The sequence below is a fragment of the Mesoplodon densirostris genome, chromosome 1, assembly GCF_025265405.1.
Source record: "Mesoplodon densirostris isolate mMesDen1 chromosome 1, mMesDen1 primary haplotype, whole genome shotgun sequence".
Taxonomy (NCBI): domain Eukaryota; kingdom Metazoa; phylum Chordata; class Mammalia; order Artiodactyla; family Ziphiidae; genus Mesoplodon; species Mesoplodon densirostris.
This window is the reverse complement of record NC_082661.1, coordinates 601,821-723,716: the sequence shown is the minus strand read 5'-3', so window position 1 is coordinate 723,716 and position 121,896 is coordinate 601,821. Positions and strand designations below refer to the sequence as shown.

The following is a 121,896-nucleotide window of genomic DNA, read 5'->3' as shown; positions in this document are numbered from 1 at the left end:
ATGCAGCATCAGGTAAAAACTGTGAAGCTGCACAGATGAAATATTTCCAGAAGCTTTTATTCTTGCTGTTTGGGTGGGTGCCAACATCTTTCTAGAAGAAAGCTCATATTTCCAACGCTGCTTGATTTGAATTTATTCCCTCGTCATTAGTTAGTGCTTTAAAAAAAAAAACTGGAACAAGTATGTGTATATATTTGAAAAAAGGAAAAAAATCAAACACAAAAGAGGGGAATCACCACCTCTCAATCTAATCAAAGATGAGCTTTTAGAAAAATGTTTATGGTGAATTAATTATAGATTCACAGGAAGTTGCAGAAATAGCAAAGGCAGCGCAGTGCATCCTACACAGCACACACTCCCCCAGGGGGTTGCCCCAGATAGTGGCAAACCAGGAGCCCAGTTTGGTGCTGCAATCCGGGCTGTGGACCCGGTTCTGTTTCCACCACTTCAACAGGAATTCGTGTGTGTGTGTGTCTGTGTGTGTGTGTTGTGTGTGTCTGTCTCTGTGTGTCTGTGTGTGGGAGGGGCACTGCGGATGGTGGGGACGGGCTGTGGGGAGGCGCGGCCCCATCACACGATGGCCTGGTGCGGCAGCCCGTAGAGGACCAGGTTGAGGGTGACGGGGAGCCGCTCCGAGCCCTGTGGCTGCGGCCGGAAGAGCACCAGCCTGTCCTTCCAGGTCTGCGGGGCCTCATCTGTGGGGAGAGCAGACGGGGCTTGTGAAACACGGGGCTCACGGGGACAGGATGCCTGGGGCCCAACCAAGGCTCACGGCGCGTGCGGGGAGCACAGCAGAGATGAGGGTGCTGCTGGCCCCGCCTCTGGTCGCAGCCCGGACGGGGACGCCGCCACTCGTCCCTACGGACGGGGACGCCAGGCGCGGAGGCAGCAACCACAGCCCTCGCCCACTCGCTCCACAGGCTTTTGTTGTTTGGCAACGGCCTCCCGGGCACCGCGGACCATGTGAGTTTTGAATGTGAAGCCCCCTTCGCCTTGTATATTTGAAAATTTCATCATTTAAATCACCCTGGAATAAACCTTTCTTAGTTACGGTAGATTCTCCCATCAACGTATTGCTAAAGCTTAGACTACCTCGCACTGCATTTAAGGTTTTTACACCAGAATCCATGTGTAAGGCGGCTGCTACGTGTGGACTTCAGGGTTCCATTTGCCTTGAAGGAGTGGGTGGGCTCCCCGCCTCCCAGAGAACACATCAGGGCTTTTGGAGTTTGTGGGACTCGAGCTGTTTTGAAGATGAAGATGTTCCAATGACCCATGTGTGTTTCCGTAAAGACATTCGATGCCAGATCTCACTGTAGGCAGCGGTCTGTAGGAGGCTGAAGGTCTTTGTCAGCGCAGGCTGACCCTCGGAGGCTGTGCAGACATGGGAGAAGTGGGGGCCCCTGACCCTGTAGCCTGAGGGATGGACAAGGAGGTAGGGCCGTTCCTAGTTACCGTGGTTGACAGTTTCACCGGTTCCCCTCTTCTGAAGGAGGCGGGTCGTTCTCCCGATCGGCTTGCCAGCTGTCAACAGATCTAGAGAAGAAACACCCCTTCAGAGGGGCCGTTAACATCCCACAGGCTTCCGGGAGCCCCGCGGGGCTGCAGGAGGCACGACTCACTTTCCCACAGGATGCTGGCCCGCATCGCGTTGTCCCGCAGGACCGTCGGCCACTGGTTCGCCACGATGCTCCCGACCCCCACCAGGCTCAGGAGGACGGCCGTCTCGATGGGCCCCTCCAAGGACAGTTGGGGTGCACTGTGGGGGACCGAGCTCCTGTGGGCCGGCACCAAAGGGCCCGGTCCGAGCCCTCCTCCACCCACAGCCCGAAGAGCACCAAGTGTTGGACCGTGTATTTGGACTGACAGCTCCTAGGGTTCTCGAAAGAACCAAGAATTCCTCCCCCGCCCCCGCCCCCGCCCCACACACAATTAAATACCATTTAACAAGAAAAGTCATTTCAGAGTCCTGCCAAATCCCTCTGGACGCTCCCAGCCATGGGGTGTGGAGCCAGGAGGGGAACCCCCACCGGAGGGTGGGCCTCTGCTCTGCCTGCCTGCAGCCCAGAGGCCCTGGGGTGTGTGTGACAGGTGATGCGGGGAGCCCTGGAGCCAAGGTGTCCTCCCGGTTGCCAGCTGTCTGTTTCTTGGCCCAAGCCCAGCTGCCTTAAGTTCCAGCCAGGCCTGTGGTCTGTGCTGGCACTGTCCATCCCCCAACCCCAGGACTTTGCCAGGCAGGGTCTGGGGGCCGGATCACGGCATCCCAGCTGCCCAGGGGGTGCAAGGACAATGCCCCAGGCGGACAGCCGTGGCTCATACGCGCCCCCCCAGGTTCCTCGTCAGCTGCCGGTGGCCAGGCTGCAGGCTTGAGCCCGAGCGCAGGGGACCCCGGGCACCTCTTGTTCTCCGAGGACTCCACGCGGCGCTGCATGCTCTCGTAGGACCGCGCCAGGTCCAGCAGGACCACCATCTGGCACTCTGTGGTCACAGGAGGGGTGGCTCAGAGGCGCGGCACCCAGGGTGAGGGCGCCGTGCAGGCAGGGGTGTCGCCCAGGGCGCGGAGGGTAGTGGGAACTCGGCAAAACCTGACCGAGGCTCCGACTCCTCTCGTCCCCTTCCTGGGTCGCGTGGGCTGCACGGGCAAGCGGGCCGTCATCTGCCTCGGCCGACCCACCCCCTTCACGCCCTCCTTGGGTGACTGGGCCGGGCGAGGGAGGGAAGCCCACCCCGGGGCCTGCCACAGCTCCCCCTGCCTCGCAGAGGGGTCTTGGCTCCCAGAGGCCACCCGTGAGGCACTCCGGCTTGCCAGGGGCTGGGCGTCGGTGGCCCTGGCCCCGTGTGCCCACTGAAACGGGGTCAGTGTCCAAAATGCAGCTCTTGGATGTGGGTGTGCGGAAAGCCCCACAGATGCAGAGGCCAAGTGTCAGGGGCCGTCCCCAGAGCGGGCAGAGCCTCCAGCTGTGTGAGGACAGGCCTGGCTGGGAACGGCGGGGGCACCCAGCAATGCTCTCACCCCTACAGGCGCCTGCGAGCCTATGATTTCTTCAGTGTCCCTCACCGCTCGTCTGAGAAGGTCTGGATTTCAAGTTTCAGAGAAGCCTGTTTCTACCTTCTCCTGGGGTAAGAACGTGCGGACCCCACCCATATCGGCGGGGCCTGGGCAGGAGATGGGGTGACGGGCTGGGTTCAGGTATTCCGACCACGGACAGTGTCCACCTGTGCCACACAGCCCAAGGGTAGGGGCTTCTCTGAGGGGTCCCTGAAAAGGCCCCCACTCAACCGTGCACAGTGACCAGCTACCCAGCAATCCCCTCAGGAGAAGGTCACCTGAGGGCAGGCCAGACGACACTCACGGGCACCCTGGGGGTGGGCTGGGTGACGTAGGGGCCAGTGGACAGTGGGAGGGAAAACGGGGCCAGAGTGCTTGCATCTCAAGTAGAAGAACTGGTGGGAAGGGGATGTGACCAGCACTTTCCAGAAACACCCGCCCAGCCTTCCTGCACTCTGCAGGCCCAGCCCTAGAGGGGTGACCCCTCCAATGCCTGACCCTGGACAGGCCTCTCAGAGAAATGGAGGAGGGGGACTGAGGGCAGGAGGGGCCCTCAGTCCACACCGGCCCCCCACCCCAGGCCCTGCTGTGCCTTCCTAAAGCGCCCCACCAGTCCTCCATCAGAGGACAGGGGAGACACCTGATAAGACACAGGGGCGCCCTGCTCTGTCCCCGTGCGGATTCAACTTGTGCCGGTGGGTCTGGCGGAGCGGCGGGCTTTTGGGGGGGGGCGGTCTCACCTTCCAAGTTCATGGCGGCCAACCTTTCTACCAATATGTGGGACAGGAAGCTCTCCATCCCGTAGAAGAAAAAGCCTCCGCATCTGCCCAGGAGCTGCTCCCACTCGGCCTGGCTGCCAAGGGAAGGAGAGAGACCCGGGGTGGGGAGACGGCGGGGACAGCCCCGCGTCTGCTGGAGCCGCGGGCTAAGGACGCGATCCTGAGCAGACTGTCCCCGCTTCCGCTCCACACCCTCCCCACAGGGCGGACTCTGAAAAGCCGCAGAGGGTCTTCCACCGGGCCAAGGAGCCCAGGTCCCAGCCCCAGATGGCCCCGCCCCGACAAAGCCCCTCCCCTCCATCGCGCCCCGCCCTCCTGGGGGCCCCGCCCCCTCCGCGAGGCCCCGCCTGGAGGTTGGCCCCGCACACCCGCGACGGACGGGCCCGGCCCTTGTGCTGGGGTGCACACACCGCGGGGGCCCAGGTCCGCATCCAGGATCTGGGGATCTAGGCGCCTCCGTGCACCAGAAGGAAGGGTGTGACAGGACAGAGGTGGGGGTCAGGGCAGGAGGGAGCCTCGGCGGGACGGGGCGGGGGGAAGGGGCCGCATGCGGAGCGCCCCTCGGGCTGGTGCACCGCAGCCACCGCAGGACGGCGTTCCGGGAACCCAGATGCCAACCTGGGAAACTGCTTCTTCCCCAGATGCCCCGCCCATCTCGCAGTGAACGTGTCTCGGAATCTTTCCAAAATTTCCCGGGTCACGGAGACAGGAGTCAGCATTTCTGCAGCCAGAATCGGATGGTGACAAAACTTAGGAGCACTGCGTGTGTGGGCACGGGTGGTCCCTGTGCCCTTGGTGGCCCTTGGCGTGGCAGGGAGGCCTGGGCTTTGGGCCCTCACAGACGGGGGCCCCGGGGGAGTGGAAATCTTAGCGCTCCTTCCCTCCTTTGTGGAGAGATGAAAACACCAGCTCGGCAAAAGAGGAGCTGAGGAACCCGTCCCGGAGCCGCAGAGGCAGCCCTCAGCCACACCCGCAGGCCCGGAGCGGGGCACCGGGGCCGCCTCGGGTCCATGTCACAAAGCTGTCGCCCTGACTGGCTGCAGACGGTGAGGGCGGGGTCTCGGGGCACACCAGTGTCCCCCTCCCGCCCACCGTCAGTGTGGCAGGAGGTGACGGAGGGCCGGGTGGACGATGCCCCGAGCGCTGTGGGCGGTGTATGGCTTGTGCGCGGGCGGGAGGGCTCACCTGGGCCTCGGGCCTCCTCGTAGGGGTCCACAACGACTGGGCCTTGGTTAAGGAGAAACAGGACCACACGCTCGCTGTCTGGGGCAGAAGCAGCAGCAAAGGATACACCTGAAGTTGTCCGCGTCGACCGCGATGCAGTGCGGGGGGATGATCCGGGACACGATGCCCTGCAAAGACAGGCAGGGGTCCTTGGGGATGCGTCCCGGGGGCAGGGCCGGACCGCGGGCCCCCTCCGGCTCTCCGCCTCAGCGGGGCCTCGACCACCTACCTTTGCTCCCTTCTTTGCTGTGCTTCTCTGTCTGCGACCTTTACCTCTGCTCTCCTTTTTCACGTTCCCTTCTGCTGAGACAATAACAAGAAGTGGTGACGGCCTGGAACTGGACAGAGGCCGTGGTACACGATGTTCGAATGCATTAAATGCCGCCGAATTGTTCACTTGAAAATGGTTAATTTTATATTACGTGAATCTCACCTCAATGAAAAAAACAAGAAGTGGTGTGAACAGTTGATTTTCATTTTTGTAAAGTTGAAATGGCAGTAATCTCTCAAAGGTAAAGGCTCACAGGGTTGGGAAAGGCCCGGGCCAGGAGACCTCAAGAACGGAACGGCTGCCAGAGGTTCCCGGGCCCATGCGGCTGCCCAATCACACACCACGCTGGGCACCTACCGGTGCCCCTGCTGAGCTGGCCCAGTCGCAGAGGGCTGGGCCCTGCTGGCCCCTCTCCCTCTTGCAGGAGGACTTACACCCTGCCCCCGCTGCACTCCCGTGCTGGTGAAGGTAACCAAAAATAATGCCAGTTTCCTTCATTCCCATCCGGCCTCCTCGGAGATGTAAGTGCTGATGTGGGCCTCTCTGCCATGTCCCAGCTTTACGGGGGCACCACTGGGAAGCAGCTTGCCCTAGATTTGGATGGCTTTCTCCACCAGGATGAGGAGAACTCCTGGTTTGCTAAGAATTTCTATTACGGATGCATGCATTTTATCAAATGCTTTTCTTCCTGCATCATCTTGGATGCTTATAAGTTCATTTTCCCTTTAATCTGTTCCTCTGTGATATCTGTAAGTTTTTAAGGTCAAACTGGGTGATGAAATGTCACACGTTTCTTTCTTTCTTTGCTACTCTTGAGTAGTTTGGGTGTCAGGGTCCGGACTGGCCAGCAGAAGGATGGCTTTTTTCCTTTCTACCTGGGGAGACGTGTATAGACTGACATGAACGGTTTCTTGAAATTTTGGTAGAATTCAACAGAAAAATGGTAAAACCGATATTTTTTGTGGGGAAATGTAAATCTATTGACCTTCCTTTCTTCGCTATGAGGCCGTTGGGTTTTCTTTCCTTCTTGAGTCTCCGAGTTTCCTAGGACTTTGTCCACTTTGCTTAAATTTTTGAATATATTGTCAGAAAGTTGTTTGTAACATTCTCTTATCCTCTTAAATCTCTGATGCTCTTTAGAGTTGGTGTCTCTTTTATTTCTCATATTATTTGTGCCTTGTCTATTTTTTTCTGGATCATTCTCACCCAAATGTGTCTATTTTATGAGGTTATTTTTTCCCAAATAACTAATTTTTGTCTTTGCTTCCTATTTTGTTGGGGTCTGTTCATGATCCGTTAAGCATTTAAAGCTAAAGGATCCTTCTAGATTCTGCTGTAGTAACATCCAGCCAGTCTTTGACATTTCTATGATCGCTTCTTCTGAGTCCCATGAGTTTTTAGAAGTCAGTGTTTTAAAATTTCCAAATGTACGGGAATTTTAAAAATCCGTCTTTTGGGAATTGGTTTCTAACCTAATCACACGTGGCCTCAGCCAGTTTCTGTGATTGTTTCACGTGTACCTGAAAAGAACGTGAGTCTCTAATTTTTAGACACAGGGCCCGTGTGTCCATTAAGCCAAGTCTGTTCAGCGCGTGGCCCCAGTTCTCTCTGTTTGTGCTCTATCTGCTTGTCTGAGCTTTCAGTCGTGGAGACGTGCTGGAACCTCCCATCGCGGGGGTGTGCCCACCAGCCTCGCCCCAAGTGCTTGTTACTTGCTGCTTCCGTATTTGAGGCTCTTTGATCCTCCTGACGAACTTCACCGTTATCACTGTGTGATGACCCTGCCCTACTGATGCCCATGGCTGTAAAGTCGGCTCCGGCGGACAGTGATGGAGGCCCTTTTGGTGGCTCGCCCGCATGGCACCTCCCTTTCCATTCTTTTGCTTTCTGGCTTTTGTGCCTCCTTTCTGTTCAGGAGTCTCACGTGGCCGGCATCCTATTGACATGCTCTTGTTTACTGTGTCTTTAGTGGGCAGGTGTGGTGCACTCACTTGTTCGGTTCCTGATCTAATGGATGGGCCACAGCACCTTGCCTGTGGGTTCTCCTTCCTCCCTGCTCCATGTGTGCGTCTCCATCACTGGCTCTTTGTAACCCGACTGAGGGGTTGGTTCACTTGTTTTTCTTATTCATTTTCCCTCTTTACTGGTTTGGAATTTATACACCAGTTATGCTCTTTCATGATTATCCTTAAAGGTTTGCCGTGAATATTTAACACTCGAAGGGCATTCATTCCTCCAGCCTGAAGGGTTCAAGGCTCTGAGAACACTTCACTCTGGGACCTGCAGAATCCTCCTTTTTATCCTCACTCCGTAATGCATTGAAAAGACTTCACTCACATTTATGCAGTATTTTTGTTACTTTATGGTGAGAGTTTGTATTAGGGTCTAGTTGCTGCTGTAACAAATTACCACAAATGTTGGGGCTTAAAACAACACCAATTTATTACCTTACAGTTCTGGAGGCAGGAGTCGAAAGGGGTCCCACTGGATTAAAATCCAGGTGTGAGCGAGGCTGTTTCCTTTGGGAGGCTCCAGAGGAGAATCGGCTCCCTTGCCTTTTCCAGCCTCCAGAGGCACCACGAGCTCCTTCCAGTACCTCCGCACCCTCCTGCCTCCCTCTTTTCAGGACCCTGGCGATGACACTGGGCCACCCAGACAATCAGGACAGTCTCCCCATCTCAGGACCCTTCACTGAATCACATCTGCAAAGGCCCTTTTGTCACATCAGGGCACCTCCTCTTGGGCCTAGGGTCAGGGCTTGGGCGCCTTTGGGGCCGCTATTCTGCTAACCCCACCAGGCGGTGGTCTGCTTTTCCAGACCACGCTGGCAGCGCAGAGCAGTGGGGACAGGAAGGCCCTTTCAGTAAATGGGGCGCGCACAGCAGGGGACTCATGGGAAATAGAGACCTGCCCCTTATCTTACACTGTGCACAAAACCGATTTCGGATGAAAGGTACGTAAAGACATGAAGGACAAAAAAAGAGAGACATATTTAGAAGACATCACAGAATATCTTCATGATCTTCAGGTAAGAAAATATTCTTTTTAAAAAGACCCCAAAAGCACCAGCTCTTAAGAGAAGATGGGTACATTGGACTATGTTCAAATATTTTGTTCACCAAGAGGTACCACGTAAAGGGGTGAAAAGACCAGCTGCAGACTGGGAGGAGATCTGTAGTTCATGAAATGATCAGAAAAGTTATACACACCTAAAGAACAAAAGCCAGATAACCCAAGAGAAAAACTGGCCAAAGACTAGAATGGATTTTCACAAGTGAGGATATCAAATGGCCCATAAAATGTGGAAGGGGCTGGGCTGCCCAGCAGCAGAGGGGGTAGATGGGTGGGGCCTGAGCCCGAGGCCCCGCCGGCAGCTCCCGGCGAGCCCAGCACCGTGGCCTCTTGGGGGCGCAAGGCCTGTTCTCTCTCCCGTCCTTTATATCTGGCCCATTAGCGTCCTTTTATTTAAGCTGACTTCCTTAAAGAAGCATGTTTAGGACCTTGCGTTTCCACCCCCAAAGGTGATCTTTACCTTTCAACTGGGGTGTTCTGACCTTGTACGGAGACTGTGATTACTGACGTAGTTCGGTGGAAACACACCATCTTGCTGCTTGTTTTCTATTTGTCCTGTCTGTTCTTTGTTCCACGTCCCTTCTTTTTCCTGCCTTTTTCTGATTAATCGTATTTTTTTTTTATGATTCCGTTTCGACTTCCTCATTGAGTACTAGCTGTACCTCTTTGTTTCTGTTTTCAGTGGCTGTGCTGGTCCAGTACCCCAAGCCTCCATTCTCCAACCCCCACCAGCCTTTGCTGCCCCACAAGTTACATTTATATAATGCCGTAGAACCCCACGACACGTTGCTATTACTTTTCACTCCAAGCTGTCAAAATCTTTTATTTTTTATTTCTTTTTTTTGCGGTACGCGGGCCTCTCACTGTTGCGGCCTCTCCCGTTGCGGAGCACAGGCTCCGGACGCGCAGGCTCAGCGGCCATGGCTCAAGGGCCCAGCCGCTCCGCGGCATGTGGGATCTTCCTGGACCGGGGCATGAACCCGTGTCCCCTGTATCGGCAGGCAGACTCTCAACCACTGTGCCACCAGGGAAGCCCCCATTTTTTAAAAATTTATTTATTTATTTTGGCTGTGCTGGGTCTTCGTTTCTGTGCGAGGGCTTTCTCCAGTTGCAGCGAGCGGGGGCCACTCTTCATCGCGGTGCGCGGGCCTCTCACTGTCGTGGCCTCTCGTTGCGGAGCACAGGCTCCAGACGCACAGGCTCAGTCGTTGTGGCTCACGGGCCCAGTTGCTCTGCGGCATGTGGGATCCTCCCAGACCAGGGCTCGAACCCGTGTCCCCTGATCGGCAGGCAGACTCTCAACCACTGTGCCACCAGGGAAGCCCCTGTCAAAATCTTTTAAAGAGATTTTAAATTAAGAAAAAAGCTTTAAATATTGACCCACCTAATTCCAGTTTCTGGTGTTTATTCCTTTGTGCAGCTGCAGGTTCCCATCCTTTTCTTTCCTTCCTGGAGAACACTCTGCAGCATTGCTTGTGGGGTAAGCAGGCCTGCTGGGGGAGAATCCTTTCAGCTCACCTATTTCTGAAAAAGTATTTCACCATTGTTTTTGAGAGTTATTTTCAAAAATATCTGCCTTGATAGATATTTTCTTTAATAATTTAAAGACGTTCTTCACTGCTTGCATTGTTTCAGCCGAGAAGCATGCTAACCCTCTTGTATTTGTTTCTGGATACATAATGTGTCCTTTTTCTTTGGCTGCTTGTAAAATACTCTGTCACTGGTTTTAATCACCCTGACTACAGTGGTCCCTGGTATGGTTTTAGTTCTTGTTTGGGATTCACTGAACTTCTTGGGTCTGAAGGATTACCGTTTTCATCAAAATTGGGAAACATTGGCCATTATTAACTCAAATGTTCCCCCTGCAAAGACTCCAGTTACAGGCAGGTTCGGCCGCTTCACTTTGCCCAACAGCTCACTGGTGCTCTTTTTGTTGTTTTTGTCTTTTTTTCAGTTTTTTCCTGCTGTTACTTCTTCAAGCTCACTAGTTTCTTCTCCTGTCATGTCGAGTTGCATTAATGCTGCCCAGGGCATGTCCCTCCTCAGCAGAAGTTCAGTTCTGGTCCGTTTTACATCTTCCGTGTCTTGGCTTTTACCCCTCCTGGAACACGTGGGTTTGAGGTACAGGAACTATCACCTGTGTTACCTCTGGGTCTGCTTTTCATTGGCTTTTCTCTTAACCACGGGTCTTTGCATGCCAGGTGATTTTTTTTTTTTTTTTTTTTTTTTTTTTTGCGGTACGCGGGCCTCTCACTGTCGTGGCCTCTCCCGTTGCGGAGCACAGGCTCCGGACGCGCAGGCTCAGTGGCCATGGCTCACGGGCCCAGCCGCTCCGCGGCATATGGGATCCTCCCGGATCGGGGCACGAACCCGTGTCCCCTGCATCGGCAGGCGGACTCTCAACCACTGCACCACCAGGGAGGCCCATGCCAGGTGATTTTTGACTGAACGTCAGACATTTTGAATTTTTCCTTGTTGGGTCCTGGATTTTTAAAAAAACTCTATACATCTTGAGCTTTATTTTGAGATGCAGTTAAGTTACCTGGAAGTAGTTTGATCCCTTGAGGCCTATTTTTAAGTTCTGTTGGTGGGACTAAAGCCAGTCTCCCTAGTGCAGACAGGCAATGCCCTCTGGTCCTATACCTGATACCTGTGAATGATAAGATGTTCCATTCTGGCTGTAGTCTCCACACACACCTGCACTGACCGGCTCTCAGCAGAAGACTGAGGGGGACTCTCTGCAGGTCTCTCCTCCCAGGACCTCCTTGGGTCCCCAGTCCCTCATCTCCTCACCTCAGGGAGACCGCCAGGCTCTGCCTGGTCCCCCCACCCCCGCCACCCACCATGTGCTACAGCCTGTAGACTCTCTCCAGGCAGAAAGCTGGGGCTCACCTGCTTATTTCTCTCTCTTGGGGATTGCTGTCCCCCACTGCCTGTTCTCCAATATCTGAAAACCGCTGTTTCATATATATTTCAAATTATTTATTTATTTTTTTGATGTGGACCATTTTTAAAGTCTTTATTGAATTTGTTACAATTCAATATTAGCTCCCTGACCAGGGATCAAACCCGTACTCCCTGCATTGGAAGGTGAAGCCTTAACCATTAGACCGCCAAGGAAGTCCCTGTTTCATGTATCTTTGTCTGAGTTTTTGTTGTTCCAGCTGGAAGGGCAAATTTGGTCCCTGTCATCTCATCTTGGATGAAAACAAAAGTCCAATCTATCTACTTTTAATGTAATTTGATATTTATCGTAGTGCAACATACATGCAGAAAACTGTACACAGCACCAGTGTACATCCTGGAGAATTTTCACACCCCAGGCACATCCATGTCACAGAACATGATAATGCCTGAGTCCCCAGCCACCCCCAGGCCAAGCCAGGTCCCCCTTGTCCTCACCCTCATTGTCTCTCACCATCTGATTGATGATTAACTGTGTAGTTGGTTGGTTACCACCAGTCCCCTCCTTTGAAACAGAAGTATGTGAGGCCAAGAACAAAGTTAAATTTCCTGTTCAGGGAACGTCTGGCACCTAACAGAGCACCGGCACATAGTAGGTGTTCTCTGAATGAACCAGGGCCTCAAAAAGTATGGCAACATCTGATAACTATTTTTTGACAAGAGTTACATTCTTTTATCGTGAAAGTCACTTAAATATTTGCATTTTAAAGTCAACTATCAGTGTAGCTCTTACCTGTCTCCTTTCTCTGCAGGCGGTTCCACAGCATCTGGAGAGAAAACTCTCGTGACACGGAGGAGATCATCCCTTCATCGAACACAGAGAGACCTTCTAATGGCAGCTCCAGAAGGGGCCTGTCAGCGATCAGGATGATGTTGTCTGCGACCTCGGGCTGCACTGTGGGCGGGAACGCCAGCGGCTACCAAGGCAGCGGCAGACACCTGAGTGCCAAGCTCTGCCCTTCACCACTGAGGCCATCTGGCTGCTGTGCAGCCCCCGCCCGGCGGCAGATGCAGAAAGGAGTCTGAACTGGGCACAGCTCACAGACGTGCCAGTGCCATCTTGGGGGTACATGCTGGTTTTGATGGTGGGCCGGGTCACAGCCAGGACCCGGACAGAGCCCAGGCCATGGGGACGTCGGGTCCTCTGTGGTTCTGAGGGCCGCCCAGGCTCCGCGGCCACTCCAGAAGCGGGTGCTGGAGCCACAGCTCCTCCTCAGCAGGGAGCCCCTTCAAGGGACGAACATCTGCACTAACCCCCCTCCCCAAGGACTGTCCGGACAGGGGCCATGGCCTCTGGGGACAGTTCCGTTAGAGGAAGGGGGTGGTGCTCCCGCGACACCATGGCTTCTCCAGCCGTCGGGAAACCGGTGCAAAGGCTGAGGCCACCAGACATGTCAGTGGAATTGATGTGTTTGCAAAGTCAAGTCAAGTTACTTAAAATCCAGCAGGTTTTCATCTGGGAGCTTTTAGGGCAGAAGCTCAGGTCACACAAGTGGTCACTGGGATCCTGACAGCTGCATACACTCAGCGCGGCGCTGAGACCTCGGGCACTGGGGTGACTCAGCCACGGGGCGGGTGGCGGGGAGCAAAACAAGAGCATTTCATCTCCCACGTAGGAAATCAGCAGACTGCTGACCCGGGAAGCCCATCTGCCCTCCTGCCGTCTGACGTGCTCAGGAGGGTGACGGCGACGTCACCATGGTTTTTGCCCGGGCATCTGGCAGGGCAGGGGCATCTGCGGTCGCGTGGGCAGCGGCAGGGTGGTGCGAACCTTCCGGGAAGGCTGCCCCTGCTGGCCCCGCTGCAGCCACAGAAAGCGCAGCTCTGCTGGCCTCCATCCCACAGACGCGGACCTGGGGCCCCACTCACCCTGAGGCGGGGACGCTTTCCTCTCCTTGTCTTTGCCCTTGTATTTTCCCAAATCCGAAACAACTGTGGGAATTGGTGCTCTGAAAGGCAAAGGCACATTCAGGTTTTAAAAACTCCATGAAAATCACTGAGAACAGGGACAGCATCTCCTCAGGCTGTTCCCACAAGGGCAGTGAGGGCCACAAGACTCTCCAGCCCGCTGTTGGGGACTGGTCTCCTGAGATGGGGGCAGGGACAACACGCAGGATGTGAACACACAGGATTCAGGATGCTCTGACCTGCTGGCCAATCAGGGAAGGTCACGTGCCCGAGCCTGCTACCTTCTCTCCCACCAAACGCAGACCCGAGGGGCCAGGCACTTCGCCGGGCTCTCCCCTCCCTCTCACACCCAGGCCAGCGGCTCAGAGGGCGGCAGGGGCCTGCACGGCGGGGACGCCCCCAGAAAAGGTTTCAAGCAGGGCCAGACTTCCTCCCGATGGCAGGCGGGCAGAGCCCGGGCTTCTCTTCTCAAGGAGCCTGTGCACGTCTCCCATTTAATCGAATGGTCCGATTCAGCGCAGAGAGAGGACCACTAAGCCCATGGCGCTGTGGCCTCAGAGGTGCGAGTTTCCACAGAGGAAACAGCTCTGACTTTCACACGCCCACAGCCAGTCGCTCAGCTGGCGCTGGGACTCAGGGAGTGCTTGCAGGCCGCGCCCCCCAGCCTGCCCACCCCAGCCCTGGGTGTCACAATGCCCCTGGCTCCCCGTACCTGTGCACACCTGTGGGGACAGAGAGACAACACGACCCTGCACCCCGAGGGCTCGGGCAATCCAGACGGCGCCCACTCTCCACGCCCTCAGTCCCTGAGCTCCTCAGGAATCAGCCCTCGATGGGTACCTGGCTTCCGGGGGGCAGCTGAGCAGCGGGAACAGCGGCCTCAGATACTCCTCCATGGGCTTCACGACCTCCGCGAGCCTCTGCAGAGAGTGTTCTTCCCTGCTCAGGGGCACGCCTTCTGACTCCTTCTCAAGCCAAAAGACAGCCACAGTCAGAGGTGTCAAAGGGGAAGAGGGGCGAGACCCTGCAGGCGACCCCCCAGGACAGGCCCAGCTCAGCAGCCAGGGCGCCCCCCACCCCCGACTCCTCTGCCAGCATCATGGAGGCGTCTGCAACAGACTTGGCCCAAGGATTGGCCCCGTGCCTGGTCGGGGAGCCTGACCCGGGGTCCAGCAGCACCTGGGGGTGGTCCTCGCCCAGGCCTCCCCACCCTGCCCTGCGGGGTGGGAGCAGCCCTGGCACCGGGCTCGGGGCCTCACCAAGCCTGGGCTCAGGGCCGTGTCCTCACTGTGCGCCTCGGCCTGGGCGTGCTCCCGGAACTGCTGGGCACTGGCCAACAGGGAGGAGAAGGCGGCCGGGCTCACGGCCACCCGAGCCACCTTGCAGGAGCCTGCAGAGACAGACGCTGCCGCTGTCCCCACACGCGGCTTCGCAGAACGCCCCCCAGGGCTGAGGGGACCGCGGGTGGGAACGCATGCGCACGCTCGGCCCTGGTGCCCGGTGGGCGCACCCCTGCATGCACCCCGAGGGTGGTGCTCTGGCAGGACTCACCCCCGACCTGGAGCACTTTGCCTTTGGCTGCAGGGATGCACTTGGGTTTCTCGTAGGCAGCGCCGTACAGATGGGTCCTGTTGGCAGGACGTAGGGTGGGGTCAAAGCCCAGCTCCGGGGGTTCCAGAAGAGCCCCGACGAGGCCGACTCTGTGCCACATACCCACACTGCTGGGAACAGGAGCCTCCTCCCTGCAGTGCCCCAGCCAAGTCAGACACAGGGTTAAAACAGGCCCCTGGGGGGATCTGTGTGCGGTGCTGCCAGAGGCTGGGACACCAGCTTCTCCCCAGACCAGTGGGTTCGGCGCCACTCGAGCAGTGAACTTCAGACCAGGGCCACGTGCTGGCGGGAGGTGGCACCGTGCCCTCTCCCCTCCCCGGGTCGTACGGACCAGCCTGGCCATCGTGGCAGAGGGACGGTCGCCCCCCACCGCCCCCCTCAGTGGGCAGCCCCCCCCCCCGGCCTGTCTGTCCCTCGGCTTCGCAGCCCCCACGCTGGGTCCACAGGGTCTTTAGCGGGCAGAAGCCTGGGTAGCAAGCCCGAGAACAGGAGCGAGAAGGCCTCACCTGTCCCGTGAGTGGTGCAGAAAGAGGATCCGAAAAGTAGGAGGGATTTCACTCAAGAAGTTAAAGTGCTGTTCGGTGACCCAGAGATTCTGCCAAGCCTGCGGGCGGCAGTCAGGAGTCAGCGCCGGGCGGCGGCTGCGGGGCCGGGCGCCGCCACAAGGAGGCAGCAGACGCACGCGGACTTCACCGCTGCCCTGGACACTGGCTCCGCTGGTACCGCCAGAGCCAGACCCGCCGCCGCACCCCGGCAAAGGCACTGAGCCCAAAGGCGCACGGAGAAGCCCCGGCACGTCCTGCAGCACAGCTGCCGCCCTCTCCCCTCCCCGCGGTCCCGGCGCCCCCCGCGCAGACACGGGCAGGGCACGCGCAGGACCCGCGCTTCCCGGCCCGCAGGCCGCGGGGGGCGGGGGTGGCCGGCGGTTCAGCCTGCCGTGACCCGGGTCCCCCTTCTCTGCGGGGAGGGGTCCGCAGCGCGGGCCACACAGCACCCCGCGGGCCGCCTCCCCAAAGAGGAACGGTTGCTCAGAAGCCCATTCCCCACTTTCGGATGAAATGAGCTTCAGCTTTGCCAAAGCCGACCAGCGTCCGCACTCAAGCCCACGGCGGTGCGGTTCTGGGACACTTGCCCCGGCGGCGAGCAGACACAGGGAAGCCGTGGGAACCGCGCTCGGGAGGCTGTGGGCTGCTCACAGGGGCCACGGCCTCGCTCCAGGGGAGGAGCCGGCAGGCTTCCGCAGCTCGGGCGGCCCGCTGTGTGAGGCCCGGGGCCCCTCCGGGTTGGCGCACGTGGCGGCTGACCCTGCTGCCCTTTGCTGCCTGCAGAGTGCCCCATCGGTGAGGGCACCACTTCTCATCCCTTCTGTGGCCACTGGGCACCTGAGTGGGCTCCCTTTTGGGACCGCAAATGCTGCTGTGACGTCTGTTCTTTGGGGACCACTGGCCGCAGGGGAGTTGCTGGGGGACGTCGCTTCCACCCCCGCCAGGGCCCCGCCTCCTCGCCCGCCCTTGGGGCTTTGCACCTGTTGCCTTTCAGCCCTTCTGGTGGATGTCTAGCAGTACCTGAATGGGGGTTTAATTTTTCCATCTTCCTGATGACCAGTGAACTTGCACGTCATTTAAAAAGTTTACTGGCCACTTGGGTATCTTTTGTGAAATTCCAGTCTTGTGATTGTTTTCTGTGGGACAGTCAGTCTTTCTCCGGCCGAGAGGGGACACCTCCTGTCTACACACAGGACACCTGCCCCTGGCCCCTCGCGTGTATCTCCTCTGCGGCTTTGCCTTTTGACTCCTGGGCTATGGTTTCGATGAGCACAAGTTCTCACTGTCAGTGCAGTACAACTGATCACTCCCCCTTTGATGGTTGGCACCTCTGTCTCCTGCGTGGTAAGTCTTCCCTACTCCGAAGGCATGCAGAGGTCCGTCCCCTTAAAGCTGCTGAAAGCTCTGCTGTGTTACCTTCGCAGGCAGAGCTGCCCTCCGTGCAGGGCTGCACCATCCGCTCTTCTGCCCGAAGTATCGCGCTTGACATCTGTCAGGTGTGGGTGGTGGGTCTGTTTCTGGGCGTTTTCTTGTCCCATCGGTCATTTTCTCCATTTGTGTGCCAATGCCACGCTGTCTTACCTTCTGTCGTTTTAAATAGATCTTGGTATCTTCTATAGTAAGCTGGCATTTCCTTACAAACATCTTACTATGGAGCCTTCCCCCACAAATACAGCTGCCTCTGTGCTTACTTAGTTCTTCTTGAATTTTCCTTTGGAAGGTTTGCAGTTTTCAGGGTAGAAGTCATGTGTATCTTTTGTTAGATTTTCCTTAGGTATTTGATTGTTTTTGATGTTACTGAAAACGGTATTATTCAGACATTGTCATTGCTTGTTTGTAGCTGGCATGTAGAGATACAACTCATGTTTACAGCCTTCAGCAGTGACCTGCCAAATCTGCGTGTAAAATCTGTTATCGAGAGACTATGGTTTTCAAGGCCCACAATCATGCTGATTGGGAATAATCAGGTTTACTTCTTCCTTTTCAGTGCTTCTGCCCTTTAGTCATTTTTTGAGTCTAATTGTTCCATTGAATAGAAGCAGTGATAGCTTTCTTGTGTCATTTTGACTCAAGGAGAAAATTTTAGTATATAGTATGATTTTTTTTTTTTTTTTTTTTTTTTTTTTTTTTTTGTGGTACGCGGGCCTCTCACTGCTGTGGCCTCTCCCGTTGCGAAGCACAGGCTCCGGACGCACAGGATCAGCGGCCATGGCTCACGGGCCCAGCCGCTCCGCGGCATGTGGGATCCTCCCAGACCGGGGCACGAACCCGTGTCCCCTGCATCGGCAGGCGGACTCTCAACCACTGCGCCACCAGGGAAGCCTTATAGTATGATGTTTGATATGGAGTTTTAAAGACATTCTTTATCAAATTAAGAAAATTATCTTCTATCTTGATTTTTTGAAATCACAGACTGGTGCTGAATTTTGACAAATTTTTTTTGCATCTATCAAGATGATCTTACGATTTTCTCCTTTTCCTCCTGTTAATACGGTGAATTATATTGAATGATTTAAAAGTATTAAACCACATGGAACACAGCCATTTGATCCTCATGTATTATCCCTTTTATAATCGCTGGATTTTACTTGCTAATACTTTGTGTCCACGTTGATGAGAGAGATTTTCCTTCCATGTAACGTCCTTGCTAGGTTTCTAGTATCGAGGCTCACTGGGCCTCTTTAAAGACAGTTAGGAAGTATTCCTTTTATTCCTATCCTCTGGAAGTGTTTTGAAGGATTATTTCTTCCTTCGATGTCTGGAAGAATTTATTGGCGAAGCCAGTTGGGTCTGGGATTTCCTTTGTGGGAATGTTTTTAATAAAAGCTTCCATTTCTTGAAGCGATATTATTCAGATTTTCCATTCTGTCCGCTTTGGTAGGTAATATATTTGGAGGAATTTGTCCATTTCATTGAAACTGTCAAATTTATTAGAGTAAGTTTATAAAAAAATAGTCCCTTATTAGCTTCTTGATGTCTGAAGGATCTCATGATGTCTTTTTATTACCGATACTGAAATTTTTGTTTTCTTTTTCTTTTTTCTTTATCGGGCCTTTCTAAGTGTTTATCAATTTTATTGGTCTTCTCTTTGGAACCAGCACTTGTCATGACTGATTTCCTCTGCCGTAAGTGTGTTTTAATTTCATGGCTTCTGCTGTTCTCGTTCTTATTTGTTTTCCATTTTTCTTAGGTGTTTTTACTCTAGCTTCTTGAAATCACAGCTTAAATCACTGTTTTTAAGACTCTCTTTTGTATTCAAGGCTGTATTTTTCCTCCACGCCCTGTTTTAGACAAGTCTCCTAGGTTTTGATATACAGTATTTTTATTCTCTAAGTCAATTTAAAATATTTTCTAAATTCCATCGTGATTTCCTCTTTGACAAACGGATGATGATAGACATACTGGTTAATTTCAAGGCAGTTGTGTGTTTTACAGGTATCTCTTAGTTACTGATTTCTGTTTTAATTTCCTTGTGGTTAGAAAACAAACTGAATGACTTCAGTGCTTTGGAACTTGTTGAGGCCTCTTGTGGCCCAGGGCTGGTCATGCTGGTGCAGTATTCCAGGCCGGGTCTGTCCAGACCTCCTGCACTCACAGACGCCCCGCACGCTTCTGCAGGCCACTGCCTCTTCATCTGCTCATCGTGCCAGCAGCCAAGAGGGCGGCTGCAGCCTCCCCGCAGAGCCGGGGTCTGTCTGCGGCTGCTCTGTCTCTGGCAGTTCTCTTTTGGGCCTTTGAAGCTGCATCACTTGTGCTCACGGATTCAGGACGGTGGTCCGCGCTGACTGGCTCCTGGGCCATTTCCCTCCAGTAAGGCATCTTAGCAGAACGCTCACTGGTTCTCACCTGTTAGTGTTTTCACGGTTCACGTACTGCTTCTCACCTCCTCCAGGCTGGCCTAGCCCAGAGCAGCCTGCACCCCGTCTTGCCTCCACCCCACAGGAGGGAAGATTCCCGTCCCTGGGTCACAGCACTGGCTCTCGGCCTGGTGACTTTTTTGGTTGTCACACCTGGGGAGGTGCTGGAGGCCAGGCCGCCACTAAACACCCATGGTGCACAGGACGGCCCCACCACAGAGAGTCATCCCGTCCTCAGAGGTCAAAAGGAGGAAAGCAGCCTAGATCAAGGGATATGAGGTCGGCCCATGCAAGTAACCATGGAAGCCCCACGAAGGAGGAGGGTGGGCTTGACCAGAGCATCCGGGCCTGTTTTCTCTGTTGAGTTTCATCAAGTTTAATTTCTTTAAATCTCCAATTCATATTTGCTAGTCCAAATAAAAGCAGAGGTGCTATTAGCTACCATGCTCTGCAAATTTCTTTCAAAATTAAACTCTAAGACTTGACTGAGTATAAAACTTTTCTTCAAACACAGCGAGGGCTGAAAGCAGAGCCCGGGGGTACCGTCCCCTCTGCGGCCTGCTGCAGCCGCCGGGCATTTATACTCGTGAGCTCGCTGACTCTTGCTGTCACCGAGGAGGTGGGCTGCTGTCCCCCCACCGGGCCCATGAGGAAGCTGCAGCTGAGAGAGGTTGAGTGACCCTCCCAGAACCACACAGCAAGCCAGGATTTGGACTCGGTCCGAGTGTGTCTGCAGAGCTGCGGGGCCAGGGGCAGGGTCAAGGGCGTCCCTAGCTTGGTCACCTTGGATATGGCGGCCAGTCTCTGCTCCACGCTGGCAAACAGGTTGGTGGACGTCCTCTCCTGGCACCTCAGCCTGTGCTGGAGCTGCAGCAGCGCGGCCAGCTGTGAGCTGCTGGTGTTGGCTGTGGCCGTGAGCAGGACATCTCGCATCTCCTCCGAGGCCGAGCAGCTCTGAAACAGACCACGGAGGCTGCCGAGGGGCCCGGGCGCCGTCCAGGGCGGGTGGGCCCCCAGGTGCTCCTCCTGGCGGCCGGCACAACCGCGGGGCAAGGCCAGGCCGGACCTTCACCACTGTGCCTGCAGGCCTGCAGCTCAGGATGCAGGGAGGAGGGCTCGGCGCTCTTGCCCTACGTCTCAGGAACACGAGCTTGGAGGGCTTCTGCTGCTCGTGCATCCATGAGCCTCCGGGCGACCTCGGGGGGCCGGACCCCTTCTTCTGGTGCCCACGGTGCTTCCTCCAATGAGCGGCATGCTTAAGGCAGAGCCCAACTGCAGCCTGGCTGGCAGGGCCACCAACGGAGGGAGCACCGGGGTCTCGGGGACCCTCCTTCTCCCCAGTGGCTAAGAGGGACCTTGCGGAAGGCGCCCAAAGCAGAGCGCACCTGAGACAGCGCCAGGAACTGGCAGGTGGCCGTGGGGTCCAGGGTGCCGACGCACTCCACCATCTCCAGGCTGGCGGCTGCGGCGATGTCCAGGAGGTTGCTGCCCAGGGCTACCTGCAGGCACTGCAGCAGCACCTCGGACGCCTGGGCCAGGTACCGCTGGGCTAGTGCCATCCTCCTCTGCGGGGCGAGGCTCAGGCTCAGGCCAGCTCCGCAGGCAGGGCGCGCCCAGGCCGGGGCTGGGGGCTGGGGGCTGGGTCAGGGGTACCTTCAGATCCCAGCCTTTCCTGCTGTGCCCCTCGGGGGTGGCCCTGAAGGCCAGCAGGCCGCCGTAGGGCCCCTTGCGGTCCTCGTCCTCCTGGATGATCTCCAGACACTTGAGGCTGCTCAGCTCAGCACCCCCCTATGGAATACACACCTCCAGTCGGCCCGCACGTCAGCATGGACGGCAGTGCCTGCCACGGCCAGGCGTCTCTGTAGGATCCCTGGATGAGGGCGCTGTGGGCGCTGGGCCGGCATCTCGCTGATTTAGGTGACCAGCAGGACCCTGGCCCAAGAGCCTGGCGTTTGGCAGGTGCAGCCAGGGTGGGGCCTCGGCATGCTCAGGTCAATGGCCTGTGCTCACTCCCCTTCAGTCCTTCAAAATCACCTCCCCGGCATCAGGCCGGCCAGGACCCGGGGAGCCAGCTGCCAGTCCGCCCCAGGGGCCCGGGGGACAAAGGCACAAACAAGGCCCTCCTGTCTGCAAGACAAGCCACCCTGACGGGGTCCTCAGGATGCCAAGGGACCCTGCCTGGGGGCAGCAGGCCTGGGAGGACCCGGGTTGACGGGGGGCCCTGGGTCTGAGGGGACATGGCACGACGCGAGGACGGGGGGCACGTTTCCCCAGCAGCCCCTCCAAGTTGGGGTGTGGTGAGGGCCGCTTCATAGACGGGACGCCCACTCAGGAAGGAGCTGTGTATCTGGTCCACGTCTGCCTGACTCAGAGCCACCTGCTCTGGTGCTCAGTAAATACTGGTTGGACAAGGGGCCAAACGCCATCAATTCACTCAAATGTGAGTCACGTCTTGCGGCCTGGAGACCCAGGACAGACAGTCACGGGCTGACCCCAGGGCCTGCGCACCCAGCTGGGTCAGGGAAGTGGAGGCACCAGCCCCAAATCACACAGGGGTGCGGCACCTGGCTGCTCGGGGCTGGGGGGTCTCCTAAAAGAGCAGGGTCTACAGGGGTAAGCCTGGCTGCACTGCCAAGCAGGTGCCTTCCAATTGGAGGAGGTGGCATCTGCAGAGGTGGTTAGGACGGTGACCTGGAGCTTCCACGGCCAGTGGCGGCAGTGGCTGTCACCAGAGCTCCTTCCGAGGGGCTCCAGGCCTTCTGAGCAGCCTTGTGGGGGGTGGGGAGTGCTGGAGAGAAGGGTGTGGGCTTCCGTGCACTGATGCAGCTGCTGGGGTCAGGGCTTCACCACACCGTATGGGTGGGGGAGGGGAGTGAGGGGGCAGGGGAGGGAGCGAAGTGGGTGGGGGCCCCCCCACTGTGCTATAGGATGCAGGCCCAGTGCTCAGGTGCAGGCCAGACGCCCAGGTGCAGAGCTGCCAGGGTGAGGGAGACACCAGGGACACCCACATTTGGGGTGGGGTGGGATGCCCCCCATAGGATGGGTCCGTCCTGCCCTCGGACCAGGGCCAGCCGTGTGCCTGCCCTTCCTCTCCCACCCGTTCTGTGCAAAGGGCGGCCGCCCCTCCCCGGGCCCGTCCCCAGAGTCCCTGTCTCTGTCCCTCCCTGTGGGCCCCGGGCAGGGCTGCTTCCGTAGCCCACATCGCCCTTCTTGACCAGGATCATTCGAGACCTGTTTGCTACCTCAGTTCTTACTGAGGTCAGGTGAGCTCTAAATACCTTGTTTCTGTTTTTTAAGCACAGGTGGTAGGTTTGTGAATCACCCAGAAGCAGCAGCACGTACCAAGAGGCCCTCCTCCCAGTAGAAGGCGGGGCGCAGGGGGTCTGCGTGCACGGCCAACAGGTGCAGGGCCTTCCCGGCCAGGCCCAGGAGCTGGGCGCGGAGCTCCACGCAGCCGGCGCACAGTGGCTGCAGGCTCCCCAGCTGGGCCAGCACGGTGTGCGCCAGGGTCCGCTTCAGGGTGAACCACCTCTTCAGGGACACAGAGCGCCTCAGTTACCCCGCCCCCGCCCCGGAAACGCAACAGGCCCCCCGCTGCAGCCCCTCCCCACCGGGACCCACCCTCTAACACCCCATGCATTGTGGCGAGTGTCTCCAAGGCTCAGGTGTTGGGAGGGTCTGCAGTCTGCTGATGGAACCTTAATTTGGGGCTGACTGACAAGGACGTGAGTTGGTATGCAGTTCCATTTCAGGACTAATTTGATCCATTTTAGGACTAATTTGATCCATTTAGAGTTACATCAAATTAATTTGATTCATACTTCATGAAGTCTAAGACAACGTCTAAAATGCCAGGACATGTTTCCCTAAAACAAATATTTTGCAAATGTAACTTATTTTCTTAACAGACTGCAGTTGACCTTTATGGACTCCTTACTGTGACGACATAACCGTCAGAGCAAACTCGCGCCTTGGGAAGGGAAGCCGTCTGTGCACAGGGGGCCTCCCCCCAAGTACGACCCCGCTTTCATTAGCCAGTTAGACGGGGCCTTTCTGAGGCCCACCGAGCTGCTGGGGGCTGCTGGGACCTGCCGGGAGCTGCCGGGGCAGGGAACCCACCCTGGTCAGAGACCTCAGGTGGGGAGGCCTGTGAAACCTGGCCTCCTGGACTCCCGCTGGCTGGTCTGCACTTCAGGCACATGGAGGTGGAGGCCCCACCGCAGCCTGACAGCCCCCGTGGGTGGGGGCCCCGGGGGACTGGTGAGTGTCCATGGATGGTTACCAGGCCGACACAAGTGTAGTCACTGGGGCTCTGCAGGTAGTCGGCCAGCAGCTTGTCCACGGAGCCCTGCTCCAGCTGCCGCTCCAGGGTCTCCTCCCACATGAGCTGGAGCGTGTCCAGACACACCTCCACGAGGCTGAGCTTGAGGTGCGCCAGCCTCCTCATCAGAGGGGTGCTGACGTTCTGTAACTGAGACGTGCGCGCAGGCAGTCACGGCACGGGCACTCCCGCCAAGGCTCAGCCTCCACCCAGTCAGCCCCGACAGTGTGCGCGTCCTGACGTGTGGATACCCACGAAGATGAGGCTGTACCCTCGCCCCCAAACACCCCTGCGCCCTCCTCCTCAACCTCCTCCTTCTTAGGCAAACATGTGGCTACTTTCTGGGTCTACAAGTTAGCTTGCACTTTCTCGAATTTTACATAAATGGAATCCTATAGCATGTACTGTCTGCCTGGCATGCTTCACTCAGTGTGGTTACGTCAGGGTCCATCCACGTTGTTGCTTGTATGTTAATCCCTTCGTACAGCTGAGCAGTGTTCTGTCGTGTCGATGCGCCAGTGTGTTTACCCACTCACAGTCTGGTGCTGTTACAAATACCACTGCTGTGAGCATTCATGCACATGTGTGTGTGTGAACACGTGCTTTCACGTCTCGTGGGTAAACAGCTAGGAGCGGATGGCTGGGGCGTACGGCGGGCCTGTGCTTAACTCTTCAGGAAATGGCCAAACCATTTTCCAAGGTGGCTGCACACATTGTGTCCCCACAGGCAGCGCAGGAGAGTTCCAGTTCCTCAGGTTGTTGCTAATATTCAGTGTGGTTGGTCCTTCAGGTTGTAACCATGTTAACAGGCGTGTGGTGCTTTTTCACTGTGGTTATGATCGGCGCTTCCCTGACTAATAACGTTGGCCATCTTTTCACCTGATTATCTACCATCCACATATTTTCTTTGGAGAAATGTCTGTCCAAATGTTTGGTCTGTTTTTATTGGGTTGTTTATGTCTTACTAAGTTTTGAAAGTTCTTTCTGTACTCTGGAGACAAGCCCTTTGTTAGATAAATGACTTGCAAACATTTTCTCCCAGTCATCGACTTGTCTTTTCATTCTCTTAATAGTGTCTTTTGAAGAGCAGAGTCCAATTTATAAATTTATTGTTTGATGGATCATGCTTTTGGTGTCATACATAAGAAATCTTTGCTAAACCTAAGGCCGCAAAGGTGTTTTCCTGTTTTCTTCTAGAAGTTTGATAGTTTTAGCTCTTACATTTAGGCCTATGATCCATTTTGAGTAAATTTTTACATATGGTGTGAGGTAAGAATTGAAGTTTATTTTTTGGATGCGGACGTCCAGTTGCTCCAGCACCACTGTTCTAACGATGGGACTTTGTTCACTGAACTCTCTGCACCTTTGCTGAAAGCCAGTTTTCTGTCTATGTGCATGTATCTATTTCTGGATTCTCTATTACGTTCCACTGATGTTTGTGTATTTTTAACACTAAAACCACACTGTCTCAATTCCTGTAGCTTTATAATAAGTCTTAAAATCAGGTAGTGTTAGTCCTCCGACTTTGTTCTTCATTTTCAAAGTTGTGTTGGCTATGTTAGGTCTTTTGAAATTCCATATAAATTTAAAAATCACTTTGTCAATTTCTAAAAAAAAACAAAACAAAACAAACCCTGCAGTATCCTGATCAGGACTGCAGATAATTTAGGGGGGAACTGACATCTTAATAACGTCAAGTTTTCTAAGCCATGCACTTGATATATCTTTCCATTTATCTAGGTATTATTTAATTTTTCTCAGCAATGTTTTGTAGTTCTCGGGGTAAGAGTTTTCACTTTTTTGTCAAATTTCATATTTATGCTGTCATAAATGGTGTTGTTTAAAAAATTTTAATATCCAATTGATCATTCCTAGTATATGGAAATATACAATTAATATTTGTATATTGTTCTTGTATCCTGCAACCTTACTAAGCTCATTCCTTAGCACTAATAGCTTTATTCTTTTGTAGATTACACATTTCTATACAGATGACCATGTTAGCTGTGAACAAAGACAGTTTTACTTCTTCCTTTCCACTCTGGATACGTTTAATTTCTTTTTCTTGCTTTGTTGAATTGGCTACAACTCTAATAAAATTCTGCATCAAAGTGGTGGAGGACTCACTGCTGTCTTATTTCTCACCTAAGGGGAAAGCATTCAATCCTTCAACATGTGAGCTCTAGTTCTTTTCATAGATGCCCTTTGTCAGATTGAGGAAGGTCCCTTCTATTGGATCTTGGATGTTGGATCTTGCTAAATGCTTTTCCTGCATCTATTAAGATGATAATTTATTTTTAATTTTTAAAAATATATGGTGAGGGCTTCCCTGGTGGCGCAGTGGTTGACAGTCTGCCTGCCAATGCAGGGGACACGGGTTCGGGCCCTGGTCTGGGAAGATCCCACATGCCGCTGAGCAACTAGGCCCGTGAGCCACAATTACTGAGCCTGCGCATCTGGAGCCTGTGCTCCGCAACAAGAGAGGCCGCAACAGTGAGAGGCCCGTGCACTGCGATGAAGAGTGGCCCCCACTCGCTGCAACTAGAGAAAGCCCTCGCACAGAAACGAAGACCCAACACAGCAAAAATAAATAAATTAATTTTTAAAAAAGAAAATTCTAAAAAAAATATATGGTGAACCAAATTGATTGATTTTGAATGTTAAACAAGTCCTGGGATAACCTCAACTTGGTATATAATCCTTTTTATACATTGTTGGACTTAATTTTCTAAATTCTGTTTAAAATTTTTCCATCTATATTCATGAAGAATAATGGCCTGTACGTTTTTGGGTTTTTTTAAAATATCTTTACCTTGTTTTGGTATCAGGCTCATAGAAGAGTTGGGATGTATTCCCTCCTTTTCAATTTTCTCAAAGAGCTTGTGCAGAATTGGTATTAATTTTCCTTAAATGTTTGGTGGGATTCACCAGTACAGCCATATGAGTCTGACATTTTCTTGGTGGAAAATCTTTTAACTACAAATTCAATTTATTTAATAGATAGAGGGCTATTCAGTTATCTGTTTCTTTTTGAGTGAGCTTTGGTAGTTTGTGTCTTCCAAGAAATTTTTCCATCCATTTCATCTAAGTTGTCAAATATATTGGCATACAGCTGTTCATGATATTCCCTTATTATCTTTTTAATATGTGTAGAGTCTATGGTGATGTCACAGCTCTTATTTCTGATATTGTTTATTTATGTCCTCTCTCTCTCTCTCTCTTTTTTGATCAGTCTGGCTACAGGTTTATCACTTTACAGATCTTCTTAAAGAAACAGCTTTTGGCTTTATTGATTTTCTTTTTAATTTTTGTGTTTTCTATTTCATTGATTTGTACTCTGATCTTCAATTTCCTTTCTTCTACTTGTTTTGAGTTTGATTTGCTCCTTTTCTCCTTTCACATTGCAGAGGGTGGTGAGATCATTGATTTGGGATCTTTTTCTCTTCTCATACAGGTGTGTAGTGCCACAAAATTTCCCCTAAGTATTGCATTAGAGATATCTTAAACATTTTGATATGCGCCCCCTGCAGCACTACAGTTGAAAATAATTTCCCTTTTGATTTCTTCTCTGGCCCATAGTTATTCTGATGTATGCTACTTACTTTCCAAACATTTGGGCATTTCCTCCATAGCTCTCTAGGTTTTTTTTAAATTGAGGTAAAAATCACAGAACACACTTACACCCTGAAGGGACAGTGAGCCCTGAATACGGTGGAACAGCTCTTCCTCTTCCGCAGCAGCTCTCTGGACCAGGTCATATGCTTCCAAGTAACATGCAGTTTTCCGTTCTTCATCTTTCTCATTTTGGGCAGATAACCTTTATTGGACAGAAGAGTGGAATTTAGAACAAAAATGTCAAAGCATTACATCATCAGTACTAATAAAATGTGTAGCATGTAATTTTCTTGTAATTATGCTGTATATTTTATTAGTACTTTAAATTTTATAATTAGATGTTTTACCTGGAAAGATATTCTCAATATATCTCAGAAAAAAAAAAAAAAAGGAGATCTGGAGTAATGCAGTAAGCACAGTATGACACTATGTTTATAAATAATTAAACTGGTGCTTGATACATCAGGTGTATACCTAATACTAATACCACAATATTAGTTGTGCTGCTTTAAACACCTAATTTTCCTGTCTGTGTTTTTTTGCATTTTTTAAAGTTCCACATATACTGCTTCTATGATAATACTGTGTTAGGTTAGGTTTCACAGGTGTCAGTTTGCTTTTCCCGCATAAAGGCTGTTTGTAATACCCTGCCCTTGGTTTGCTTGCTGTGTCTTGGACGCTTGCGTGGCCCCGACCGCAGGGGGGCCCTGGGCGGGGTACGGGGACAGGGGAGGGTCACGTGAGAGGGTTGTCGGCCCGCTGGGGCGGGGGCAGCCCGGGCCTCCCGAGGTGACGGGCGTGTGGCCGCGTGTGCACACGCGTGTCTGTGCCCGTATGGGACGTGGGAAGATGCGTGCGCCCGGGGCCAGGGCTGGGCCGGGACGACGTGGGCGGACGCCCCCCAGAGGCTGCGGACCCCAGTACGTGTCTCTGGGGGAGGATCGTGGAACCCCGCGGCCAAGCCAAGCCGTGGGGAGGCCCTGCTGGCGGCCGGGCGGGGGCTGGCCCGGGAGGAAAGCTGGGTGCGTGGGGGAAGCAGGGGAGCGCAGCGGAAGGCCGGGATGGGGGCGTGGGCCCACCCACCTCTTCATTTTGGCGCGCTCCAGCTTGATGTCCACACACTTCTCCTTGTGGCCAATGTTGGTAAACTTTTCCTCAATCTCCAACAAGCGATCATCCATTTCCATCGGCAGAAACGAGTTCTGGAGGGGCTCACAGTCCACCGGCTCCTGGACGGCTTTGATCTGGAGGCTCACACACCTGCAGGGGTTGGGGGCGGGGCAGGGAGGCGCTTCCCTGAGACTCGTGGTCAAGGCCACCGCCCACCTCTAGCTTCCATCTGGGCGCAGGGAGAAACACCTTCCCCAGCGTTTCTTGACACCAGAAATCCTACAAGCCACGTTCTTTGGTCACAATGCCATAAAATTAGAAATCACAACTCCCCACCCCACCCCTCTCTTAAAACACTCAGGGGCAGAAAAGAAAACCCACTGGAAATGGAATCCGTTCACAGGTCACACCTGCAGGCTGCTGCAGGGGGCGTCAGAGGTGCCTCTGCTAGGGGGAGAGACAGCACGGGGGCCAAGGAACCCATCCCACAGGGGTGGACAGAGCAGCCATGACAGAACAAGCCTCTCCCAGCACAGGAAGAACTCCGCAAAGACCAAGAGAGAATACAGAAAACCAGAATCAGGCAAAATCCACAATGCTTTGGTCAGTAAAGCAGAAGCTGCTCTGAGAAGGCGGATTCAGTTGGAATCTGCAAATCCAACTCAGGAGACAGACCTCGAGACTTTGCACAGTTACGAGAAAGGCACCCATGAACGTCTGTGCTGAAACCACGAGGAAACCACTTTCTAGGAGAAGATAAACGACCAGGAGGATGGCTCGAAGATAAGCTGCCGATCTGAAAGCTAACGATCTTACCTGGGGTCTCTCTCCCGTGGCCTCCCGCCTCCCAGGCAGCTGCAGAGACCCTGGTGCTGTCTCTGTGGACCTGACACGCGGCCCGGAAAACTGGCGAGCAGAGGAGGAGACAGACCAACAGACCCAGGAGGACGTCTGACCACCTGGCAACGTGGGGAGAGGAGAGGCCCGGCCTGCCCCAGCCTTATAGGCTTCCTGGAGATGGAGCCACTTCCGGGGGAGCTAAGAATCCACGGGACAAACAAGGCCACCCACCCCATCCCGAGAGAAATGCTTGCTGCCAGGAAGGGATGCGGGCGGAGGCTGTGGGCACAGGGCCCTGTCCTGTGAGTCTCTGAACTTCGTAGGCTTGAAATTTGGCTTAAAAATCAATAGATTGCACAAAGTAAACCACTATTTTCATGTTAACGTTTTTTCTTACAAAACATTACCTGGCTTCTAGGTCTGTGGTCATGAATTCCAATACGGGCATTCGGTTCGGTCTCTCCTTCTTAAGAACGTTGAAGGTATCCATGAGCTTCTCGAACAGCTGGCAGACCTGAGGCAGGCCCTGCAGGGTCACGGGGGCCCCCGCTGCCCCGCCCCTCCCCCCACCCCCCGCAGGCTGCACCGCCGGGCGGGCACGCGGCCGGCCCCTCACCACTGCCTCTCTCCTCTCCTTCTCGGTGGACAGGAGCGTGTCCGCCAGGGTCAGGGTGGAATCGTACCAGAACTGCTCACCGCCCCCCAGGTGCTGGGCCTTCTCGATCATCTTCCTGGCTTGCCCATACTTCTTTTCCTTGTTTGCCAACCGTGCCAACAGGTGCAGGCATTTCGATTCTGCACAAGGATCGTCGAGCTCCTAAAAATGAGGTGCGTGTTGAGACAGGACGGGGAGTGGCGGGGGAGAGTGAGCGAGACAGAGACAGAGACAAAGAGACAGAGAGACAGAGAAACTGAGACAGAGAGAGACGGCAGCCGTGGCACCAGGCCTCTGCACACACTGTCGGAGCTCTTGTCTGGCGACATGGCTGCAGTGTGAGGGCACAGGGGCTGGGCTTGATGCCTGTGTACGTGTTAAAACCTACTCCCCTGACTCTGGAAAGCACTGACAGCCCTGGAAAGCCTGCCCCTGGCAGCAGGAGGGTTGGGTGGCGGCCAGGTGGAGGTGAGGGCAGCATGTGGATGACTCTTTCGTGGGTCTGGGGGAGGCTGACAGGGAGGGTCACGGATGCACGGCCACAGGACACGGGACTGCGGCGTCTGTGGCATGTGGGTGTCGGCTCACAGCCCGCCACCTCCTTCGGCCACGTGTCCACCCTCAGGTCCCCAGTCCTGGCCCCGGGAGCCCCTCCATGCCTGTGCTCCTCTGCATCCCCCCAGGGCCCACCCTGGCCGCTTCCCTTCAGCAGCCGCACGGCCTTCTTGGTCCCTTCCCAGGCCACGCTCCCTCCTGAGTCTGGTCTGCACACACCTGTCCCCCTGCCTAAGACATAGAGCTGAACCTCCCAAGGCTGTGAATCTTTTGTACCTTTATTAGGGATGCTTCTCTCTCTGGAGTTCTTCTACAAAGAAAGTGCCAGCCTGTCTGGTTCTGTAGCTTTGCCCCACCCTCCCAGGGAACAATTCTGAACCTGCACCATCTATCTGCCTCTTAGAACAAAACCGAAGCCCTAGGCCTCTCCAGGGGCACCCGTCCACATGCACATCGAGAGGCCGGCTCAGAAACAGAAGGGGCCCCGCAGCCCAGGAGGAAAAAGAGGCTCTAACACACTCTGTTGAAGGAGCTCGAGAAACCAGAGGAGCAGACAGACTAAGGACGTGAAGGACAGACCTCCGGCAGAGCTGGATCTGCACATGGGAGTTGGACGGGTGCTCTAGAACAGGCTTCAACACAGACAGGTCCCTGCCTCCCAGAGAGAAGTGTCTCAGCGGGGGCGCGGAGCTGGGGGGCTGCTTCTCGGGGGAAGAGGCCCCACAGGTGCAGTGGGCCGGGCAGGTGTGGCCTCACCTGGAAGGCCAGGTACGCCTCTGACAGGAGCAGCCGCGCAGGCTGGTACAGGTCCAGCTCCAGCAGGACTTCAGCCTTGAGGGTCCACAACTGCGGGAAGGACATTCCATCCAGGCCCCTGCCGGTCTCTCCGTTTATCTTCAAAGTCTGTGAGACATGCAGGCCCGCGGGTGCTGCGTGGGTGCAGGGCCCGCACTGTCGAGCGAGGCTCCCCACCGGCCCCGCACTCGCAGAGCCCAGCCCCCACTCTGGCGCCCGAGGCCGGGCTGTCCCCCGGGACGTGTGTCTCTCCTCACCCACCAAGCAGCCCCGGGTGCAGGTGGCTCGCCTGGCCCGGCTCGCAGGAGGGGTCTCTGCACTCTGGGTCCCGGCCATCCCCCACCACGAAGGGAGTCCCAGGTGTGGCACTCCCATGGTACCAAATGCTTATGACCTCGGAGCATGGCGGTGGGGATGGTTATTTCCTTTACGGGCGAGCCCACCACCGGACGGGGTCGGGGGCAGGCCGGTGGGTGCTCAGACCTCCTGGCCACTCTGGCTGCGAGGGCCTCGCCCTTTCCCCCTTCCGGTTGGCGCGGTAGCTCTCCCCGGGGGGGCACCCGCTGCTCCCAGCCCGTCCTATCTGAACTGCAGCTCAGGCCCTGCAGTCCCATCTTCCACGGGAACTTCCAGGGCCCGCAGGGAGGGGACACATCCCATCAGTCCCTGGATTTCCCAGGAAACCCGGCACCAGGATTTGGAGGCAGCAGGCAGTTCAGACAAGTCTGAGCTTTACTGGCTGGAGCGGGGCCTGTCACTGCCCCCGCTGGGCTAGGAACCAAGGTGCTTCTGCAGAGCGAGGCTACCTTATCCTTTGCTACGAGGGGCTTCATCTCTGCTCGCTGGGCTGGAGTGGGGGGCTCGCTCAGTGCTGGCAGACTTTCTTCTAATAGAGGTTCCTTATTTTTCTCCTTTTTCAAGGCAATTTCTTTTCTGCAGCTGATATAAGTAAAACAGGCATTATGCCAAAGAAGAAATACAATGGCCAGAGACACCTGAAAATGTTTGATTTCAGTAGTAATCAAAGAAATACAAATGAAAATAGCTACAAGAAGCTGCTATCCACTCACGTGTTTACAAAGATTTTTTTTTAATTCCCATATGGTTTAGCAGCATATATGACTCCCAAATTTCCACCCCTAGCCCATTCTCGCTTCCAGACTCCAGGCTCATGCATCCAGCTACTCATCTGACATCCCGACCTGGATGTTTAACACGAATCTCAAACTTACGTCCAGGCCAGAACTCCACCCCCTCTGGAAAGGCAGCCCACAGAGGCCCCCGCCCAGCTCCTGATTCTTGTGGGACCCTCCTTCCCCATGTGCCCTCAGGATGCCGCCTCCTTCACCCATCCCGCTCCACCTGGCCCCCTGCACATGCCTGGTGCTCTGTGTCCCTCCCTCATGCGGCCCCAGCCTGGGAGACGCCCACACACGGGAGGGCAAGTGGGGAATGAACTGCTCCTGCTGCCCAGCCGTGGTGGGAGACGGGGCCTGGGGCCCGAGGACACGCGGCCGAGAGCAGGGCCGGTGCCTGAGCAGCACCACGGCAGGGGGAGCTCCGCGGCCTCAGCTGACTTACCTCGCCTGCTCCACCTCGCAGATGTAGGCGTGCCCGACCACCTCCTCGTGGAAAGTGGCTGCTTCCCTCAACTTCAAGTCAGAACAAACCAGGGCAAGTCTACGGGGGTGGCGAGAGGAGCATCAGCCCTGAGTCGGGCCGCCCTGGGCTCAGCCAACTGGATACAAGTTGGTAAACGGGAAAAGGAATGGATAATCTGAAGATATTTTCTATAATTTGTAAAGCTAAGCCAGATTACTAGGGAAAAATAACAGATGGCTCCATCAAATTTCAGGTAGAGCACATTTTTACACTCATTCATATATTTTACTCCATACACATTTATAGTCTCAGGGTCATCTTTCGAGGTCAAGACGAGGCGCAGTGGGTGGGGCTCCGACCCGTTACAACTTGAAGCAAACAAGCTCTGCTTTGATTCTTGTGTAAAACAGTTGTATTGTGAAATGATTTCAAGTTTCCAGAAAAGTTACACAAACACTACAAAGAATTACTACATCCTTCACCACCCAGGTTCTCTCTCTCCTTCTCTCTCAATTTTATATATGTAAAAATCTATTAACATTTTATATAAAAATATAAAAATAGTATATAGAAAAATTATTTCCTGAATAATAATATAAACTTTCATATATAGTTCAGGAAATAATTAAAAATTATTTACACATAAATTTTATTTAAAATTTATATATCTAAAAGGTTTTCCTGAACTATTTGAGAGTAAGTTGAAGACACAATGCTCCTTTTTTCTACTTATTCTACTTCAGTGTGTATTTCCTTGGAATAATCATATTCTCTTAAGAACCAGGTACAAATTTTAAAACTAAAAATACTACTTTTATGTTTAGGTATTCTGATTTATTTGGCTTTACAAATCTTAGGGACTTTATTATTTATATAAATAGTCAACTACAGAATTAATATTTTAAAATCTTATTTCGTTTTATATTGCTTTGGGAAATATTCACTTTAGCCACTTAAATGTCTCCCAGCTCCCCTGAAAATAAAGCAGGTGTACCAACCGGAGGTGGTAGAGGTCCTTGAGGCTCTTGCTGTCGACCACGGAGGCTGCAATGAGTACCCCCAACTGCAGGACCGGGATGGTGAGCTCGTGAAGGAACACCTTCTGCAGGGCCTCGACCAAGTGGTCCAGATAGTATAAACTGTACGTCTACATCAATACACAGCAAACATGTAAGGTCAAAGACGGGGGAAGGGTAGGCCCCCAGCTCACAGGGTCTTCCCTCCAGGAACTCTGTCCCCGCAGTGCCACGTGCACAGGGGTGCTGAACTAGTGTCTGTTGAGGGAAGGAATGACGTGCTCTCTGCCTCCTTTCCTTCAGTTAATGGCTTTCAGCTTGTCGTGTGCAATTTCCTGGAATCTTCACCCAAGTATAAAGATGCTCACAAGAAACATCCATCTGCTTTCATTCAAATTAATGTCTTTGTTTCATTTCTTTATATACACATACAACTGCTTTCAAATTTAATATAGACAGAGACGAACTAATACTTCTTATAATGTCACACTAGGTTTGATAAAACAATTATTCTTCAGTAGAAAATTAGAGAAGTTGGATGAGCTATTTTAAAAATCTGCTTAAAAGCACTGAAGAGTGAACAATGCAGGCAAAAATGACTGGGCCGAGACATGGAAGAAGATGTGAATTGAGAGATGTGAAGCTGGCATATTGGGATACACGTGTCCTGGGATGTCTGCTGACAGAAGAGGCAGCTGAGAGCCTGAACAGCACCTGTGACTTTTCCTTTGCAGGTGGAGTTGAGGGCCCACTGAAGGCTAATGTCCTGACTGGGTCCCCAAAGCCCGCACCTGAGGCTTAAGGGCAATGAAGTAAAACAGCCCTGTCAGGGGTTACACCCCAGCCCAGTGGTATTCGGGTGGCCTGGAAAGCGTGTGGTTTTTTTGAGAGACTAATAATTGATCATTCCTGGTGAGGCCGCTCAAGAAAGAGAGTGGGGGGAGACACAGAAATCTTTATAGATTCTACAGACACTATAAGATGAAACTAGGACATTAAGAACCACATTATGCCAATAAATTTAAAATTTTATATTAACTGGAAACATCCTAGAAAAACACAACCCACCATTACAAAAGAAATATAAAATCTGAAGCGTTCTGTAACTGTTAAGTAAATTGGATCCATATTTTTAAATCTTCTCAAATGGATCTAGGCCCAGAAGTCTTCACCAGGGAATTCTTCCAAACATTTAAGGAAGAAATAACAGCTAATCTTACACAAATTCTTCCCAAGAAGAGTTAAAAAAGGGAACACTTTCTAATTGACTAAAAGGTCAGTGTGATGTTGTGATACAACAAGACACACCTCTGGTCTTTGTTCTTGGGTCCTGGCACTGAGCTCCTACAACCCTCGGGATTTTGTGGTTCACAAGCCGCTTTTAACCACACCTGAGTTTACACTCGCAAGGTGACTCCTGGCCATCCCTACAGAGCTTCAGGATGGGGGCTGGCGGCCAGAGGAACCAACCACGGGACGGGAGAGTGAAACCCTCAGCCCCGTCCCGATATCTGGGGAGGGGAGGGGCTGGAGGCTGAGTTAATTCCCAACGGCCTGCGAGCCCATCAGCCGTGCCCTGTCCCGGAACCTGCATGGAAACCCTGCGGGAAGGGGTCTGGAGAGCTTCTGGGCTGGTGAACGTGTCCACCTGCCAGGAGGGTGGCGCCCGGCACACCCCAGCTCCACGGGGACAGGCTCTCCTGTGCTCGGGACCCTGCCACACCTGCCCCACGGACCTCCTCATCGGGCTGTTCATCTGCATCCTTTACAACATCCTCTGTAACAGACCAGCGATCTAGTTAAGTCAAGCGTTTTCCTGAGTCTGGGAGCTGTCGTGGCAAACATCGAACCTGAGGAGGGGGTCGTGGGAACCCGATTCATGGCCACACTGCACGGAGGGCAGTGGCCGGGGGACCCGACACTTGTGACTGGCGCCTGGTGGGGGCGGCCTCGAGGGACGGAGCCCTGACCCTGTGGGGCCTGCACTGACCCTGGCACGTAGTGCCAGAACTGAGTTAAATGGGGGGGGGGTCACCCAGCTGGTGTGCACGGGGAGCTGATTGTTGTGTGGTTGTTGTGTGGAAACCCACACACCTGCGGTCAGAAGCGCTGGGAGAGAAAACAGTTCCGAGCCAGGGCAGGTTTTTACCACTTCCTGACAGGCGTGCAGTATGAAAGGAAAATTAAACACCAATTTCCTCATGAACATAGAGGCAAACACCCCAAACAAAATACTAGCCAGCTGAATCTGATGATAAATGAAATGAATAATACATCTCAACCAAGGTGACATGATTCTGATAACCATTAGGGAAAAAAATCAACATAATTAAAATAAGGAAAGAGAAAACCATTATTTGATAGATGGAGAAAAATATTTGATAAAAATCTATAGCCATTTGTGATTAAAACTCTTAGCAAATAGAAACAAAGGAACTTCCTTAATCAATAAAGAATACCTATAAGCACCTACAGCAAACATCGATGACACTGAGTGAAATGCTGAACCCCCCTTGCTAAGACAGGGAGCAAGCTAAGAAGGTATCACCATCTCTGCTCAGCGCTGTGTTGGTGGCAGCCAGTGGAATAAGGAGATAAAAAGTGTAATGATCGGAAATGAGGAAAAACGTTTGCGGACGAAAAGCAGACTCTGTGTATACACATAGAATCAAAAGAATCTACAGATTGATTACCAAACTTATCTAGAAGTGAGCTAAACCGATGGCTGCAAGGTCAAGATGAAAACAATTATATTTCTAGATTTCGTCTGGAGTTTTAAAAAATGAAACAAAAGAGGTATATTTATAACAGCAGCACAAACATCAAATACATAGAAATAAATCTAATGTGTGTAACCTCCACGCATAAAACTCAAATCCACTATCAAGAGAAGTTACAGAAGGACCTGCGTCAACAGAGAGCTAGAACACGCTCATCGACTGGAATGTTCAATGTGGCAAAGACGTCAGTTCTCCCCCGAACCTAAAACTGATCTCGAGATTCAATGCAATCACAGCCAAAACTCCACCAGGGTTTCCAATGGAAGCCAACAAGCTGACTCTAAAAGACACACGGAAACACATGGACGACGGAAAGGACATCCAAGACCTTACTGAATAACAAGGTCAGGAAATGTTCTCTCCCAAGCAGTCCAGGTGACGAACCTCAGTAGCTCAGCCAGTGAGGTGTCAGTGCGGGTGTGGACGCCTGATTCATGACAAGCGTGGCAAAGAAGCCAGGCAAGCAATTTTTCAACACGTGGTGTTAGAACATTCAGCTCTCCAGATCGGAGAGCTCAAAACCGGATCCTTCACCTCACAGCACACACAGGAACCAATTTCAAGTGGATCTAAATCTGACACGTAGAAGTAGAAGTTCCCTGAGCAGAGCCCTGTTTCTGTGCATCCCTCTCTGGTCTCACTTCACATCGGAAAGCGTCATCTGTGACAACAAGCCAGGAGGCAGGACACGGACACAGGCCTGGGACGGCATCTTCAGGTCCACTCACCGGCTTCTGGAGAGTTGATGGGTTGACGGCAAAGTTGCTCTGATCCTGTTTAAATACTGATATGGCTTCTTCGGGGCAAGCGTAGGAAGCCCACTCTTCTATGCTTGCTGGTACGTCTTCAAGGCGTTTGCCAGGAGTGGGGCTTTGAAGCTGCAAAGCAGGAAGCCAAGCTCTGTTTTAGGAGGCGGAGCTCGAAGCAGACACCCAGGTGGCCCCGCGGGAAAGGACGGGTCGGCAGCGCTTCTGGGGACGTGCGTGGCGCCCTCCCTGGGCTGCCAGCCCGACGGTGAGCCACGCTGGACCCACACGTGTCTCCACTTCCTGGAGAGCACGGTGATGGGGGAGGGAGGCGGGGGCGTCCCCAGTGGGGACAGTGAGGCGGGACAGCCGGGAGGGGCGCTGCCGTGAGCACAGCCCCAGACACAGGCAATTCCTCCGGTGACAAGGTGACGTGCAGCACAGGCCCCCAGTGGATGGAGAGAAGGTGCTGTCCCGCCCCGCGTGGCCAGGGCCCAGATGCACCTGGGCAGAGGGAGGGACCCGCTCTGGGAACGCAGATGACAGACCACAAGGGAGAAGCCAGACCCTCCCCGTGTCACCGCCTAACACCTGGGGCAGGGGGACCAGAACCACTGGCTCCACTTCCCAGGGCGGGAAACCGGACAGAGCAGCCAGGACGGCCCTGCCCTCTGCTGCCCAGCATCTGGGATGAGGAGCCTTGAGGGCGGTTGGGGCAGAGCCTGGCCACCCGGGAGGGCACGGTCACCTGCTTCGAGTCCCTGTCCTTGTCTTTCTCTCTGCCCTTGTCCTTGTCCTTGTCCTTGTCTTTTTCTCTGTCTTTGCTTTTCTCCTTCTCCTTTTGAAGCAACAACGAATGTGAACTCACTGCTGCTGGAATTCTACTTTCTGAAATTGATTTTCCTGCTGTTAATAAAGAAACCTGGGAAAAGAAAACCCGAATTTGCATCACTGATAACAGAAGCAGGTCCCCCTCCTCCCACGCACTCATGGGAGGCAGTGGCCCAGCCATGAGCCGCCCGGCGCAGAGGTGGCGGCAGTGCCCCTTGGTGGGTGGACACGCGGCCGCCCTCCTCTGCCCTCGGGGGGCTTCCTCCAGGACTCTGGGCCTGCGGGGACGCACAGCTGACCCTTAAGAAGAGCTTGTCAGCCCCACAAAATGAATTAACGTCTCTAATGAAGAACACACTCAAGTGACTTTTAGCGGTTCTCAAAGAATTGCCGAGTCGCCGCGTGGTGGGTGGTGGGTGGTGGGTGGTGGGTGGTAGTGGCCTGGGGCACCTTTAAGACCCAGGATGGCCTTCCCAGTCCTTCCTGCTGCCAATGGGCAATGGCCCTGTTGTCCCCAGCATATGGCCGGGGTCAGGGTGCAAACCTGCGCCCAGAAGAAAGGCCTGTCCTGCCGACACTGTCCCACTGGGCGGGCACCGACGGCGGGAGGTCCTTGAGAGCAAGAGTCGACCAGGAGCTGCCCCGGGGGCCCCGTAAGGAGGTGGTGGGAAGGAGGGCAGCTCGGAGGCCGTGCGGAGGGGGCACAGAGAAGGTTCTGGAAGCCCAGTGGCAGCGCGGTGGAAAGACAGGGTTCTGCGGGTGGTTGGGCAAAGGCGCTGGGGTGAGTCTTGGAGAGGAGGGGCCCCTTCGTAGGGAGCAGAGAGGCCCTCCCTCCTCCCCTGAGTCCCCAAAGCAGGGAGGGTGCTGCTGGGAAGGAGGGGAGGGGGACGCTGTCCCGGGAGAGACACAGGACCTGTGTAAGTGCAGGTTCCCGGGGCCTCACCTGCCAGATGCGGCGGAGACAGGTGTAGGCCATGAGGCAGTGGTCCCGGTGGCTGGCGGCGCTCGGGGTCACCACCAGGGCCAGCAGTGTGTAGGCGCGGGCCAGCGTCTCCAGCTGCCGTACATTCCGAAGCTTCTCCAGGGAGGGGGGCCCCGAGCCCTCTGGGGCCGCCGGAGTGGACACCTGCTCTTCTGGAAGACAGGGTGCCGCTGGGTGTCCTCCCTGCCCGCCCCCTGCGCCCGCCTGGTCCCCAGGGGCCCCTGTCACCCGGCCTGGGGTTGAGACTCTTCCAGAGGGGGGCGCTGCCCTCACAGGGGCCAAGGCCATCCTCAGGGACGGACCTCCCAGGGCTCCCCCAGCGGAGACAACAGGCCCACCTGCAGGGACTCTGCGGCCACCGTTGGGGCTGTGAGGGGACACTGCCCCAGGGCGGGCTGGCGGCCTGGGCTCTGGGGTCTACTTGGAGCCTCCTCCCCACCGTGGTCCACCCTAGCTGCTCTGAGCTGGGCGTCTGGCGGCACCCAGACACGGCTGGACGTCGTGTGGACGTGTCCTCGAGCCTTCAGCACGTGCAGACAGGAGGCGGCCCCTCTCCTGGGCCCCTGAATTCTGCAGGCCCGGGAGGAGGCTGCCTCGGTGCCGGGCAAGTCGGCCCGCTGTTCTGAGGCTCCTCTGCTGCCCGGGGCACCCATCCTACTGGAGCTTTGTCCCGCCTTTCGGTGACAGCTCTCAGGCCAGACCCAGAGAAGGACCAGAGGGGCTGCCGGGAGGCTGCCACCCCTCCCTCCGTCCATCCGGCAGGGCTCCCACCACCTCCCTATCACGCCTGGGCTGGGCCTTCTTGGTGGATGTGCTCTGCTGGAGGGGGAGGACCAGCACCCAGGGAGGCGGGGCCCTGACCTCGCCAAGTCCACAGGGCACTGGCCTGGGGGCGGCGTCGCAGGGACGGTGGAGCCCAGGAGCCCCTCGCGGTGGGCGGCCCCTCCCCCAGCCATTGTGCCGCTCACCTGTGGCCCCCGCACCTGCCGGCTCCGGGGAGCCCCTGTCGGGCTGCATCCTCAGCAGGATGTCAATCGCCCACTCCAGGTGGAAGATGACGTCTTCGAGAGGAAACTGTTTGTGGTACAGCCACTCGCTGAATTCCATGATGCAGTCAACCTTCTGCCACTCACTCTCCGGCTTCTTTGGGATTAAACGGAAAAGGATGGTGAAGACACACACCTGCCACTCAGCAGCCCGAGAACCACACTGCAGGTGTTGTGTTTCTCCACCTCCTAGAAACAGAGGGGCTCCTTCTCACCCGTCTCTACCGTCACGAGGCCACCAGGCTCAGCAAGACCTCCCACGTGCAGTGGGCAGCAAGACCAGAGCCAGGCGAGTGTCCCCGGCCTCTGCTGCCTGCGGACGCCCCGCCGCCTGCCCGCCGGACCCCTCGCAGTTCCCACGTGTCCCTCCCGCCTCTGGGGCAACGCCGGCCTGAGGGGCTCTCTGCCAGCGCCCCACCATCTGCCCTGGGTCTCCTCCGGCACTTGGAGGTATGGACTGTTCTGTGGCTCACAGGGCTCGGAGGGCAGGGAAGATGCTGCACCGTGCAGTGTGCAGCCCGAGTCAGACCCAGTATCGCGCATCAATCATCACTGCACCAAGGGAGGAAGCTGCCACCCCCCCGCCCCCCCGAGAGCGGAGCCAGCCTGCCTTCCACTTGCCGGGCCCCAGGCCCCACACCCCACACCTCACGCCTCACACGCCAGGAGGAGGAGGATGCGCGGCCGGAGGTGAGGGAAGGGGCAGGTGGCGGTGGGACACGCAAGGTCAGGGCGGACTCTCCCCAGGACACTGCTCGACGTCACCAGGGAGGGAGGGGCGTTGACGGGGCCTCCCAGCCCTGAGTGGGGTCCTCCCCCCTCACTAGCAGGTGGGCAGAAGGGAAGGAGGAGTGGCCCTGAGCGCTGGGGGCCTGGAAGCCAGGTGACAGACGACCATGAGTGCCGAGGAGGGGTCAGACGGGGCCTCAGAGTGACTGTGACCATGTGGTCACGGGTGGCTTTGACAGGAGCTGTGCAAGAGAGACGACGGGGACGAGGGCGGTGGAAGAGAGAATGGTCATCGTTTCAACAACGGTGCTGGGAAAAGCAGGCAGCCACACGCTGAGGAAAGGAGCAGGACCCCTACCTCGCACCAAACACGAGGCTGAACTCAAGAGGGATCAAAGACTTAAATGTAAGAGCTGAAACTATGAAACTCTTGGAAGAAAACGTAGAAATCTTCATGACCTTGGATTACACTTTGGTTTCTCAGCTACGTTGCCATAAGCATAAGCAGAAGAAATAGATAAGTTGGACTTCATCAAGATTATAAACTTTTGTGCTACAAATGACATCATCAAGAATACGAGAAAGTAGTTGAAAAGACAACCCACAGAATGAGAGAAAATATGTACAAATCATATATCTGATAAGGGACTTGTATCCAAAATACATGAAGAATTCCTACAACTCAGCAATAAACAGACAAGAAACCAATTTTTTTTAAAAAAGGGCAAAGGATTTGAATAGACATTTCTCCAAAGAAGATGTACAAATGGCCAATTAGCACATGAAAAACATGCTACTAGTTACTACATTAGTTACTAGGGAAATGCAAGTCAAACCACGATTCAAATAGTTAAAGAGAGCCATCACATGACCTGGTAGTTCATTCCCAGGTATGTGCCCAAGAGAACAGCTGTAACGTGTCCGTGCAAACACTTGCACACAGATGTCCACAGCAGCCCAGTCACAAGAGCTCATAAGTGGAAGCAACACCGAGGCCCATCGGCACAACATCCATCCACACGATGGAAGATCATTCAACCACCAGCAGTGAAGCCCTGACATGCGCTTCAACAGATGGAGCTTGGACGTGACGTCCAGGGAGGGCAGCCGGACACAGAAGACCCACCTCGTCTGGTTCCATCCGTGTAACGCTGGCTCACTGGGGCTGGCGGGGGTCGGGGGAGGGACATCGTGCCCACGGACCTGGGTTTTGGGGGGCTGGTGAAGTGTTCTAAAATTGATTGTGATGATGGCTGCATAGCCCTGTGAATTTACCATAAAGCACCTTGTACCCCTAAGAAGAAAGAAACGAAGGAAGGAAGGGGTGGAGAGCCTTTCCAAGGAGTCTGTGCAGAGCGTTCCGGCAGCTCGGCTCGGCCAGCAGCCGCCCCGTCCGTGGCACCACCTGCTCCCCCGGCACAGCTGCCTGGCCCCAGGAACCCTGGCCTGGGCTCCAGGCACAAGATGCAGGGGCACCCACGGCCACTTGTAGTGGACCCAGGCCTCTGCTTGACCGCTGGGTGATGACCACACGGCCAACGATGGAGCCTGTGTTTGGACCCCTTCCCGGGAGACACCCCGACCCTGGAGCGCTCTGAAAACCTCGGTAGGATCCGCTCCATGAAGGGGAAACATTCTGCTCAACAGAAAAGCCTGTCAGGTGCCTGCCGCAGGGCACATCTTTGGGGAGGCTTCAGTCCCACCATCAAGGGGACTTCTTTGCCCCGAGGCAAGTCCCACAAGCTCTGCATCAGATCAAGGTGCCCGCCCTCCCCCAAATCTCCAAGCGCGTCGAGAGGAACATGTGTCTTGGCTTCTCGGGGGCGGGGGCTGTCCCCAAGACCCCGAAACCCCAGAGGCTGCAGAGCCCCGCGGCCTAACCCCTGCCCTCCCCACACAGCCTCACAAGGACTGCGTCCCTCACGTGGGAGGACAGGATCTGTCTGCCGCCCCGGCTTGTGTCCCGCTGCCCACCTCTTCCTTCCGGGCCTCCCGAGGGGCTGGGCTTCGCTCCGCACCGCCCCCCGCCTTCCCGCCCCCGGGGACTTCAGCCGCAGACACACGGTCAGTCAGAGCCAGACCTGCAGGGCCTGGATGGCATGGTGGTAGCACATCAGCTCCCCGGAGACACTCTTGGAGTTGAGGGCCAGGCGCTGCCACATGTGTGCCAGATACTCCTCACTCTGGTCTTTGAATTTCTGAATTTCCATCATGAAGTTCTGGCCGAGTCTAGCCTTCACAATGACCATATGTTTGAAAATCAAGCTGAAGAAAAGTAAAAGAGAAAAATTAATGCTTGAATGGTAAAAATCGTAACTATATGGAATGCACACAAACTGAAGTATTTGTGCATGTTCCTACTTACAAAGAGAAAACAAAATGAAACCTGAGTATCTTGGGGGTCTTGTGTTGTGCTGTGTTTTGTTTTTTCATTTATCATTTGTGTGTGTTGGGCTTAAATCCCCTCCCTTCTTGTGTTGACTTCTTGGTAGGGAAATAAAGTCCCCAGGGGAAAGGGGAGAGTGGGGGGCTGAGGAGGGAGCCACCTTGCTGGGGGACTGCAGGGGGAGGCAGCCCGGGGGGGGAGGTGTGGGGAGGGGGGCGCCCTGGGGGGTCTCAGGCACTCACAGGCGGTGTGCCGTCCGCGGCAGCACCCGCAGGGCCTCCTCCAGCACCTTGAGGCAGCCCTCCCAGTCATGCTGGTCAGCGTGGCTGTGGAACAGCAGGCCGTAGAGCGCGGCCCTAAGCGTCAGGTCATCCTCGGCCCCTGCAGTGGGAGAGGGGGCTCAGGAGGGGCACCGGTCGGGGGGTCTGGGAATGGGGGTGCTAGCAGCTGGGGGTCCACAGGACCGGGAGGCCCCCAGGGAGCACTCGGGACACGGCCGCCTGTCTGGGACACCCCGGGCCTCCTGCCGCAGAGCCAGACAGCAGGTGGGACCGCGTGGAGATCCAGCCACAGGACCTCATCATCTGCGTCCGTTAGACACACGCAGAGCTGCCCTTCCAGGGCCGGGCCTCAAGCAGCGGGAGTGACCCCTGATCGTGGGAAACACATCAGTCCTTTTGGGACTGAAGGCTCAGGGGCTCCTCCTGGGTGACACCTGCGCCGCTGTCCTCCCTCCCCCACCTGCCTCACCTGCACCAGGTGCCCCCCGCTGCCCATCACCTCCACCCCACCAGGCTTTCTCAGGCCCCGCAGTCCTCAAAGCCCTTTCTCTTTTGGAAACTCCCATTACTCTTCCGTAATTTTAAAAATAAAAAATGGGAGCGTCAGGAAAGAAGCAGCCTCTCTCCACCACCCTCGCCCAGGCCACTCGAGGGGCCACCTCAGCCCCACCGTCCACCAAAGCAGAGCCCCTGCCCCTGGTACCAGATACTCAGGTTGCCCTGTTTTACCTCATTGACCGTGTAGCTCTCTTTCCCGTTTTTGAATCGTTATAGCAAAGGGGTGAACACTCCCATGGATCCTGCCGGCAGGTTGTCCGGCTGCTGGCTAGGAGGACAGCGCCAACTCACACCCCTCGGGGCCTGAGGGCTCACCGTGGCCCCCCACTGCCAGCGATAGGACGGAATACAGTTGCCCAGGAGCAGGTGGATTTAGGCACGTGAGCAGATAAACTGGTCAACGTCTGACACTTGGGAACCATGTGGGTTCCGTAGCGTGCTTTCCTCCTCTCATCTCAGCCGGGCCAACTCGGAACCACACGCCGTGGTGGTGAGGGCTCTTACAGTCAGGGCTCTGCACCCCCTGGTTGGCAGCAGGGGCACATGCCCCTGGACGTGGCAACCCCGCTTGCCAGAAATTCCAGACAGTGCCTCAGACGAGGAGGGAGAGACTGCCCGTGCGAGTTCAGCTGCTGAGCCGTCGGGGTCATTTGTTACTGCAGTGCGGCATCTTGTAACCTGACTAATGCGACTGCTCATGCATTATAGAAATGGATCGTTTAGCTGCTGAATTTGATGCCAGTACTTTTCCAGTGTTTACTTTTTAATTTTCTGCATTTCTCATTATTTAAATTTTCATGTATTTTGAAAGTGTGCCTCTTTGATCACTCTAAACTTTAGGCAGTAATCTTTCCTCAAAACATTGCTTTGCTCAATTCTACTTTCTCATTTCTCCCTGATTTGAATTGTTAAAGCTGCTAACCCATTTAGCTATCTGAGTATGTTTCAGCATGTGGAGTAAAGCGTACACGGGCTCCACGCGCTCCGGGTGGTGCCGGGACCCCGAGCAGCCGGCTCCTCACCGGGCCTCGCAGTCTTGCGGGTCTGGGCTGCTGTCTGCACCTCCCTCTGCGGCTCCAGCAAACAATCTTACCTGCGGGGGTCTAGAGGTCAACTCAGTATTTAATTACACATGGTCACATCTGTGTTCACTATTTTAAATCGAGTTACTCTCTCTCGTAGACCCTGAGGCACCTGAGGGAGGGGCCACGGCTCTAATCCACACACTCACGCTGTGCAGTATACACCGTGGCCCTTACACTAACAGGGGTGATTCTTTTTTAGCAAATAATCTTTTTTTTTTTTTTTTTTTTGCAGTACACAGGCCTCTCACTGTTGTGGCCTCTCCCGTTGCGGAGCACAGGCTCCGGACGCGCAGGCTCAGCGGCCATGGCTCACAGGCCCAGCCACTCCTCCCAGACTGGGGCACGAACCCGCGTCCTCTGAATCGGCAGGCAGACTCTCAACCACTGCGCCACCAGGGAAGCCCCATTTTTTATTTTAGAAATAAATTATACAATATGTTTTATTTTATTAAGGTCACTACTTTTTTTCACAGAAGTATATCTCCACATTTTTATGGAAATGGAAAAGTGTGATTTACCTGTCAGAAAAACCCAGAGGCTAGATTTCAAGGCTGCCTGGGAGGGCGCAGGGTGGCCCTGAACTGGGGGGCCATCTAGGCTTGGGGGGTTTCCTCGTGCTTACAGTGGGGGTCCCTGATTGCTCACGAGGAGCCCTCACCCTCACCTTGCCTGCCTGAGTTCAGTGCTGAGCAGGCATTTCCCGTGGTCACTGCCACGACTTCACCTGTTCTACACAAGGCTCGGGATCTAACAACACCAGGCCCTGCCCCGGCCTCATGTCTGTGGCTCCGTCTGTCCTGCATCTACAAACCTGAGAGGAAACACCCTTCCGTCGTCCCTCCACTTTGGAAGTCGGCTGTGGGCCACTGGTGCAGAAGCAGCGTCTTCCCTTTTTCCTAAAGCAAAAACAAATCAACAATACAGACGTTTGAAAGTTGCAGTTTCTTCTTTCACCAGTTTGTTTTTCATTTGGTTCAGCATTGAATTACGGAAACTGCAGCTAAATTTCTGAAATACTAAGTCACAAAAAGTGGAATCACATTTCCCCTGTAAGAGAAGGCACTCCAGTTCAAGGTTTACTACCTTAAAACACATACACACATGCACAGACTAGCCCTGCAACACAGTCTACGGCTTTTAATGACACGAAGCAGACAAGTCAGTTTTATAGCTTTGAGTCAATAGGATCAAAAGCACATGAGGAGAACTTATGGGACGTGGCAAAAGCAGGGTTCAGAGGGAAGTTTATAGCTGCAAATGCTGACACTGAAAAAGAAGAAAGATCTCAAACCAACAACCTAAGTTTACACCTTAAGGAACTTGAAAAAGAACAAATTAAATCCAAGGTCAGCAGAAGGAAGGGAATGTTAAGGATTAGAGAATAGAAAAATAATAGGAAAAAAAATCAGTGAAACCAAAAATCGATTCTTTGCAAAGATCAACAAAATAGACAAAACTTTAGCTGGACTGGCAAAGAAAAGATGAGAGAAGACCAAATAACTAAAATCAGAAATGAAAGTGGAAACAATGATAAAAAGAACTATAATAGAATACTATTAGCAATTGTCTTCCAACAAATTAGATAACCTACAAGAAATGGAAAAACCTCTTGAAACACTCAAATTGCCTAAGCTGACTCAAGAAGAAATAAAAAATGTCAACAAACTTCTAACAGTAAAGACTGAATCAGCAATCAGAAACCTTCCAGTTAAGAAAATTCCTGGACCAGATGGCTTCCCAGGTGAATTCTACCAAACATTAAAAAAAAGAATAACACTTATCCTTCTCAACTCTTCAAAAAATTGAAGAGGAAGGAACATTTCCTAACTCATTCTATGAGGCTAGCATTACTTTGATAGGGGGTCCAGATAAAGACATCACAAGAAAAGAAAATTATAGATGAATACCCTTTATGACTATAGATGCAAAAATTCTCAACAAAGTAAGTTGCTGAATTGCAAATCAAATCCAACAACACAGTAAAAATATTATTCACCGTGACCAAGGGAGATTTATCCCAGGGACACAAGGGTGGTCCAACAGAAGGAGGCCAATCAGTGTAACCCATCACCTTAATAGGATAAAGGAGAAAACCACACGATCAGCTCAACTGATGGAGAAAAGGCATTTGACAGAATCCAGAAACGTTTCATCACAAAATCTCTCAGAAAACTAGGAGTGGTGGGAAAATTCCTCAACACAATAAAGTTATGAAAAACTCACAGCTAGCGTGATACTCAGAGGTGACAGACTGCCGCTTTCTCTCTCAGATCAAGAGAGGTCCCCGGGCCACGACCTATCGCACTCCTGGGCGACGGCGGAGGGGGAGGGGGCCTCACTCCCTGAGGCCCACCAGATGCCTGTCCACTGTCAGGCGAAACCTCCCTGGGCCCTGCGTGGGTCTGTGCCCCCACCCTCCCTCCTCTCCCCTTTCCTACTGGAGCTTTCTGGGTCTGAGTTAGGGTTCCCTCGGGGATGGGGGAGGGCAGAGCTGAGCCCTGAGTGCAGCCAGGAGCCTCCCGCCTGCCCCGCTGGGATCTCACGGTGTCACCGTCCCCTGCCCCCCATGCCGCCGTCGTGTTCATTGCTTGAGTGGTCCCATGGGGCCCGTCTTTCCTCGGGAACCTTGCCCACCTTTCTGGAGGAAGGACGCGAGGGGCGGCCCAGAGCGCACCTGCTTTCTGGCCTCCGTCTCGTTGATGATGCTGATGATCCTCTGAGTGGCACTCTTGCACTTCTTCCTGTTGACCGCAGAGGACAGCAGTGGGAGCCAGGTGTTCCAGAAGTGTCGGGCGGCCTGCATCACCAGGGCGCTGCTCCCCGCGATGCCCCCAAACCTGGAAGGGAAGGTCTGGCCTGGACTGGTGTAGGTGCCGAGGGGAGGGGTGGGGCCCCAAGACGGCTCTGCGGGACCAGGACGGGCTCTGCTCAGGGCAGCCCTGCTGTGACCCGCTCACGAGCCTCGGCTCCCCGTTCCTCGGGCCCGTCCTGGCTCAGACACTCAGGGCTGCCGGGAACCCCCGGGGGTGAGGTGGGTGTCACCGCACGGGGCAGGCGATGACCCTGGTCACAGGGCCACTGGGGGAGGGGCCGGCCTCGGGGACAGTCCCCAGCGAGCACCATGCGCCACAGTCGCCTTCATCCCCACCGAAAACACGCACCCCAGACGCGCCACGCGCACAATGACTCTGGCCACCGGGGGCCGCAGCCCACCTCGCACTCTCTATGAAGGCCTTGGCGGCCGTCAGGCGCAGCTGCTTCCGGCCCTTGAGGTTATCCATGATGCTCCTGCCCTGGATGCAGGCTGCGGTGCTCAGCATCTCCGCCACCAACTCAGCATCCACCCTGGAGACAGACAAGCGCCACGGCTACCAGGAGGCTCCTGGGGGGGGAGGTGCTGCCAAGAGGGGAGAGCCCTGGGGACACCCCACCCCGCCCCCTGGAGACACCCCACCCCGCCCCCTGGAGAGAGCCCTGAGGAGTCCAGAGTAACGTCATGAAGGTCCCCAAACCAGAGCTAACTGGCTGAGTCCAGTCAACCCGCAGAACCATGAGACAGAATCATAAGCTGATGTTTGAATGACTAATACGTCGGGTGTCTTGTACGGCAGCAGCAGCAACAGAACAAGGCGCCCAAGCGAGGCCGGGCCCTGCCGGAGCAATGGCCCCGCTCCCCGTGCCCCAGAGCACGTCTTGTTCAGGGGGCCTAGGCTCTGCGCTGAGAGCTCAGAACGTACAGTGTAGACTCAGCAACCTCAAGGGTGCCATAAGCTCTCTTCTCTCAGCCAAGCCGTGGCTTGTGCACATAACAACCGCACGCATGTCCCTGCAAATCGGCTCGGGGGCACCAGGCTTACTCAGGAGAAAAGCACTGGTTTCTGGGTAGACCCCCCACCATGGCCTGGGAGGCCCCAAAGCCAGGTACCTGCCTGCAGGAGCCAGCTGCTCCGCCACCCTGCCCGTCAGGAGTCTAGGGGAGAAAGAGGCTGTCCCTCAGCCTGCAAGGATCTGCAGGGCACGGTCAAGCTCATGCTCTGGGGGTGAATTGGAGGCTGGCCCCGTCCCCCAGGATGGGCATGCCAACCCAGCGGGAGGTGGAGGAGAGCCTGGCCCCGCCTGGGCCCTGGCGTTGCTGTCCTGGAGACCTGGATCTTTAGGACGTAGTCCTGGGGGAGAGTCTGTCAATGACAACTGGGTGACCTGCTGACGGTGACCATCTATATGCTTACGGCTTACTTTGTTCTATCAGCCACTGAGAGAGGAATGTCGAAATCTACAGCTATAATTGTGGCTGTATAACTTTTTGCTTCTTGAATTTTGAAGTTCTGCTGCTCAGTGTAGACACATTTAAAATTTTTATGAGTTCTTGCTGACTGAACCCTTTTATCATTGTGAAATGTCTCTCGATCTCTGATCCCACATCCTGGGAGCTTTACTACAGCCCCACAGCGTTCTTGCAGCTGGTGCTGCAGAGGCCATCTTTCCCCCTCCTTTTACTCTTCACCTGTGTCTTTGTATTTGAAGAGTGTCTCTTGAAAATGGCTCCGAGTCGGGTCTTGCTTTTGGGGCCCAGTGGGATAAACTCTGCACTTTAAGTGGAGGGTTGGTCCATTTACATTTAGTAGATCTGTTGCTGTGGTTGGGTGAAATCTTCTATCTTGCTCGTCGCTTTCCTTCTGTCCTATATGTTCGTTCTTTCTTCCCTCCCTCTTTTGGCTTAACTGAATATTTTTAGTATTCAGTTTTATCTTCTCCATTGGATGTCTAGGTATAATTCTTTTATTGTTTCTGTAGTACTTGCTCTAGAGACTGCAACATACATTCCTAACTAATCACAGTCTACGGTGAATTAATATTATATCACTTCACAGGTGGTGTAAGAACTCTCGATATACCCGTCTCTCCCATTCCCATCCTTGGTGTTACCACTGTCATACATTTTACTTCCACATTTGTTAATAATCCCACAATACAATGTATTTTTGTTTGAAACGGGTGTGTGTCTTTTAAAGAATTTAAGAACCGAAGGGGGAAAAACCTTTTATGTTCAGCCACACAGTCACCACTTGGGGCGTTCTTCTCTACTTCCTGAACTGAGTTTCCATCTGGTACCATCTTCCTTCAGGCTGAAGAACTTCCTTTAGCATTTCTTGTTTTGTGGGTCTTCTGGGAATGGCTTCTCTTAGTTTTAATTAATCTAAAATGGCTTGATTTTGCCTTCATGTTTCAAAGGCAATTGTTGGTGTATATAGAATTCTAGATCAACAGGGTTTTTTCTTTTTTACCACTTAAGATGGTTTACATTGTTCCTGTTGAGAACTCACCTCTCATCCCTCTTTCCCTGTGTGCAATGCATCCTTTTCCCCTTCCACCTTCCTTCCAGGGTTTTCTTGTCACCTTGGTCTCCAGCGATTTGACTACAATAAAAATAGGTGTGGTTTCCCTCGTGTATATCCTGCTTGGAGTTCATTGAAAATCTTGGATCTCTGGGTTGATATTTTTAATTCAATTGGAAACAATTGCAGCTATTACATTTTGGAATATATGTATTCCCACCTCGCCCTCTGGCCTCAGTCCTTCTGAGACCACACCTGCATTTGTGCTGGCCCATGGGCATTAGCCCACTGGCCCCCGGCCCACTGGCCCCCAAGGCACTGCTCCTGTTTTTCAGGCCTTTCTCCCCGTGCTTCAGTTTCCACAGTGTGCTGACCTGCGCTCAGGGTTACTGATCACTTCCCCAGTGTTCAAATTCAAGCTCTCCCAGTGATATTTCCATGTCAGAGATCGTACTTGTCATTTCTAGAATTTCTACTTAGTTCTTTAATTAGAGTTTCCATTTCTTTGTTGAAATACACCACCTGCAATTTGCCCATTAAAATCCTTTCTTTCCTTTCTTGTATTTACAATAACTGTTTTAAATCCATCGTCTGCTAATTCCAACATCTGTGTCATGTCTGAGTCGGCTGACGGCTTTTTCTCCTGGTATGGGCCACAGTTTCTTGTTTTTCCACATGCCTGGTGACGTTTGCTGTTATGCTGGGCCCTGGGCGGGGGGCAGGGGTGGAGGGCTGTCTTGCTGAGAGTGTGGATTATGTTGCCTTGCTTTAAAGGAAGGTGGGGTTTCATTCTGGCAGGCAGTGAATTCACCTGTGGCTCACCCTTAGCCTACTGAGATCTGGACTAGGAGTCTTAGGGCAAGTCTCGCGTGGCCCTTAGAGCCCAGCCCCTAAGGCGTGGTCTTCCCGAATGCCCGGCGGTTCAGAGAGGGCTCCCTGACTCTCCTGGGTCAGCACAGGGCCTCTGGCCTCTCTGTCGCCTGATTCCTGCCAGGCCTGCGGGATCTGGCCTTCTCTGTCCGGGAACCTCCTCGCTCGTCTTGCATCCTGTGGAGTCAGAGGCCCCGGCAGCCCCAGGGTTTGGTCTCTGTCTCCCGCGAGCATTTCTTCTGTCTGGGCTCCAGCTCCTAGAGCTGCAGTTTGGGCAGTGCCCTGCGCCCCCAGGCAGAGCGCGAGGGGGCATGTGGGGCTCACTTCTGATGGCCTCTTCTTGCAAGAACAGTGGCCTTGGGCCATCTGTTGGCCAATGTCTGGAAGCAGTTGTTTCATGTATTTTGTCAAGTTTTACAGTTTTTAAAATAGCACAAGAGTATGAGATCCATTGTGTGTCATGGCCAGAACTGGTAGAAAAAGTGACTTTTAAGTTCACATAAAAACCCAACAGTGTTGGTGATTATGTTAAATGAAAGTGCTAAACAAAGTAGGAAGGTAACCTCTGTTGGTCTGTTTCAGGGATCTACGTGAAATTCCTTATTAATATATATTCCTTTACATTAATAGTATAAATGTGAAACTGATTCTCGTAATTACACACTCAGAGGTGAGAATACTAATTGATTAGTAACTGCACTATTTTTCACCAAGATCTGAAAACTATTTTCACTATTACTGTGAAATGCTATCATAAAAATTACTGTGACCAACCCCACCCTGAGTTTCTTTACATAACTTGCAAAATAGAAAAAATAGCATAAAAATTTGAAATACGTATAATTTTTTTGAAAAAAGGTGAATCATCTGCAGTACACACCACGTGCTGAAGTTGACCATGGATTCTGCTGACTGGAGACAGGGTCCAAGGCTCTGAGGGGCCAGCAAGACCACTGTGCAGTCGGCATCCCCTAAAGAACCAAGGGCCGCTCACCTCTGCCTGTCCAGCCTCCTGGCGCCCAGCTCCAGGCCTAGACACAGCTGGCCCTCAGTGTGGTGAGAAACGGGTCAGGTCCACAGTCGAACCCGGGTAGGGGGTGACCCCACTGAGAGCAGTGACACCAATTACCACTAGAGGACAGCAACAGTCTGCAAATGAGTTCTCAAAGGTCTTAAGGCGAAAACCAAACTTTTACATAGTCTTGTATGACCTCCCCTTTCCCTATTACCATATGTAAACATTTATGTTTTTAGCCTATTTTATTATAAGAATTGCTGTTTTAAAATAAAAGATAATTTAAGAATCACTGAGGAAAGAACGGCGAAGCTGGGGCACACACCCGTCACTGCAGCAGGCACTCTGCCACCCCGTCCCCTGACGAGCTCTGCTGTGCCCGCAACTAGTGAAATCAGCCTTAACTCCGTTATAGGAAGACGATGCAGCAGCCCTCACACACCGACTCTTTCTTTATGAATGTAGTCTTTTTCTTTCTTTTAAAATTAACCTTTTAATTTTTATCAAAGTGGTACCTACCACATGGTTAAGAACTACTCCCCAACCCAGCTCCCAGTCCTATTCCCAAGAGGGAATGACTCCTAGGTCTTCAGCTCTGTCTTCTAGCAGGTATATGCTTTCCTCCAAAAAACTGGCTTCTATCTTGATTTCCCAACTTATGAATATAGCTGGTCCCAGCATTACTTTTAATTCCCTTATTTATTATCTTTGTACCTCAGAATATCTTGTGGTCCCACAAAGTGACACCCGACTATTCAGCTTCTCAGATGAGGGTCTCACGCCACCTGTCCTCTTCCCCCCTCCCGCTGCTAAAATATGTTATCTGTGCTTTTACTTTACTTTTGTACTGTCAAAATTGGTAACACTGATATTTTACTAGGTAACCACAAGTAAGTCTTCTTTGTCAAAATGCTAATCCTAACACTGGAATTCAATAAACACCATGATAATGTCTGTGTTTTTCACTGAAGAGGCAAGCTATTACCTTTGTTATCTCCTGGCATTTCCAACTGGCCTTTCTCCCTCCCTCCTTTACCACAATACCTGTAAACTCTCCACAACACCGGGTCCTCCTTTGGCCCTGCCTGCACCCCCAGGGCCCTCCTCTACATCCTTGCCGAGAAGGCTCTCTCAGCAAGCAGCGCAGCTCAGCACCTTTTCTGGATTGCATCTCCATTTCCAGCATCCAATATCTTTCTCTTTTCTGGGTTACTCCCTTGTTTTTCTGGAGTGTATCCTCAATTAACTTTCTAAAAACAGGTGTGTGACAAATACATTTTCTAGGTCCTCATCTGTTTAAAAGTAGCTTTCTTCACTGGGATACTTGAAAGTTTGGGTGAGTTAGAATTACATGTTGAAAACTACTTACACTTAGAACGTTCCACTTTCTTTTAGCTTCTAGTGATGGTTTCTGAGAAGACTGTTGCGTTTCTATTTCCTTCTTTTTCTTTTCTTCTAAATGCTATAGGATAGTCTCCGTATCTACTGTGACCTGATGATCCCTTGACATACCTGGATGTATCTCTTCATTCTTCTCGCCAGTCATTTAGTGGGAGGGTCAATCATGAGATGGTGTCCTCTACTCAGGGAAGCTCCTGCGTTTCACTCCTTTCTCTTTTTTTGTTTTTTGTTTGTTTGTTTTTGTTCAGTTTTTTTGGTTTTTTTTTTTTTGTTTTTTTTTTGCGGTACGCGGGCCTCTCACTGTTGTGGCCTCTGCCGTTGCGGAGCACAGGCTCCGGATGCGCAGTCTCAGCGGCCACGGCTCACGGGCACAGCCGCTCCGCGACATGTGGGATCTTCCTGGACCGGGGCACGAACCCGTGTCCCCTACATCGGCAGGTGGACTCTCAACCACTGCGCCACCAGGGAAGCCCCACTCCTTTCTTAAGAACGCATTCTTCCCTCTTTCTGGAATTCCGATAGTTGGGTTTAGGACCTCCTGTTGTTTCTTCTGACTTTTCTGTCACATTTCCTGTCTTTCTTCATATATTTTCTGCACCATTTCCTCACACTTTAGCTTCTAGCCCTTCACTGACTTTATTTTCAACTTCAGAAATTACCTTTTTAATTTTGAAGAGATCTTTAGTCCTTTTCCTTTTGATCCTCAATCCTTTTCCACAATACTACATTTTAACTTTTAAATGCTGCATCTTCTCAAATACCTTGGAGGTTATTATTATTTTTTTTTTTTAATATTTCTTCTGATCATCATGTAATCTGTTCTGTGGAATGAATTACAGAAACCTCAGCTACAGCTAGAGTCAGGCCAGGCCTGTCAGGAAGGTCCCACGTCCGCCACGCACCGCAATTACCCCAAACAGCAAGGGGCCTCGCCTACATCTCAGACAGGAAGGGGCCTCTACTCACTGTCCAGCAGGAGGAAGGAACCTTCCCTCCACCCCCGAAAGCCCAGCCGATCAGAGACCGGCACAGACAGCCAACAGGAAGCCTCGGTACTTTGGACCCCCAACTGCCCCAGTGGACTCTGGCTATCACAGTCCCTCCTGACTCCCCCTTTTTCCTAGAAAAGCAAGATCCCCCTCCTTGTTTTCCAGATTTCCTGTGGTCCACCAAAGTTTGCATTTCCCTAATTGCAATTCCTCTGCTATTCCTGAATGAACCTGCCTTCCCTGGTGAGATAACTGGACATTATATTATAAAAGCTGACAGTTTCATCCAGAGTAATTTTCCCTATTTCTTCTCGTTGGTCTTCTCTTCAGAGCTGAGGGCCTTCTCAAAAGTCTGAGGGCCCTCGGTTCACACTGGAGAGTGTGTATGAGATGCTGGGGGAGCTCGGAATGGCTTGTCTGCTGACGGGCTCAGCTTTACAGTTGGTGGTGGAGACCAGTGTCTGGTGGGGACCTCTGTGTTAAGGACCAGAGGCTTCCAGGAGGAACCCCGAGTCCCTGCCTAGTATCAGATGTCCTGCCGGGGGGCCGGGTGTTCCGTGCGCCACCACTGCACCTTCTCTGTCTCCATAGGCTGGGCACCTGAGCCGGCAGCCCCCTGGCCGTCACGGAGCCCTCGGCCCCCACCTGCTGCACAGTGAGGCCAGGGCAGGACGTTCGAAAGCCTTTCAGAAGCAAAGTCCTTCTCAGGATGGATTGTTGAGCAAAAGCCACCTCTGTTTTGGAGAAAGGCAGTCACGAGGGAAAGCCCCTTGGGGGGATGGGCACAGTGAGACATGCTGGGCTGGCCTGGGGGCTCCATCCAGCCTCTGCTTCAGCTGCCTTGGTTTTCACAGGGAAACTTCCAGACATGCAACCAGCTGCCTGGGCTCCAGTCCCAGCTCCGCCTCCACCTGCTGGGTGGCCTCGGCGAGGGCCTCAGCCTCTGCCTGCCTTGGTTTCCTTGCTCCCAGTGCGGGCACCGCAGCCCCTGCCCAGGAGCTGCTGCAGGGACAGAAGAGGTGCGGGTGGGGCCTCCATGGGAGCTCTGAGCAGCCTGTGGCCTTGGCTGCGTGCGAGGCGGGTGACCACAGCTCGGGTCGTGGTCACTTGTCAGCCCCCAAACACCCATGGGGGTGTCCCACGCAGGCCCCAGAGCGGCCGCTGGGATGTGGAGGCCGTGCTCCCGCACCTGGCCCCGGGATCCTGACCGAGAGACTCAGGCCTCCACTCTCATCACCCATAGGCAGGAGGCCAGGCCTCCTTGGATCTGGCCTCGAGCGGTCAGCTTGGCTGTGTGGCCATGATGGGTGTCTTCCTGGCCTGGAGGCCGGGATCCCGTCTTTCAGGAAATAAACTCAGAAGTAAGGCAAAGAGAAGAGCCTCAAGGGAAACAGTCTTTCCAGCAGAAATACTCACAACAGAAACAACTTTAAAACAGCCTCCTGTTCAGGAAAAGGGAAGGATCAGGAGCCCTGATTACTGACGAGCTGAATGGGGCCCGGGGCACAGGAGCAAGCGGCCTGGAGCGCCTGTGGCCGTCCCGGGGGCCCTGGAGAGCCCGCGCCAGCAGCGCTCGGGCGGAGAGGAGCCAGTGGCAGGGGGGTATTTTCCTTTCACTGAAATCACCCTTCAGTTACTTCCGAATTTACGTGGCCTCCTAAGTCGCCTGCTCAAAACTACTCTCAACAAAGCTGCCTGCCCGTGGGAGCGGCCGCCAGTCGAGCCTTGCAGCCCTTTCAGCCTCTGAGCCCCAGTCACGCCCGCAGCTGGCGGGGCTTGTGGGGCCTTGGGATCCTGCTGAACACGGCTCTCCGGGGGCCGCAGCTGAGGTGTCGCCCCGGCCGATGCGGGGCTGGCGGGGCAGCTCCAGGGCCGAGCAGGTGAGGCTGTGGGCCCCGCCTGGTGGGCTCGGAGGAGGCACCGCGCCCCAGGGACACGGGTCAGGCGCTGGGGTGACTCACGGACTGAAGGCCTGCAGGTGCTTGATGCCTGTCTGGATGGCCTTCTGTGAGCAGGTCACGGTGGCCTCGTGGTCCCGGGCCACGTAGGTGAAGTGGGTCAGCCGCGTCAGGGTCTGCAGCTCCACAAGGGGGTCCGACCAGCTGCACTCCAAGGCCATCTTCACCAGCTGCCAGGGGCAGGGGAGGGGGACGTCTGTGAGTGGGGGGGGTCTCTGCTGCCAGCTCACGGCTGACATCACATGGACGGGTCCAGTGGTCACCCGGCCTAGGCTGAGTCACCTGCGAGGTTGAGGCTGCAGCTGCCGACTGCGGCCAAGCCTGGGTGGGGCTGGCGGGTTGGGGACAAATGTCCCAGTGTCCACACTGCGTTCCTGCCACACGGGCAGCCCTGCCCCTTGACGAGCCAGGAGACCAGGCTCAGGGGCCCTGAGGGGACCGCTCGGCTCTGCTGGGAGCGCTGTGCTGAGAACGTGGCAGGGCCGCTGGCCACCTGGGGCTCCTTGTCTCAACAGCGGGATTCGAATAAGCACCTCAAGGTGGGGAGCCTTGTTGGGGCACAGCCCCTGGAGTGCCTACCAGGCGCCTAGTGACACCTACGTGGGCCAAGGGGCAGGAAGGTGACTTCTGGGGGGAGGCGACACCTGTGGGGTGAGGGAGCGACCGCTACCTGAGCCAAGGGGGGCACAGTGAAGTCCACGAGGCCCAGCCCGTTGCAGGAGTACATCTCCAGAGCCACGAGGACTCTGGTCACCGAGGTGATGTCCTCGTTGGTGCCCTGGTGGGAAGGAAGTGCCGAGGGGGCCCGTCAGCCCCGGGGCTGGAGGATCTGGACGACTCGGGAAGTGACCCTGAGAAACAGCAGCTCTGCGGCAACGATCGGAGCTGTTTGTGTAAACGTTTGTCTCCGAGCTACCTCTTTGTGTAATAGAGGAGCAGGCGCTGCAGCCCCTACGGTGGCCCGGCGGCTGGCTGACCCGGCCAGTGGTGGAGGGCAGGTGGCCAGGCACAGCGGGTGGCCCTCTGCCTGGAGGCCCGTCCCTTGGTCCTGCTCCAACCCGGTGCTCACTCCTGGCAGGCTCAGATGCCCCTCTCTGAGGGTCCCCCCCTTCCAGCCTCACTTCCCACCTGAGCCACGTGTCCTGGGCTCCAGCTGGGCTCAGGGAACCTCCCACTGGTGTCCATCCACGGCCCACGTCTGCAGGAGCAGAAGCCGTGGGGCTGGCCCTGCCCCCTCCCCTCTGGGTCCCTGGCTGCTCCCCTGGCCCCTCACCGCGACGGCCTTGCACTCACAGCTCAGGTGGCCCGTGGAGCCCTGCCAGGGAGGTGCCCCCCTCTGGCCTAGACACACCTCCAGACAGAGCCACGGCGAGGGGTCACCGAGGGTGGACAGCAGCCCAGAGGCCCAGCGGCTCTTGGCAGACAGTTAGAACCGTGGCCAGTCGGCTGGAGGAACGAGGGGATGTTCCAGCGGCCAGGCAGGCAGAGGAGGCCTCATGCCCCATCTCTCAGGGGTCGGCCTCGGCAAGGACGGACCCTCCTGAAGGGAGGCACTCGTTCCGCAGCCCCACCGCCCTGTCCCCCAGGCTGCTCGCCCTCGGGTGGGGAAGACTTCAGTGGGGGCGCCCCCCGGCCGGCACCTGCTCGTCTGTGCCCAGGCGCGGCCCAATCTGCTGCTGCAGCAGCTGCTTGGCCTTCACCCACGTGGTGATGAGCTGCTGCCGGGCACTGATGGGCACCACCTCCTCAGGCACCGTCCCGCTGGTCAGGTTCAGGGCGAACTCGCAGACCTGAAACGGAGGTGTCCTTGTTCATGACACCTGAATCCAAACAGGGAACCCGAACCAAGACCCAAAGCTGCAAAAACAAGCAGACCTGGCTCTTGGTCCAGAAGGGAAGGTGGTCCAAACACGCACTAGTCCTGGGGCTGAGGCACGGCCTCAGGAGTAAGGAGGCACTGCTCTCGGCCACACTTGGGGCAGCCGCAGGCTCTGCACGTCCCTCAAACTCACTACAGAACTCACTTTCTCTCACGTTTACTAGGAATGGGTGATGGGTCATCAGATGCTTGTCAACACCCATCAACATCCCTCCTCCTTGACTGGGACGACCACCACACAGTCCACGTCACCGGGAGATGCAATCAGGGGACAAACAACCCCACTCGGTCACCATGGAACCGTCTGTATCCCTGGTCTGTGCATCTTTTATTTGGTGTTGTGGCTTTCCTGTTCTGAACTGGCATTGGTCCTATTTTTCTGGCCTTATGTTCATATTTTTCTGAGCTCTGGGACTTGCAGGGATGTCCCCACCACTGACATCCAGGTGTCCTCATCTTGTTTCCTTGCTTTTAGAGAAAGCGTGTCCCCCACCCCGCGCCCCATTTCCGGGTGGTTGAGAATGCCTGCAGCTTTCCTTCCTCAACTGCTCTCCCACTGACGCCTGCACTGACCAGGGTCTGCCACACCCCCCGGCTCCAAGCCCACCCGCAGGCGCAGCACCTCCACTGCGGTCCTGACTTCAGAGGCGGCCTCGGGGTCCAGCGGTGTATGAAGTGGGTTTGAGCGTGCGTGTCTTCTAGACTTCTCTGGCGTCGGGGCTGGGATCCAGGTGATGATCAGGCCTCGCGCCAGGGTGCTGCAGAGCATCGCCAGCAGCATCAAGTCTCTGGAAGAGAAGCATGTCTGGGCCAGCCATCCCAGGGAGGAAGCCATGGTGACAGGACTGCCTGTGGTGGAGGCTCGTCCTCCAACAGGCGGCCTTCATGCCTGGGAGACACCTGTGCCATGTGGGTTGGACTCCTCAGGGAGTCCTGCGGGGCCTGGACAGAAAGGCCCACCTGGCCACCGTGCCCGCTGCCGGGTGTCCAGCAGGCCCTCCACTGGTCGACGGATGGAGTGGGCTTGGACCAGAACCTCCCTGCTTCTTCCTGAAACATCTCAGCACCAAAACATTTAAAACTGTCAAACGCAGTCTGACCTGTGTCTACGACAGAGACACGGACACCCGCCTAGAAAGAGAGCTGCTCCTGCAACCCCTACGGTCCTGGGGACCCTGCCAGGGCCTCGCGCCCAGAGGAGAGGTGAGGGCACTGGCAGGCCCGTCCTCCATGGCTGCTCCATCCTGTTCGCAGTGTAAAAATCCCCATGTGCACATGTAGCTGTGTCCTGACTCACTCAAGCCTTTCTGCTTCGGGATCTGACGAAAATTTTTAAATTTGAGTGTTTAGACTAAAAGCCCAACCAAGAAAAAACACAAAGAGGGCTTCAAAAAGTCATCCTCATTAGGTAAAGGTCTGACCTGACTTGATGCTTTCACATTTCTAACTTCAGGTAGTGAAAACATTGGTCTCTCATGAGTTCACACCACCTGGATATGAAAACTCTCGGACACTGATTTTCCACCCGCCCCAAATCAGACCAAGGTCGCTTTCCACCCCTGTTCCTACGAGACTTGGGCCTCGCCAACCTCCCTCAGAACCGTGCTGTTTGCAACAAGAGTGTGACAGGCTGGAATCTGCATGGCAGTGATGCTGCTGGGAATCCGTGTGCGGGCCCAAGGGCGCCTGAGCACCTCATCGATCCCCACACGTTGCCCTGCGGCTTAGAGAGGGTGAGTACCTTGCTTGGGGTGCACGGCCAGTACACAGAGGCCCTGTCGCTGCTGGGCACTAGTGAGGGTGGCCCCGCACGTCCCACCCCACAGCTCCCGGCCTGACCTCAGGGTCTCTGGCAGGGGCAGGATGGGGCCCTCCTGGGAAGCCAGGATGCACACAGAGACCGCCAGCCTCACCCACCCGCTGTGGCCCACGGCCTTGACGATGCCCAGGAGGTGGTACAAGGCGTCCACGAGCTCCCCCTGCCGGCCGGCCGTGATGAGGTGCTGGTTGTGGTTCAGGACGTAGACCACGGCGTTCTGCGCGATCCACGCCTCCTGTATCTTCCGCCCGATGTCCGCCGAGCGCAGCCAGCTGTTCATGGCGCACTGCGACAGGCCCTCTATCCAGGTCCTACAGAAGGCGTGCGTCAGGCTCTCGCCGGGATCAAGACCCTTCCCAGACCGGCACTAAGACACCAGTGTGAAGCCGTCCCTAGAGCCCAGGGGTCAGAAAGTTGCCCTGCTGGGGGCCACCCGCCGCTCCCGCCAAAGGACCCGGCCTGCCCATCTCCTCCCGCCTCCACCCCATCCGCCTGGCTCTCCCATCTCCCTGCTGGACGGCCCTCCCTCTGCCCCTCCCTGGCCGAGGACGGACCCCTGGCCGAGGCTTGCAGGCTGCCAGTCCACCTCTGCACCTGGTGTGCCCAGTCTCCCCAGCCCATCGCACACAGGCTGCCCTCCTCCGTCCACATGGATGCGTGGGACCTGCTGGCCTCAGACCAGCGCCTGGCAAGCCCTTTCTCTAAAGGGCCAGACAGTTAGTAACCTGGGCTTCGACAGCTACGTGGAGTCTCTGTTGTGTGTTTCTTGCTATTTAATTTCACAAACTTAAAAAACATCAAAACCACTATTTGCTCGTGGGCTGTATAAAAACAGTGGTCAGGTGTGGCCTGGGCCCTCCTCCAGGCGTGGGGAGTCCGGCCCCAGACGGGAGCGGCAGCGGCCCCTGGGGAAGGCCCCGGGCTGCACTCTCACAGGCGATTTAAAACACCAAGACACACCCCATCTGCACAAAATCAGGGCCCTCCTTCCTGTGCCTCTCATGGGCAGAGGGAGTCAGGCGGCGTCCCCAACTCCCTCCACAGCAGGTGGGTGTGAAGGCCCGTCCACTGGGGGCCACAGGCAGGAAAGGGGTCCTTCTGCACAGTCAGCGGGGGCAGCCAACAGCCTCGGCTCCTGCGACACCGCCACGTGGACATTCACTCGCCACCGTGTTCGCCTCTCAGATATTTAATGTCAGATGACACAATGGCTAAAAACTGTGGTTGTTTCCACAGCACCTCGATTTCAGGATTGAACCGCACTTGGCAAGTCTCTGGGGGGTTCCCTGTGGACCCTCTTTCCGTTCACATACTTCCCAGGACAGTTTCAGCCCCGACTACCGCTTCCCTCCGCGGACACCAACTCCCTCACATCTCGTTTCCACCAGTAACGAGGAAAACTAACCACAGCGAACAACGACCTGAGCTAGTGAGCCGCGCTGGACAGCCGGCCACTTCCCTCGCATGTCTGGGCGCGGCCCCCGTCCCAGCCTGTGCCCCCGGGCCACACGTGAGCGGTGCCAGGTGCGTAGGACGCGCCCCCGCGGCTCCCCTACCGGTATGTGATCCACTCGGCATTGTCCTCTGGGGACTCGGGTATGTAGCCCTCCGGGTGCTGACTCAGGTCCTCAGGGGGCGTGGGACGGTCATTTAGCCACACGCCCTCTGATCGCAGCAGGTGGACGGTGGCCTGCAGGGGAAGTGAGTGGAGTGGAGGAGAGGTCCCGGGAGCACAGACCCAGCGCGATGCCCCCAGGGCCTTCCCAGCCCCTGGGGCCTCCCTGCCTGCAGCGACACTTCCCCCACCCCACGCCGTTGCTTCACCCATACACGCTGCATCTCAGAGAGAGACGGGCTCCTTTCGAGAGCACAGCCTGAGCCCCCAGGGACACAAACGTCCCCTTGTCACACCACAGGCGCACACGGCATCCCAGTCCCCGTCCCTCCACGGCTGTGCACTGAAGCCCTGCAGGCTGACAGGACCAAGGACGGGGGGCAGGTGGCCTTGCCTGCCTCCCGGGGGTGATGCCGGCTCCATCCCTGGCTCCGCGGTCACCTGCCCCCAGCTCTCAGCATGGCCTGGCCCTCAGGAGGTGCTCAGCAAACCCTCACTGAAAGAGCCAGGGAGTTCTGGCCGGGTTACCCCATCGACCCCCAAAATAAACAACCTCAAGTGGCCCCAAGAATCCTGAAGTTACAAAGTATCACCAAAGTCACCACCACGTGCAGGTGCAGGGATCCCAGGGCCAGCTGAGACCCAGCTCAGCCACCTGGCTGACACTGGGGTCTCTGCATGCTCACTGCAGGGGGCGGTAGCGACCCCAGGTCAGGGCTGAGGGGGCTGGTTGCCAGCAGCCTTCAGTGGCCTCTGAGGGGCTGAGATCAGAACACACGCTCCTCCCTTACAATGGGTTCAAAGTGCTTTTGAAGCTATTCCCATGCAGAGGGCACTCCCAAATCCAGTAACCGTCAGCCTGCAATACCTATGTCACCGTGGATTCACAATTCAAACATTACTTCTAAGGAAAATGAACATCTACACCCCTCACGATACATTCTGATTTATATTTTTCTCCCAGAAAATCTCCCAAGAACCCAGGAAAACTTCCCTAAAGAACAGGCTCCTCCAGGAGCAGGGCTGGAGTACAAGGTCACGTCCGCGCAGACGCAGGTGACACGGGGGCCGAGGGGCCGTGGGCAGGGACGCACCTCGGCGTTGATGAACCCCACCTCCGCGAACTTGCGCAGCAGGCTGGGGGACCCCTGCGTCTGCAGGGTGGCGTCCGACTGGCCCGAGGAGTCCTGCCCCGCGCCGTCCCCGCCCCTCTTCTTCTTCCCTGGAAACAGCAGAGCGGCAGGATGCTCAGAAGGCGAACAGCCTTCCAGGGAACGCGGCGCAGCGCTGGGTGCGGCGGCGGGGCCTCTGCGAGGTGGCACTGTGCCCAGGAGGGGCTGGCAGAAACCTCCCAAGCGCAAGGGCCCCACGGGGCGGCGAGGTGTCCCCAAAGCCATGGCCACGGCCAATCTCCCGCCGATTCCCTGACAGCCGTGCTTTTGGTTCTGTCTGCGCTGTTCTGCCCCTCGAGAAGCCCCGGCCCCGCCCCCAACACCCACTCCCCGGGCCTCCTGGGACTGCCCGCAGGTCCCCCCATCCTCACCGTCCGCAAGACCAACCTCTTCCAGGGACCTGCAAGCCGGACTCATGTGGACCCGGCGCTGACGGGGGGAGCCGGCCCAGGCCCCACCTCTGCCCGCAGGCCCCCCGCCTGCAGCCCTGGGTCCCCTCGCTGAGCTCCCGCGGGCCCTCGCAACGACCCCAGGTGGGCTGGGGAGACCCTGCCGGTGCGAGCGCCCAGGCGCGACCCGGGGCCTACCTCGCTTGAGCCTCGCCTGCCGCTCCACTTTGCCGACGTCATACACGAGGCAGAAGCGGCTGGCCGCCCGGCACACATCCCACACGCCCTGCTTCCGGGCCACCTTGGCCAGCTCGGCCCAGATCTGTACCCTGCACAGGTGCGCGATGAGCCCTCTGCTCGGGAGAACCGGCGCAGGGCTCCTGCCAAGAGCCCAACGGACGCCCCAGCCCGGACGCGAGGCGGCGGGCAGACCCGCGGGAGTGCCGCCCGGGGCCAGGCGAGGGGGCGGGCAGCGGTCCGGTGCCCCAGGCGCAATGACCCACAAGCCCCGCACGCCCCCCGGCCACCACCCGCTCACCTCTCCTTGTCGTTCCAGCCCCGCAGGCGCCGCACATGCCCCGCAGCCTCGTCCACGCTGAGGGAGTGATGCCGCGCCTTCGCATACAGGTAGGTGAAGCGGCCCCGCTCTTTCCCGGTGGAAACTGAGGGTGGACAGTGGGACGGGGCAGTGACGCGGTGGGTCTCGGGTCAGGGCACGTGCCCGCAACCCCAGCGCGCAGGACTCTGGATGGGTGTGGTGGCGCCTCCCGGGTGTCTTTTGACCTTTTCATGAAGATTAGGTCCCGCTAGCTGTGCCTTTGTGGGGGAGGGGCGCCGGGCACCAGGGGCAGCTGGTGCGCAGAACGACCCCCCTCTGCACCCGCCGGGCCGGCCCCAAGAGCCTCCACCCGCGCCCAGCACAGTGGCGGCCTCCGTGCCCACGGCCCCTCACCTTCAGGAGCTGACTGGCCGAGACCCCGCGGAAGGCCCCCGCCAGGCCGGGTGCTCCTGCCCGGCCCCTCGCTGAGTGAAACGCACCAAGAGAGCCCGAGCGTGTCCGGGGCGACTGCCCACTGGGCCCGTGCCCCTCACACCCAGCAGGACAAGAAGGAAGCACGGGGTGGCACTGCCACACCCCGGACAGGGTGAAAACAAGACCTGGTGACGTGCGGCGGCCACAGAGACGGCACAAGGTCCGTGGCCCACCGAGGCCAAGCGTCACATCCCAGAGCCGTCCCCCAGTCCCCATCCCAGATCCACAACACTGGCCACCGCGGGCTCCCTCCGTGGCTTCTGTCTGCGGACGGCTGGGGCTGCCCGGCTGAAGGCGGCCGGGGGAGCCAACATTAAGGGGGCCCTGGGCGACCTCGGGTGGGACTCCAAGAGGAAGGGCGCCGGGGTGCTCCAGGGCCGGGCGCTAATCTGCCATCTGCAAGGGTTTGATATACTTGGGGGTGATGCAGAGAAGCCCAGGACCCCCATGCTCGGGGGGGACAGTGGCATGGGGGGGGAGTGCCCCCTAAAGTATACGAGGAAGCCCTGACTCCCAGAACTCCAGGATGTGGCCTTATCTGGAGATGGGTCTTACCAGGAAACATCAAGTTAAAACGAGGCCATTAGGGTGGGCCCTAATCCATTATGATAGGGGTCCTTAAAAGGGGAAATTGGACACAGAGAGAAACGGGTGCAGAGGCAAGCCAGCCGTGCAGGCCCGGGAGACAGGCCCAGGCGGCCCTGCCCCCCAGCCCCTCGGTCTCAGGCTTCGGGCCCCGGGCTGTGTGACGGTGAACCCTGCCGTGTGAGCCTCCCCCCGCGCCACGGGAGGTGCTGTGTCACGCAGAGTGGGGACAGGAGGCTGCGCACCTTTGGCCTCGTTCTCGCTGTCGAGCACGACCTGGAAGGCGTCAGGAGCCAGGGCCAGGCCCGCGCTCACCAGCAGCGCCCGCTTCTTGCGCACACTGTCCTCGGGCATCGCTTTCTTTGCCTGCAAAGGGGAGACGGCGTGATGAGTGCCCGCGTCGTCCAGAGCAGCACCGCTGCCCGTCTCTCCTGAGCGCTCCTGGCCTGATGGGGCCTCGCCCAGGACGCCTGCCCTCCCTAGGCGCAGAGGCTACAGGGCCCAGGTCCGGGGGGACGGGGGCGCACCTGCTCAATGGCCAAGGTGGCCTTGTCCTCGGCGCGCTCGGGGACCTGGTACAGCATGGTGCAGAGGTGCAGGCGGTTGAAGGCCATCTTGAGCTTGTCCTGGTAGAGGCCCAGGGTGTCCAGGAGCATGGCCTTCTTCAGGTGCTCCAGGGCAGGCTCCAGCCGGTCCTCATCCTCCTCAATGTAGGCCATCTCCATGTGCACTTGGCAACGGAACAGGACCATGAGGCTGGGGGGACAGACAGCATTACAAGAGCCTGGCGGTATGTCGCGGGACCCCCCTGGCGCCTGGCTTTCCAGCCCTGACTTCCGCCCTGCCTTACCCCAAGGACACACGGAGGACCAAGAGGAGGTCCCTGCAGACCACAGAGCCCGCTGGTGCGCCAGGGCCGAGGAGCAGCAGCTGGGCCCAGCCAGGCTCCGTGCTACAGAGACCGGCTGTGACACGAAAGCCAGGTGGCGGGCTCAGCAAACACGGAGCGCCCAACGCTGCCTCTCGTCCGGCAGCCCGGGAGGCTCTTGGCATGGCCAGTCAAGTGTGTTTAGTACAACCAAAGGCCAGGCTTTGCCTCAGGGGATGGGCCCTCTCGGCTCTGCTCTGAGTTCTCTCCGACTCATCGGCCGAAGCACACACACACCCCTGCTCAGAATGCCTCCCGTGGACCCGTGGGCCCTGCCCGGCGTCTGCTCCTGCCGCTGCCTCTGCTGGAGCCTCCTGGGCTGGGCGGGGGTGGAGACACCGTGTCTACGATGGTAACACAGTCTCCTCACAGCCTGTCGTCCACAGCACGCGGAGCCCCATGCCACAGCCTCCACCCTGGACGCAAGCATCAGAAAAGCCAGCAAATTTGGTCAAATTAAAGCTCTAGGAGACCCACGAGCTGACCCTCAGCCACGACAAGGCACGAGCATCACACGCTAGGCCTGTGACCTCAGGGAAGAGGACGCAGTGTCCACAGTGCCTGGAGGCTGGCGCTCCGCTGCTCGGGGGGCGGGAGTGGCGGGCAGGAGAGGGCACCTGGTTGATGCCAAGGGTGAGGTCTGCGCTCCCGTCAGGGAACCAGGTTCCACGGACTCTGCCTGGAAGTCTGGACAGCAGCCAGTCATGGGCCACTTCCTTCTGTCTTGAGGCAGGGGAAGAGGAGGCCCACAACATGGGAGCTGGACCAGCACCGAACTGTGTGCTCTGGGCAGCCTGACCTCGAATCCATAATGCGAGACTCATCCAGGGCTGAACCACGCGAGGAGCCAGCTGAGGCAAGCTGACACCACAGAGAGAGGTCTACACAGAGGCACAGCCCTGGTCAGGAGCAACCTGGCAGGCGGAGAGGTCTACACAGCAGAACAGCCAGCATCAGGAACAACCTGGCAGGTGGAGAGGTCTACACAGCAGAACAGTCAGCATCAGGAACAACCTGCCAGGCAGAGAGGTCTACACAGCAGAACAGTCAGCATCAGGAACAACCTGCCAGGCAGAGAGGTCTACACAGCAGAACAGCCAGCATCAGGAACAACCTGGTAAACCATTGGATCAAGGAAGCCACAGAGATGATGGTGAGTAAGCACAGCAGATTCAAATGAGAGACTCCGTCCCTGCCGAAACAGGATGAATGGGACCAGATGAAAAGGACTTAGAAATGAGTAATTTTCAGTTCCTTCTGCTTCCAACTGTGATCAAGCCTCTGCCATGAGTAGCCACTGTAAAGCTGGACCAAACACAGCACTGGGTCTGGGCAGCCTGAGCCTGGGGTCCCTGGAGGCGGGAACTCAGGAAGGAGCCCGTGCCCTGCCTGGAGACAGTGTCCTGTGGCATCGCGGGCAGAGCGCTGGGCCCAGAACCAGGGCACCTGCCGTCCACAGGGAGGGGCTCTGCTCTGGGCTGGGAAGGAAGAGGAGCCGGGTACCAGAGCAGCTGCTGCAGGCCTGCCCACCAGAGAGGAGAGAGCCGGGTATCCCTCACTCACACCCCGGGTGTCAGCCGAGCCCACGGAGATCGCAGGTGCAACTGGGCTAGAGGCTGAGCCCCACTGAGACAGGCTGGAAGACACTGTAACCTTCCAGAGATATGGCCAACAAAACACGAAGCCAGCTCTCAGCCAGTAACTGAAGTACCCAAGAGAACAAAAAGCAACACTCTCTTAAAAAAGATCACAGAATCCACAGACTCCACAGTGCACCAACCACAACATTCGGTACACAATAAAAAACTACTGGACATGCAAGGAAGCAGGAACAGGTAGCCCACAGTCAGAACGTAAGATGGGCCAGATGCTGGGTTTTTATCAGAAACTACGAAGGCCAGAAGAAAATAAAACAACCTCTTCAAAGGGTTTAAAGAAAAAAAAAATCTGTAAACCCAGAATCCAGCAAATGGTGAAAATAATCTTCAAAGATGAAGGTGAGGTGAAGTCATTTTCAGATCAACAAAAGCCAAAAGAATTCGTCACCAGCAGTCATGCATTACAAGAAAAAAATAAAGGAAGTTCCTCAGGCTGAAATAACAGCAGAAAGAAACTTGGATCTGAGGGTAAGGAAGAAGAAAGAGCCTGTGGGATTGACAAAGAAGTGGGCAAATAGAAGAGACTATTGATTTTCTCTGTAATTATCTTTAAAAAACCACTGGCTGCTAAAAGCAAAACAATGACACTGTAAGATGAGGTTCATAACACATTTAGAAGTAAAAGACATGACAACAACCACACAAAGTGGGGTAGATGAAGGGGAATGCGTGAGGTTTTCCCTTTGCCGGGTGGGAAGCACCGCCTCACACAGACTTGGCTAAGGAGGAGGTGCACTGTTAGCCCTACAGCAATCCCCCCACCCCAAGGGTACAGTGGACAAAAAAGCTGATAGAGGAAATAAATGCAATGGTAAAGAATTCAATTAACCTCAAAGAAGGCAGGGAAAGAGCAGCAGCAGAACAGAAGCGACAACTGGAAACAAATGATGAGATTGTAGACAAGTTCAAAGCTACACTAAATGCAAAGAGACTAAACACTCCAGTTAAAAGGCAGAGATTATCATACTAGACAGAAAGAAGTGAGACCAAAGTACATGCTGTTAAAAGCTGTGTTCTATGCTTTAAATTGAAAGATCCACAGAGGATGGGAATTGAAAGGATGGAAAAAGAAATGCTTCAGATGGGCCCAGATGGTTTCACTGGATTCTATCAAACATTTAAGGAAGAAAACACCAATATTGCACAAACTCCTTCAGAAAGCAAAGGAGAAAGAGTCCTTCCCACCTTCCCAATTCAGTTAATTAATAAATTCAGCATGACCTTGATGTCAAAACCTGACAGACATTACAAAAGAAGAAAATCACAGGCCAACGTCCTCATGAACCTACACATAAAAATCTTTAACAACACGCTGACATATGTCACGACCATGCAGAGAAAGCAAGGTTGGTTCACCACTCAAAATTCAATCAGCATAATTCACCACATTAAAGAACAAAAGAGAAAAGTCACAGACCTTTGAATAGATGCAGAAGAAACTTTCGACAGTACTCCACACCCATGATTAAAAAACAACACAGCGAAGGGACATTAACAATGTGTGTATTCTATTGTTTGCAATTATATCTCAATAAAGTTAATCAGAAAAAGAACTGTCAGAGAAAAAGAGAGCAACTAGAAGACATTATTTTTAAAAATCAGGCAAATATGAAAATAAACTAAAAGGATATTTTGGAAGAAATAGTCATTAAAATTTAAAAACATAGGCTAAAAAAAGGAAGGAAAATTCGAGAATTTGTAAAACAAAAGAGTACTAATGGCCTGGAGGAAATCTGTCAGAATTCAGCGTGTCACACATGGGGGATGGGGCCATGAGTGTGGAAGGTTTGCTGGGGGGGCGGGGGGGAGGGTCGGAAGCTGGGCTAGGAGCCTGTCATACATCCCCATGGGATTCCAGAAGGAGAAACTATTTTTAAAATGGGTAAAAATCCCTGATTTGAAGAGAGATGCAGCTCTTCACAGCCAAGACCCCCAGGTGCCGGCAGGAAATGAACCGTACCGGAGACCCTGGGGACCCCCCTTGCCCACCCTCAGGCTGACAACCAGGCCCCTGGCTCCCCTGCCGAGACCCCTGCTCCGAGGGCTCACGTAGGCGATGAAACCCAACCCTAATTAATCACAGGAGCAGATGGGGCAGGGCAGCTCTCCCCACCGCCCCTCCCTGCGGCTGCACCCCCCTCCTGGGTGACCCTCCACACCTCTTCTCTGCCCACACACCAAGTCCCCGTCTCCAGCCCCCTTGTCTGCCGGGGACCATCTTTAGCATCCCCTTGGGCTGCGACCCCCAGCCTGGGGGCCTCACTGACTCACCGCCCACCCCACCTTCCCTCCTGCGCCTGTGCCCACAGGCCCTGTGCCCTGCCATCCCCCTGCCACGCAGCCCAGGACCCTCCTGACAAAGCCCTATCTCCTCGACCCCTCTCGACCTCAGATGGGCGCCACCCAGGTGCCCCCCAGCCTCCCCCTGCAAGGCCCTGCCCCCCGCACTCCAGACGCACCTCCCCCACGGCCCGCCGGCCTCTCGAGCTGGCACTTCTGTGGGGAGCCGTGGAGTCCCACTGCCCTTCCTGCCCACTTTTTGGGGAAATGAGTTAGACTTCGTCCTCACCCCAGGGGTCTCCCGCCCGCTGTCTCCCCCCGGGGGGATAGCCCAGGACCGCCACCTGTCCACCTTCTCCAGGACCTCTGCGATGCTGGTCAGCGACTTCCGCAGGTGGTGTCGCAGGTCGTGCTGCAGCAGCGGGAGGCACGTGTTCCACTGCGTGGCGCACACCACGTGCATGACCTGCGGGTCGCCCAGGCGTACAGCTCGCTGGAGCACCACGTCCAGTCTCTGTACTATATTCAGCTGGGTCTGCACAAGGGACAGTGGCCATGTGTGAGGCTGGGGTCAAACGCGCACCACAGGGCGAGCCAGGCCAGCCCCGGCCGACCCTGAGCCCAGGCGGCCGCAGGTGGGGCCCGGGCCCACTGTCTGAGTCTGTCAGTGATTTTTTCTAGAAGGGCCTGGCTCGGTCGAGATCCTGCCTTAGAATGGGCTCTGCGCCCTCTGGTGTGTCTCTCCTCTGTGAGCCCGTCTGAGCGAGGCTGCTGATCTCCTGGCCCTGCATATTTATGGGGCCCACGCCCAGTTACGTCCACTACCCAGTGAACAGCTCCTCCAGTCTGTGCCCCACACGCCCTGCCCAGCAGACAGGCGCTGGCTGGCCTCAGCCCACGCAAGGGGCCTCACCAGCTCCACACCTCCCTCAGCGCCCACCAGGGCTGCCTGGGCGCCTAAGCTCAGCCATGTCCATGGGCCCTGGCTTCTGGCACCTGGGGGCCTCCCCTCGTGCTGCTCCCAGGCCACGGGGACCAGCGCAGGCTTGGGGTTCAGACCCTGTGCCTCCTGCCTGTCAAGATGCGTCCATCAAAGCCTCATTGAACCGGTGCCCCTGAAGGGCCCCTGGCCGAGGTTCGAGGCCAACAAAGGCAGAGGGACACAGCCCTGCAGACCCTGCGCCACCACCTGCCAGCACCAGCACGTGGTCAACAGGTAGCCCATGACCTCCCTCGAGAAGGTCAACGCCGGCAGGGGCAGCCACCTGGGCAAGTCCAAAGGGAACATGCACATCCCCCAGGTGGCCTCGAACTCGCGGAGACCCGGCCCAGCTGCTCGTCCTCTGGCAGAGCTCACAGCGCCAACGCTGCCTCTGCTGCTCCCCCCGGGCCAGGAGGGGACGTGGGGCAGGACAGTCCGGCTCTAGGGCTCCAGAGAGGGTCCCAGGAGCTGAGCCAGGGAGCAGACACCCGGGCCCCAAAGAAATGCCAGTTGCCATCATTCTGTTTCAGTGTATTTTGGTTCCCTTTTTTCAACTGCAGGATTCTTTTTTTTTGCGGTATGCGGGCCTCTCACTGCTGTGGCCTCTCCTGTTGCGGAGCACAGGCTCCGGACGCGCAGGCTCAGCGGCCATGGCTCACGGGCCCAGCCGCTCTGCGGCATGTGGGATCTTCCCGGACCAGGGCACGAACCCGTGTCCCCTGCATCGGCAGGCGGACTCTCAACCACTGCGCCACCAGGGAAGCCCTCAACTGCAGGATTCTTATTAAAGAACATAAATGATCGCTGGATTCCTTTTCTGGCAGTGGCTGCTGGACCAGCTCTGACTGCATTACATAGGACGCTGAGCTCACGTGGTCTGTCACTTTGCCGCCGTGTTCACCAAGCTGCCGTGCGCCAACTCTTCATAGAGACAGCTGCCTCCTCACTAAATACCAGTGGAATATTCTAGACAAGTCAGGGGTTTCCAAAGGGGGCAGCGAGGGAGGGATGCTTGTGGCGGTCCTCTGGACCTGCCCCGCACCCTCCCTGGGGTCCCCCCTCCCCCATCCCGTGGTGACCTCACCACTTCACTGGAGCCCCTCTGTTTCCCAAGCCCAGCGAGACCGACAGCCCCACACTAGAGCCGGGGCAACGTCTGCCTTCCTGGACCTGAGTCAGGATGGCAAAGTGCTCTCATGGGGACTCAGCGTTCACCAATGGCAAGTGTTATCAGTGTGCTGGGGTGGGCCACTCCACACAGGCCGCAGGAGGGCTTGGCCAGAGGACGGTCTCACCCCAGCCCCTGACCCAGAGAATGGCCTGCATGAACCCTGACGTCCGCCAGGCCAAGGTGGCCCTGGGAGCCGTGGGGGACCCAGCTCCATGCCGCGGAGGAGGACGGCAGCCGGCCTCGGCAGCTGAGGGCCACCCAGGCCCCTGGAGCTCCTGCCAGAGAGGCCACAGTCACGGGTGGGAAACCAGGGCACAGGGGTCTGGCCCGTGCCTGTCAGGTCTCCCCCCCAAACCTGGCACCAGTCAAGTCACAGGGTCCAGGGAACCTGCACAACAGTTCAGCCTCTGCTACGGCTCCTAGTTGAGGACTTACCTCCACAGCCTCTCGGGTGTAGATTTTAATTTTATTTGCAAGTCTTACAGCTTCCAATTCACACTCCAGGCATTCGATTTCAATTAGCTTCCTGGGATCCTGCGGGGCACAGGAGTTTCTGTGTGAGATGGAGAGTTTTAACGAAAGCGATCATGCACACTCATTAACTTCAAAGACCATTTAAAAATAGAATTCGTGTACTAGGTAGAAATTCAACAAATAAAAATCAGGTAATACAAATATATATAAGAAAAAGTTAAAATGTTTCCAAAAGATGCAAAGATTTGAATAAGAAAGCTAGAAAAAAAATTTTTTTCACCTTTGATAGTTAATTTCACTGGACACAGAACTTTTAAATAACTACACCAACTTCAGACAAATGCCCTGTTATGAAATTTGGCTGACGATTTCTTTCACTGAATCCCTGCCGGGTTTGGACGGGGCGTCCTGCTGGAGGTGGCGGGGCAGCAGGGGCCTGGGATTTGCTGGGTGGGCGGCTGGGGCACACTCAACTGTTACAACTGCTCAACCGTTTTCCCAAGGGGTTGCCGTTTCCCATCCCACTCCTGGCCATCTGAGACGGTCAGTCTCCAGTCTAGCCATCTACTAGGTGTGTGCTTGTGAGATAACAGCTCACAAAGTTTCCTCTTATTTTTTTCTCTTAACGTTTTTCCCAGAAGTTTTATCATTTTAACTCTCACGTTTTGGTTTATGATGCATTTTGAGTTTATTTCTGTCCACAGTATGAAGTGCAGGCCGATGCTCACTTTCTCACATGTGGTTGTTTCCTTGTCCAGTACCATTTGTGGACGAGATGCTCTGTCAGCCACCGGAAGCCTCTGCACCTCATCCAAGCTGGAGGCCCTGAGTTTGCGGGTCTCTTTCTGGACCCTGTCCTGTCCCTCAGTTTCTGTGAGTCTCCATGTCAAGGCCACCCTGTCTTAACCATGGTGCCTTTATATCAGGTCGTGTTCGTCTTCTGACATTGTTCTGCTTTTTCAAAGCTGCTTTTAGCTATTCTAGATCTTTTGCATTTCCACATAAATTTTATACTCAGTTTGTCAATTTCTGAAACACTCCTGCTGGGACTTTGATTGAATCACATTGAATGTACAGTTCAATCTGGAGAAAACTGACATCTTAACAATATTGAGTCTTTTGATCCATGTTATTATCCTTGCTTTAAATAGCCAATTATCTTTTCAAGAGATTTACATATTTTTCAGTCTCTGTGTGACTCATGTGACTCCCCTTGCTGGTCCTCTTCACTATTTGTGTGGATCCAGATTTCCGCCTGGCATCGTTTTCCTTCTGCTTGAAAAAGTCCTTTAAAATTTCTTGTAGTGTAAGTCAGACTCTTTCAGATTTTGTATATTTTAATAAATACTTATTTTGCCTCTGATTTTCAAAGATATTTTCTCTGAGTGTAGATTTTTTAGGTTGATAGTTTTTTTAAATTTTATGTTAATATTTTAAGGATGCTCTTATGTCTTTTGGCTTGTCTTATTTCCTACAAAAAGTCTGCTGTCATTCTTCTCTGTTCCTCAGTACATAATTTCCTGCTCTTTACAGATGATTAAATTTAGAATTTTGAGCCATTATTTCTTAAAATATTTGTTTTTCTGTTCCCTCCTTTCTCTATTCTTCAGGGACTCCGATTACATATACATTAGTCTGCTTCAAGTCGTCCCAAGCTCACTGATGTTCCCTATATCCTCCTTAGTGTTTCTCCTTTCTGTTTCATTTTGGATAGTTTGCATTACTATACCTTCGAAATTTTGCTAATCTTTTTTTCTGAAATGTCTACTCTGCTTTATTTTTATGTAAAAATTTTAATTTAGGTATAATTGACAAATAAAATTGTATATATATTTAAAGAGTAAATGTGTAAAGTGTAAAAGCATATACATTGTGGAATGATTCCCATAATCAAATGAATTAATACATCCATCACCTCACATTGTTATTGTTTTGTTTTCTTTTTGGTGAGAATGCTTAAGATCTTTCTTACCAAATTTCAAGTATACGCTACAAAATTATGAACTATAGTCACCAAACTGTACATTAGATCCTCAAAACGTATTCATCTTAAAGCTCAAAGTTTGTCCCCTTTGATCAGCACCTCCCCACTTCCTGCACCCCCAGGCCCTGGCAACCACCATGCTATTCTGTTTCTCTGTCTGGCTTCTTTCACTGAGCGTAATGCTCTCCATATTCATCCACACTGTCACAAATGGCAGGATGTCCTTTCTCATCGCTGAATAACACTTCATTACACACACACACACACACAAATTTTCTTTATCCATTCATCCATCAACAGACACTTAGGTTGTTTCCACATCTTGCTTTTGTGAATAATGCTGCAGTGAACATGGGGGTGTAGGTATCTCTTTGAGATCGTGATTTCATTTCCTTTGGACATACACACAAAAGTGGGATTGCTAGATCATATAGTAGTTCTATTTTTAATCTTTTAAAGAACTTCCCTACTGTTTTCCATAATAGCTGTATCAATTTACATTCCCAACAACAGAACACAAGGGTTCCCTTTTCTCCACATCCTCACCAACACTTGTTATCTCATCTTTTTTTTTTTTTTTTTTTTCTTTTTGCGGTATGCGGGCCTCTCACTGTTGTGGCCTCTCCCGTTGTGGAGCACAGGCTCCGGATGCGCAGGCCCAGCAGCCATGGCTCACGGGCCCAGCCGCTCCGCGGCATATGGGATCCTCCCAGACCGGGGCACGAACCCGTATCCCCTGCATCGGCAGGCGGACTCTTAACCACTGCGCCACCAGGGAGGCCCAATCTCATCTTTTTGATAACAGCCATTCTAACAGGTGTGGGGTGATACTGAGGTTTTGATTTTATCTCCCCGATGATGTTGAGCACCTTTTCATGTACGATTTGAGTATCTTCTTTGGAAAAATGTCTATTCAGGTCCTTAGCCCATTGTCTCCCATGGGATGATGATGATTTCCTACTGATGTATGAGTTCTCTATATATTTTAGATATTAAACCCTTATCAGATATATGGTTTGCAAATATTATTCTCCTATGCCATAGCTTGCCTTTTCATTGTGTTGTTTCCTTTGCTGTGCAGACACTTTTTAGTTTGATGTAGTCCTACTTGTTTACTTTTGCTTTTGTTGTCATATTCAAAACATCATTGCCCAGACCAATGTCAATAAGTTTTTGCCCTATGTATTCATATAGGAGTTTTACAATTTCAGGTCTTAAAGTCTGTAATCCATTTAATTTTTGTGAGTGGTGTAAGGTAGGGGTCCAATTTCATTCATCTGCATGTGGCCATTCAGTTTTCCCAGCACCGTTTATTTAAGAGGCTGTCCTTTCCCCATGGTGTTTTCTTGTTGCCCTTGTCAAAGATTAGTTGACATTATGTGTGTGGCCTTATTTCTGGGCTCTCAATTCTGTTCCATTGGTCTGTGTGTCTATTTTCATACCAGTACCATATGTTTTGATTACTATAGCTTTGTGGTATAGTTGGAAATAAGGAAGTGTGATGCCTCCAGTTTTGTTCTTCTTTCTCAAGAGTGCTTTGGCTCTTCCGTGGTTCCATACAATTTTTTTTCTATTTCTTGAGAAATGCCATTGGAATTGTGATAAGGATTACATTGAATCTGTAGGTGATTTGGGGTAGTATAGATATTTTAACAATTTTCATTCTTGCAATCCAAGAACATGGAATATCTTTCCATTCTTTGTGTCTTCTTCAATTACTTTCATCAATGTCTTCTAGTTTTCAGTGCACAAGTCTTTCAGTTCTTTGGTTAAATGTATTCTTAAGTCTTTTACTGTTTTTGATGCTATTGTAAATGGAATTGTTTTTGTAATTTCTCTCTCAGATAGTTCATTTTTAGTGAACAGAGACATAACCAATTTTTGGATGATGATTTTGAATCCTGCAACTTAACTGAATTTGCTCATTAGTTCTAATGGTTTTCAGTGGGGTCTTTAGAGTTTTCTCTGTATAAACAGGTTATGCCAAATGCAAACAGAGACACATTTACTTCTTCCTTTCTGATTTGGATGACTTTTATTTCTTTTTCTTGTCTGACTGTTGTGGCTAGAACTTCCAGTACTATGTTGCACAGAAGTGGCAAGAGTGGGCACCCTTGTTTTATTCTTGATATTAGAAGAAAAGCTTTTAGTCTTTCACCATTGAATATAATGTTAGCTGTGGGCTTGTCATATGTGGTCTTTGTTATGTGGAGGTACATTCCTTCTATACCTAATTTGTTGAGAGTTTTTATCATGACAAGATGTTGAATTTTGTCAAATGCTTTTCCTGCATCTATTAAGATGATCGTATATATACCCTTCATTCTGTTAATGTGATGTATCGCATTTATTGATTTGCCTACATTAAACCATCCTTTCAACCTCAGGATAAATCTCACTGATCATGGTGTTTGATCTTTACAATGTTCTGCTGAATTCAGTTTGCTAGTATTTTGTTGAGGAATTTTGCATCTGTGTTTATCTGGGATATTGGCCTGTAATTTTCTTTTCTTATAGTGTCTTTATCTGCTTTGGTATCAGGGTAATGCTCACCCTGTAAACTGAATTGGGGAGTGTTCCTTTCTCTTCAATTTTTTGGAAGAATTTTTGAAGGATTAGCATTAATTCTTCTTCAAATGTTTGGTAGAATTCACCAGTGAAGTCATCTTGTCCTTCTTTGGAGATTTTTGATTACTGATACTTACTCACTGGTCTATTCAGATTTTCTGTTTCTCCATGATTCAGTCTTGGTAGGTTGTATGCTTCTGGGAATTTATCCATTTCTTATAGGTTACCCATCTTCCTGGCATATAATTGTTCACAGTAGTCTCTATGATCCTTTGTATTTCTGTGTTATCAGTTGTAATGTCTCCTCTTTCATTTCTGATTCTGAGTCTTCTCTTTTTTTCCTAATCTAGTTGTTTGTCAATTTTGTTTATTTTTTCAAAAAACCAGCTGTCAGTTTCAATGATCTTTTCTATTTGTTTTCTGGTCTCTATTTCATTTGTTTTTTGCTCCGATCTTTGTTATTTCCTTCCTTCTGCTAACTTTGGGCTTTGTTCTGCTTTTTGGGTTTTTTTTTTTTTAGTTCCTTGAGGTATAAATATAGGTCATTTATTTGAAATCTTTCTTTTTTCTTATTGTAGGTGTTTTTGGCTATGAACTTCCCTCTTAGGACTGCTTTTGCTGTATTCTATAAGCTTTGGTATGTTGTGTTTCCATTGTCCTATGTTTCAAAATCTTTTTTTCCATTTTGATTTCTTCTTTGTTCAGGAGTATGTTGTTTAATTTCCACACTTTTGTGAATTTCTAGCTTTTCTCCTGTTGCTGATTTCTAGTTTCACAACATTGTGGTCAGAAAATCATCTTAAATTGGTTGAGTCTTATTTTATGATCTAACACAGGGGTCCCCAGCCCTTGGTCCGTGGACCGGTACCAGTCCACAGCCTGTTAGGAACCAGGCCACACAGCTGGAGGTGAGCGGCAGGTGAGCGAGCAAAGTGTCACCTGCCACTCCCCAGCGCTCGCATTACCGCCTGAATAACCCCCACCCACCATCCGTGGAAGAACTGTCTTCCTTGAAACTGGTCCCTGGTGCCCAAAAGGTTGGGTACTGCTGATCTTATGTATGATCTGTCCTGGAGAATGTTCCATGTGTGCTTGAGACGAACGCGTATTTTCCTCCATTGAATGGAATGTTCTACAGATGTCTATTAAGCTCATTTTGTCTAAAGTGTAGTTCAAGCCCAATACATACTTATTGATCTTCTGTCTGGATGATCTATCCATGTTGAAAGTGGGGTTTTAAAGATTCCTACTCTCATTGCATTGCTATCTATTTCTGCTTTCAGATTTGTTAGTATTTGCTTAATATATTTAGGTGCTCCAAAGTTGGATGCATATACATGCACAATTGTTATATTCTCTTGACAAATTGATCCTTTTATCATTAATGATACTATTGATGCAAAACTGCAAAAATCACATCATCTCAACTGTATGAATTGCACTTAAAAAAGACTGAAAGGAAATTTACCAAAATAACAATTTAGGCCCTCCTGGTGAGGGGCTTTTGAATTCCTTTCCCTTTTTTTTTTTTTTTTTTTTTTTTTGCCTTTCATGTCCAGGTCACAGTGAGTAGGGGTGGTGCACCCAGTCCCTGACCACCTACTTTGCTGTCCATCTTCTTCAAGTCTGAGAGGCAGTCAGAGGTGATCTCCCCACATTTCAAGATCAGAGAAAGATGAGCTAATTCAAAAAGCAAAAGAATTCTGGAAACAGAAACAAAACAGCATTGGGTCAATAGGAGACAACAAGAAACACCCACCTGTGGGTAGAATAAGCCTTCAGCTGTCACTTAGGGGAGGCAGGAATAAAATGGAAGAGAAGAGAAATCCTATGGTGAGGGTCCCTAAGCCCAGCCCCCTCTGGCCCTGACACGGGATTTGGAGGGACTTCCACTGCCTCAGGGCAGGTGCAGGTGCAGCCTGATGAGGGGCTGTGAGCCCTGGGCACCACCATTTGAGCCCTTGGTGGGGGGGCACGGGTGACAAGAGACAGACACACATTTCCTTGGGGCCGGCTCTTCCTATCCTGTGACCAGAGCATTCACAGTCACCAATTGCCAATCGTGGTCTTTGTGGAAATCAGCAGGTTGATGCTAAAATGTGCACGGAAATGCAAAGGACCTAGGCTATCCTAAGCAACTCTGAAAAAGAACAAAGTCGGAGGACTAAACTGCCTGATTTTAAGACTTAATATAAAACTGCAGGAATCAAGGCAATGGTTCTGGTGGGAGATGGGCCAGGCTTCTCAGCCTGACACCATCACGTCTTAATGAGGCAGTTCTCTGCTGGGTGGGGACCCGTCCTGCACACGGTGGAGTGTTTAGCAGCACCCCTGGTCACCAGCAACAGTGGCCACCAGCAGCGTCCCCAGACATGCCAGCCTCCCTTGGGGATAAGCCAACACCTCGCTGCTCTTTCCGAGGCAGGCATCACAACCTGACTGTGGCCGGACCACATGGACTGCACTTGGTCAGCTCCTCTCAGGCCCACAGTCTCACCCCCGCCCCCTTCTAGTGACCGTGACCCAGCTTCCGCTCACTCACAAGGAATGTGTCCAAGCCAGAGGAGCCCCGGCAATGCTAACCCTTGCCTTCACCTGATATGAAAACTGAAGAGTGCCCTGTGCTGACAGTGGTCACAGGACCCCCAGGGGAGGTAAACCCTCGGTCCCACTTGGTAGTCAGGTGCCATTTTTAGCTCTGGCCCCTTTAAGTCCTCCTTTAAGTCCCCTGTGCCCCTTTTGGTGGCTCGGAGCACAGCTGCGGATGCCTCTGGATTGTCGTCCGCAGACCGTTCCTGCCTGTGTGTCAGTCCCCACAATGAACTTCCTAACTGCACTTTACGGAGCTGCCTGCTTTGTTTTTCAGTCTCAAAGACGCTTCTCAGCCAGGAGAATATTATCCAACATCTCTCCACCTCCCAACACCCACCCCAGAAGCAAGCAGCCTGTCTGCTGTAACAGGCACCCTCCCTTCTCCCTTCACTGGGGTGGGTGTGGGTCCCTGCCCTCTGCCCCGACCCGTGCAGCCCGGACCACCAAGGGCCCTGGTGGGGCCTCCAGACCCACAGCTCCTCTGACCTCCCTGAGCTCCGGCCACCTGGGCCTGTTGTGCAGGGAAGAAGGGAGAACCCACAAAGGGAGCCATCACTGATTTTCAGTGCTTTTTTGGTCTTAACCTCACAGAACTTTTATTTCTACCCAGAATTCCAGATACAGAAGCTCAGGTGGGGAGGGGTCAGCGGGCCCCTCACAGACGGCTGGAGCCTCAGGGCTGAGGAAGGACCTGACCCCACAGACAGCATCTCCAAGCGGCTGAGCCTGTGACCCCGGCCAGCAGGGGCCACGCCCCTCCCAGGCCTGGGGAGCAGCTGGGCTGAGCACCCGGGAAGCCGCATCACAAGCCACCAGCCAGCCTCTTAGCCACCACGCAGTAAACTGGCAACCGCGAAGCCACAGACCCACGGGCGGGGCGGAGAGGGGGCGTGTGGCGGGCGTGGGCACAGAAGCCCAGGGCGGGCGCGGGGGGCCAGGGGCAGGGGCGCAGCTGGCTCCGTGCGGGCCACATGCCGGGGCTCCTGGGGAAGCCAGGTCAGCGCCCACCGACCGGGCTGCTGGGCCAGGAGGGTGGGGACTCCCTGACGGGTCTAAATGGAGCCTGGTCCAGGATGGTAGGGGATGAACATCAGCTCAAATTATTCTTATCTTAAATAAAACACAGCTGGGGACTTGCCTGGTGGCGCAGTGGTTAGGAATCTGCCTGCCAATGCAGGGGACACAGGTTCGAGCCCTGGTCCGGGAAGATCCCACATGCCACAGAGCAACTAAGCCCGTGCGCCACAGCTACTGAAGCCTGCACGCCTAGAGCCCAGGCTCCACAACAAGAGGAGCCACCGCAATGAGAAGCCCATGCGCAGCAACGAAGACCCAATAAAGCCAAAAATAAATAAATAAATAAAATAAAAATAAAACACATCTGTACATCAAAAATTGTTTTAAAAGACCTAAAAAGTAAACATACTGACACAATTGATAATTACACCGGAATTGGAGGGCTCAAATTTTGAAACAGAAAAAGCTTTTGCAAGTCCTTAGTAAAATGATTTACAACCTACTTTTTAAAAACTGGGCAAAAGAAATCATTGGAAAATTAACGAGAGAAAAAAAATGTCCGTAAATATATGAACAAAAGTTCCACTTTGCCAGCAGGGAGCGGACCTGCAGTGGAGTCAGTGCAGTCCCAGGCGGCGGGGCGGGTGTCCTGGTGTCATGCGGTCCCCTCTGTCCCCAGGGTCCCCCCTCTGGAACTCCCGGGGCCCCTCAGGGAGGCTGTGCCCAGGGATGGGACGAGCAGGACCTGCTCTGAGTTACAACTCAGAGAACCTGGTGAAAGAGCTGAACTGGGGGTACATTCCAGACCTTTCTTTCAGCCTCTGGCTCAACTACCAGTTCCCAGGAATCCGATCCAGGACTGAACTCTGAGCAGTGCTCCCAGGACTCAGGGAGCAGAGAACTGACAACTGAAATGCTCAGGGAGAGGCATGTTCTCCTGTGGCTGAACTGTTAGGCGTCTATTCAGAAGGCGTAAGATGTGTAATAACTAGAAAAGCACTTGTGATTAGAAGTCAAATTGGACTTTAAAAAAGTATGATGTGAAGTTTCATAACCCAAGTGCTGCCAAACAGTACAAACCTCAGGACAAAAAAAGACTAGACAGAAATACACTAAAACCTCCACCACAATGGTTGATACTTGCTTGGGTAATTATGGTTACGTTTTTTTTTTTTTTTCACATTTTCCTATAGTTATGAAATGCTGTACATAGATGTGAAACTGGAAAAACAGAAACACTTACTTTTCCTCTCTGATTGAAGGAAAGTGCTGGTGATTGTAATAACTTAAACATTTATAGGTATCCTCCAGAATTTTGTTGATATCTTCAGATAAATCGTTTTTATCCAGTTTTCTAGAATATAGATCGATTTAATCAAATATTAAATAACCAAAAGAATCCTGTCAGGTTTCTTTAAATTATCCTTAAAAAATCTGAAGTCTATGAACTTGTGTCCTCACTGAACAGAAGGCCTAAGGTAACACCTTCTCCTCCTGATGACCTCTCACGCCCCTCTGCCCTCACTGCCAGCCCAGGCTCTATCTTCCTCCATCACTAAGGATGGACCCCGAGGACACCGTGCACAGGCCCTGCACCCAGAACGAGTCCCACACCAAGAGCCCACGGAAAGGGGGGCTTGGCCCTTCCCATCTGCCCAGATCCAGCCCAGACCAGCACCCGCCTCCCTCTGGACAGCTGTCCTCCCCACTCACACTGAGATCTCCTCACCACACACACCAGGTTCTCGACCATCCTATTTCCCTCTCGCCACCACAGCAGGTCTCTACCTGGGTACGATCTCTCCCATGCACTCTCACCCAGTCCCATGAGGGTTTCACCCACAACTACCCTCTTTTTGTTCAAGCTCGTGGTCAGGTCTCAAGCTGCCTTTGGGGGCCAATGAAGCATCTGACACGGCTGCCGTCCCTCTCTTCTAACAGCACCCTCCTCACTGCTGACGAGCTGCGCTCACTCTGGCATCCTCCCCAGAGCCTCTCAGTAAAGGGAGGCAAGGCCGAGCCCGCCAGCCAGCCTCACCGTCCCTGCACATGTGCCCCCCACCCCGGCACAGAGACTAGTCGGCGCCTATCCCCCTTCCCAAAGCACTTACGCTTTCAGCATATTAATCTGGAAAGTGACAGACAGGCTAATAGAACTTCTCTTTTCTTCCTTTAACTGAAGCTCATCCATTAATTCATGTCGGACCTGTTATAAGATGAAAACAGAATACTAACAGAGACTTAAGCAAATAATTAGGGAAAGACCAGATATTTTGTTTAGCTATTATTTTACAAATATTCCTCCTTTAAAAGTAAAATTTTGTAATTAACAATTATTTTCTCATTTATTATGCTTTATGTTTAGTTTCTCATATATAATTTAAGTTGATTCCTATATATATAATAGGTGATGAATGCCCTTTACACACTGTTGCCGTAATTACTTAAATTACTAATTTTCTGCTAACTTTTTAAAAAATTCAGTGCTGTTAAAAAGGAAATATTCAGTCACAACAAAGGAAAAGATTTTGTTTTGTTCTGTTCATGCTCGTACATATGTATGTATGTTTTTGTATCTCTCAGTGGATGGTCTTGGCTGTTTTTTATACATAGTTTCCTGAACAATGGCTTAAGAAAATGACTTCTTTCTACAGTTTGGAATATTCCAACTTACCATAAGAGCAAATATTTGTCGATATTTCTGTGGCGCATTAGCCTTGATGAATGGTGCTACAGTGGCACAAAACTTCGCGGCCTCCTCGTTTTTTCCAGCTTGTAGATAACACTCCAGAAGCTCCCTGGATGATACAAAAATAGTCCATATTAAACCTGGATGGAGCCATTTTCTGCTGCAAACATCTAATAACCCGGTTATTATATTTTTATGTTTTACAAATTTCAGAAAGATGCAGGGATTGGCCAGCTCCTTACCCCACGCCCAGTATGGGGCTCACTGGGCTGGGGCCGGGGCTGGAAAGCTTGGCCACTGCCTGCAAAGGGAAAGGGGGCTGTTTGGCTGTGATTACCGAGGACTCAAACAACGGTGTTTTACAGAATGAGCATAGTTTTACTTATTTTCTGTTAAAGCCTCCCCAAATAGCTGTAAAGCAGGTGACGAATGCCTGCACACTCCAGATTCCAACTTCAGGGCCGACCCTCTGGGCCCCCCAGTGGCATCCACAAAATCACTGGCCACAAACACTGCCACCCAAATACAGGAAAGTGTCACCGAGTGCCTTTCAGCCCACCTGGCCGGCTGGGGACCACTTGCTCACATCCACGCAGGGCTGTCTGTCCCTGGGGTTATGCGCTCAGGGCAAGCTTCCCTAAGTGGGGCCACCTGGATGCGTGAGCATTCTGGCCAAGCTGTATGTTGCTAGAATGTCTACTAGACTCACAACTTATTTATTTTCAAAACCACGAGCCAGGACTATGACGCAGGCTCCCACTTCCTGGGTTCTGAGTAGAAGCACTTGTCCTGTGGTAACACCTGTCTGATCAGGACACCGTGATGCCGTCTGCAGAGTTTAGAAACATGTGCAGACAAGACACACAAAACCTGATTCTAACTTGGGGCTAGAGAGCACTGCCAGGGCTGCGATGTGAAATGTGGCCACCAGGAGAGGGGGGAGGGGAAGGCCAGCGTCTGCCAGGTGCCTGGGGACTCACAGTGTCAGCTCTGCCGGCCAGTCCTTGTCCTCCTCCTCAGTCTGAGTCAACACGCTCACGATTTGGGAGAGGCTGGGGATCAGGTGGTGATGATACCCAGGCTTGAGAAATGGCCTCACCATTTGCCAGTAGAGGACCGACGCGTTATACACCAGGAAGTAATACCTGGGGCACAAGAAGAGGGTGGGTGAGGCTCACCCAGAGCCAGTCCATCCTGAGCCCCTTCCAGTCTGTCCTGAGCCCCTTCCCAGGGCCTCTGTCTCTGGCAGGTGCAGCAGCCCTGCCCGAGCCGCCTTGGCCTGGCTGCCAGATGCACATGTGGGGTGGATGCAGCATCCTCCCAGAGGCAGCCACGTGCCCTGCTCAGCCGAGTAGTTGGCTCCAGTTCAGACCCCGCCACAGGCTCCTGGGTCCAGACCAGAGATCCCACCACTCTTTCGGCCATTCTGAAAAGTGATCAGCTCCCAATAAAAGTACCCAATGAGGAAGGCCTCCTTCGGCTTTCAAGGGATAGACAAGAATGGGCAAGTGCAGGGGGCATCAAGGAAGGCTGCCTGGAGGAATCAGCCAGGAGAGCAGTACAGGGAAAGCAGCTTGGGTGGGGTCCCTGTGCGAGCGGATGAAGTGCGCAGTGGGTGAGGAGGAGTGCTGGGGAGGGAGCAGGGCGCCCTGAGAAGCTGGGCTTTGCCCTGAGGGCTGCAGGAGCCCCCAGAAGGACCCGAGTGAGGGAACCCAGGCGCCTCTCTGGAGGGGCCACCTCTGCCTTGCAGGACCCAGGTACCTGGCGGTGCTGGTCGTCTGATGGACCGGTGCTGCCAATGACCACTGTGCCCCTCTGAGGAGGGAGGGCCAGGCCCAGCAGGAAGACAAGGCTGCCTGCTTCTTCATGGGGTCTACTCAGACCCCTCATCCACCAGCCCCCGAGGTTCCTGGTCCCCCCAGGCGGTCTGCATGTCCCCCCAAGACCCCTGGAGTGCAGCATTGACCAGGCCCCTCCCCAAGGGTGCCCACAGTTTGGGCTCCAGGGCTCCGGGGCATGGTCCCCCTGAAACACCCACTGTCCTTAGAACCTCTGCCTCAAGGCCGGGCCTTGCCATCCAGATGTCCCCTCTGAGGAAGGGTCTGTGGGGCTGGGCCCTGTATCCCCAGCCCCTACGACAGGGGCTGGCCAGAGGAGGCCATCCACAGCAGACACTGGGAGAAGGAATGAATGAACCTAGGGTTTACACTTAAATGTGCTTTAAACGTTGTGTCCTCTTTAAATAGGCTGTATCAATACCAGTTTGTATGCAAACTTAACAATTTCAATAATATTTTTTTTGTGTTTTTTTTTTTTTTTGCGGTACGCGGGCCTCTCACTGTTGTGGCCTCTCCCGTTGCGGAGCACAGGCTCCGGACGCGCAGGCTCAGCGGCCATGGCTCACGGGCCCAGCCACTCCGCGGCATGTGGGATCTTCCCGGACTGGGGCACGAACCCGTGTCCGCTGCATCGGCAGGCGGACTCTCAACCACTGCGCCACCAGGGAAGCCCAACAATTTCAATATTTAAGCAGTAATTAAGTAGAAAACTGTGCTGGAGTTTCAGGGGAATCACCCCTCCAGACACGGAGCCGTGGGCCAGGCGATCTGCCAGGGGGAGCACAGGCCGGTGGGGGCAGGGCAGGGAGGGAGCCCAGATGCCAACCCCCCAGAGAGGGCCAGAAAGAGAGGTGCCTGGGGACTGGTCAAAGGCGAGCTTCCCACAGAGAAAGCAGGCAAAAGGCATCTGCAGGTCATAGAGACCTTTGCACAGGGAAGAGGATGCAGCTAAAGGGTCGAGTGTGCACGCGGCCCAGCTCCAACGCTAGAGACGTGAGCCCACAGCCACAGATGCATTAAAACACGAACAAAACAAGACAAAAACCCCGGCGTCCAAACAGACAGAACCACCTGGTAAGTTCTGGCTCTAAAGCTTGTACACACTCAGTTAGAAACGGCCGATCCGTCATGCTCACCTTGGTTCTCCTTTCGCAAAGTTGATTGCCTTCATATACTGAGTCACGCAATTTTCAAATTCCTCCTAAACAGCATAAAGAATGCACAATTCGGTCAAATTTGCTACTGGAACATCAATCACTGGTCACCATCACTCCCCTGAACATTAAGCCTCTGAAGACGGCCGGCGCCCAGGGTGTGAACGGGGGCAGTGGACGCCTGAGCTTCTGCTCTCAGGAGCTCCGCCCCCTCCCTGGAAGCCTGGAAGTCCACCCCCCACCCCACCCTGTGCCCCACCTGTGCTGCAGGCATGACCAGGCACGGGGACACAAAGGGCAGAGGTCAAAGACACAAGCCAGACCCCTCAGGGAAAAGTACAGATGGGAAATGCGGCACCTCACTTCACTGAAGCAGAATCTGGTCACCCTCCCAACAAAGCCGGTTTAAGGTGAGTCTGGAGGTGGGGGAATTTTAACTGCGGCGGTACAAGCCGTGGAACTTTGAGGAGAATGAAAGCAACCTCTCACGGGAAAAATACAGTAGGACAATTATATATTCATTTCAGAACGGCAAACTAGCTAAGTCTGCGCTTCACCTCGCCAAGACACTCAAGGTTGTACACACCAAGGCTTCATGATCCAAAAGGACAATAAAGAAAATCGGGAGGAACCAGCACGCAGGGCTGGCGGGGACGCTGGGACAGGGCCCGGAATCGCCTCTCACCATGTTTTCGGCAGACTTGGGAGCACACAGCTGGGCCCTGCACAGGTGCGCTCGGCCCAGAAACTGGGTGACCGGCCCCTTCACCTTGAAGTACATCCGGATGCAGTCCTTGCTCACCTCGAGCTGCCCCATCTGCGAAAGAAGACAGACCCCCCCCCCCAAGAGGCTCACAGAGGGGGCGGCCCAGTGGACCACCCACCAGGGGCCGCCGCTTCCCGCTTCTAGTACAAACCAAGAAATCAGGGTCCCCTGAAGGCGCCTCCCTAGGACCCCTGGGATTAATCACCTTCAGGGCCTGTTCTGCACACAAAACAAACAGGTCGGGGCTGAAGCTTTCTGTGGGGTCAAACTCTGACTTCCCCAGGTTGGCGGACTTGATCAACTGATAAGCCCTGTTCAGGGATGCAGCATCTATCAGGACAGGAGTTGAGGCAGATTTGGTCATCACGCAGCCACTGCACCACCAAGCAGCAGTGGGGACGGTCAGGAGGCCCGGGACAGGGCTGGGGTCGGGCAGGCAACCCCGTGCGCCCCCGGGCCCCGCGCTGGCCCGGTCCTCTCCGGGGGAAGGAGCCCAGCAGCGAGATGCCCCGAGCTCAGCCCTCCGGGCCCCGCAGCAGCTCTGCGGCTCCGGCTTCAGGAGCAGCGTGAGGGCAATAAACCTTGAGGAACGGTTAGGAAGGACGAAAGGCTTCCTTTTTAAAAGGCGCCTTAGTTTGCCCAAGTCAGACAAATCCTCGAAGTGCTGGATTCAAGGGGTCACTGGATCAACAGGGTGGGGACAGCCTCCCCAGGAGTGAGGGTCTCGGCGGGTCCCGAGTTCTCCCCGGGGGGCGGTGGGGGCGGTGACCGGCGGGTCCTGGGGTCTCCCCAGGGGCGGGTTCCGGTCCCACCCACCCACCCTGCTGGCTCTCGGCGCGGGCCAGCTCCTGTCTTATGACCGGATCCATGGCGCCGGCGTCCGAGGTGCCGGTTGCCCAACGTCCGAGGGCTTTCTCTCCGCGGCTCAGGGGTTGCCTAGCGACAGAGAAGGGCGCGGGACCTACGGGTCGGCGGCGGGGCCAAACTTGTCCGGAGGCGAACCGCTCCGGCGCCCACCCGTTGAGCGCGCCTCCAGCCCCTCGGAGAGAACGTGAGGGCGAGGCGCCCGCCTGACCGGGGTCGCGTCCTCGCAGGCGGGTCCGCAGGCTCTGCCCCGCCTCCTGCCCCTGCTCACCCCCGTAGTGGGGCTGCCCAGCGCAGCTGCCCCGGGTTCCGATCAGGGTCCCTGCCGGTCCAGGATGCCCGGGGTTCGGGCCCTGACCCTCTGCTGAAACCCCCTCGCAGTCTCCCAGAAAGCGGTCCTGCGTTCCTTAGCTCATTCATTCATGTATCCTGCAAATAGTTAATTGCCCCCTGCCACTGGCCGGGGCTGAGCTGGGCCTGAAAAGGCAGCCGGGTGGACGGCCGCCCCCGTGGGGAGAGGACATCACACCGGCACAGAGTTACTGTGCGCCCGGGGCGCCGCCAGGGGAAGCTCGGGAGCCAGGCCACTTGTAGAGGGGTGTGGTCCCGAGGGGGCTGTTGGGGAGAGTGCCCCAAGCTCAGGGCCGTTGAGCTGAGGTCTGAAAAAGGGCCAGGTGCTGGACAGAGAAGGAAGGGGAGAGGATGTCCAAGGAGTAGCGTTTGCCAAGTCCTGGGGAGGGGCGTGGGGGATGGGGCACTGCAGTGAGGATGGGGGGTGGGGGCAGGAGAGCACGGTTCTCCTTCCTACTGCTTTAAGCGGTGTGCGTGGGTCTGAGCATGTTCCGTGGGCGCCAGGTGAAGACTGGGTGATGGACGTGGTGCCAGGGAGGGCCAGGGGACCCTTGACTTCGGGACTACACACCTGGAGGTGGATGGGGGCACGGGCCAGCCTGGGGAGCTCTGGGAAAGGGCGGGTGGTGTGGGGCTCAGGAGGACGTCGGGCCTTCTGTCTGGGACGTGTGGATCGGGTGCTCAGAGCCGACATTTGTGGGAGGTGTCTGAGCTGGGAGGAGAGGACCGGGGCTGGAGGCTCAGGCCTGTGAGCAGGTGTGCAGAGGTGATGGCGTGTGGGTGAGATTGCAGAGGGGGAGCAGGACGGGGTGGGAAGTGCTGGAGGCAGCCCTTGAGACCCCTGGGCCGTGGGCAGGAAGAGGTGCAGGGGAGACTGGAGAGGTGGACAGGAGGCCTGTGCAGGGCTGGCTCCACAAGCCAAGGGAAGGGGGAGAGAGGGATCAGCCAGGTCAAATGTGGCCCAGACAGTGGTGAGGTGAGCACTGGGAAGTCACTGTCGGGTTTAACAGCACCCAGGGGAGGAAGTCGGTGACTCAGGAATAGCTACATCTCTAATTGGGGGGGGGGAGGGAGGGGGCGGGTGTTGGAGGAGGTGGAAGAGTGAGCGAGGGAGAGGAGGCAGAGGGAAAGACTTGGGTCCATAATTCTTGAAGAAGTCTGGCGCTTAGTGGGGAGGAAAGAGACGGGGGGAGATGAGGTAGGGCCTCTGGTGTCTGGGGAGGTGCCTTAGTAAAGGTAAAAGACAATGAAGCACTTTTCAAGTTGATGGGCTTTTATTCGTAAACAAAGTGATCATGGATGTAAAAAATCCTGTGGCATCTACAAAACTACTACAACTACTACTAAGTGAACTTGACGAGGAGCAGGATACAGTGCATCCGTGGTGTCAACTGTATCTGTGTATCTGACAACCAACAGAGAAGGGCAGAAACGTACCGTTTAAAATAGCATCAAAACCAACTACCTTGGGATACGTTTAACAAAAGGTGTGTTAGTACTGTTCCACTGAAAACTACAACACCTTGCTGTGGGAAACTCCAGGAGACCCCCGTTAACGGAGAGGATTGCCGAGCTCGTGAACTGGAGCTTATCTGTGACATGTCCTTCTCCCCAGGCTGATCTTTCTACTCAACGAAATCTCAGTCAGAATCCCAGAAGTGCTTTTCTGGAAATGGACAGCTGATTCTAAAATTTATATGGAAACACAAAGGCCTAGAATGGCCAAGATAGCCTTGAGGAAGAAGAACAAAGTTGGGGGACTCAAACTCCTGGATTTCAAGACCTACTCTAAAGCTGCAGTGTTTCAGACAGTGTGGTGTTGGTGAAGGACAGATGAATAGACCAATAGAACAGAATAAATAGTTCTGAACCAGACCCACATGGGTTCGGTCCATTGCTTTTGCCAGATGTGCCACTTCAAGGGGGAACAGGAAAGTCCTCTCAACAAGTGATGCCAGAACAAGTGGGCAGTGAATTGCCTGGAACCTGCATCACACCATGGACAGAACTAATTTGAGATGGACCATAGGTAGACTTTAAAGGTAAAATTTATGTGCGTACAGCTTCTTGAGTAAGACAAAATACTTCACCACCCTGGAGCAGACAACAGTTTCTTAGGTAGGGAATAAAAAATGGCATCAAAGGAAAAGAAAGAAAGTCGTCCTCATCCAAAGTGAAGCCTCTGCTCTTCGAAAGGCACTGTTAAGAAGATGAAAAGGCAAACTACGGGTTGGTTGAAAATAATCACAGTGAACATCTAACAAAGGACATGTATCCAGGTTATAGAAAGAAAGCAGTTCAATAATAAAAAAACAAATTTTAAAAGACGGACATAAACTTGAATAGAGTCTCAAAGATACAAGATATTTGAATATCCAATAAGCACATGAAAAGGTGCTCAACATCGTTGGTAATCAGGGAAATACAAATGACAAATTTTCAAAAAGAGATTTCACCATAGACCCACTAGAACGGTTACAATGGAAACAGCCGGCAAAGGTGGATGTTGGGATTCTTCTGCACTGCTTGTGGGGATATGAAATGTGCTATCACTGGAAAATGATGTTTTTAATAAAGTTGAACATTCTCATACTCTCTGACCCAGAAATCCTTCTCCTAGGCGTTTACCCAGAGGAATGACCACATGTATGCACAGAGATGTGCACAAGAAATTTACACAGCAGCTTTATTCTTAACGGCCCCAAGGTGGAGACAACCCCAAACGCTCAACGGTAAACAGTTGTGGCACAGTCACGGTGGACCACGACTCAGCAACAAAAGAGTGAACCAGCCACGCGACCCCAAGGTGGATGAATCCGGGCGATGGGGAACAAAAGCACCAGGTGTGAAAACCACCTGCACAATCCCGTTTCCACGAAATTCTAGGACAGGCAAAGGGACACTAAGGCGACAGAAATCGGATGGGGGCCTGACTGGGGAGGGGTGGCATACAAGGTCCTCATCTTGACTGGACAGTTGGGCACGTGGTCGTATGCATTTTTCAAAATGCAGCGAAGTGACATTTAAAGCAGGAGCATCTTCTTTTACTGCGATGACAGCCAAGCCGGAATGAACCATGAGCTGGGCCCACTCAGAGCCGGGCTCCCCGGGCCGGGCGGGTGGACCAGGACCAGGGGTCAGCCGGCGGGCACTTTGCCTGGGAAGCTGAGGGAGGCCAGGTGGTCTGGGGAGGACTGAGTGTGGAGGAGGGTGAGAGAGTAGGTGACAAGAGGCTCCTGTGGGCCCTGCGTTGTGGGGCCATGAACCCCGAGTGGCACCCCCATCCCCAAGAGGCTCCCGCAGGGCACAGCTGCTCAAGTCCAGGGTGAGAGAAGTTCCCCTGGGGCCCCTGTAGGTGGGAGACTGAAGAAGCAGGGGAGGTGGGTGCGGGCATCGGGCGGAGGTGACCAGGAGGGAAAGCTGGCGGGCAGGGGGGGTGGGTCTTGGTGCCCTGGGCGGGGCTGGGCTCTGGTGACGTGGCTGGAAAAGCCCAGAAGGCCAGCCTGAAAAGAAGAAAGTGTCGTGGACGATTTCACAGTCGGCAGCTGAGGGGCAGTAGAGCAGCTCTCCCTCACCTGGTCTCCCAGGCTTCGGGGAGATCTTGTACTCTGTCTTCTCCCCTTCTTCCTCAGGAATAGATCCCAGCTTTGAGCAGGCACAGGACGTCCCCAGTTCCCGCCTTCCTTATGACCAGTATGCCCAAGTGACCCAGCTCTGGTCACTGCAAGGCAGCCTTAGGGGAGTGTGCTCAAAGGGAGAGCAACCCCTTCTTTGGTCCTTCCTTTTGTCTGCTGATGGGACAGTGGCTATGAAGACTGGAGCTTGAGCATCCATTTTGTGCCATGAAGAGGAGACCTCCGTGCTGGGGTGAAGGAGCCCGGGTCCCCTTCTGTGGGCAGCTGCTCAGTCCTGGGTGGCCTCATGTGAGAAAGAAGTAGACTTCTCTCTTGTTGAATCCACGGCTGCTTTGTTTCCTGAGACACCCCCAACCGACATCCTCATCAGGGCTTTAGCTGTGCCCATCGGTGAAGGTTAGGACGCAAATGCAGACCACAGGGCGGTAGGAGGGAGGGGAGACGTCTGACACATTTTCTGACAAGTGTCTAAGTTTTCTTAGATAAAGCTTAGAGCCCAGCGCATGATGAAATATGGAAACACGTGTCCACACAGGACAAAAGAAGTTCTCCCTGGATATCACTTTGAACCCAAACACCCTTCTTCCTCAGCGTCCGGAGCCGTGCACCACCTTGGAGGGAGAAGGCTCCAGTCCCTGTCAAATTAGCCAGCGATTAGTCCTCACAGATGGTTCTCAAACGTGTCTTTGGGCCTCCCTGGTGGCGCAAGTGGTTGAGAGTCCGCCTGCCGATGCAGGGGATACGGGTTCGTGCCCCGGTCTGGGAGGATCCCATATGCCGCGGAGCGGCTGGGCCCGTGAGCCATGGCCGCTGAGCCTGCGCGTCCGGAGCCTGCGCGTCCGGAGCCTGTGCTCCGCAACGGGGGAGGCCACAACAGTGAGAGGCCCGCATACCGCAAAAAAAAAAAAAAAAAAAAAAAAAACGTGTCTTTGTTTATTCATAAAGACATCAGCACCATACGCACAGCAGTTATAAAATATTTATTCCCACCAAGGAAGTGTCTCAGACATTGTGTAGTAAGAGACTTTCAGAGTCCTAGAGCATTAAATATTAAAACTCATGTTTCCAGTTTTACAGCAGCCTTAAATATTAAGAGTGGAAAACAAAAGTTGTTTTTTGCCTGATGGTATTTCATTTAGCAAAGACAATTCAGGTCAGGCCCACTCTTTGCTTTTTCTCCCCGAGAACCAAGTTGGAACTTGTGGGGCGCCACGCATTTCCCCCTGAAATCCTCCTCTGCTCCCTCCAAAAGCTGAGTTCACAGAGGAGCTTGGGCAGAAGGCCGGGCATCTGCCCAGGTGGGGCCCATGACCACCCAGGAGGCAGCTCCACAGAGCCCTCCGCGAGGCTGCTTCCCGCCTGTGCCCCGCAGCCCCATGGGCTTCCCTCTGGGCTGTGAGGGAAGGTCCTGCTCCTGCGAGCGCTGCACTTACAATATGCACCTCAACATCAGTGCGTAAGGCTGTCCTGCGGTTTCTTCTCAAACAAATAATTGGGAAGCTTGTCCTTTTTTCCTTTTCTTCCTGAGCTCTTGAACTGGTTTTCATAACATTGTAATTATGTGTTTCTTAAAGGTTCACTAGAGCTTGTGAAACTGGACATTTTCTTTTCTTGTTTTGAGGAGGTGTGTGTGTGTGATGTGCGTATATGTGCTTTTGTGTATGTGTGTGTGGGTATTTGGATACGTATGTGTGCATATATGCTCGAGTGTGTGTGTCTGGTGTATGTGTACATGTGTATGGATGTGTGCTGCATGCGTGTGTACATGTATGTGGATGTGTGTGCTGCATGCGTGTGTACATGTGTGTGGATGTGTGTGCTGCACGCATGTGTACTGTTGGATGCGTGTGTGCTGTTGGGTGTGTGCTGCACACATGTGTACATGTGTGGATGTGCTGCACACGCGTGTACATGTGTGCTGCATTCATGTGTGCATGTGTGTCACACATGTGTGTACATGTGTGTGGGTGTGTGCTGCACACGTGTGCACTGTTGCAGCTCTTTCGCAACACTCTCATCCGTGGTAACTGGCTCCTCCTGACTCAACTTGGTAATTTATATTTTCCTAGAAAAGTATTCATTTCATCCAAATTGTAATATGCATGGGGTTGAACAAAGTAGTCATTCATGGTTGTTTTCCATTTTCTCTGTATCTGGGGCTGTTTTTTCTTCTTATTTCCTTATTTTCTGTATCTTTTTTTTTCTTGATTAGGTTAGCTAACTTATTTTTTTAATTTTATTGTTTTCCTTTTTTTTAAGAACCAGCTTTTGGATTCATTTTTTGATCCTATCATTTTTTATTTTTTAAATCATTAATTTCTTCCTTAGTTCTTATCTCATCCTTCTGTCTGCTTAACTTAGCTGTATTTTTAGTTCTTATTGAATTGGATGCTTGATTTATTATTTTCACCTTTTCTTAGTAATTAATATAAGTAAAAAAGAGTGACTTTTCATCTGAGCACTCTATTAGCTGTATCCCATGATTTCTGATATATAATGCAGAAGCCTGATTCTCAAATTGTTGAAAGGTGTTTTTTATACAAATAGCTGGGGGTGTGGCAGAGAACCTGCCAGCCCATTGATGAGGAAACTGGCAGATGCCCGTGAGGTCCGAGATTGCAGGACATAGAGTCCCGCCAGGGGACCAGGGACAGTGAATCAGTTTCCTGCCTCAGATCCACAGCTGGTGCATGTCTCACGGGACGATGAGTGTATAGCCTTGGGGTCACTTCTGTACCCACACGCCGTCCCCTTTCCACAGGGTGACCTCTGACTTCCCAGGTTGGCCGGCCAGCCCTGGGGTCATGACAGGAGCCCCCAGAGCTCTGCCCGCTGCACGGGGCAGGCGAGGGCGTGGCCTGATGCTGAAAATCAGAGCCCTTAGCTGCCTTACTTCCAAATTCTGGATGCATTTTCTTGAGCAGTAGGGATTAGCCTAGGATTGCTTTCTAGATATTCTGTAATGAGAGTTCTTTCTTCTCTGGCTCAGGAGTTTCTTATGCAAGTTGGAAGTTTTTTGTTTCCTGCCACTTTAACTTCTCGTGGTGTCGCACTGTGCGGAGAGAGAACTGGCCCGGCTGCACCTGTCCTGCTCTGCACCTCTGGGCCCAGATATGCAACCAGTTCTCAGGACAGTCCCGCAGGCACTGGAAACATCACGACACGTCAGTTAGAACCTGGCACCGATTCCACTGTCCCGGTCGCTGCATCCTCACTCACCTTTGAAAACACGGCATCACTGGTGTGCTTCTGCCTGTGTCTCCGTGCTCACCTGCAGGCTTCCTTGCTTTCAGGGCCTCTGGTCCTGTGTCACGTGGCACATTGGTGTTGGTGGCCATTCCACCTGCACTGTGGGTTATCACCTCTGTCATATTGTTCATTTCTTTTGCCCGGAGTCCAACCTTGTCTGATGTGAAGGTCACAGCCCTCCTTCGCTTTTCTCTCCCTCACAGTTTTGTGTATCTTTGTGATGCAATTTTTTGACCTGCCGTGAAATGCACAGGTCCCAAGTGCCATGCTTGGAGGGGTTTTGACAAATGCATACACGCCGTAACCACACTTCCACCAGGACACGGGTCACCCGGTCACCCACGGAGGACCCAGGTCCCTCCCCCAGAGACAACACTGCTCCGATTTCCATCTCCACGGTTTGCCTGTTTAGAACTTCCTGTAAATGAAATGTTATGAGTGTTCCCTTCTGCGTCCGGCGTTTTCTCACTCAGCATAGCCTTCCTGAGGCTCGTCCACGTTTTTGCGTGTGTCGGCGGCAGCTCCTTTACACGGCCACGCAGTGCTCTGCGACACGAGCACACGTGATTGTGCACCTGTTCCCGTGTTGTGGGACTTTGCGGGTGTTGGTCTGGGTGTTATGAACAAGGTTACCATGAGCTCCACGTGCAAGTGTTCCTTGGACGTTCGTTTTCATCTCTTTTGGGCAAAGGCTCAGCAGTGGGAGGCCGAGGTCCAGGGTGGGTGTACGCTTGCTTCACGAAAACTGCAAACTGTTTTTCAAAAGGCTGCACCACTTTACCACCAACAAGGCAGGAGAACCCGGTTGACCCAGATATTTGGCAACACTTTGTGAAATCTGTCTGTTATTTTAGCCATTCTCGCGGGTGTGAAATGGCATTTCATCGTGGTTTGAATTTGCATTTCCTTAATGACTAATGATGTCGAGCACTTTCACGTGCTTCCGGACCTTCCTATGTCTGACTTTGCGAAGTGTCTGTCCAAGTCTGTCCAGGTCACTTTGGCTTCCTCGGGAGCCGTCCAGTGCATCCAGGGTTTCAGATCATTAGCACAGAATTGTGCTAACCGTCTGTGGAGCCTTAATTTTCTAAGTCTGCGGTTAGTCTCCGCTTCCCAGAACTAATTTTGTACCTTGACTTTTCCTTTGATTTTTTTTCTTGATTCAATTATCAGTTGGTTTAGCGACTTTGTTATTATTTTGCTTTTTTTAAAAAAGAGCTCCGACAAGATAGGAACCAGCAGGCTATGCAGGCTCCACACAGACCCCAAGCCACCGGGACATCTGTCAGAGAGAAGGGGCTGGTGCCAGGCCTGGGGGACAAGCCCAGGCTCAGGGAGAGGGAGCGACCAGGCACTCCACACATTTCCCTGGCTGACTGTGCTCGCACCACTGATGCTATGTGGCCACTCGTGCCCCCGAGGGTGGCCACTCCCATCCGGGTGGCCGGTGAGGAGGGACTGGCTGCCTGGTCTCCCCCCATCGCAGGCCAGCAGAGCAGAGGCAGCCTCGGCCTGGTAGCCATGGGGCACAGGCGCCTCCTTTCTCTGTCCCCCAGGTGTGGACTTCGCCGGAGACCCCCGGGTGGGCACAACAGAGGCTGGTTGCCCAGGGCGTGCTGGAGTGGGGTCCAGGTCACTGAGGTTTGGCAGGCTGGGGAGTAGGAGGTTTCCTAGTGGGAAGGGGGCTCAGGCTGCCCCCCGGGAGGCTGGGTCCTGGAGGTTAGTTAGGGGAGCGTGTGGCCTTCCCGGTGGGTCCCGAGTTGGAAGGGAGAAGAGTGACAGCCGTTGACCGCGTCCTGGTGGGTTTGGCCCGGCCGCTGCAGGGAGTGGGTCAGAGTTGCCTGTCGGGTGTGATCTGGCCCTTCAGAGTTTCCGAGGCTCCCGCTGAGATTTCCTCCTCAATCCTGTGGAGCCCGGGAGCTCCCTTCCCACGCTCAGCCAGGCCCATCCTCGGGCCCGATTCCCGGCCTTCCTGGCTCGGTGCCCTGACACGGGCAGCATCTCCAGGAGGTCACACGTCCTTTGCTTCTGGCTGAGCCTGGTCCTTGATGGTGTCCTTCCTCTGATGGACTTTGGGGCAAGTGGTGATCGAACCCTGTCCCCCGGAGCTTGGCCCTGACCACTGACAGGAAAGGCACAGCCGTGGTGAGGTGAGGGGCTGAGCAGACAGCTCTGGTCAGCCCTGGGCAGGAAGGTCCTGGGCCCGGGCAGGCAGTGCCACCAGGTCGGAGGAAGGGCAACAGCGGGCATCCTGAGTCCGCACCCATCTGCACTGGAAACAGGGAGCACCAGGCATCCGCCTGCCTCCTCGGGGTCTCCATCTGGGTTAATCTTGTGTTTCTGATGTGTAGCTGGGGCCCTAGCCCAGCTCTGTGCTTTCTGTGCTGGCGTCTGGGGTCATTTTGTTCTGTTTTGGGGACTGTAGTCTTTCCCACTGAGGACACACTTCTCTCCTTGAACATCAGGAACACAGTGACCACCTGGGCCAGGGGCTCCTCCTCAACTGCAGGGGTGACCGGCCACTGCCCACGGAGAGGCCCACACCCCTTCCGGCTGAGGTGCTGGGGCGGTCTTCTCCAGGCCAGGACCTGGACATCCCAGGAGTCCAGGCGTTGAGGGAGCCTGATCCCCGCCTGGGCTTCGTGTCTGCCTGACTGCGTTGAGACACAGCACGTCCCAGAGAAGCAGGAGTGGGCGTCCTGCCAAGCAGGCCCATCCGTCCGCCCGGGACCATGGCCGACCAGGGCCGGGGTGGGAGGGCGACCTCTCAGGACTGCGGACGCCCTCCGGGGTTCATGCAGAGTTTGCAGGTCGGAGGTCAGCCTGCTGTTTACAGAGTTGCCGGCCCCCCCGAGAGGGCCCTCACTTGTCTTTGTGTCACCGAGTCTGCCGCCCCCAGTTCTTGGTACAGATTGGAAGCTCAAGGCCCACTCCCTCGTGCCCTGACCCTGCTCGGGGACCCAGAGGGGTGGCAAAAGCCCAACTCCTTTGCCACGTGGACACCAGACCTTTTCAGTTTATGTGATTTTTCTGGAATTGTGCCTCCTGTTTGAATGGTTCCCAGCCCCCAGGTCCTGCCAGGAACCAGCTGGGGGCAGGGCTGGGGGCAGGGTCCGAGGCAAGGGGTAGCCTGGGTCCAGGATGGAGACAACAAGTCCCTCCCTTGGGACATCTCTCCATGTCTGTCTCCCCTCCAGTGGCACAGCCCCCTGGGATGCAAGTCTGAGGAAATGAATTGGGAGCAGCCTCCTGTCCTGCTGACCCCAGTCCTGTGTCCACCTTTGAGGGCAGAAGTCTGGGTGGAGGGGCTGGCGTCTCCTCGTCAGAGGGAGGTGGACGGGGTCCAGGCTCTGCAAATCTGGGGAGCTGGAGCCTCTCCTGGACATCAGCCTTGTCCCTAAGACTTCAGGGTCAGGGTTCGTCATCATGGGAGGAGACGGATGAGCAGAGAAGAACCAGCCCTCAGTTCCCACGAGGTCACCCAGTGGTCCCTGAAATCAGGGCCCAGGTCTAGAAGTCAGCCTCTCAGCCCCAGATCAGCACAGCTGTGGACCTTCTGTATACAGTTTGACAAACGAGTCACATGCAGGTTACCAGGCGGCCCCGGCTCCCAGGTGAGGGGTACACTTGGCCCCCAGACACCTAGGACCAGCCTTGGGGCATCACCTTGAAGAAGTCGGGCTCAAAACCCAGGCGGTCACCAGGGCCTCTGCAAAACTAGGAGTTGTGCATGCGGCCGCAGGCTGGAGGCCCCGTACTGCGGGCGCCATGTGGCCTGGGGGGCCCTGGCAAAACAGGGACATCCCACCTCCTGTCCTGCCCCCTGGCTGGCCAGGTGCCTGCAGTCTTGGACCAGGGGCCCCGGCTTCACCTTCTCCCAAGAACAAACCGCGAGGCCGGGCAGAGCATGGAGCCTGCCTGCCTCCTGGTTCTAGCGCCTGCGTCTGGCCTGCCTACCCCTTCCAGAGCCCAGCCCTCCGTCCCCTTGTCCCCCAGTGCCCCCCACCCCGTGCGCTCTGTCCTCGGGGGGTCTGCTCTCACTACCCACTCAGTGTCGCCTGTGCAGACTTAACCGGGGGTGGGGTGGGGGGATGCTTGTGTCTCCAATCCTCCATCCTTACCCAGAATTGGGGTTGGCAGACTTAGGAAAAATCAAACATACACAAAAGGACACCCTGTTACATTGGAATTTCAGATAAAAAATTAGTTTTTCGTATAAATATGTCCCATAAAATACTGCGCCTACCAAATATTGCATGGCTCCTATATATACTAAAAAAAATAGTATTTGTTGTTTACCTAAAATTCGAAACTAATGAGACATCTTGTATTTTATCTGGCAACCCCATCCAGAAGCTTCGATCTGAGAACTTTATATTCAGCCAAACGACCTCCTAACATACCTGCAAAAACTCAGGAAACGTGGTCCCCAAGAGCCTTTCCTGAAGACCCGGGGAGAAAACAAACCTCAGTCACCGGAGACAAGGGGGTTCGCGTCCAGAGCAAGGGGCCTGGGCTCCTCCTAGGGCACCTCTGGGCATTATGGCTGCAGGTTAGAGGTCAGTATCAAGGATGTAATAGAGAAATCACTCCAGTAACAATAGTTGTGAAGGGAGGGAAGGGAAAAGGAGGTAGAAAACAGTCTTTAAAAAATTATTTAAAATTGATACATCAAATGGTAAAAATAGAAGAATATTTAAATGTGTAGAATAGACCCTGGACAAATTAAGGAAAGTGTTACTCAATGAAATTTGGTCGGTGGACAGGAAGGCCGGGAGTTACAAAGTGGAATACATCCCATAACACCGTGGTTACACAGAAACCACAGGGAAAAGCTTCCCCGGGAAGCCACAGTCCTCCACAGTGTCGGAAGGAGCTCACAGAAACCAAAGCAGAGCAGTCACAGATGATTTGCTAAAAGAAAAATACAAAAAAAACAATAAAGACAGAAAGTTTCATATAAAAATTTGAAAATATAAATGAAATAAAACAGAAACAAATATAAATATGTAATAAGACCAATTTAATATCAGGAAAAGAGCCCAAACACTTCTGTTGAATGAAAAAGACTCAAATTGGAGCACAAAACAAACCTAGCTATTTGCTGTTAAAAGAAACACACAAACAATTAAGTGACCCAGAAATGCTGAACATAAAGGAGGAGGCAAAGGCCTAAGAGAAAATGCAGGAGACAGAGAGAGAAGGAGAAGAAAAAAGAAGGAGAAAACAGAGACGGCATCCTGGGACCAGACAAGGTCAACATCAAATCTGAAAAGCATCAAGCAAAACAAAGTAGAAAATATTAATAAGGGAGACTTTAATTCTGCCTCAGTTAAAGACAGATCAGGTAGACAAATGTAAGATTTTATAGATTAATAACAGTCCTCCAATTCAGATAGCTATATATATTTCCTGCTGAAAATAGAGAATAAACTTTTTTTTCAAGTGCCCAGGGAATATTCAATTATTGATCATGAAGTAGGTTACCAAAAATCCCTCAATACAGTCCCCAAAGTAGAAATAGCAGAGACAACAGTCTGATCATAAGACAAAGCACATCTAGAATTCGGCCATTCTAACTGGATAAATATGTCAATGTCTTAAAGAACTCTCAGATTCAAGAAGAAATCAAAACAAATTTATTAAATAGAGTATCTCAAAATAACTGGAGGGAGGTCATGCACATCCCTGCCAAAGACAGTGCCTGGAGGAAAAAGAAATACTTGTGATTATAAACCAAACTTAATATTAGCCATCCAACCCAAAGTTTAGAAAAGAATGACGTTAACCTAAGAAAAGCACAAGGAAGGATTTTAAAAGATAATAGAAAATAATTAGAAAACAGAAGAACCAAAGCACTGATAAATGAATCCAACATCTGGTACCCCGCCCCCCATCACCACGCTGAGGTTTGCTAACTTGATGGTTGAACTTTGGGGACCGAAGAACAGCTTGGGGCATGGAGAGGGGCTGTGTCACCGTGGGGCCGGGACTTGGGGTGACTTTAGCTGGTGCGGGTTTCTCTGGGTGCTTTCCTTTGGGGCTCTGCCCAAAAGCGCATCTGAGTCCATCCCTGTTCCCTTGGCAGGAAGTGATAAAAGACAACCGGTCAGCTGAGAGGGGACACAAAGCACATGCCTCAGACTCAGGGCAGATGCCAAACAATGCACTGCAGGACGGTGGGTCCCAAAGCAGTTGCACTGGGCGCTTTTCTTGTTTCCAGGCCACCCCACACCTGCTCCTCAGCCTGGGGGACCTCCTGCTGCTCCCAGACCACCGGGCGCCCCCCAGCCTACTCCTGGCGGCAGTTAGGAGCCCCCTTGCCCCCTCCCATTCCCGTGATCACAGACACCGGGGAGCTTGAGTCCCTTTGGAGGAATCTAGAGAATGAGGCTCTGCGTGCGTGTGAGAGTGTGGGCACTTGTGCAGCCACAGATGCTCCTGGCGGAGGCGCCGGCAGCCCCGCCTGCCTCTCCCGTGTTGTCCCTGTCAGAGCCCGGGTGGCGCAGGGCCACCCGCTTCTCAATGATCCCGCCCCGCGTGCAGTCGTGATGCACAGCCCAGAGAACTACAGAGCATCTGCGTTCCAATATCCAAGGGCGGAAAGGAAGAAGACTAAGCCTCCGTCTAGCTCAAAGCCCGGGGACGTGGTCCAGGCTCGTCTGGTCGACCAATCCAACCCTATAACCAGGCGCCGGTGCCGAGCCTTCCTGCCCAGCTCTGCAGGAATGTGCCCTTTTAGCCCAAAATGCTTGTGGGACTAGTTACGGAAGCAACGGGCAAGTCACTGCAGAGGCTCAATTTTTCATGGCCTCACTTGCCAGTGGGCGATGTGGCAGCTTCTCCTTTAAAATCCTCCTAAGAATGCTTGGGAGGCAGGCCCGAGTCCGGGTGGAGAGGCAGCGGTTCTGCAGTGACCGCTCCATACTGTGGCCCCTGGGGCCGGGGAACGGGACAGAAGCCCCATCCCCCAAGCCTCCCCAGGGCCCACAGTGCCGCTCTTGGGCCTCCCGGCGGGACCCTCACTCACAGCCGCGCTGATCCCACTGGGCACCTGCCCCCACCTCCCGTGGGTGCTGCCCCGAGCCCACGATGCGGGCTCCCGGGGCTGGGGGTGGGTACAGCTGCCGTGTCCTGGATCCTCTCGTGAGCTGGGTTCACAGTCATTCAATTCACATTCACGTGCTTGGGACAGTCTGACCGCCCTCGGAGAGGGCGCTCTTCTGCTGGTTTACAAAAATCAAGACCCGCCTGAAGCCGCTCGCGTCCTGGCTCCAAGCTACCCTGTTACCTGCCCATGGGTCCGGGGCCTCCCCAACCCAGGGTGGCCGTGGGTCCCGGGCCCAGCCTTGGACCTCTGCACACGCCCTGGGAGTGACGCCCTGGTCCGCGGCCCCTCCCTGCAGCACTGAGCCTGCTTCCGGTGTTACCCATCAGGGCTCTCAGCCTCCTTAATCAATAGAAATTGATCAGAGGCCAGACAAGAAATTCCGGCAAGGCTGTACAGGGGGCCCCTGCTGCGGGGAGAGAGAACAAACAACAGGCTCCTTTGCTTGCTCGCTCCCTGCAGGGGGGCAAGCTTGTTTCTTATACGGGGTGAGGGTACGGGCAGGTCCAGGGGTCGGCTGGAGGGGCTGCTTAAGTGGTTTGCCCACCCCTTAGGTGGTGGTGTGTGCAGGGGGCGTGCGCAGTTCCCTGCTTTTGCTCCAGGCTCTTCAAAAGTGGCAGTTGGGTTTTTTGGTTTCTTTGTATCTTTTGTCTAGAATTTGCCTCAACTGGCATGCATGCAGTTATTTTTAGTCCCACACGGTTACTTTGTATTTTGTTGCTCCAGGAGAGGTATGTCCAGATGCAAGCACTGCAGCACTGCTGCACAGGGTCCCAGGTCCCAGCCTGTCTCAAGAGGACCTGCTCCCCAGCCCCCCGGCCTCCCCTCCCTCCACCTGCTGCCTCGGCCTCTCCTCCCCACTCGGCCTCTGAGTGACAGGCCGGGCCCAGAGTCCCAGGAGACCAGGCCCCGGCATGAGCGCACCATCACTGCCGGCTGACATCTCTCCTTGATCTCGGGGGTCCCTTGCCCCCTTCAGCCGGCCTCTTCCAGCCCAGCCCCCCCTTCCACACCCACAGAGCTGCCCTTCCAGCCACAGAGTAGCAGCCCGTGTTTCCTGCAGCCAGGAACCCCTGGCCAGGTGTTGAGCAGGATTTAACAAACCTGAACACTTGCACACCTGTGACCCAGCAGTCCCACTCCTGAGCATGCACACACGTGCCGATCAAAAACACGCCAGCACGTTTCTCGCAGCACCGCTCACAGCCCGCGGAATGGGGGCCATGGGACATGGCACCGGCACCTTCCCGGTGCCCATGACACTTGGCCCGGGCTCACGTGTGGATCGTGGTGGCGAGCATGGAGACAGTGGGGACGCTGGCAAATGGCCTTGGGCTGGGACACACACCCCCTCCCCGGTTAGGACAGGACCCTTCAGAGGCACCTACGTGGATGAACCGGGAGAAGCGTGGAAAGCACAGAGTCAGGGATGTGGAGGGAGCGTCTGCTGGGCCGTGTGCACCCCGAGCGCCCAGCCTCCATCCTGGCTGCCGCCAGGGCCCTGCCCGGAGACAACAGCCAGCGGCACAAGCTAAATAACACCGGGCCAGGAGGTCCGGGCTGGGGGGCTGGGAGAGAAGACGCCACCAAACGTAGCGCCGTTTTCTCATTTGCAGCCTCAGGCGCTGTGCGGCTTTCTTTTCCCTGATCAACTCTCGTCCTCAGACTGATGGGACGAGGAAGCAGAGTCGCCCGGACAGCAGCACAGGAGGGAATGGCCAGAACCAGACGCGAACTGCGATCTGGGAAGCTGTGAACATCTGTTGACCTGTCACCACGGTCTGCTCACCCGCAGGTCCCCATGTGCTGAGACTCTAAGGCTCTGCAGAGTGTGGCTTGCCTGCCAGAGCCAGGGACACACCCTATGCAGACAGGGAACTGGCCAAGTAGGATCACCAGCAGCAGATCTCAGATGAGATTGCGCCCTCTCGGGTGTGCTGCGTGCCCTCGCCGGAGGAGACCATGTCGTCTGGGCTCGGTCCTGAGTGAGGGCTCGTCACAGGCCGCATCTCTTGTCCCCCTGCCCAGGCCAGTGCGGGTGCTCTGGTTCCCGGTCGGCGAGCGCCCGGGGAGCACAGCTGGTCCTCGGACGGCCCTGGGCCCCGGCCTGGCTGTGGGACTTGGGCGGGGAGCTTGACCTCTCTGAGCGTCATCTTCTCAAGCCCACGTCGAGACAGCCTGACTGGACAAACCCAGGGAGGTGACCGGGCAGAGAGGGGGCGGCAGTGACCATTATGATCACCTGGGGCCAGACGGCCGTGGTGAAGGGAGGCTGCTTTTACTTGGTCAGTGATGTGGCACTGCCAGACCAAGAGCGGGCGAGGTCGCTCGGGTCCCCGTGACGGTTTCTTCACAGACTGGCTGTCGGGGGGACTCCCCCAGCCCTCGCTGACACCACTCACATCTCGGTGAGGGTGGCGGGCCCAGGCCAGGCCCAGCAGCGCCAAGCCCCGGACGAGCACGGCTTTCCCGACCACGCGGCGCCCACCTGGCCCCAAACCTGGGCTGCTGGCGGGTTTGGCTGTTCTCTGCCTGAGACGCAGGCCTGTCCTTGGAGCGTAGACGGCCGCCTGCCCTCTATGTGTCCTCACAGGTCGTCCCTCTGTGTGTCTGTGTCCTAATCTCCTCTCCTTAGAAGGACCCCCGTCCTTCGGGATCCGGCTCCACCCTAACGACCTCGTTTAACCTAATCACCTCCCTCAAGACCTCCAGCTCCAAATAGAGTCCCTTCTGAGGGGCGGGGGGTTAGGATTTCAACATTTGAGCTTTGAGGGACTCAATTCAGCCCAAACCGTAGACAGCAACTTCTAACTTCCTGCCCCACGTTCCAAACCTGCCCGCACGTGGGCGACGGCAGGGATCCCCCGACACCCCCTTCCCCCCGACCGAGTGCAGCACAGACCACGGATCTGGGCGGACCTGGGGGACCGCCCAGACGGCAGGATTGAGGAGGCGAAAATTACTACAGTTCAGGGCTACTCGGGTGCGTCGATAAGATAATGTGAATCCAAGTCTCAGCAGCATTGAGTCCCTGGGGCCCAGCCTTCAAAAACAGAATCTGAAAAGTTATCATGACAAATCAAATATAACTTTAAATCAGTCTTTGCCCACTGCAGCTTTCCTCTTTGGAAGCTGTTTACAAACCTCGGGGAGCCAGGCCCTGGCACTGAGTGGCTGGCCCTCCCTGTGGGGCTAAAACAAGAAGATGAAGCTACGTTTCCACGAAAGTCTCCTAGAACGTTATTTCCCCTGTGCTTCTTACTATTGTCTCAAATCTGACATCGGCATTTAAGACCTTGTCACTTCAGTGAAAAGATGAAACTTGGAGACGGATAGGGGCAGCGTGGAGGGAACTGTGTGTCACTGACCAGCCCCGGCATCGGACACATCAGTGGAGCATCGAGTTCACTTCACTGTGAGGCCCTCGTGCTCTGACGCGTGAAATGAGGCGAATAGTCACCAGGTCTTGCTGCCCTTTCTTAGGATCAGGTTGTTTTCCCTGCCTTCGCCTGGCCAGGCCCTGGGGCCACTTTCAACACCATGGCTGAGGTTTTCTTTTACTCTGTGCTGACCATTCAGTCATTTTTGATGGGATTCTGAAAGACTGTTAGAGGGAACAGGTTTGGGGACTGAGTCTTTTCTTCACCGGGCCGTGCCCGTAATTCCCTGTCACGAGCAATTCCAGTGGGCATCGTGGGACCGCCACTTCCCGTTGGACAGTGTGGCCCGTGTCGGGCCGTCTTCGATTTCCGGAAATAATAGCCCATTGCTGGTCTCTGGCCAAGGGCGTGTGGGCTTGGTCGGCAGAGGGGCTGGGAGGGCACAAGGGGACACCAGAACCTCAGAAAACCAACCGGAAGGGGCCTGAGATGGTGGCCGCTGAGGAGCAGGTCCAGGATGCCCTGTGAGCCGCGGGAACATGCACTGTGGACTCTGGGGCAGGTGGACAGTGTCAGGAGGCCGCTGTCGTTCAGCCAACCCCCCCCCCACCTAGGCCTGCAGGGCCCTGAGAGCAGGTGGAGGGGAAGGAGGACCAACCCCCCCCAAGGGCCACCTGGACCACCTATGGCCAGTGAGTGAGTGTGTCCCTGGCCTGACCTGCCCTATGGCCCCAGGAGGACACCAGGCCTGACCGCTTCCTTCACCCACATGTCCGTTTGTCCACTGGTGACTGGGGGTGAGCGTGGAGGTGATCTGGTCCCGGACTTGCTTCCTGTTGCCTGCCCTGCGGGTGCTGCCAGGCCCTGAGGGTTGCCAGGGGACCCCGGGGAGGGTAGCTGGGGCTTTCAGGCGCCAGCTCAGCCTCCTGAAGAAGTCAGTCCAGTGCCGCTCCAGACCCCTGCTCAGGGCATCTGCCCACAGACCTCAGGGCCTGCAGACCCCTCCTGGGGGCCCTCGAGGTTGGATCACATGCGCTGGATGTGCACTCAGGGCTGGACCTGGGCAGAAGGAAGTGTCTGTGTAACAGCATGTGATTAAAGCGAGAGCCACACAAACAGCGGGTCCAGGAGGGGCGCTTGGGTGCATCCAGCTGTCGGAAGCCCGTCCCAGCAAAGGCCCAGACTTGGGCCTTGTCCTGCCCCTGCTGCCCTCGGTCCACACTTTATAAATGACCACACGCCTAGGAAGCATCGCCCGGCTGCCCACTGGGCCCCATGACAGCTTGGGATCCGCCATCCGGGGCAGAAGGGCTGCCCTGCTGGGGTCACCTCGGCCTCTTCAGCTCTTTCTTGTTTTGGAGGCAGCGCTGAGCCCGGCTCCGAGGCCGAGGTGCCCAGGTCAGACGGCCACACTCCGCTTTCCCCGGGGACCCTGCCCCTGCAGTGCCGCCTGGCGTGGACTCGACACTTGGCCGGGTGGGGAGGAGACGGTGACCTTGTCTGCGAGGGTTTAGACAAGGTAGGGTCTCCCCTCCCCTCCCGGCACCACCTCCTGACCTGCCATCTGGGCTACGCCTCTGGAGATGTAGCTTCTGCTGGGTTATGGTCATTTGAGCCCACGTGGGCCCCTTCCCTTCTGCTGGGCCCCTAGCCCTGTTCTGAGCCATGTCCAGACAAGCACCCATGCTGAGTCCCACCTGCTGTCCTGGCCAGGCCCGGGTATTTGGGGCTAGTGGTTGACCATTGGCCCTGCTCTTGGGGTCAGGCCTTGGTCCCACTGCAGCCGAGCTGAGGGCCCTCGGAGCCTGTGCTGAAGCCTGTGTTCCCGGAGACGGTCGAGGCTGGACTGAGACCAGCGTGGTGTGCACTTCCTGGGGTGGGGGTGGGAACCCTCCTCTGCCCCTGTTGGTCCCACCCCTGCTTCTGCACCTCCCTGGCCCCCCAGCCCTCCTGGGGACCCCACTCCACCCGCAGCTGGAGCCTGGCTGTGGCAGCCTGAGGTCTGTGGGTCGGTTGGAGGCGCATGTGGAGAGGGCAGGGGCTGCGGCCCTGAACTGTGTCAGCTGGCAGCCTCCGCCCCCCGAGCGCAGAGGGGAGGAAGGTGCTGGCCTTGCGTCCAAATGTCCGGCCTCAGCTCCTGGCTCCGAGTGGAGCTGCTTTGATGTAATACCTCTAGGCCTCGGTGTCACCGATGGGCCATGACTGGGAGTGGGTGACCATGCAGGTGGACAGCCGAGCAGAGCCTCGGGGAGCAGGGCAACCATGCAGGCTCTGGGCTTTGGCTGGGTACCCTCTGCCTGCTTCACGAGCAGCTCCTGCAGCTCTAGGTGCCAGAAGCCCAGCGAGGACTGGCTGAAGGTGAGAAGTCAGGGGAGGATTCCTGGTGTCCACGGCAGGGACGTTTCCTGCCCCTCAGGCCGTGACCCTGGTGCGGGGAGAACCCTGCGTCCAGGACGGTGTGGGAGCCTGGCCTTTTCCTGTGATGAAGACGCCTCGGTAAAGGCTACTGTGTCGATCATAGCAAACCCAACCCGTCAGCTTCTGAAAAGAATTCCAACCTGGAAAGCTGTACATATGTAGTTTACCAAAGCCTATTACTGAGCTTTATTGGACCTTTTTTCTTAGATTTTTGAAGACGGATTTTACCCTTAGTGGCAGAAACCATGGAGCAGGAGAAGAGTCAACCCCATCCCTTCTGTGAAAAGTGCAGGCCATTTAGTTCAAAATAGCCCAGAACACTCCCTTCAGTGACCTAGAACCTCAGGCTGCGTTTCCTTTGTCCAGAGGCAGCTTGTGAAGGATTCCTGGCACCTGGCAGCCATGGGGCGGGGCTCCCTCAGAGGGGGTCCCCAGGCGAGGCCCTGACGGTGGTGGGAGGGGACGGGAGAAGGTGTCTTTCTTCGTCACCTGGGAGCCTCTTTGTTGCTGGGGGCAGGAGCGAGGGGGGCTGGTGTCCTCACCGAAGGAAGGGATTTCTTCCCAGCTCAGAATCGGCCTCTGATGTGCCAGGCTGAGTCCAGTGTTCCTCTGTTTTCTGTGCAGGAAGTCATGTCCTGTTTACCAGAACGGCTTCCCGAGGGCATCTAGGGGGCCCCTGGCCTGCTGTGGCCGCCACTTGTGGGCTTGAGCTGCTTCTCAACTCTCCTCCGGGGTCATGTTAGGGCCCATCTTCTGATCAGGAACAGCTCAGCTTCTGAAGCGCAGGGCGGAGCCCCGACGTCTGGCTTGCTGACACCCTGGAGACACCTCTTATTTCTGTGTCTTTAACACAGCCAGCACTCACACTGATGCCAAGAAGCCTTCTGAAGGTTGCCCATGACCGTGGGAAGAAACAAGATCGAGATCCGTCGCGGGGAGTTTAGACCCGAGAGGTGAGCCGCGCGGCTCTGATGGTGGGGAGGACCCACTGCTACGTGGCCACTGTGGCCGCAGTCAGCCTTCCTCACCTGGAAGGTCAGCATCCCTGGGGGTGGCCGGTTGGCCCAAGGCACGGAGGCCACAGCCGGCCGAGCTCTGAGCACAGCCGTGGACTCATCCCAGGGCGCTGCCTGGGCAGCAGTTGGCTGATTCACTCCACATCAGGGGCCCCATATCCGTGAGCTGTATGAGGTGTCTGGTCCTGGTGGGGGCAGCCCCAGCTAAGCCGTCGATGACAAAGGGCGGTTCCTCTGCCTGCCCTGAGCAGGGTGCTGGCTCTGCTCCTGGGGCATCCTGGGCTGGATGAGAATGACCCTCTGGCTTGGCCTCATGGGCATCCCTTGTGCCCTGCAGACACTGCTGGGACCCTCGAGGAGGCTCACCCACTGGGCGGCGGGGAGGGAGCCGTACCCGGAATCCCCCAGCAAAGCCCCCTCATGCTGCTCGGAGACCAGCAGCTTGGCCCCTCCTGTTAATGAGGCATTTGCTGTGCCCCTGACGGCTCCATCTCCCCAGCTTCTAAGTGCTGGGTGGGAACAAACCCCCATGTGCACAGAGACGGGTGGGCCAAGCAGAGAACAACACGGCGGAGTGAAGGGAGACCGCGGATGGACGGAGCGGCTCACGTGAGCTGGTCTCTGATGAGTGACATCATCATCTGGCCCAGAAGCTTCGGGCTGGACACTGAGACTTGAAGGGCTGGGTCCTGGGCTGGGGGCGGACCCTCGTCATAGCTGCCACCCTGGCTGCCCCTCAGCGCCCCCGGAGCCTCACGAAGGATTCCTCACCCTGCAGGTGAGCTGCACCAGAGACAGAACCGGCGGGCCGGTAGTGGGTCCAGGGCGGCTGGAGTGCCATCCAGTCTCCAGAGCACAAGGCTGCCCGGTGGAGGCTGGCAGTGCCCGGTGGAGGCTGGCAGTTCCCAGTGGAGGCTGGCACTGCCCGAGGCCCAGCCTCCGCTCAGGGAGCCTCTCCTCTCTGATGGTGAACAGCGGAAGCGCCTCCTGGAAAGAGACTTGTGTTTCTGGTGCTGAAACCTCAGTGGAAATAAAAGGAAGAAATATAATTTTTACTGTCAAAACTTGTCTTCCTTTTGCAAGTTTGAGGAGAAGCACAGATGTGTGAAACTGCATTTTCGTGGCCCCAAGCAGCCCCACCAGGTTTCAACCCACCCGGAGCCCCCTGCCCCCTTCAGAGTGGCTGGTGCTCACAGGACGTGCCGTGGTCCCTTGTCCCTGGGCATCTGTTTGGGACGTGGTGGCTCCTTGGACAGTGGGCAGGAGGACGCTGTGGCCTGGGGCCACTGTGGAGGGTGAGAGCCTGTGTAGGCGCTGTTGAATTCCGTGGTGTAAGCTCAGGCTATGCATCGTGATCAATAAACTCTTCAGAAACTTCAGGAGAAGGGCTGACTTTGGGGTCTTGGAGTTTGGGCAGCAGACATGCTGTTTCCCTGCAGGATGTGGGCTCTCGGGCAGGCCTGAAGCCCCTGAGGTGCCCAGAGACTCGTCCCCTGATGGGCGAGGACAGAGGGGCCTCAGGCAAGGGCGGGCAGGATGCTCAGGAGCCTCTGAGCCTCGGGCCTCGGCTGACCAGGGCGGCTCTGCTATGAGATTGTGCATCCTGGGCTCCTGGTGAGATTTGGTTCAGGAAAATCAAGGCTTTTCTGCTAAAAAGAAAAAAGAGAGAGAGAATGTGGAAACCACTTGTTCAAAGTACACTTTGCGGTTTGGGCTTGAGGAAGATCAGGGTGGAACGAGCCTCCCATCTGTGCCCTCGTGCTGATCTCCCTTTAAACACAAAGGCAGGTGTGTTGGAGTAGATTTGGAGAGGCCACATGATGACAAAGCCTGAGCTAAAAGGATGCCTTTCCATTCTCCCTTCACCAAATAAACCATCACGTTCCATCGAATTCTTAACCTCAGCATTTTCCAGGTCACAGAAGTATCCTTTGGGTTGTATGATCTAGGAAGCTACCACCTTCTGATGATGGTGGTGGTGCTGATGGCAGGGGTGATGGTGAGTGTGGTGGTCATGAAAGTGGTGATGATGGTGATGGGAGGATGGTGATGGAGATGGTGATGGAGATGGTGATGGAGAAGGTGATGGAGATGGTGATGGTGGTGATGGTGATGGAGAAGGTGATGGAGATGGTGATGGAGAAGGTGATGGAGAAGGTGATGGAGATGGTGATGGAGAAGGTGATGGAGATGGTGATGGAGATGGTGATGGAGATGGTGATGGAGAAGGTGATGGAGATGGTGATGGTGGTGATGGTGATGGAGAAGGTGATGGAGATGGTGATGGTGGTGGTGATGGTGGTGATGGTGATGGTGATGGAGATAATGATGGTGAAGGTGATGGAGATAATGATGGTGATGGTGATGGAGATGGTGATGGAGAAGGTGATGGAGATGGTGATGGAGAAGGTGATGGAGATGGTGATGGAGAAGGTGATGGAGATGGTGATGGAGATGGTGATGGAGAAGGTGATGGAGATGGTGATGGAGATGGTGATGGAGATGATGGTGGTGATGGTGATAATTGTTATGGTGGTGATGGTGATTATGGTGATGGTGGTAATGGCAGTGTGCTAGTGGAGACAATGGCCTCCGACACTTACCGACAACCCCTCTGTGCCCTGTTCTGCTACCAGACTTGGCGGCATTCCACTCCTTCATCTGGTTGGCAACATTCAGGGTGTCTCTTTAAAGGCTGACTGGAGGTGGGTCTGCAGTTTTGCTCCAGAGACATTTTAACCCACAGTTAGTTAGCTTCTGGGCTCCTGTGTGACCCTGGTGTGTTACAGAGACTGAGCCTTGTGACAATGACATGTGGCTTTGGCAAGTGTCAGCCTCGATGGGGCTGTTTCTGTGGATCTCGGCACTCCAGGTTCAGAGCTCTCCCCTTGCCACTGTCAAGGTGGGGGGCTGGCCGGCTGGGAAGAGGAGTGGACAGCAGGACTGAGGCCTGTCACCCTGGCCAAAGACCTTGAGCCTCTGTGTTCCCCACCTCCATGTTTCCACACTGGGCTAATTCTTGGGGAGTAGGGTGTGAGAGCTCATTCCTAGATGATGCTTCCCTGGTGGTTGGACCCATGTCCACTCCTAGCTAGAGGGGCCAGAGGGGCAGCATGGAGCCCACGCACCTGGGCACATGAGGACCAGCCACTAGCTTGAGACAGGGCAGCCCTGCTGTGGGAGGCACAGCCAAGAGGGGAGGTGACAGCGGTGTCCACGGGGTGGGGAGGGTGACGGCGGTGTCCCTGGGGTGGGGAGGGTGATCGCTGGGATCCTGGACTTTAGATGCAGCCTCGGGTGGAGTTGAGGAGGGTGAGCCCTCAGGAAGTTGCCACCAGCGGGAGATGATGCTCTGATGGCAGCTGTGGGCCCTCCTGCTGGTTCTCCACCAGGCTCCTGACTGCACAGCCGGGATTCTAGGGCTGAGCATCACTGAGGGCGTTCCTTGGGCTGATAGCCTCCTGGATCCCATGGGCTCGGAGCAAGGCCCCGAGGGCTCCCAGCCTGTCCAGGGGGTCCTTTGCAGCTTCTGTGGTGAGGACATGGGCAGGATTGTTCAGAGAAGCTAGTCTGTGGACAAGCCTGTGAGAGTCTGATGGTGGCGGCTCCTGGGCTCCTTCCTTGTCGGCTGGGCAGTGATGGGGGATGACATTGCAGAGCAGAGACTCTCACCCCCAAGAGGGGACACCACAGATCACCCCAGAACAGTCCTGGGTGGAGACAGTGGAGGGCACGCAGTCGGGGGATTGGAGGCGGGTGCGGCCGGCCCTTGCAGGCTCTGCTCTGCAGCCCCAGAGGCACCTCTGGATCCTGGCATCACCCGCACCCACGGGTCCCTCACCCTCTGCTCTGGGGCCAGGCCTGCCCTTCCCCTGACTCTGGAGAAGGCACAGCCCCTGCCGTGGGGAGGCATGGTCCAGCTACCTGACACCACAGGAACCTTGGACCAGTGCTGGTGTTTGGGGTGTGGAGGGCTGGGTCACCCAGGGTCTCTGACCTCCCCCTCCCCACCCTCCTCCTCAGATGTGCGAGTGGGGTAGTCTTTACAACCCACCCCTCTGATGCTCCAAAGATCATGAGTGGAGTGTGAAAGGGTCGACGCCAGGGGATGCGTCTGAGGATGGGAACCCAATGCCAGCTTCATACCCCAAAAGAGCCGGCCCAGGGCCAGCGCTGCTGAGTCTGGTGCGTTTTCAGCTCTGGGAGGAGCCGACACTCAGAAAACAGGCTTTTCCTGAATTCACAGGAGTCTCCGCAGTTCTGTGCAGAATCAGCTCTGTCTCTGGACAAAGCACTGGGGAGGGGTTCCAGCGTGCGGGCCCCCCAGCCCTGAGGGCCACTAGAAGGAACAAGATGGGAAACGGTGGGGAGCTCGGAGGTGGGGCTGGGTGGGGGCAGGGGGAGGCTGCGCACAGACAGACAGACTGCGCGGGGCGTCTGGGAGACGGGAGGGAGAGGCGCAGGCAGCCTGGGCGGGAGTCAGGGGGAGCATCCCCGGGCAGGGGGTCAGGCAGTCAGGACCCCTATGGTCTCCAACCTGTCGTGGCCTGTGTGGGAGCTTCTGGAACCTCCCCTCCATCCCCTCCGCTGAGGCCCTCGCACCTGCAGTGGAAGAGGTTTGGACTGTGTCCCAGCCGCTTTCTGGGCAAACGTTCCTTGAGCCGGGATTCTAGAGTTGAGTGGGGGTGGGAGAGACCTGGGGCAGTTGAAGAAATTTTGTTTATTCTCCACGCTCACCTGGAATGTCCAGGTGGACGAGCTATGCAGGTGACAGGTGGGTGGGACCTAGATGTGTGTCCGCAGTTCCTTCCTGCTGCCTGGCCACCAGGCAGGGCACCCCCCGCCCCTGCAGAGCCCATGGCAGGCTGCCCGGTGCTAGAGCACACGCAGGGGTCAAGGTCATGGGTTACTGAGGGGGGTGACCCACGTGCCGGTTTGCAGGGACAAGTGCCCTGGGAGGCGCGGGGCAGTCCCTGGCCCCGAGCTTGGCTGTAGGAAAGGCCCAGGATGTGGGGCTGCTGAGGCTGCCATTCTGGGCCCTTTTGCGAAACCGTGTCTCCCGACCACAGCTTCTGGGCTACGCTGTGATAATGCTATGCTATGATCGATAGTTTAAGGCCTTCAGTGTAAAAATTAAGAGGATTGATTTAAACCATGACCGTGGACTAACGAGGTACGTCCTATCTTGATCCTCAGGAGAGCGTACTGTCCCTGACCTATTTTATGACAGCTGGTCGCCAGGAGATGGGAGGGAGAAGCAGGGTCTTCACCCCGTTTTCTGTTCTTGGGACGGTAGGGCCTGGTGGTGGGGCTGGGCTGAGCCGGGCCTGGGTGGCGCTGAGCTGTGAACTCCTGACTCGGGAGCTGCCAGGTACCCCATGGTGGTCTGCAGCCTGGAGTGAGGCACCGAGAGTGGGACCCAGGAGCCGCAAGCCACCTCCGGGCTCTTCGGAACGGGTCAGTGTGGTGATGGTCAATCTGGGGGTTCTGACCGCTGCCCCGGCCCTCGGTGGCCAGCGTTTTCCCCGAGCCCTGTCCCCTCTGCCTTCCCTTCCCTGGGACATGCAGGCAGCGCAGTCCTATGGTCAGAGCGTGGGCAGCAGCCACTTTCACGCCGGGTGGCCTGGGAGGACTGTCCTAACCCCACCTGATACGCCCAGGTGAGACACTCACAAACCCAGCTGAGCCGGCCGACGGCCCGCACTTTAAGTCTGCTGCTCCCATTTCTCTTCTGCTTGTTCCTGTCGAAGGTCCCCTCGGATCCCACGATCCACGTGCCGATCACGCTTCTTCCCGTTCCGACAAAAACACACCCTGAAACCAGTGACACGCTGTTTCATCTTTCCTTCCCAGCTACGACTCCCATCCCCAGAGGGCCCCCTCTGTGTCACGTGGTTGCACGCTCCCTCGGGGCTGTGGAGATGGCCTTGCAGCCTCGCGGGGTGAACGTGGCTCCCCACGACTGCGGCACTGGGGTGGAGCCCCGGCTGCGAGCCTGCACACTGGGTCGCTGTGGGTGCCCACCCTGCCATCGGCGTGCACCTAAAATTGTAATTACAAACACACAATGCTTGTATCTTTAGTTATGGGAAGAAAAACGGCAACTTTTAATCTTAGAGAGGTAATAGTGTCTCTGAAAGGAGCCCCAGGGAGGTTAACTACCCACCCTCCACCCTCAACTACCCACCTACCACCACTCAACTACCCGCCTGCCATCTCTTAACTACCCACCCTCCACCCCCAACTCCCCGCCCACCCCCTCTCTGAGCTCACAGGCCCCGCCTCCTCCCGAGTCCTCGCTCACGAAGCTCCCGCATCCTCAGCAGGGGCGTCATGTTGCCCAGTTCACAGAACCAAAGGCCTGGACGACGCGAGGAAACCCCTCCTCAGGGACTCCAGTGCCTACCGTGCTGCTCTAAACCCAGAGAACGTGGCCAGTGTGGCTGCAGCCACTGAGCCCAGAGAGCCCACAGCACCGTTGGGTCCCAGGACTCTCCCCGGGGTATCCAGCCCCCAGCAAGTGCCCGTGCCCTGAGTCACAGGGAAGGGCTCTGCCTGGGGTCCGTGGGGCCAGTGGGGCCCAGGGCCCTCCACTCCGTCCCCCTCTGTGCTCCCTCCCAGGTTGCCCTGAAGCCCAGCGGGCTTTCGCTGCTCAGCACCTCCTCTGGAGGACCACGAAGGGGTCCACGGCTGGCTCTGGGTGAGGGGCTGCTTGTCCACGTCAGGGTGGAGCCTCTGGGGTTTCGCCGGTGGGCGTCGGGGTGGGGTGCGTGATCCATCAGGGAAGGTGGGAGCAGGACCCGTGGGATGGAGGCGCTGGGCTGGCGGGGTCGGCTTGCTTTCTCCCGCCTTGGGCATCACGCTGTTCCCATTCATCACGTCTAGGATTCTTTTTGTTTGTTTGTTTGTTTGTTTGTTTTCGGTACGCGGGCCTCTCACCGCTGTGGCCTCTCCCGTTGCGGAGCACAGGCTCCGGACGCGCAGGCTCAGCGGCCATGGCTCATGGGCCTAGCTGCTCCATGGCATGTGGGATCTTCCCAGACCGGGGCACGAACCCGTGTCCCCTGCATCGGCAGGCGGACTCTCAACCACTGTGCCACCAGGGAAGCCCACGTCTAGGATTGTTCACTGTCAGAATTCAGGTGCTACACCTGTTTGTAGTCCTCAACATAACCTCTGCACTAAACTATCTGGGCTCCCAAAGTACGGGCAGAGGATTTTTGGATACTCAACAGCTGAAGGATTGAAAGTGTCCAGTTGTCCTGTTTCAGCTTCAGTGTGACACGTTAATTACAAGGTCACATTTGGCCGAATAGAAGACTGGTATTTCCTTTGTGCAAATGAGACATGAGAAAACTCTGTCTGTGATGTTTGTGGTGATGCAGAAGGACCCAGGCAGGGCCTGTTATGGGAAGAACGGGCCTCGTGCTCCACCGGCCTCTCGCAGCCTCTGCCTCACCCCGACAGACGGCCGTGAAGCGAGTCTGCCCCCAGGGCCCTGGCAGGGAGGAATCCGGCTGGGGCGTCCACGCGCTCATGCACGCCTGCTTTCCTGGCCCTTTTGGAGGCCTGCTTCGGGGGGCCTTGGACGCGGCCTCCCTGCTGAGGAGAAGGCTCTAAAGACACTTTCCTCCCCTCTGACTCGATTTCCTCTCCCAGGTCTCCCCCCTCCCCTTGCCGGCAGGTTCCAGGGCAATTCGGGGCATTTAGTGCATGTTCACTGTTGTGCGGCCATCACACTATCCGCCTCCAGGACCCTCTGATCCCCGAGAGCCAGCGCCCGCCAGTGGCCACTCCGCATGCCCCTCCCCCAGCCCCTGACGACACGAATCTGCTTTCTGTCTCTTTGGAGTTACCTTTTCTGGACACTTCGTATACGCGGAATCATATAACACGTGGCCTTTGGTCTGGCCTCTTCCACCGAGCGCAGTGTTTTCAACGTTCATCCCTGTTGTAGCGAGTGTCAGGGCTTAACTCCTTCTCGCGGCCGAGTCACATTCCAGGGGTGGATGGACCACGTTTCATCTATTCACTTTCATCTGTTGATGGACATCTGGGCTCTTCCTGCCTTTGGGCTACTGTGAATCGTGCTGCGGTGAACATTTGTACACAGTTTTTGTTTGAATTCCTGTATTCAGTTCTTTGGGTGTATACTCAGGAGTGGAATTGCTGGGTCTTATGGTAGTTCTAGGTTTAACTTTTTGAGGAAATCTCCTCTCTCTCTCGTAGAGGAGAGTGACTGCATGCACTCGGGTGTCTATACAAAGCACACAGTTTATAAACATGCTACTGACATAAGTTCAGTCATGTGTTACCTTATATTTAAAATAAGCATTAGCAGAGCTCAGCGTCAAACAGCCTCTGTTATCTGTTTATCAACTGTCATTCTGATGTGAAAATTCACACCATCTGAAACTCTCTTAGCTGTGCTGAATTATGAGGCAGATCAGGGAAGCTGATTCTGTTTCATTTAAATACAATTTGGGCTTGAGCGGTTTTGTATTTATAAAATAAATGACTTGTATGGTTTTTTAAATTAAAAATCTTAACAAACGTTATCACTTAGATGAACACAATTAGGTGAGATCCTCAAAACAATAAAAAGGCCTCTTTCAGAGCACTTTGGGTATAAAAATAAACCAGCACCTCTTGGGGGAAGATTGTCATCTTTGCAGCAGAAATTCCTCAGGGCCTGGTGGAATGGAAGCCGGGTGGAACCACGGCAGTAGGTCCATCCACGGTTGCTTCAAGCTGGACTTGGCTCTCGGGGGAGGATCTTAATTAATAACAGTTTTGAAGAATGGGATTATACCCTGTGTTTCTTCCTTAGCTGGTCGGGCTTTTTCTGTGTTTATCTCAGAACAAAGGATTGTTCGGGGGAATAAAGGATTCAGACCCCACGAAAACACGTTCCCTGATTGTAGCCGTGGACACTTGCCCCATGGGCAGTAATTCCATTTGTCTGGTGTCTTGGGTTCCTATGCAAATTGTCTCTCCTTTAGATGCCACCCCAGGTCCCTGTGTGTCCCACCTCTGTTAACCAGGGGCACCTCATTTGTCTGAGGGAAGCTGGGGAGATCAAGGGTTTCAGAGGACTGTCTTGGCTCTGGATGGGCAGAGGGAGTGTCCCCAGGAGTTGCCACAATGGAGACCCCCGTCCTGGGAACCGCGTGGGGCCCACATGGAGCCCAAGGACACATGGCCGAGGCAGAAGAGTGACAGTCCCAGCAGCAGGTCACCTTTGACCCAGGAGACCAGAAAGGAGCGTGCGGGTCCATCCAGGCTGTGCCGGGCCCAGGGTTGGGCCCCACTTGGTATCTGCCGGTTCTTCCCACGACTGCTGCAGGCCTTCAGCTCCCACGTGGGTCTCTGCAGGGCGAGCTGGCGGCCTTTGGGGACTGGGCCCCAAATGTGAGCTTGTGTCAGGAGAGGGGGTCTTTGGGCCAGGGTAGAAAGCCAGGGCGCTGGTCAACCGTTAGAGGAACCCTGCGTGCAGACAGCATGGCCCGTCACCAGGTGTCTGGGGCGAGGACAGGTCAGGGTGGGGTGGGGCTGACTCCTCCTTACTTGGGCCCCCACTCAGTGGTGACAGCACTGAAGGAGGTGGTGGCTGCGTGTTTGACCTGAGACAGGGCTCTCTGAGCCCGCGCACCTGGCCGTGCTGGTGGACGCGTTAGGGTTAGGGTTAGGTTAGAGTTGGCTTAGGCATTCACTTTCTGTAGAACGAGCTATTTTTCTGAATGTGTGTACAGAAAAGTTGTCAAAATTCCTGATCTTCCCAGGGATGGAAAGAAACGCCCCAGGCCTGGGAGACGCTGGGCTCCAGCCTGCGCTCGAGAAGCTCGGCACCCCTCGCCTGACTGAGGCCAGCTCTGCTGGGAAGCGTCTAACTCCATGACTCACGTGGCCTCTCCCATTGCCCCAGCCTTGTCTGTCCTGTCTCTGTGGGAAATCAGCCCAGGGTAAAGTCTTTGCTGTCAAAAGAATGAAGCAAATGCAGATGATGATGACAGCTCACTACAGAACACGTTGTCCAGAAGCATTGGCCTGGCCTCCTGGCTGAGCTTTGCTCGGCCCGAAGACGTTATCTGTGCTTCAACATTGATAAAACCAGAACAAGCGACCACCGTGCTACTAGCTGTCGTCATGGGGACTAGAAATCCAGGATCGTGTTGTTTGTTGTTGCCAAAATGTTGGATGGATGCCATCCTGGCCCACTGCACTCATCGGGTTCTCTTCACCCCTGGCCCTGCCTGGTGCCCACCTGGGCTGGACAGGAGGTAAGCAGTCAGTGGGCGGTGGACGGGAGAAGCCCATCCAGGCTGGCTTCCGTCCGCGGGAGGAGTGACTGCAGCTGACCCGAGCCCGGGCGGTGCCAGAGCCGCTGCCCCCACCTCCGAGCCCAGGGGCCTGGTCCTGCCCTTCCGTCTGTGCGGGAGCGCCCAGGAGCCCTGCCCTCCCACGTGGAGCAGCCACTTCTCTGGGACCCGCTCTGCAGGCCAGGTTTCCTGCCTTTGGCAAGCCAGCACCAGGCCCCGTCTTCTCTGATTCCCTCCACGCCCACCGTCTGCTTTTCTCAGGAAGCCCCTCACCCCCGGTGAGGACCCTGCCTTCCGTCAGAGCAGTGCCACCCAGGAGTCAGCTGCCGGCCTCTGCGCACCAACGCTTTGATGCTGATGTGTGGCCCCGCCTGTGACCAAAACTTGCCGAGCTCGCTCTGACCTGCCATTTCTGCCCCTTTGTGTTTTCACTCTCTGATTTTAAACACGATCCCCCGCCCCCTCCATTTTTCTTTGAAAACCCTGGCCCTTGTCCTTCCTACTCTGCTCATTGCTGGCTGAGCTGTGGTGTCCCCTGGACACTGTTGCTGACTGGACCCCGGCAGCCAGGAGGCGCCCTCCCATGCCCAGGGCCCCCCGCCGGCCTCTCCATCCCTAGCTTCCCCGCGGGTGAGGGCCGGTGGTGTGGGGTGTGCCTCCCTGCCAGTGTGGACGCCGAGTGGACTTGGCCTTGGGTGTGGCCCCACTCAGGGCTGACCGGGGACGATGGGCAGGGAGGTGATGGACGCTGCTATTGTCAGAGGTCGCTCCTGGGGACCCTCTGTGCAAAGACCTGCTGGGTCGTCTGTATCTGGGTTTGCATGAGTCGGCTCTGTAATCGTGAAAGACGTGTTTTCACTGGTTTTTAAAAAATGTAAGGAAGGGAGCCTTAAGACACCCTATTCTGATGTGGCGGAGGACATGGTCTTTTCCTACCACGCTGATTTCCAGAACAAACGCATCAGCTTGTCCAGCAGATGGTGGGGGACACATGCAGTTCACAGATGGCATGGGGCCTGGCCCACGGCTCCTGAGCCGCTTACTATGGGCTCTGCTCACCTGATCCTGTCGTTCTGACGGGTTGTGCAAAACTTTATTGTCAGTTAATCGAGTTATATTCTAAATACAGTCCGTGGAAGAGCTCTCTATTTAGAAGGAGCTTTGCTGAGCCTCGATGCCGGAGATGAGGCAGGAGCTGAGGCAGGAGATGCCGGCTCACTTCATTTTCCTTGAAACCAGGAACAGGCTTCCACAAGTGACTGACACAGACTCCGTCACTCCAGGCCTGAAGGAGCCCCTCCCACAGGCCGGCTTCCTTTTGCACGTGGAACTGGTCCAGAGAAACTGTGTAAAGTAAACACTCTCCGAACCCGGTCTCGTTGCCCCATTCTCAGTGCCCCTGCAGACATGGACTTTTCCAGAAAGCACTTTGGCCCCAGGACATAGTGAAGTCATCTGTCTCGGGCCAGGCACCAGGAGTGGAGTGGACAGGTGGGCACACAGGTGAATAACTGTGCACGCTCTGTACATGCACAGTGCATGCACACTCACACACCTGGGCACACCTACATGCACACACTTACACACAGGTGTGCACACACCTATGCACTCACGCACCCCCACACGTACAGGTGTGCACACCTGTGCATGCGAGACACACACACCACACTCACCTGCACGCCCAGCCACACACGAACGTGTGCCCTCACCCCACCCCCCCTCAGCCCCACCAACTCCTCATCTCTTCTCCGTTTCTGCAGGTTTTCCATTTCCAGAATGTTACAGAAAAGGAATCACGCTGTGCGTAACCCTGGGGACTGGCTTTTTTCACTGAGTGTGGCTGCCTGGAGGCTTACCGGGTCGTCCCCTCGTTTCTAGGGCTGAGTAGTTGTCCGTGGTCTGGGCGCGTCTCAGCTGCCTTATTGTTGAAGGACATCTGGCCTGTTCCTACACTTTGGCTGTTATAAATAAAACTGTCATAAACATTCGTGCACAGGTTTTTTGTGTGAAAAAAATGTTCGTTTCTCTGGGATAAACGCCCAGGAGTGCAATTGCTGGGTCATATAGTAATTGCATGTTTAGTTGTTTTTTTTAAAAGCTGCCAAATTGTTTTCCAGAGGGCTCTACCATTTTACCTTCTCAGCAGCTGTATCTGAGGGATCCATTTTCTCTGCCTCCTGC

At 54.7% G+C, this 121,896-nt stretch overlaps 1 protein-coding gene across 1 annotated transcript; it reads right to left on the bottom strand.

Annotated features, from left to right (window-relative positions):
* Nucleotides 1-570: 570 nt before the first annotated feature.
* CFAP46 (cilia and flagella associated protein 46) lies at nucleotides 571-88,275 on the bottom strand. Its single transcript, XM_060091648.1, has 59 exons — nucleotides 88,196-88,275; nucleotides 87,581-87,705; nucleotides 87,295-87,426; nucleotides 86,592-86,656; nucleotides 84,598-84,762; nucleotides 83,603-83,726; nucleotides 83,040-83,134; nucleotides 82,172-82,282; nucleotides 78,923-79,022; nucleotides 72,729-72,827; nucleotides 70,485-70,675; nucleotides 65,802-66,030; nucleotides 65,520-65,640; nucleotides 64,195-64,318; nucleotides 63,855-63,985; nucleotides 63,190-63,317; nucleotides 62,037-62,170; nucleotides 60,579-60,791; nucleotides 59,284-59,449; nucleotides 58,423-58,572; nucleotides 57,453-57,560; nucleotides 56,786-56,952; nucleotides 48,427-48,558; nucleotides 47,888-48,050; nucleotides 46,025-46,109; nucleotides 43,532-43,670; nucleotides 42,985-43,168; nucleotides 40,082-40,271; nucleotides 39,090-39,280; nucleotides 37,962-38,237; nucleotides 37,298-37,447; nucleotides 33,772-33,920; nucleotides 32,753-32,851; nucleotides 31,978-32,110; nucleotides 31,133-31,279; nucleotides 29,783-29,983; nucleotides 29,574-29,680; nucleotides 28,300-28,476; nucleotides 27,283-27,418; nucleotides 23,563-23,751; nucleotides 22,623-22,811; nucleotides 20,934-21,068; nucleotides 20,666-20,845; nucleotides 20,064-20,234; nucleotides 15,385-15,482; nucleotides 14,819-14,895; nucleotides 14,527-14,657; nucleotides 14,108-14,235; nucleotides 13,229-13,308; nucleotides 12,093-12,254; nucleotides 5,282-5,352; nucleotides 5,120-5,180; nucleotides 5,014-5,049; nucleotides 4,447-4,549; nucleotides 3,790-3,902; nucleotides 2,397-2,478; nucleotides 1,623-1,759; nucleotides 1,456-1,536; nucleotides 571-695 (listed from the first exon to the last, which is right to left on the bottom strand). The coding sequence occupies exons 1-59, from the start codon at nucleotides 88,242-88,244 to the stop codon at nucleotides 571-573; spliced, it is 7,935 nt and encodes a 2,644-aa protein (XP_059947631.1). The 5' UTR covers nucleotides 88,245-88,275.
* Between the last annotated feature and the right edge of the window lie 33,621 nt (nucleotides 88,276-121,896).

Coding starts and splice junctions, on each gene's coding strand:
- CFAP46 (XM_060091648.1), bottom strand. CDS start 88,244: ATGGATCCGGTCATAAGACAGGAGCTGGCCCGCGCCGAGAGCCAGCAG. Junction 43,169..43,531: donor CCGCGGACGGCACACCGCCT/GTGAGTGCCTGA, acceptor ACTTTTCTTCAG/CTTGATTTTCAAACATATGG. Junction 40,272..42,984: donor ATGCCATCCAGGCCCTGCAG/GTCTGGCTCTGA, acceptor TTAATCCCAAAG/AAGCCGGAGAGTGAGTGGCA.